We start from the raw sequence: 124,865 nt of genomic DNA, 5'->3' as shown, positions 1-124,865 counted from the left end.
ATGCCCTAGAACTGGAGTTACAGATGGTTGTGGACTACTGTGGGGGAATTGAACCTATGTCCTCTGTAAGAGCAGTCATTTTATGTGTGGTGGGTGTGTGAGAGACAGACAGAGCTGCATGTGTATGGAGAAGAGGGGGTTGGGTCCCCTGGCACTGGAGTAAAAAAGTGCTTAAAACAGATTTAGTATTCCTTTGGGTAAAAATTAAAATTTGTGACTGTTCAAAGGAGTGGGACCAGAGCCAGTCCTGTTTGGGTAAGTCTGGTTGCTCTACAGAAAGGGCCAGGCTGAGCACCACAACCTCTGAAGAGTTGTTCTGAACTGATGTCTAGGGAAGAGTCTTGAGACTGATACATGAACCGTTCCAGTGCACTGTGAAGAAAGTGTCGCCATCAGTGAAGCTAAGGAACTTAAGGAAGGGAATAGGAAGAAGTGAGGACAGGACCCTGTTAGACAAGGGGCTGGGCCGCGTGTCTTCCAAAGTTCAACGAAGGAAGAGGCAAAGCTGTCATTGGGCAAACAAGTGTGATTCATCCTGAAAGGATCTACCAAACAGGAAACATGCAAGAAGACGCAGGGTGATGCTTGCAATTATCTGTCACTGCAGGTGTGCCTGCCACCTCAAAATTGTTACGCCAGCAGAATCCTGTCATCCAAGTTCACTTCAAAAGGAACTTGTGCAAGGTCAGCATATAAAGTTTGGGATTTCTAGAAGGATTCTGGGGACAAGGTCTAGATATTTTCATTTATTCAAGCGATTAAGTGGGAAAACGGTAGCAGCTTCTGAGAAGGTAACTACAGCGGTGCCTGTGCGCACGCGTGGAACCAGACGCTGGGATTTAGAAACTGCTATTACGGAAAAGATTGAAGATTGCAAGTGGCACCAAATGCCCTGACATTTAAAGAGAGCATGCCTAAAAAGTCAATTTAGAACTGAAGAACGTTGGGGGAGGTGCTGCGACTGCGCTACTATGTATGATACAAAATTCAAAATGGAGGAATCCACTTAGAGCCTTGCTGCATTATCCCAGCTACTGAATGTCAAGTTATGGATTATTGCTCTAAGAAAATATTTGCTACACTTATGATTTGGGAGTAGTAAACAATGTGCCGGAGCTGAATGTTAGACTCCGGGATTAAGTACTAAACAGTATGGAAGTAGACCTAGCTACTGGACATTAAGATGAGACCTTGTCCAGTCACACTATCAAAGGTGCCTTAAGTCAGTAACAGGCAAAGATAGAATGAGCTACAGCACTGATCTAAGGGACTCTATACGTCTGGCTGTGTCCCTTGTTTTGTTCATTTAGCTTTAGTCTGATTTGCTGATTGCTTGGTTAGTCAAAAGCTTTTCAACACATTAAAGAGACACCTACTCAGAGTTCTGACAACTTCAGTGCCTCATAAAAGCTGCCCACTGGAAGGGAGGTGCTTGTGGGAAATGTCCAGGTCACTAAATGCATTTTCTAATTAGCTGGGTAATTGCTTTGTGAGTCACTGCCTTAATGAACACACGAGGTGGCAGGCATTTGGGATGTGATCATGGTAGACGGCAGACAGGTTTGTTTCAATACAGTGAAAAGTGATCCCTTGAGGAGGTGGGCAGATTTTAGTCCATTGAGGTAGAGAAAGAATTCTGTCTTAAATAAACACAGTGTAAGTTGTGCCTGTGTGTGAGGAAACTGCTAAATTTTGACATGAAACATAGATGGCAAAATTGTGCAGGTGAATACACACGCACACACAGAGAGGGGGAGGGAGGGAGACAAACACACATGCAGAGAGAAAGACAGACACAGAAAGAGACAGACAGACACACCCACACACCCCCCCCCCCCCACACACACATACATGGACACGTGCAAATAAAAACCCACAATAAATTATTTTGTACAATTGTAGGTCTTAGGAATCAAAGTTATTCAGATATTGAAAATAAGCTGGTTTTTTGAAAGAATACATCTTTTGAAGCCAGGCACAGCAACAAATACCAGTACTTGGTGGTGAAGGAGGGGGAAGGAGCAAGAATATCAAAAGTTTGAGAATTCAAGGACATCCTTTTGGCTATAGAGTCAATTCAAGGCTCACCCTGTTTCATAAATTTAAATCAATCAACAAAACATGTATTTGATTTTTTAAAAAAAATAGGAATCCTTGCTGTATTATTTCAGCCCGTCTTGAATGCCTAGGCTCAAGTCTCTCTTCTTGCTACTTCTAAAATGAGTGATTTAACCTGTGGTACACACTGATCATGCCAGGACACGAGAGGCAATGGCATAGGGGATGGACAGAGACATGGCTTAGCCGTTAAGAGCACTGGCAGCTTTTCCAGAGTACCTGAGTTCATTCTCAGTACATATACAAAGGCCAACTTCAGTTCTGGGAGACACAATGCCCTCTTCTGGCCTCTGTGGGTACTGCATCCATCTGGCACACAGGTATACATGCTAGCAAAACAATTCTACACAGAAAAATATTATTTTAAGATAGAATCAAAAACAGGAGGATTACAGCAAATTTATGGTGACTCTAACCCAAATAGTAAGTTCCTAGTCACAAAGGATACACAGAGAGACACTGTTTGGAAAAATAAAGTGTGGGCTTGAAATACTTCGTGGTGCCTATTAGTAAGAACTGTGTTAGGCTCTTTCAAATGATAGCAAGCACCTTGCTAGAGTTGGGAGTGCATGTGCATGCCAATAATCCTAACACCTAGAAAGTGAAAGCAGGAGGTTGGGAGATCAAGGTCATCCTTCTACATACTAAGTTCAGGATTAGCCTGGACTATCTGAGACTCTATCTCAAAGCAAGCAAACAAGGAAGGAAGCAAGCAAGCAAGAAGAATCTTGCTATTCCAAGTGTAGGCCCAGCAGCACATATATCACCTAGAAACTTAGCAATGTGGATTTCCTAAGCCACCTCATTCAGGATCAGAATCTCACCAAGATCCTCAAGGGAATTGGACGGATGTGGGGTAAAGGTTGAGAAGCACCAACTGCTTCGAAGAGTGTAGACACTGCACAGCCTTCTAAAAACCTTGCAGCAAGTCTACAGTACAGGTATTTGCCCATGCATGAATAAGTATTTCGTGGAAGCAAGATGATCAAGAGTTTGAGAGTTCAAGGACATCCTTGGCTATAGAGTCAAGTCAAGGCCCACTCTGTTTCATAAATTTAAATCCAACAACAAAACATGTTGAGTAGCATTGAAACATAGTATTTGGCTTTTCTAGGATCCCACAGTTAACAAATTTAGATCTGTCTACCCTACCCATGTAAGATTTATGACGTGCCTCTCTCAGTTAAGGAGTGAAATTCAGTGCCAACTCTGAAATAGAAACCAAAATGATATGCATCTATGCAAAAGCCAGTCCTCTTAGCCACAACAGTGGAAAACTGAACTGTTGGCTATTGGGCTGCCAACCACTTGCTCCGCTGAGAAACCTTTGCACAGTCAACCACTTATTGTGGGATCCTGTAAACAGCTAAATATTTCAGTGGTCAGGGAAAAAAATGGAGCAATTGTGAAAGTTATTCCCTCTTGCCAGTGACTGTCGACCAAACATGAATCAAACTGCAAACTACATGTTATCCAAGAAGGGAGAGAAGATTTGCTATAGACTCAAATAATTAGTAAATGCATTTAAAAGGCTATCAGGCCAGTTTGGCATCATACAGGCAGGAAGGGCATGTGGTGAATGCCAACCACTTGAAAATTGCTTACAGGGAGAAAGGTATTTGAAAGGCTTGGACCTGGCTAGCCAATACAATGGGCTCTTTTGTTTATGGCTTTCGATAGATAGATAGATAGATAGATAGATAGATAGATAGATAGATAGATAGATAGATAGATATCTGGAAAAGGTGGAAAAAGTACTGAGTTAGGAGCATACTTCTGGAACTTATTAGGTCTCAAGAACCTTTATCTTCTAATCATAGGAGGAGATTAGGCCTTGCCTTCTCTTTTGATGCCCTAATGACTTGGGAGGCCTGTATTAGTGCATCAGCATGACCACTTGAGTTTGCAATGAGCTGATGTGATTATTAATTACCTTGTAGCAGGATTCTGATGTTGTTCTCAGCTCAAAGCCCCAGGGACCCAGTACAGGCAGTCTGCCCTCAAAAGCATCCCGGCATTTGTGTGTAGCATGCACACACACACATGCACACTCATGTGTGCCCAGTTGGGTGATGAACCCTGATAATTGTATTGGTGATAGGTCACCACTAGATAATAACCTGGATATAATTTAAGGTTGTGAAACCATAATCCTACTTTGTTTGAGACATCAGAGACTCGCTATGCATTTCCAACTTACCACTACACTTTGCTTAGGTGTCCTTATGAAGGAGATAACATTCTGTTTGTTTGTTTGTTTGTTTTTCCTTTTAAGATAGGTTCTCATGTGGTTTAGGCTGGCCTTTAACTTGCTATGTATTAAGGATGACCTGGAACTTCTTATGTCCCTGCATCTACGTTTCTAGGTCTCTAGTGCCGTGACTGTAAGCACAAGTCACCTCATTTGTCTTATGCATCATTGGGAATTGAACTCAGTCCCGTGTGAATGCTAGCTATGCATTCTACCCACTATATTTCCAGCACAAGATTACATTCTATTTTAAATTCTATTTATTTTGTATGTATATGTTCATATACATATGCATGTGAGTGCATCCATGCACACATACACATGTCTGGACATAGGTATCGAGCTCAGAGACCAACATTGTCTCCTTTCACTGTGTGGGTCCTGAGTATGGAACTTTGGTTGTTAGGCTTGGCAACAGGTACTTGCTGAGCCATCGGGCTGGCCCAAAATTAAATTTTCAATGTGTCTTTTTTGCAATTTAAATGGCTATTTGGATAATTCGAAGCCACATTTTAATTGATTTATTAATATCATATGGCCTTTTCCCTCTATTTCCAAATATAATGAACAATACTAAAGACTAAGTCAACATACTAGAAAAAGGACACCAAAAACAAATGAAACCTAATCAACAACAAAGAACCCCTTAAGGTGAAATACTGCAGACTTTGTAAGAGTGCTGGTGCAAGCTGATATTCCCAGAAGCACTTGGGAGGCTTAGGCAGAAGAGCATCCTTAGTTTGAAGTCAGACTTGTTTACATAGTGAATTCCAGGTGGATTTGGGCTAGAATGAGTCTTTGTATCAGAGAAAAACAAAGCAAAATGAAATAGTGTCAGCTTTTTATTGTATAGCTGTGCCATCTAAATTGTGTTGGGCCATATTCAGAGCTGTCCTGGGACACATGCAGCCATGGGCCTCAGGTCGGAGGTGCTTGCAAGAACTACTTTTCAGTATATTATTAATTCTGGAGAGATGGCTCAACAATTAAAATAATTAATTGTTCTTGGGGCTGGGTTTCTACTCACGGTGGCCCACGATCTTCTTAAGTTCCAGTTCCAGGGGATCCAATACCTTTTTCTGGCCTTTGTGGGCACCAGGCATGCACAGAGTACGCAGACATGTGCAGACAAAACACCCATACACATAATAAAAGTTAAGAAAAAAATCTATTTTTGGTTTTTTGAGACAGGGTTTCTCTGTGTATCCCTGGATGTCCTGGAACTCATTCTGTAGACCAGGCTGGCCTCGAACTCAGAAATCTGCCTGCCTCAGTCTCCCAAGTGCTGGGATTAAAGGCTTATACCACCACTGCCTGCTAAGTAAAAAGTTTTAAATAAACAAAAGTTCAGGCAGGCCAAAATAGCTAAACACCTTTAATCCTAGAAATCCAGAGGTAAAGGCAGGTAGATCTCTTTTAGTTCAAAGCCAACCTGGTCTACAAATCGAGTTCCAGGCCAGTCACTGCCACATAATGGGACTTGGTCTCAAAATTAATTAATTAAAAATCCAAGAAGCTGAGGGCTGGAGAGATGGTTCAGTGGTTAAGAGCACCAACAACTTTTCCAGAGGTCCTGAGTTCAAATCCCAGCAACTACATCGTGGTGGCTCACAACCATCTGCAATAGGGTCTGATGCCCTCTTCTGGTGTGTCTGAAGAGAGCAATGGTGTACTCATATACATTAAATAAATAAATCATTTTTTAAAAATCCAAGAAGCCAGACATGGAAAAAAAAAAAAAAAAGAGTCCTTACTATTCTTGGTAAGTGGCTGCATTGTGTCCTAGCCCCACATTGGGCTGTTCACATCTGCCTGTCAGTCCAGCTCCAGGGGATCTTACAGTGTCTTCTGATGTCCTTTGACGCCCTTAGTGCTTGTGCACACACACACACACACACACACACACACCACATTTAAAAATAAAACAAATCTTTAGAAACCGAGTATTGTGAACATTGTATTTTAACAATGCCCTGATCACTGTATTTTCTCCTTAAAACCTTTCCACTGACATTTTAAGTTCCCCTTTGATTGCAGTGATTATCTTTGTAAAGACATAAAAGCCTTTATTGTCTGTCCATCTTTGGAGGTAAGGAAACCAGGGCTCTAAGAATTCACATCACTAGCTCTCCACAAGAGGGCCTCACAGTAAGTGCAGGACAAAGCCAACACCAACAAGCTGACCGTGCTAGTAAACTGGCTACAATGTCAGCACAGGAAGGGCCACACATGGGATCCCAAATAAACCAAGGCAGCCAAGGATGTAGGAAATGAGCATTGTTCTGGAAGGCAAGGGAGTTCTTAACGAGAAAGTAGAGAACTGGGCCTGATTACCAGGACTGAAAGTCTCCTCTGAGGCAGATACTGGCTCCTCTACCTCTGGTCCTGGCTATTTAGGGAGCCAGTAGTCTGAAGTCATTTTTCTAAAGGGTACCACTTTGTTTTGTTTTTTTTTTTTTAATTTTTAAAAGTTATTATGTGTATGGATGCTTTGCCTACAGCTATGTTTGTCTGTGAACACATGTATATAGCACTAGTAGATTTGAGAAGATGGAGCCTAGAGGTATAGACAGCTGAGAGCCACCATTGTTGGCGCTGGCTATTTAATGCAGATTCTTTGGAAGAGCGGCTGGTGCTCTTGACCACTGAGCCATCTCTCTAGCACAGTTCAGCACAGCACATCTTAAAGGTTCTGAGCCTGGCTTTGTGTATGCACTGCTGGTAAGGTAAGGAAACCTTGGAGTTCTTTGTGAGGAGGATGATAAATTAGGGCCAAGTGTAATGATGTAAAAAAAAAAAAAAAGTAAAGAAACAAACAAAAAACAGCCCAAAAGAGAGAAAGAGAGCAGGTAGTTAATTCAAATTCGTTCCAACCATGGGATAGCCAGGGCTTCCATTTGGCTTTCTCCTTCCAGTCTTTGCATGACTTGGGGTCCTTTCCTATAAGCTGTCCTACTCAGACAATTCCTTACAAGGTGCTGTTCCACGTAGATCACCTCAGAGGATGACTCTTGCACTCTCACAATACACCTGGGAATTCATATCACCTCAGGTACCACAGTCAGTCATTCTGGAAAACTCCAGTTGCTGGAGGCCACATGAGTTTGCTTGTTTGTGAAAGAATCCTGGAATTTCCTGTGAGCTTTCCAGGCTTCCTGATCCTCAAACCTTTCTACTAGGTAAAAGGAACAGAAAGGGAGACATTTGAGATAAAAGACACCCACTCTGAAATCCATCACACTAGCACCTGGGAGGAGGAGGCAGGATGTTTAATAGTTCAAGTCACCATTGGCTACATAGTAAGTTCCAGGTCAACGTGGCCTAAATAAAACTAAGTTTCAAACAAACAAGCAAGGAAACAAACAAACAAGCAGTATTCACTCCTCCGAGAGCTTCAAATGGAACCAAATACTGAATAAGAGCCTGACACCTTCTGCCTTCATTTTGTGTCTGTCACCTTTACTCAGGCTAAAGGTACAGAGAGAAGTCTTTGTCTTGAATCTCTAATCAGCTTGGATTCGAGAAGGAAAAAAAAAAATCTCACAGAACAGACCTCTGCCCAGTTAGGGACAATACTTCCTGATGATGTGACCTTCTGGGGCAGAAGGACCAGATTGCTGCCCTCAAGCCAAGACTGCAATAGGAGTTTTGAGCACCTTGGAGAAGCAGAACTGAGACAACAATCAACCAGACTTCAGCATGACTGGGACAGCTCATTTCCACATGCCCCCTGTCCCACTTCATTCTCTACTCAAACTGAAAGCTCACCCAAAGGCAGGCTTGGGAATCACTAGACACCTTCATCTAGTCCTCCTTTCAATCCATCCTGAATAATATCCTTTCTCTCCTTTTCACCATGCCCCATCTCTTTAGTTTGCATATTGTGGATGCTTGGCTGTATCTAGCTTGCTTTTCAGGGGAGAGGCTTTTGTGGTCTCTAAACTCCAGCTCCAACAGGACTCTGTGAGATGAGAATATCAGCATGTGAGAAGGCATTTGTAGCAGTTAAGCTAAATAAAGATAAGGATTTTGCTAATTACAGAGGAAATGGACAGGAAGAGTGTCCTTGCTCTAAATATTTGGGGAAACTCATCAACAATCCTAGAATGTCCGAGCAGGCTCTGGCTTTGTTAAGTGGAGCTTTTAGGGTAAAGGTCTAGGCACTGCTGACCTCAGCAAGCTAGGCTTGGCCACCCTTCCCCAACATGCCAATTCAATGTAGAAGTAATATTGAAAAGCAGAGCAGGATTTAGGCAGTGTGGTCACACTGGGAAGAAGTACAAATAATAAGCCTTAATTTCAAAGTCACTGATGCAAGGTTTAGGTTCAGTCCCAGACAAGACATATTCCTAATTAAGCAGTCTTGATCAAGGTGTGATCCTGTTCAATGTTCACTCATTGTCTCAGCTGACTCTCCTCAGTCTGTTCAGATAAGTTGTCAGAACTGTGTGAAATCCCTTACTGGGTAGTACTCAAGTCTCATCCATTACTTTATCTATCCAGATTTTATCCATCTAGCATGAAATTTGGAATTTCTGGGAAAATGTGTGTTCTCTCTCTGTCTCTCTCTCTCTGTCTCTGTCTCTCTCTCTCTCTCACACACACACAGAGACATACTCACACATGGAGAGTTGGAGAGGGAGCACAAGTTTCTCTCTTTAGACCATCTCCCTTCTTGACAGGACCCTTGCAAATTTGAATATGCAGTTGGCTTTACATTCAGCATGTACACTGCAGAAGGGGTGGGTGAAAGGTCATACCACTGAGCCTGAGATTCTGTTAAAACTAGATATGATGATCCATTTTCTTGAGGAAACTAACCTTGAGGGGTGGGGGTGGCAGTGTTGGGTTTTGAAATAGGTTATCATTATGTACCCCATGCTAGCCCTGAATTTCTTGTACCCCTGGCTCAGCCTGAGTGCTAGGGTGATAGGTTTGTGAAAACACACTAGAAATTTTACTTTAAAGTACCAAAGTATAGAAATGGAGAATAAAGTAGTAGCAGGGGTTTGGGATGGTCGAGGTGTGGGAAGGCTACAAAGGGGCATGAGGGAGATCCTTGTGGCAAGGGAATAGCTCAATATTTTGATTACATTGGTAGGTCCACAAAAGTATACATGTAATAAGAAGATGGGACAGAAGTTGATATATATTGTGCCAATGTCAAGTGTTTTAGCATTTTTAGCATGCATAAGTTATGAGAAATGGATTTAATGAGAAAGAGTGGGTAAAGGGAAACTTCTTGGAAATCTATACTTTATTTCAAGATTAAATGTTAAGAAGAGAATGCAGGAAGATGGCTCAGTATACACTGGGAGCTTGCTGGCCAGACAGTTCAGCCAAAATGACAAGCCCTAGGTTAAGTCACAAGGTCTGTCTGAAAAACTAAGGTAAAGGGACGGAGATGACTCAGCCTTTAAAGAGGAGAAGTTCTGAGTTTAGCTCCCAGCAGCCACATTGGGTAGCTCACAGGGTATTGCAAATCCATCTCCAGGGGGTCTAGGACCCCCTTTTGTACTCCTTGGGCACTTGTGCTTACACATGAACACGTGATTAAAATACAAAAATCAATATTTAAGAAAATAATAAAGTGAAGGAGTGATTGAGGGGGACATCCTGGCATTAAACTCTGGCTTCCACACACCCCCACATGGATAAGTTTGCCTGTGCACACACAGATGCACATGGATATACCACACGTGTGTGCGCGCACACACACACACACACTTACACACACACACACTACACACACAAACCCTGACTTACCTGGAACTCACTCTGTAGACCAGGCTGGCCTCAAATTCAGAGATCTATTTGCCTTTGCCTCCTGAGTGCTAGGATTAAAGGTTAAGTCTGGAAACTGCCTGGAAAAGAACAGAGGCTATTTGTGTGATAATTTGGCCAACATTCTCTCTGTGTGTACTCATCATACTGGAGATGAATAAGCATCTGCAATTGTCAAGAAGATTGGCATCCCTAAAGTGAAACCTCCAGTACTGGGACCACAGAAAAGTGTTTTCTCAGGGCCAGCATCCAGAAGCTCATGTAGTTGTTGTCTAAGGAGGCTGGACTACATCTCAAGCTGGCTGCTGAACGTAGCAATTTAAGCACTGTCCATGTTACTGGTTTTGAAGACCTGAGAGATGCAAGATTGAGGAAGTTGTGGAAAATATCTGATGCCTTGTCCTCTGTGGCCTGGACAGAGTCTTTGTGGAGAGGGCCTTAAAAAGCCAATGCAGGGGCCTGTAAAACCTCAGTTTCAATGGAGAACTCAGGATATTGGAGATGATAAAGTCAGGTCATGGGATGTCCACTAAGGGAAGCTTCAGGTATAAAGTGGAGCCAGCCTAAGCCCAAGAGAGAAGCTGGGTGCACTCACTGCTCATGGTAGATATGGAGGGATGGGGCTACCCAAGCCGTTTGGTGGCAAGATTGCATTATGAGCCCCAGATGCTGGACATTAGAGTTACAAGGTTTGGTATTTTCCTTGCTGGATTTTGGCTTCTTTTTGATCAGACTATTTCTTGTGTTGCTAACTTTCCACTTTTAAACAAGACTAATTGTTTTGTGCCATTATATGTTGGAAGCCTGCGGTGGTTTGAATATGCTTGGCCTGTGGGAAGTTGCACTTTTAAGAGGTGTGGCCTTGTTGGAGGCAGTGCGTAGTTCTGTTATGGATAGTAGGCTTTGGGAAGTGGCAGGGATGTTGGGGAAATTTGTGTGTGGAAGCGAGTGGTGACCTCAGAGCAAGTGCCCACCCCGCCAAGCTTATTGCTTATGTGTTTGCAGTTGAACAAGGGATAGTTTATAGTATGTTAGGTTTTAGTATGACCTGGTTATTTTTTCATTTGGATGTAAGAAGATATGATTATGTGTCAAATTGACAGGGGATGGATTGTGATGGCTATTCTCAGTTGTCAGCTTGACTATATCTAGAATGAACTACAATGCAGAACTTGTAAAGATCTTGTGAAAAGGAAAAGAAAAACTTAGGTTGAGGTGTGATGGTTCATGCCTTCAATCTCAGCACTCAGAAGACAGAGGCATGCAGATCTCAGAGTTCAAGATCAGTCTATAAAGCAAGTTCCAAGACAGCCAAGCATATTCAAACCACTGCATAAGTTGTAAGTCTGTAGCTTTTAATTTTATTTTTATAGGAGTTCACAGTTAAGAGACTTGTGGCTTTTAAAAACACTTGGGACTTTTAATGTTGAACTGTATTTCACATTATCAAAAGAGACTCTAGAGATAGGGAGTGAAAGGCTATGGCTTTGTCCATGTTGGCTATGGCTTATTTGCATGTTGCGTTGACAAGGAGGTGGGGTGTAATAGTTAGTTTAGATTATCTGGAAAGGAAACCTTGGCTGCCCTGTGTCTGATGGGAGTTGTCTTAATTTAGTTAATTGACGTGGGAAGACATAGCCCACTATAGGCAGCACCACTCCCTAGGTAGGAAATCTTAAAATGTATGAGTGGAGAAATCAAGCTGATCATAACCAAGTAAGCAAGTGAATATGTGTGTATTCATTTCTCTGTGCTCTCATTTGTGGGTGTGATGTGACTAGATGTTTAAGGTTCCTGCCTTAACTTCCCTACAGTGATGAAATATAACCTGGAATTGTAAAGTATAAACTTTTGCTCTCCTCAGTTGCTTACTGATCACGGTGTCTCCAGTGGAGGAGTTAGAGAAAGGACTGAAGGAGCTGAAGGGGTTTACAACCCCATAGGAAGAATAACAATATCAACCAACCAGATCTCCCAGGGTCTAAACCACCTCTAAACACCAAGGAGTACACATGGAGGGACCCATGACTCCAGCCTTATATATAGCAGAGGATGGCCTTGTTGGGCATCACTGGGAGAAAAGACCCTTGGTCCTGTGAAGGCTCGATGCCCTAGTGTAGGGGAATTCGAGGGCGGGGAGGTGGGAGTGGGTGGGTGGGGGCACACCCTCAGAGAAGCAGGAGGAGGGGGGATGGGATTGGAGGTTTCTAGAATGGAGAATCAGGAAATGGGATAACATTTGAAATGTAAATAAATAAAATATCCAACAAAAATGATTTATGGTTTTTTATAGTATGGTATGGATGTTTTGCCTGCATATCTGTCTATGCACTGTGCCTGTGGAGGCCAAAGAAAAGAATGTTGGGTCCCTGGAACTGGAGTTATGGATAGCTGAAAACCACCGTGTAGGTGCTGAGAATCTAACATGGGTCCTCTGAAGGAGTAACCAGTTTCATAAGCAGTGAGCCATCTTCAGCCTCTTTTCAGAGTATTTTTCACCCCAACAGAGATGAAACAGGGACAGTTCTAATGTGCTTGTGTATATCATACCTTGTGTGCAGTCCCTAATACTACAAAACAAAACAAAAAAAAAAATCCCAAACCAGAACTAGGGAAGGGGGAGTCAGTGAATACGTGCATCTTTCTTTTATTGTACTCCTTGGGTTTGTAGTTTAGTTTGGAACTATCCGATGGTGGTGACTTGAACAGACTGGGAAGATTCTGTACCTAATTAAGACAACTCTTCTCCCTGCCATAGCAGAAAAAAAAAAAGAGAGAGAGAGAGAGCAGAAAGAGGTTAAGTTCTTTCAACACTTCAATCTGAAAAGTAGCATAAGGTAGGAAGAAGGGGGCAGGCCAGGGAGCTGTGAAGCCTTAGGATCCTGAGATGACTCGCACCAGGCTACCATGCAAAGCCTGGAGTTCCTCTGGGTCCAGAGGCAGCTGTGTTCCAGAGGTCAAGTTCCATAAGAGATTGCCTCCAGAAATAACGCTCTTGGAGGAAGAGCAGTTCAGCTAGCCTCAAAGGGTGTAGTTTGGACAGAAGCCAGAAGTCTAAAACAACTTCTCTAGGTTGCTTCCTCAAGTACACCCGAAGACATGGTATACTTTGAAAGTCCAAACCTTTGAATGGGATCAAGTGGTTGTACTGTGGAAGTTAGAAAGGGTGTGGAGTGGGAATGTCTATCACAGGCTGTCAGATACCAGACACACCCTACCTTTCAGAGGCCCCATCTTGATCATATACATTGCATGTACCTCCCTGAAATATCTTCAGCACCCCTTATATGGTTAATGTAACCCAGAAGTTGATCGAAATTGTCTTATTCATATTCTGGTACCTGAGTAGTTCTGCCATTTATTAGATGCATGGTTTTGGATAAGTTGTCTAAACCACAGTCCCAATGTGAGCCATGGAGGGAAAATGGCAACACTAAAAAGTTTCTGAACATACAACTGTCTCGAATTCAGGGGTTCAGGATGTAGCTGAGATGGTAGAGTGCTTGCCTACCCAGCACAAAACCCTGTCTTTGATCCCAGCACTGCATAAAACAGACATAGTGCAACCAGGTTGCCTACATGGGACTGACCTAGGCCCTGTGCAAATATGTACCAGTTGTGTAGCTTGCTCTTCTTGTGGAACCCCTAACACTGGGAGCAGGGGCCGTCTCTAACTCTGACACCCCCTTTTGAGACCCTTTGCCCCTGCTGGACTGTTTCATCTAGCCTCAATAACAGAGGATGTTCCTACTGCAACCTGATATGCCAAGGTGGGTTGATATCCATGGGAGGCCTCCCCTTTTCTGAGGAGAAGAGACGATATACTGGGGGATTGGAAGAAGATGGGGTACAGGAAACTATGTTTGGGATGTAAAGTAAATAAGTAATAAATTAATTTAAAAAATAAGACCTGGTAGTACTGGCCTGTAGTCCTAACACTAGCAAAGTGAAAGGAGAATTAGAGGTTTAAAGTCATCTTTGGCTACATAGTAAATTTGAAGCCAGCCTTGGATACATGAATCCTGGCTCTAAAGAAAAACAAGTTCAAAATGAAACATACAATGAGTTTGAGTTGTCTGGAAACATTTGCCTATATTGCAACAACTTCCCTGAATCTTGCTTCTCTCTGTGTGTACAAAGGGTACACTTTGCTCTACTTACGTATGTTGCCTGCCAGGCAATAGCATTGACTGCTGTCTGGAACACCTTAGCTCTGATATAAAACTATTATATGCTACGGACTGCTGTGGATTTACTAAAAACAAGGTTTTCTTTTTTGTTGTTGTTTTTAGTTTGTTTGTTTGGTTTGGTTTGGTTTGGTTTGGTTTTTCGAGACAGGGTTTCTCTGTATAGCCCTGGCTGTCCTGGAACTTTTCTTTTCTTACAGAAAAATAGTTTTGTTTTCCTGAGACAGGGTCTCACTCTGTTGTCATGACACTCGCTGTGTAGACCAGACTAGCTTTGAATTAAAAAAGATCTGCCTGCTTCTGCCTCCTGCATGCCTCCATACTTAACCAGATATAATTGTGTAATTATGAAAAAAAGCCTTTAAATATTTTATTCCACCATTCTTCAGAATAGAAATATCACGTTAATACAGTTTTGGACTGAATTGTGTTCAAATGTTAGTTTTTCTAAATTGTATGAAGAGCTGGAGAAGCGGCTCATTGGCTAAGAGTGCTTGTTCCTCTTTCAGAAGACTGGAGTTCAGTTCCTAGCACCCACAAGTATCTCACAACGGACTCCAGGGGATCCAACAGAATCCTGGCATCTGAGTGCACCTGCACACATGTGAAGAAGATACATGCACATACACATACATAGAAATAAATAGTAAATCAATAAAAATAAGAAGTGCTGTTTGATTTGCTGACTTGAGCTTTATATTTTAAAAACGTGAAATGAATTTCTGTCTTGGGATTAGGACAGACTTTTTAAAATAAAAACATTTTAAAAGTGTGTGTGTGGGGGTGTGTGTGACACAAATGTGTAGACATGCTTACGTATGTGATGGGGGAGCATACGTGCATCTGTGGAGGTCAGAGGACTGCTTTATGGAGTTAGTTCTTTCCTTCCACCTCCATGTAGTTTCTGGGACTTGAACTCAGGTGGTTGTGTTTGCATAGCAAATGTTGTTATCCATTGAGCTGTCTTGTTGTCCCTAAGACAGAAGTTTTTCACAACTTCTAAAATCGCCATAAGCATACTTCTGCCACTTCTCTATGTATTTGTGGAAACTTGTTCTCTCAGGACTGATGATTATAAAATCAAAGCATCTATTACACCAAAGATGCTTTATGCCTTACTATATTAAATATTAAGCCAAGATTTAATTCTTTATGTAAAAACAAACAAAGGCATCCATCTTATTAGTATGCAAATTTGCCTTCTTCTTTAATAAATGGTAAAATGATATATTTACCAAGGGATTATTTAAAACACTTTCTTTATGATTTATTTTCAGTAAATGTTTAATTTGTATACTTATTTTATATACCTAGGTTCCTGTAAAATTTTTCAGATGATAAAGAGTCCCACATAGTAAAAGATTAGGAAGCTCTAGCTTAAAACTCCCTGCCCCTCACTTTGCTTATACATTAAATGGGGGTAACTCCTGTCCTTATGAGATTTTCAAAAGTGTCTGGCACTAAATAGTTGCTAATCTATGTTACTCTCCTCCTTGCTCTGCTTTTTTTTTTTTTTTTTTTAATGAATGTTACATTACTTTTTGCTCTGGAAGCTTCTGTTTTTTGTCTTTCAGTTATCTAGAATCAAGCCCGAGACAGTCAGTAGCTTGTCGATATGGCCTTGTTGGCAAGGCTAAATGCAAGGGATCTTCTAGTGTTGCGGATGGAAACCTAGAATATGCAGGAGGGGATGCTGTAGTAGTTTGAATGAAATGTCTCCCACACTCTCGAGCATTTGAATACGTAGTCCACAGTTGGTGGCACTGTGTGGGGAGACTAAAGTGGTGTGACCTTGTGGAAGGGGGTGTGTCATTGGAGGCAGGCTTTTAGAATTTAAAGACACCATTGTCGGTTTGCTCTCTGCTCTCTGCTGCTGTTTTAAGATGTGCGCTTTTAGCTTGCTGCTCCAGTCGCTCTGCCTATCTGCTGCTGCGCTTCCCAACCATGATGACAATAAACTCTAACCCCGTGGGACTGTAAGCCCAAATAAGCTCTTCCTTCTATAAATTGCCTTGGTCACAGTGTGTTATCACAGCAATAGAAAAATAACTAATACAGATGCCAACATTCCATCTCAGACATACGAAGGGAACATACTGAATTATTTTATTTCAATATTTAATTTCTTTTTGTTGCCCTAGGGATTGAACCCAAGGAATACTAGGCGAGCATTCTATCTTTGATCCATATCTGCAGCCAACAGATTTAATTTGTTGCTTCCTTGATACACTGTTACAACAGAACTGTTCATGTGACAAAGCCTGCCTTTTGTCCAAAGATACTTCAGACAAATGTTATATGTCAAATAAAACCATAAACCAAAGGATTTTTAATATCTTGACAACAATGGCTTCTTGCTCAGCTCAACAGGCACAGAAGAAGAACAAGAATCAACTCAAGGCTATCATGATGGGTGTGTTATCAAATACAGCAAGAGAATCTCAAATGGACTAAGTTCCACTGAAGTCCTGTCCTCTGCCTTGGTACTTCAATGTCCCATATTTCAGCCTGTGGTTAATCATGAGGTACAGTGGTTAGAGGAATGGGTCAGAAAAATGAAGGCAAGAGGTGTAGACCAGGTTTTAGTTATCCATTCATTCAACATGGTTATCCATTTATCTGGTTAGATGCTGCAGGTCTTCAGTCCATAAATTTTGGCTAAATAAGTGAATGACTATACTGTATTTGATAACCTTCAGACATGTCCCTTCTCTTGCATGAAATTGACCGACAGTAGTTGTATAGCCTACAAGAAGTCACTCTGTCTCTGGAACTCATGCTCCCCATCTGTTAAAAGGTGACACATTTATTTACATTCTAAAGCAATTATTAGAATTGTACAAAGGACCACAAGGGTGAGACCTCTACAGACTTTGAGTGTTCTTTATGATTGTCCTCTGTGTAATAGGTGTGTGAATAGCTGCTATTGTCATGTGAAATTTATGTCCTAAGTCTATTTCAAGGACACAAGATATATTCTGCCTATCTTGTTTTCCCTCTTTACTTGTGGGAAAGCCAACCAAAACTAGAATGAGTGAGAAAGAAAAAAATTCTAGGGCTGCAGAGATGGCTCAGTGGTTAAGAGCACTGACTGCTCTTCCAGAGGACCTCAGTTCAGTTCCCAGCAACCACATGGTGGCTCACAACCATCTGTAGTGGGACCTGATGCCCTCTTCTTTGCATTCATAAAAATATGACATAGAGTTAGAATTGTCTTCTGCAGTGTTCTAAGTGTTATAGAGAACAGAGCTCCACTTGTCTTCTCAAAGGCATTGGATAATATTCCCCCTAAAAGATAGCTTGAAGTCCTGTGGAAAACTTGCTGATGTAAGGACTTTCCACTGTAAAATTACTTTTACAATCTGAGTGTAATAGTCCCTGCCCATAAGTCCAGATACTTGGGAGGCTGAAGCAAGAGGATCACAAGTTGAAAGGCTTTCTCAGATATATCAAGAGTTTGAAGCAAGTCTAGAAAATGTAATGAGATTCTCTCTTAAAAGAAAAAGTCAAGAGCTGGGGATATAATTCAGTGGTGGATTGCTGGCTTACCATACAGAATGCACAGGTAGTTTAACTACTAATGCAACAGATGAAGACAGAATGACAAGGTAAGAAGAGGTCATTAGGGTGATCCTGTTATCTGTTATCTAGCATGTGTATAGCAAGGTAACTTAGGAGCCTCACCTCAAACACACAACAGTATAAACTGAGAAAGGATGAAGGTCACATGAAAATGGAGCCACATTGGATTTGTGAAGCTTCTAGTGAATGAACAACTGGAGCTACCTGTTTATAGTGCTGTGTTACAGCAATTCCAGGAAAGAACACAGTCTTCACCACATACTTCCCTCTGCCCTCAGTGTAGTTGTGGTGGCTTTTCCTCTTCTTCCCATAAGTACAACCTGAGAACTGTGACTTGGTCTAATTAATGTGGTCTTCTGGGTGGAAGAAATGCTTAGATAGAACCCTGAACTTCATCTCACATCTAAAATAGACAAAAACCAAAAAAAAAAAAAATTAAATAAATAAAACATAAAACATAAAACAACAAATTCCATTGTTTCACTTTAACCTTTTTTTTCCTTTTCTTCGGGAGACAGTTTCACTATGTAGCCCAGACTTCCCTTGATCCTCCTGTCTCAACATCCCTAGCACTAAGATTTCAGGCATGTGCTTCCACACTCAGTTCCTATTCTTGTTTTTTTTCTTTCTATTCTTTAGATACATAAAATGGAAAGGCAAGAGTGTCTTCTATTTTCTTCACTGCTCTCAGGTTTGATAGAAAACAGCAAGACCAAGGCTGGAGAGCTGTCTCAGCAACTAATAGCACCTGTCCTATAATTGTGAGGACCTAAGTCCAGATCACAATATCCACAAAACAAGCTGGCCATCCCTGAAAATGCCTGTGAATCCAACTCTCAGAGGGGTGGAGACAGGTGGATGGCTAGAGCTTGCTGGCTTAGAGCCTAAACAAAATGAAGCAAGTCCCCGGTTCCAGAAGAAACTCTGCCTCCTCCATCCTAGAAGACAGATTTGAGCCAGGGATGAAAGTCAACATCAACAGCCTTGTAGTGTTTTGTTTCTGCAAACTGTGAATAATCTCACTCTGATGAGGACGACATAGCAGACAACCCCAAACTGAGGCACATTCATCCAAAATGGCGACATCAGGTGGAGGATCATTCCGAGTTTAAGAAGTATTAAGAAAAGAAGCATGACAAGTAAATATGTGATTTTAGACAGACCGTGGGTGATAAGATGCAGTGATATAGGTCACCAGACAAGTTAAATTTGAATATGAACCATGGCTTGTATACAATGTACTGTTTCTTTTCTTTATTGTTTTTGAGCTGTGTTATTGCTATGTTGTTCAAGTTGGCCTCAAACATGATATCCTTCTGCAAGTATGTACCATGCAGTACACGCTTATATGAGAGCTTGAGGGTGCGTGCTAAGCTCAGACTTCTGGGGAAAGGAGTCAGAGGAGCTCTTTACAGGGGATATAAACAGGGGGCTTAGGCCAGGCATGGTGGCACACCCCTGTGATCTCAGCACACAGGAGGCAGAGACATGAGGATCGCAGGAAGTTCAGAGAGAACCTGGGCTATACCGTAGGACTGCATCTAAAATAAAGGAATTGACACATAAGAGAGGGGGCTTAGGTTGGCTGCAGTAGTCATTTTTGGATTTCTGTGATTAAGTACCTGAGAGAAATAATTGAAAACAGGATTTCCATCAGACACCGTGAGGAAAGAAGGGCAGCTCTGTACGGTCTGTGAGGGTAGGAGCATGACAGACAGGCTTTATGGCGAGCTATGGATCAAGGGCTAGACCACCTTGAAGGGCTCACCCCTACTGACCTATTTCTGCTAGTTGGCTCTACCTCTTAAAATTTCCACAGCCTCCTCCCAAAATAGTGTCACCAGCTGGGAAACAAGCATTCAAAATATGAGTGGGGAGAAGGGCACTCCAGACTCAAACCATAAGAGTTGAGAAAGCTTGTGAAGGTTTTGGGTGCTGATAAGACATGCATACAGAGGTGATGGGTGCTAGGATATAGGGAAGCCACTTGAGCCTGAAGGAGAAGGAAGCCACCTGCCTCCTGAGGACAGACAACAAGGCAAGGATTAGCAGACTGTGAGCAGCCAGGCTGAGGCCACCATGGCCTCTGAGGTAACAGAAGAAGAGTAGACATAAGCAAAACAGCTTGAGATTGAAAGGCTGAATACAAGTGTGCTCACCCATGACCTTTGCTGTGATGTGTAACTGAATGCCAATGACATATCAGCCCCTAGATTGATAAGTATAGGTAATCAGGTTAGGGGGATGACCATAAATTAGTTAGGGTAGCTAATAATAAACTGGGGCAGAAAGAGAATGTCAAGTGGTCATTAAAAAAAAAAAAAACTAATGAAGTGGTTTTTCAAGAACAAGATGAGCTTTGCAAGCAATAAGAATAAGGTAGTAGCCAATTAACAGCCAACAGAATGGGGAGAGATTGTCATTAATAGGAAAAATCCTGAGAACAGTACCAGGCCCCATAATAAAGGGAAATCAGCAAGGTAATGATGCTGATTCAGAAGTCAACGGGGGATGGGAATTTCCATTCAATTATGAGATACAAGGTCCAGAATGAGAAAGTACCTGAGTGTTCTTACAATGAGCCTCATAGGAAGTGTTTTCTTTTTTTCAACTTTTATTTATTTATTTATTTGTGTGTGTGTGTGTGTGTGTGTGTGTGTGTGTGTGTGTGTGTGTGTGTGGTGTGGTGTGGTGTGTATGCAGGAGGCCAAAGGACAACTTTTGAGAGTAGCTTCTCTCCTACCATGAGGGTCCTGGGGACAGAACTCAGGTTGGCAGGCTTAGCAGAAACCATCTTTTTTGTTGTTGTTCTTTTTGTTTTTGTTTTTGTTTGTTTTCTTGTTTTTTTTGTTTTTTTGGTTTTTTTTTTTTTTTGAAACAGGGTTTCTCTGTATAGCCCTGTCTGTCCTGCAACTCATTCTGTAGACCAGGCTGGCCTCGAACTCAGAAATCCACCTGCCTCTGCCTCCCAAGTGCTGGGATTAAAGGTCTGCGCCACCACCGCCCGGCTACAAGCATCTTTATCCACTGAACCATTTTGCCGTTCCTTTTTCATTTCTTTCCTTGCACTTGGGAAATAGAAGCAGGCAAATCTCTGAGTACCAAGCCAGTCAGGGCTACATAGTGAGACCCTCTCTCAAAAGATGTCCGTTTTAGCAAGTCGTGACAGGTCACATCTGCTATCAAAGCATTTGGCCGGGGAGTTTGAGACCACCTTTGAGTTCCGATCTGAGCTACAGAATGAGATTCTGTTTTTTTTTTTTTTTTTAAAAAGCAATTTCATATTTCAAATGAAAATAAATGCCCATATATTCATTGCTTAACTTCAACACATGGTCAGTTTTATTTCATCCAAACCCTGACCAAATATCCCGGCAAAATGACTGGTTTGAAGCAAAATTCTAGTGGATGTTTTTGTTGTCCCTTTATTTTAATGATTTATATCTATAAAGTAGATACAAATGACATACATACATAGAACTGAGGTTGAGGGATTAAATTCATCTGTTTTAAATTGTTTCTCAGCAAGTAATATATTCACAGGACTCAGAATACAAAAGGTAGGAGACAGTAGGGGAAAGAAAGGCTGTGTGAGGGGCTCTGTGAATAAGAATGTTTGTCCCCCAGCCTGATGACCTGATTTTGATTTTCAGGAGCTATATCATGGAAGAAAACAACCAGCTTCCACAAATTACCCTTTGACTTCCATGTATATACCATCGTATGTACTCAACAGTGTTCGTTCTTCACACACGCGCGCACACACACACACACACACACACACACACACACACACACACACACACTCAAGTTTCATAAACTCTTTACAAAAGGAGCCACATGTAAAGATGCAAGCTTTTAGCCCCAGCACTCAAGAGGCAGAAGCAGACATATGTACCAGCCTGGTCTACAGAGTGAGTCCTAAGCTAACCATGACTACATAGTAAAACCCTGGCTTTTTTTTTTTTCTTAAGTGTGTGTCGGATCCCATTCCATCTTTCTCCCCAGGCTAAAGTTCCCAGCTGTGGTCCATTTGCCAGCAGCTGTCTTTGAAGAAACCAATATTAATGTTTGTGTCTCCCTCATCAAGTGTCCTATGCCGATATTGTCAAATGCACTGCACACTACACACACACTGCTGGGCCTTGCTTCTCCGGCTCACTACACAGCGATTGTTTCATAGCAGTACAGGACAGGAATGGCACCCACTTTATGGACTAAACGTAATGCGCTACGATTGGGTTTCAGGATGTTTCTCATCGGATGCAGTTACAGATACTGGTGCAGCACCTGCCTCTTCTTATGCAGTCATCCTGCACAGAAGCCTGTGGGTAAGACAAAGCTCCTTATGGCAGAGTTGCTGAATGGAACGAATGTTGTGTAACCTTGATAATGTTACATTATCCTCGCTCAGGTAAGTGTTGTTTGAATTCTGCCTGTGCTCTCTTGGCATGTCTTGACTGCTTCTTCACACCATCAGGGTCCCGTAGCAGCCCACTTGGAATATCCCAACCTCAGAGACACTTCTTTCTGTGACTTTAGCCTTCTATTGCCACCCCCACCCTCTGCTCCGAGGCCAGTCCTCACAGCTAGCACCCTGTCTGCCCTTCTTTACCCCTCCTTTCCCAGAAGCCATTAGTGGCTTCCGTTCAGCAACTTCCAGTTCAGCCCATGGCCAGCCATTTTAGCTCTGCCTGGGTTGCCTCCCTCTCGGCAGCACCTGCTCTGCCAGTCCCCAGCCTTGTGAAAACCCTACCCCTGTGTGCATTCTTGCCATCACCCTCTCTCAGGCAGCCTGCTCTTGCTGGAGAAGGTCAGGAAGTTGGCTCCACTACAAAGCCTGGCCGGCCAGCCCCCGCTGGGGCCCCAAGGGCTATGCGGCGGTCCTTTTAGACATCGATATCACATTTCTCTCAGTGATTGTTCCAAATCCTTTCTATCTCCTCATATCCACTACCTGACTCTTGCCTTTAGAGCCCTCTGCCCAGCACCAAGCTTTGGATTTTAATGAACAGACATAGGTCATTAGGTTATAGCCTCTTTCACCTGCCCACTGACCCGCGCCTTTCACCTTCCCACCTCCAGCCTCCCTGAAGTGGAGACTTTCGGCTCAAGTTGACCCCTTCCGTTCCAGCTTTGGCACTAGGTTCCTTTGCTTTCCCCTTACTCGGCTCCAGACTCCATCTCCCTTCCTTTTGGATTAGCCTTAACTGTCTACTATGTTGTTTTCCTCTTTACTTAAGAACAATTACCACCTTACCACCAGACTTCTTAGATTTAGCAATCTTTAGAGTTACACAAGGAACTCATCTGCTTCCTGGCTTCACTTCCTCATCCTGTTTGCTACAAAACCCAGAAACCATACCAGGCACGGTGGTGGACCTTGGTAAGCCCAGCGTCGGTGAGGTGTGTGGAGGAGGATTGGGAGTTTAAGGTCAGCCTGGGGCATGCGGTAAGATTCCATTTCAGAAAATAATAACAAATATATAAAATAGAAAAAAAAACATGACATCAACCAATTGTCAACATCTTATGTTTTCTTCTAATGTTTTCATATGCACTTATATAGGTATATATACTTTTTTTTTTACAAATTGGACCATATATGCAAACTTTTTATCATAATACATTTTAGCATACTGAAGCCTTGATACTTATTGTCTGGCTTCAATTAAGACAATTAACTTCTCTGACTGAGTCCAGTTTCTCTTGTGCAAAACACAGACTATTACAGTAACTTCTTTACCAGATTTTATGAAAATTAGATGAGATAAAACATATTACACTGCCTGACATCTAACAAGTTGGATTGATATTAGCTACATGGCCTTCCACAGCAAATACAATAATGAGTCCTGTCCTTGTGATGTCTAACAGAAGAGATGAAAGCAACTGCAGCAACTCTCCAACACATTTCTCTGTCACAAGCTTGGCACATGTGCAAACATAGGAGTGCACTGCAAGGTTCTAAAAACACAATAGGAAACAATGTTTATTTGCGAATTTAATGCTGTCAATATTCACCTGTAGCCAACGCTATCCTGGAATTCAAAATGTACCTCAGGCTAGACTCAAACTCAACCTGAACATAGTGGCAGACACATGTAACCCCACTTTTGGGCCTGGAATACAGAGACAGGTGGATTCCTGGAACTAATTGTCCAGCCAGCTTAGCCAAATTCATGAGCTTCCTGTTCACTAAGAGTCCCTGTCTAAGAGAATAAGGTAGAAAGAACAATTAACAGTGATAGTTGATGTTAACCTCTGGTTTCCACATATGCAGAGGAATGGACATAAGTTTGAGGCCATGTCTGTATAGAATTCCAGACCAGCTTGGGATGAAGTATGAGGCAATGACCCAAAACAAAACAAAACAAACATATAATAACTCAGTAACAAAAATAAACAAGCAACCAAAAAGGAATGAGAGCAGAGAGCAGAGACAGGGATGAAAGTGGTGACAGGCAAGGGACAATAGTACATGCAGTGCCTTTCTCTCTCTCTCTCTCTCTCTCTCTCTCTCTCTCTCTCTCTCTCTCTGTGTGTGTGTGTGTGTGTGTGTGCTGGGACTTGACCAAGGACCTTGTCACTGTTAGACAAATCTGTACCAGTGAGCGACATCTGCAATTCGAACTTATTCCACAAGAGGAATCACATAATCATTTTGCTTACATTTATCATCATCTTTAACATGTGACCAGACACCTAGTACCTAATGATTTTAATTTCCTACTATAATTTATTTTAAAGGGAACTTCAAAACACTCACATGAATAAAAACCTAGAATTATAAGCCATGAAAGTCTAGGAAGGGACACAAGGAGATATACTTGGTAGCTGTCTATTCTCCCAGAGACCACTTTGTAAATCACAAACGCTTCCTAAATTGCATGCTTATTATTTCCTAGGCAGCCTACTGTTTTTACACACAGAACATGAATCCATCTTTACAATAACCTACGAAATAGGTAACATCATTGCATTGTTCCCGTTTTCTTAGGAAGAAACCTGGGTTGTATTTAACCTTCCCTTGCCACTGTTTCCAACAAACAAATAGAAATAGTAATGGGGATTGAGGAAAGAAGCCAGTGCCTGCCCCACTTCCAAGCTTAGGGGAAGCTTTCTGGGGTGGGGGTGGGGAAGGAAGATGACAGAGACTACACCCAACCACTGACTCTCCCAGTGGCTGAGATTTTTTTTTTTTGAGCCAGAATATGGCTTAAAAAACAAATGCCTCCCCCACAGAGTTATATTCATTGGTCAGTTTAATTGTCCTTTGAATAGGCTAATTGGAATGTCCAACTTGATGTCAACCTTGTTACATGGGCATTTTGATTAGAAGAAGAGAGACCTGGGTTCCTTTGAGGAGAGGCCAGATCAGGGTAAATAGTGGTTCAGGAGGACAGTGAGTGGCTGGAAGGAAAGAAACAACAAAAAGGGAGGGAGGGGGAAGCTGAAGATAAGCTGTCCTGTTCTTTTCTCTCTAATTCAAGTTCTTTGAGGACAGAGGGCCCCAATGAGGTCCTGTTTACCTGCTGGTCCTCACAAGGCATATGTACTGTTCTTCAGTTTTCTGAGAGTTCAGCCTCTTATGGTAAAAAGAAAAAGACTCCTTTTGAGGAATAATTGTTTGTTTGTTGATAGATTTCACATAGTTCAAGCTGGCCTTGAACTCACTATATTGCAGAAACTGGCCATGAACTCTTTTTCAATTTTTTTTTTGTTGTTTTTTTGGTTTTTTGTTTTTTGAGACAGGGTTTCTCTGTGTAGCCCTGGCTGTCCTGGAACACACTCTGTAGACCAGGCTGGCCTCGAACTCAGAAATCCGGCTGCCTCTGCCTCCGGAGTGCTGGGATTAAAGGCGTGCGCCGCCACGCCCAGCATCTGGCCATGAACTCTTAATGTTCCTGTTTCTACCTCTCAGTGTAGTAGATTTTGGAAGTTCATTTGCTTTGAGATAGGATTCCACTATGTATCCTTGGCTGGCCTTGAATTTACAGTGATTTGTTTGTGTCAGTTTCATGAACTGCTGGTATTAATGATGTACATCATTAATTATGTACATCATTAATTACTGGGCATTTTTGTAGAAGTTGCCTTTTTTTAAAGGCTCCATGAGTGTCTAGCCTGTCCCCAAACTCTCTGTGTAGCTCTGACCAGCCTCGAACTCCTCTTCTTCCTATTTTTACCTTCCAAGTGCTGGGATTACAGGCATAGGTTCTACATCTTACAAGAAAGCATATCCATTCATGAAATTAATAATAGATTTTGCCAGACTGAAGCAAAAACTCTTAACTAGAGGTACATTTCCCCCTGGTTCCACATATCATTGCATAATGAGAATTCAGCGTCACCCAGGGTTCATTAAAGGTTCTCAACCAAAGTTCAGTGTAATGGAGGAAGCCTGAAATGGGATTTTCAGTGCAGTCCTCCAACAGTCCATTTATAAAGGGAACGATATTCTTTGTGTAGATTAAACAGTTTTAAATTGCTCAGAGGAAACTGGAGCCCAAACAGAAGTTTCTCATTGTGATAATGATAATAATAATAAAAAACAAAACAAAACAAAACAAAAAAAAAAACAAGCTAAGAGTAGAAAGGGCTAATCGCTGGTAGAAGAGACATTGCCTAATTATCCCAGATGTAATGTGTCATCTAGACCCTATATCACAGCAGAAAAAAAAAAGACAGTTTATAATCAAAATTCCCAAAGACTGATTTTACCATATGAGTGAGGCTAGGCCATAATTCCTTTAGTTACCAGCCTGCTAAGAGCATGACTACACTAGAACACAAAATGGCTTTGTTTTCCTACTCAACAGTGGGGAGGTCCCACACAAGACTCAGCCAACCTTGGCACTTACATTATCATTTCTATTTGTAAGGCAAGATTAAAAGAGGCTTGTCACTTGGTAACGTGTTCCATGTAATCCCTTAGATCTTTGCTATGGTCAACACAGAGCAAGTGCATCTAATGTTTTATTTAGCTTTTTTTTCTTCTTCTTCTTGTCACTGAGATCCAAATGGTAATACTATGCTTGGTAGCTTTCCAGATAACCAATGAGACACTGGCAAGTATCTTTCTATGAAGTCAGATTCTTTTCTTGCCAAGAAATTAGAGAGTGCAGAAAGCCGTGTACACTCTGACTATGTCACTGGGACTTCAACAAGTCACAAGTCCTCTTTTATTAGGTATGGCCTACCTTGAATTTCTGCTTTTGTTTTGAAATGGGGTTTTATGTAGCACAGACTGGACTTAAGCTTACAATTCTCCTGCCTCAGCCTCCCGTGTGCTAGAATTTACAAGTGTACCCTATTGTTCCAAGCTTGGATTTTTATTTTAGAAGTATGCCCATACCAAGAATGGTGGCACATACCTGTCACCTTAGAATTTGGGAGGTATCAACAAGCCTAGACTAGATAGTAAAAATCCCATGCCAAAAAAAAAAAAAAAGACAAACAAACAAATGAGCAAAACCTACAACCAGGTGTGCTGCAGTGCTTGCTTCTCATTCTAAATCTGGAAGGCTGAAGCAGGAGAGCCAACGATTTGAGTCTTGCCTGAGAGACCATGTCTCATAAAACCAAAACCCCAAACCAAACCAAAGGAACTCCAAAATCTCTGTAGCCAGTCATTTTGAACAGTGATAGATAACTATGTTAAACCAAATACTAAAACCCAACACGTGCAAGTTAAGTTTTTTGATCAAAAATATAATTAGATTAACAATTCTGATAAAATAAATAAAGTAAAACATATATTCTGCCATCATTGGTAATTTCCTTATCCCAAGTAATATTGGATACCACAACCTTTAAAATTTAGACTTCAGAATAAAAATGTTGTTTAGCCAGCAAATGCCTATAATTCTAACACTCAGGAGATGAAGGCAAGAGTTCCTGAGAGTTTGAAGCCAACCTGGAATTACAGGCAAGCCAGGAATGCACATGAAGACTCTGTCTAAAATTCCCAAACAAAATAAAAGAAAGTAACAACATCAAAACAAGTGAACCAAACCAAACCAAACCAAACCAAACCAAACCAAACCAAACCAAACAAAACAAAACAAAATAAAATCCGCTACTTAGACAATTCACATATGAACTCTATTGAAAACCATTCACTGTCAGTGGAAGAAAGAATGGGAAATGCATATTGAAAACAATCAGCTGGCACTACTTTATAAGATTAAACATACATTCATCATATAATCATTCTGCTACATATTTACTCAAGAGAAAGTAAAAAAAATACATCCATGGGCTGGCAATCTGGCTCAGTAAGTAAAAGCACTTGCTGCCAAGTCTCATGATCTGAGTTCAACTCCTGGAACCGCAAGGGTGGATAGAGAAAACCAACTCCTGCAAGTTGTCCTCTGGCCTTTCCAAACATGCCTTGGCCCAGAAATATCCTGCCCCTTCATACACAGGTACACACACACAAAAGAAATATTTTTTTAAAAAAAGCTCAATCCATAAAAAGGTTTAAACACGAATGTTCACAGCAGCTTTCCCAGTAAACAAAGAGACCAACTGTACCCAACATCGATTTAGTGATAAAATAATGAGCAACAGATCCAAGAAGCAACACAGATGGATTCCAAAGATATTATTCCAAATAAAAATAACCAGATACAAAATGATACATGTTATGATTGCATACATTAGATTCTACATGATGAAGAAGAGATAAGTGGTTGCCTAGAGCCCGTGGTGGACAAGCAGGAGAATTAAACCCAAGAGGAAATGTTACGTAGCCATGGAAATGGTCGGCATTTTTTTATTGCAAGCTTCAAATTGGTGCAATTGTTTTGCTGTATTGTTTGAGGCAGGTTCTCCTGGAGTCCAGGGTGGCCTCAAACTAGGCAGCCAAGGATGAGTTTGAACTCCTGATGCTCCTGACCCCATCTCCCAGGATCTGGATTTACAAATATGTGCCACTATGCATGCTGGGAAAATCTTAAGGAACTGAAAATTGGGACTTTTTGTTTGTTTGTTTGGTTGGTTTATGGAAAACTTATTGCAACTCTCCAACAGCTCATTACTTTTTCTTTTCAACGTCTTGCTCTGCAGCTTCCTTCGCCCTTTTTGCTCAGATGCCAAAGAGTCTGGCATTGGCACGGGCCATTCGGAGACTGGCAAAAAAGCCTTAAAGTTCTTCTTTTCTTCTGTGATGACTCTGGCCTTTTCCTTTTTGTACACATTCTGGATGGGCATCACGGATCCTGTCAGCTGCGTGGCCAGCTTAAGTTCTTCAGCAAAACTGTCTCCTTTCTTTGGAGCAGAAGGCTTCCTGAGGAGAAGTATGAGCTTGGGGCGGTCCTCCTTCAGGTGCTGCACGTTGGCCTGCAGTGACTCCATGGACTTGTTTCGCCTCCTCAGGTCCACAGAGATGCCGATGGTGCGAGCTATTTTCTTGTGAATGCCAGCCACCCTGAGCTCCTCCAGGCTGAAGCCCCCTGCCAGCCCGGACCTTGGTGTGGTATCTCACTGTAGGGCACCTCATGATGAGCCTGATGGGGCCGGTCGGGGGACGAGGGGCGATGCTGCATGCTTTCACCTGCCCTGCCTTGCGCCTGCGGATCTTGCGCGCCTACTGATTGAACCTAGTATCCACTCACTGCTGCCAATCCTTGTGGAAGTGGGGCTTCAGGATCATGCCATTCCGGCTGGGCGCCATGGCTGCCTCCTATACAGGAGAACGGCCAAGCAGAAAGGCGGAACTTATTTCTATTAAGTAAGCCTTCTGTTCTAAGCATTCCGAATAAGCTGTGGTCATTGCAAGGAAGCAGCTACTCTGGAAAACCTCAGTGCACAGGTTTGGTGGAAGTAACTGAGTTGTGTGCTGTTTAAAGCTAGGTCATATAGTTTAAACAGTTTTCCGGGGCGGGAAGCTACTGTATGGGAAGAATGATAACAGAAATGGAAAAACAAAGTTTTCTTTAACCTTAATCATCAGGGAAATGCAAATCAAAACAACCCTGAGATTCCACCTCACACCAGTCAGAATGGCTAAGATCAAAAACTCAGGTGAGAGCAGATGCTAGAGAATATGTGGAGAAAGAGAAACACTCCTCCATTGTTGGTGGGATTGCAAGCTTGTACAACCACTCTGGAAATCAGTCTGGCGGTTCCTCAGAAAATTGGACATAGTACTACCGGAGGATCCAGCAATACCACTCCTGGGCATATATCCAGAAGATGCTCCAACATGTAATAAGGACTCATGCTCCACTATGTTCATAGCAGCATTATTTATAATAGCTAAAAGCTGAAAAGAACACAGATGTCCCTCAACAGAGGAATGGATACAGAAAATGTGGTACATTTACACAATGGAGTACTACTCAGCAATTAAAAACAATGAATTTATGAAATTCTTAGACAAATGGATGTATCTGGAGGATATCATCCTGAGTGAGGTAACCCAATCACAAAAGAACACACATGGTAGGCACTCACTGATAAGTGGATATTAGCCCAGAAGCTCAGAATACCCAAGATACAATTCACAGACTACATGAATCTCAAGAAGAAAGAAGACCAAAGTGTGAGTGCTCCAGTCTTTCTTAGAAGAGGAACAAAATACTCATGGGAGCAAATATGAAGACAAATTGTAGAGCAGAGACTGAAGGAAAGGCCATCCAGAGACTGCCCCACCTGAGAATCCATCCTATATACAGTCACCAACCCCAAACACTATTGTGGATGCCAAGAAGTGCATGCTGAAAGGAGCCTGATGTAGCTATCTCTTGTGAGGCTATGCCAGTGCCTGGCAAATGCAGATGTGGGTGCTCGCAGCCAACCATTGGACTGGTCATGGGGTTCCCAATGGAGGAGTTAGAGAAAGGACTGAAGGAGCTGAAGGGGTTTGCAACTCCATAGGAAGAACAACAATATCAACAAACCAGAGCTCCCAGGATCTAAACCATCAACCAAGGAGTACACATGGAGGGACCCATGGCTCCAGCTGTCTATGTCCAAGGATGGCCTTGTTGAGCATCAATGGGAGAAGAGGTCCTTGGTCCTGTGAAGGCTCAATGCCCCCAGTGTAGGGGAATTCGAGGGTGGGGAGGTGGGGGTGGGGAGGTGAGGGCACACCCTCATAGAAGCAGGAGGAAAGGGGATGGGAAAGGAGGTTTCTGGGGGGGGGATCGGGAAAGGGGATAACATTTGAAATGTAAATAAATAAAATATCCAATAAAAAAACTAAAAAAAAAAAGAAGAAAGAAGAAGAAGGAGAAGGAGAAGAAGGAGAAGAAGGAGAAGAAGGAGAAGAAGGAGAAGGAGAACTATGTGTAAGTGGGTCAGATAAGTCAAGGACAAGAACTAATAATGTGGATTACTGTAACCCCTGACCATCACTGCCATCTCTGTACAGGCATCTCTGTACCTTGACTTTATCTAACTGAGCTCTGTGGGACTCAGAGTCAAACAAAACTGATACCAATGACAGGATCAATAAGTAGAAAGTGGTATGTGGCAAAGATACTCCAAATTCTATGGCCAAACTGCAGGGAGTCCCTTGCCTTCCTCGTCGTTATGGAAGCTCCCTTCTCTTCAGTGTTTGGTAACAAGTTCTAATAGCATAGGGCCCAGCATGGCAGTGCACACCTTTAATTCCAGGACTCTGGAAGCAGAGGTATGCAGATTATTGTGTCTTTCAAATTAGCCACGGCCGCACAGTGAGGCTCTATCTCAAAAAAAAAAAAAAAATTCTCATAACATTTCAGGAAATGTAGAGAATTGGATTGGGAATTTGTTAGGATCTGGAACATGCTGTCCACCCTTAGAAATAAAAAGATGGTGGATAATAGGCATGGTGTGATATTCCTTTAATCCCAGCACTTGGGAGGCAGAAACAGAGTTCGAGGCCAGCTTGGTCTACACAGTGAGTTCCAGGACAGCCAGCGCTACACAGAGAAACCCAGTCTCAAAAAACAAAAAAAAAAACAAAAAAAAAAGAAGAAGAAAAGAAAAGGAAAGGAAAGGAAAAAGAAAGAAAAAGAAAGAGAGAAAGAAAGAAAGAAAGAAAGAAAGAAAGAAAGAAAGAAAGAAAGGAAGAGAAAAAGAAAGAAGAGAAAGGAAGGAAGAAAGAGAGAGAAGAAAGAAAGAAAGAAAGAAAGAGAGAGAAGAAAGAAAGAAAGAAAGAAAGAAAGAAAGAAAGAAAGAAAGAAAGAAAGAAAGAAAGAAAGAAAAAGAAAATAAGGGTAGTATTTTTTTGCAAAATGCATGGAGTATCATGGTAATATCTGGGTGCCACACTTTGAGAATATCAATAAAATAGCTATTAGAGAAGACATCTCAAAGAAAGATGACAGAGGGCTGGAGCAAGAGGACAGGAATTTGGTTCCCAACAACCATGTCAGGCTACTCACCACCACCTGTAGCTTCAGCTCCAGGGAATGTGACACCTCCTTCTGGCCTTTATGGCACCTGAACTCACATGCACAGATACACACAAAGAAACAGTAGTGGGAATGGCAAACACATGGGAGAACAGATTTGTGGAAAGATGATACAGATTGCCTATTTGTGGAAATTCGAGAAATGTCATCACCCCATCTGCAAAATATATTCACATATATCTGTGCACAATATGGACAAATACAGTATATTCGTAAAAATTTTAAAAACAAAAGTAAGATTCCATTAGCCACGGTGGTTTTGCAACAGTGCAGTCACAAACATCTTTTCATGCCAAAGCATTGATCTTAGGATGTGTGGAGAGTTCAACAAAATGTACTTTATTTAGCCCAGTGTTTCCCAAAGTGTATTCTACACAGCACCAATGCCACAAAATGGATGCTCAGAAACAAGGACATAGGTTAGACATTTTGAACATGCTCCACACAGCATCCCCTTTCTTGGGTTTTTGCAACCACAGAAGGGAGGGAGTGTAGGCTGCAGTCTAATCTTGCTACTGCCCAGCTGCCCTGTCTGTGGTATACTAAACTGATTTTTCTTTCTGTTAAGAAAACAGAGATGGGTGAGTTTAAATGAGTTGAATGAACTTTCTTGACCCTGGTCTCTGTGGGTGGCCTCTTAATTTGCCAGAATACTGACTTATTCGTGTTTTATAAAATAGCTAGAGAATTGCTAACCTGATAATTGATGCCATGCCAGTGTTTGGTATTGGGAGTTTTCATTTTGTGTTCTCACCTAAAACTAACCATTTAAAGTATGACACAAATTGCATTTATGTTGCATGAACACCAGTACTATCTACTTCTGAAACATTGTTATTATCCCCAAGCAGAAACTATGCTCACTAAGAGTAACTTCCCATATCCCTGTCCCAGCCATTGGTAATCTCTAATGATATCTACCTCTCGCTATTATTAATATGTTTATTTGAATTATTTAATATAATTACAATTATATAATAGTGGTCCTTTATGTCTGATTTGTCTTCCTTTGCATACTGTTTCAAGACTCATCAATGTTGTCATCTGTATCATCACTTAATTAGCTTGCATGGCCAACCATCATTATTTGATATAGACTTTTTAGTTGCTCCACCACAGCACTTGTTTCTTATTTAGTTTAATTTTTGTTTGTATTTTATTTTGTTTTGTTTTCTGGGGCTCAAGAAACTCCTGCCTGGCCTCAAACTTGCTGTGTAGTGAGGATAACTTTGAACTCTTAATCTTCTTGCCCCCAAATCTCCTAACTGCTACAAGTACCACCACAGCCAGCTAAAAGATCTCCACATCCCATTTAGGAAAAAATGAACCCATGAAAAGATAGAGGGAAAGGAACACTGCCATTCCTGAGTGGCCTCCAACCACCAACTTTTTGATTAACAGCCCAAGACAGTATACATTGGAGACCCAATATCTTACCTTGAAGGCAATGATCTTTCATTTTTTCACATTTACAAATAATATTATAATGATTTTCTTTTTTTGATACAGCTTCTCATATATTCCAGGCTGGTCTCAAACTCAACATATAGACAAGAATGACCTTGAATTTCTGTTTCTCTTATGTCACCTTCCAAGTGCTAGACTTAGAGGATTGCACTACCATACTCTGTTTATGTAGTGCTAAGGATCAAACCTAAAACTCCTGTATACGAGGCAAGGACTCTGCCAACTAAGCTACAGCCTCAGCCTCATTTTTTCCCCTAAGAATATCTGTATTTGCCGTATTGGAGAGTGAAGAGTGGGAGTATTGTATACTGTGTAGAATGCTTTCCTGGTGTGTGAGCATCCCTGAGGTTTATTGTCAGCACTGGCAGAAGAATCATGGGTAGTGAATGAAGGAGGAGGTGTGGAGAAGGAGGGAATGGAGAAGGAGGGTTTATGGAGAGGGTAGAAGAGGTGGAGGAGAAGAAACTGTTAAAAAGTTCACAGCTTGAAGAGTTTTTAGCAATATCAAACTTCCACCAGCAAGATCATTAGGAATCCAGCATACTGAATTTGAATGCCACTCTTCCCACATTCCCAACAGCTTTGCATTTTCTTACCATTAAAAACAAAACAAAACAAACAAAAACTTTGCTAATTAATAGGGCATGGGGATGGATTCCAAAGCAAACTAAATTTGCACTTTGCTTTTTCCAAGTTCTCTCTCTCCCGGGAGGAGAACCCAAGAACAGGGCTTGATGTGAAGGCAGGAAGAGCTTCCTCCAAGTCTAGTTAAGGAAGCAAACCAAAGCCTTCCTTTCAGAAGAGCTAGACTAGAAGTATAATTAGGTTCCTCTGCTGGATAATGACATTTTTAAGTATTTCCTCCCTCAGCACGGTCACAAGCCAGCTGTTTGCAACTTTCAAGTGTGTCCTTTTTAATTCATGTTTAATGGAGACTTACCAAGCAAAGGCCTATGCCAAGAAATAAACTAAATTAACCTTTGAGGGCTTGTCTTCTAGCCATAGAGTCATTATTGAGGAAAAAGAAAAGGCTCATTTGCTGCTAGCTTCCTCTTTAGTGCTTCCCAGTGCTTATCGGGATAGCGTTTTTATACTTGATGGCACTTTGGGCATGTCTTTCTTGATTCTCTGGAACAAAGATACCAAGCATAACTCTTACATTGTTTTGTCTTAAGCTGTAGTTACAGCACAAAGAAAATTTAATGGTGAGTGCTCTGTCCATTGGAACTTGTTATTAATAAGGGAAGCCTGAGAGAACCATTTATTCACACAAAACAAGAAACCAGGGGGAAATTAGCTTTCTGTATTTCATCATAAATCATGCATAATTTAGGGAATAGAGAAGACTATTGATGAGGCTGAACAAAATTAGTTTCTTGTTGCCAAGAAGAATAAAAATATTCACTACAAAGCTGTCTAATTTCCTAAATATTTTTAAGTGTTCTGAAATTTCATGCCGCCACAACTTTTATTGTCATCCAGCAAAGATGGAGGAAGATATTTTCACAGTCTCAATAAAAATTTAAGAGGCAGAAGGGACCTTAGAAATGTCCAGTCCAACTCTAGATAACAGAGCAAACACCTGAAGTCCAGGGATCTGAAGTGAACTATTCAAAGTCACTCAGAACCCAGGCAGAACTTGAGCTACAAAAGTGGGGACTCCTATATTTATTAAGAGTAGTCCAGAGGCAAAAGGTGGCTCAGGTTAAGAGCACTCTTGCTGCTGTTGCAGAAGACCTGGGTTCAGTTCCCAGGACCTATATGGTGGCTCACAAACCATTTGTAACTCCAGTTCCAGAAAATTCTGTGTTTTCTGGCCTCCTCAGGCACCAAGCATGCATTTGGTACATATACAGACATGCAGGCAAAACACTAAAAATAAATAAATAAAAGTCTGGGCTGCATATGGAGATACGTGCTTTTAATCCAAACTCACAGAAAGCAGAAGAAGCAGGCCGATGCCTGAGTTCAAGGCCAGCCTTGTCTACAAAGCAAATTTTATTTAGCTGGGGCTAGATATTGAGACCCTCCATCTCATAAAGTTATAGGGTGGACCCTCCCAGCAAAAGGATTGTGTGATCTTTGTTACCAGTTTCTTTTACATCAGTAAAGGCACAGCGATTTCCAAATTGTATACAAGTCGATTCATTAAGGATCCAACTAGTAACATCCTTCATTTAATGCTTTGTTTCTGAGAGACCATGGTCATTAAGTCTCCTATTATTAAAGGGATTGAGCGCATTTCCAAGATTCCTATATGATGGATGATGAGTCTCTGTACTTACATATTGAAGGATTTTGAAAATCAATTCTGTTTACTTTGTCTAAGACAGAATCTCACTATGGTGACCGGGACTCATTGTGTAGAGCAAGCTGATCTTTGATCTTGAACGGTTTTCTGCCTCAGCCTCCACAGAGCTGGGCTTACAGGTCTGTCCTACCAATGCCTGGCTTTGTTTTAAATCATAGACTATCAAGGAAATAAGCTGTCTTTGGGGGGCATTCATATGGCTTCCTGGTCTTTTCTAAATGCACAATTTCAACTATCTGACATCAAAATTTATCTATATAATAGAATTTTCAAGCACAAGTTTTAAGATTCTAAAGTAATTTAAAACACTTGAGGTTCGGAATCATAATTAGTTTCCACCCATAGATATCCAATACCATAGATGCATTTTCATCATGTATTTATATATAGTTGCTTCTAGGCGAATTAAAATTTTTCATTTAGGCGATGAGATTAAATATATCCTGTTGTGGGAGTACTAATAATTCAATGAGCAGGGACAAAGATTAATGCAGATTAGAATCCTAACGCGAGTGCTTTTAATAGCTTACTTGATTTACCTTGGCACTAAGGAGCCAATGAAACAAGCCACCCAGCCAAAACTTTAAACCTAAACCAATCCTTAGTTTTTAAGAGAGGAGATTTCTAATTGTGAGAGCTGTTTAACAAGAGAACTAACTGCTGTGATAGCTGGCTCTTAATAAGATTTCAAGCTGTGGCTTAAAGAGGATCTTTCTGGAATCCATTGGATTTTTGTTGTTGTTGTTTGGTTTGGCTTTCCTTTTGCTTTTGTTTGTTTTTTGAAGACAGCCACTTACTATGTAATGAGGAAAGTTCTCATCCTTTGCCCACCTCTAGGGTGCTGGGATTTCAGCATGTGTCACTGTTGTGGCTTGTTTGTTTGTTTGTTTGTTTTTTCTTAAATGCAAGACTTTTCTATGTTTCTAAGGCTAGCCTGGAACTCTCTATTCTCTTGTTTCGTTCTCTGGACCACTGAATGCTAATCATCTGCTTGGAATTTTTACAAAAGTAACTTTATTGAGAGATTGATTAAAAACATTTCCGAACCGGGGCCTAGCAAACACATAAGTGGATGCTCACAGTCAGCTATTGGATGGATCACAGGGCCCCCAATGGAGGAGTTAGAGAAAATACCCAAGGAGCTAAAGGGATCTGCAACCCTATAGGTGGAACATTATGAACTAACCAGTACCCCCGGAGCTCTTGACTCTAGCTGCATAGGTATCAAAAGATGGCCTAGTCGGCCATCACTGGAAAGAGAGGCCCATTGGAATTGCAAACTTTATATGCCCCAGTACAGGGGAATGCCAGGGCCAAAAAGTGGGAGTGGGTGGGTTGGGGAGTGGGGGGGGAGGGTATGGGGGACTTTTGGGATAGCATTGGAAATGTAAATGAGGAAAATACCTAATTAAAAAATAAGTAAATAAAATATAAAACAAACAAACAAACAAAAAAACCAAAACAAAAAATTAACATTTCCGAAGTCCTTCCATTTTAAGAGTAGCTGGAGGCAGGAGGATGGTGGAACTCTGACTGAAAACTACATAAACAAAAAATTAGATCCTAATGAGTTTATGAGTTCAATAATCTAATAACTTCCACCCTCCTACAGGCCCCTGCATACAGTTCTAGCTTTCTAGAAATGAGTTATATCACCATTATATCTTTCCTCTTCTCCCTCTCTCATTTGTGTTTGTTTTCAAGAGTGGGTCTCACTCTATAGTCCAGGCTGGACTTGAACTTGCAACATTACTGCTTTAGTTTCTTGAGTGCTAGGATTTCAGGGGAGCACCACACGCTGGACTCTCATATTTCCCTTTTATGCTGTCTTTAGAGTATAAAGAGCTTTCCATTCATTTCTTTGAGGTTATGTTATTATAGATTGCCTTATCCTTAATAATTGATACTTCTTGCCTGAAGATACTTCCCTGTATATCATACAAGTTTTAGAAAGTCATCAGGTATTTGCTGAAAATAAATTGCTGCTTCGGTTGATTTAATTATCATAAAGTTTGTTCTTGTTGTAAGACAGGTTTTCGGGTGGCTTAGGCTCTCTCCAAACTTCATACATAGACAAGGTTGAGCTTGACTTCTAATCCTGCTGCTTCTAGTTGCCAAGTATTGGGGTCCCAGGTATGCACCACCATGCCTGGCTAGTAATCATACATTTTTTAAGAACTCTGCTTTTTCTCTGATCCAGCAATTCAACTTATTAATAAAGTGAGCTTTCTTGTTTAATCTCAGTGAGTTACTTGGGTAAATAGATTGCTATCCATCTATAAAGTCATGAGCAAGATAAGAATGCAATTAAATACATATATTGGGCTTAAACATTATGCTTTGAAGTATTTGAGAGTTAGGCTGAGCTGCATGCCCAGCTCCTGTTTTAGACCTTTTACTAGTGTGTATTAATTGCACAAAATAATGGGTTTTATTGTAACATTCTCATACCTGTGTGGAGTGTACTCTGATAACATTGATCCCCTTTATTATCGTCTTGCCCCCCACACTTGCATGATTTTCAGCCAACTAGCTTCTAGTGCATTGTCAAACTATCCGTAGGGACACTTCACTGTGAAAAACTAATATGACAATTCTTGAGATGACAAAGATTTCAAAATGTAACTTTAGTACAATTTTTAATAAATAAAAAACTTAAACACAAAACATCATGAAAAAAATTACAACTGCTGTAATGTGAAAATCAACAACAACAACAAAAATCATTTAAGGAATGGAAGCTAAGTAATCCGAACACCTGAGAAGGTGCGGGTTGGAAGGACAGGAACTCAAGGCGAACTTCAACTACATAATAGTGAGTTTGGGGCCAGCCTTGTCAACATGAGACACTGTTTCAAAAAAATACTCTTTTTTAATTAAAAAAGAGAGGAGGAGGGCAGAGGGAGAAGAGATAAATATTTCCAGTGTACAAACTCAAAAGAAAAGAGAATTAAACACCACATTATCTTTGATTCTTACATTCTTCTGTACAACTAACTAAACCAGTTAAAACTGTCTGCCTATGTGGCACAAGACTATGTTCCTAGTACTTATGTTAAGGTGAGAGAATCAAAAGTTCAAGGCTACGTAGCAAACTCAGACTCAAAAGACCAAAGGATTAAACCAAACCCTCAAAGAAATGGAACAACTATACTGTATTTGCCTAAGGTGAAAAAAAAAAAAGTGATTAAGATAGTTATTTGCTGGCAAGACAAGTCCTTTATTTAACTCAGTAGTGGTCTCATAGACCATCAATTTGGGCTCTCTGTCTTTCTCTTTCTCCCTGTACCCCCGTGAGTGTGTGTGTGTGTGTGTACTGGCTATTTTTGTGTCAACTTGACACAGCTGAGTTATCACAGAGAAAGGAGCTTCAGTTGAGGAAATGCCTCCATGAGATCCAACTGTAAGGCATTTTCTCAATTAGTGATCAAGGGGGAAAGGCCTCTTGTGGGTGGGACCATCCCTGGACTGGTAGTCTTGGGTTCTATAAGAGAGTAGGCTGAGCAAGCCAGGGGAGGCAAGCCAGTAAAGAACATCCCTCCATGGCCTCTGCATCAGCTCCTGCTTTCTGACCTGCTTGAGTTCCAGTCCTGACTTCCTTTGGTGATGAACAGCAGTATGGAAGTGTAAGCCGAATAAACCCTTTCCTCCCCAACTTGCTTCTTGGTCATGATGTTTGTGCAGGAATAGAAACCCTGACTAAGACAGTGTGTGTGTGTGTGGAATTTGTGTGGGGAGCACAGCTGCTAGTATACTCATGATTAAAGACCATATTCTCCTCTGTAGGGTAACGTCATACTCTTTGTCCAAGCACATAGTTTCAGTAATGGCATATAGGAGGAGTGAGGGAGGATGGGTATACACACCCAGCTAGCCAGATTGTTTGGATAAGCCCTAGCATTCAATGGGATGACAGACACCTTACCCAGGTTGTCCTTCAATCCTATCTGTGTGTTACAAAACAAGATCTCATGTAGTCTAGACTGGCCTTAAACTTATAAGGTCTTATAATGGTCTTGAACTCTTAATCTTCCTGCTTTCATCTCCCAAGTACTGGAGGTACAGATAAATGCCACCAAGCTCGGCTTGTCAGTGCCCATTATTTACCTTCATCATTAGTCTTTATACTTGAACTTAGCATCCTTTATAGTACAAAATTCTTTTGGGCTAACTGGCCAATGGTATAGGTGAACTTTTATGTGTATTGCTCCCTACAGCTTCAGGAAGAAATACCACAGCAAGCAGACCTCAGTCCTTGAAGAGTCCCTCATACGTTCATAATTGGTGCATGAAATATATGGCAAGCAATGAAGTTGAATAACTAAGAAGATATTTTAGTCCATTTGTCCTTCACCAATTTATAAAATCCTGTCTCATTTCAGGGGATGATCATGTTTCATACCTCATACATATTCAAAGGGCTGAAAATGTAGTTCAGTGGTACAGGACTTGCCTAGTTTGTGCAAAATCCTTGGTTCAAAGTTTCAAAATTCAGTTGCATCACAGATGAACATGTATCAGGGTCACTGGTTTTCAAATCTTAACAGCAGGGGCCTGGTGGCTAATACCTGGAATCCTAGCACTTCGAATGTTGAGACAGGTGGATCACTGTGAGTTGAAGGCCATCACAACACAGTGAGAAGGTGACTCAAATAACAATGAACAAACAAAAACAACTGCCCAGTCATTTGCTCAGGCAGGCCTACATCAGATTTTCATCATTCAATTATATTTAAAGATAAAACATGTTTCATTAATGTTTTAAGCAATGTTTTATTTCATCTGTTTCATTTCATGATGGTACATTTCTACCATTCAAAGTGCTAATATTGTCTTCAAATTACTTATAGCATTTACTTTATATTTAAAAATTTTAGCATGATGTTTTCCTATTTAAAAAATCATTAACATTTTTTAAAAGAAAATAATTGAGGTTTAAAAAACATAAAACCACTAATGAACACCTGTAAATATGAGGGGTCCTTTTGGTTTTCTTTTTGGGTTTGGTTTTGTTTGTTTCAAAAAATCCTAATATAGTAAACCTGTAATCAAGTTAGGCAACAGTCATGAAGACGAGCAAAAGAAAATTCATACAAATGTAAAAGGCTACACCTTGTTGACATTTTCTTTTCCCCCACACTTAATTAGAATGTAAAGTTGATCAGGGCTAATCAGTTGAACACAAATTCAGTGAAGCCCCAATTACTTATGATTTTCATTCTATTCAATTAGCTTTTATTCATCTCGCTGTTTCTCTATTTACACCTTCCCAACAAATTAAACACCCAAAGATTCCTGTGCAAAATAAGCAATCCTTGGATCTGTGGATAACTAAGTACATTGATTTTCATAATTGCTTTGATAGATGACATTTCCTTCCTACATGGAAACTAGCAATTACTGGAAGCATTATTTAAAACAGAAATGGACATTAAGAACCTTTTTTTTTTTTTTTTTTTTTTTACTGTACTGGAGATCAAGCACAGGTCCTCAGCATGCTAGGCAAGTGCCTTTCCACTGAGCTACACTTCCAGATCTAAGCATGCAATTTTAATATTATATTTCTGGGTGGTTAATTGAACAATTACACTTCATTAAAATATAGGGTCTTCTATGTTTAATAATTTCATTGATTTGTTCCTATAAGTAAATCCAGATCTCAGTTCTTAAAGCAAGTGAAGGCACTAAGAATGTGGCTTAGAAGTTACTGCCTAGCAGGTGCAAAAACGTGGACTCTGGCTCCCTCCAATCACACAAATCAGATAAAACAAGCAAAACCAAGGGGTAGCGGGAGTTTGTTGGAACATACCTGTAATCACAGCAATTGGGAGGTGGAGACAGGAGGACCATGAAGGCCAGCCTGGGCTACATGAGACTTTGCTTCAAACCAACACAAAAATGAAAGTGAAACATTTTCTAGGTATTTGGCTCCTGAAAGGTGTATGGCTGGATTTTCAGCATAGAAAGTGTTACTGCAGTGAAGTGAAGGAAACACACAGGAATCAAACCTGTGAGCTCTGGATACATGAATTATGAAAGTGGATACAAAGCTGGTTTTTAAAGTTTCAATTCCAACATAGTTTGTTTGTTTGTTTGTTTGTTCTAGTTGATACTTGATAGTGACTATGTAAATTGTAAAGCACGACTCCATTGCTTCAGAATGGCCATTTTAACTGTATGTATAGAGTTTGGGACTGGGCAAGTGTTTTGAGTGGCTGCCTTAAACTACCTATATGGTTTCTATTTGTGATCTTTAAGAAACTACCATTTTTAGCATTAACCAAATTCCATCTATTTTGAGACTGGGTCTCACTCTGTAGCCCAATCTAGCTTGAACTCACTCTGTAGGCCACGCAATCTTCTGACTTTGCCTTCCTGAGTTCTGGAATTATAAAATGTGTCACTATACTTAGCTTTATTTTTCTAAATAAGTTTTGTAAGCATCTTAGCTGTAAACATATGTTTACAGCTAAATAGATAAATTCTCGTATAGCATGCAATAAACTGTATAAACACATTTCAAAATACTGACCAGAAACATTTGCCTATGAAAAAAACAGCACTACTAGGCTGTGGATCTGACCATGGCAGAATGCTTGCTTTGTACAGCTGAGGCCCTGGGTTTAATCCTAGTTGTAATATGTAAGGGCAGAATTGCTACAGTCATTATCTTGATGTAAGTATTGATGCTTGCAATTTATGTTCTTATAATACTATCTACCCATGAGAAAAAACTGAGGCTCAAGTAGAGTATATGTGAATGATAAATGATTAGGGCTATGATTTAAAAATGACCCAAGAAGGCCTGGAGGGCTAGTTCCATGATAGAATATTTACCTAGCATGTGAAAGGCCCTACGTTCAATTCTCAGCAACACAACAACCAAAGTGCCCAAGAGACAGATTCACTAGCCCTTCTTCCAGTAAAAGCACAGCTTGCACAGTGCACTTCATCCCCTGCCAGATGATGCTTAGACTGCTATAGAAAAAAAGGCTCATTTTCTACTTTCCACTTAAAATTAAAACGTGAAAAACAAAAATGCATTCCTCATAAAAGAAAATTTAAAATATGCTTTGGTAATCCTAGTATTGGTTTAAAGGTATTTTACAGCTGTCTAGCATCTTCAAATGTCTTGGACTGGCCAATTGAAGCCTTGTCAGCTCTTGATTATCCTACAGAACTGAATTGCTCCTTATCACACGCACTTGAGAGACTAATCTTTATCTCATAGTCCCAAACTTTCTAGAGCCCTCAATCTTTTGAAGAGTTTTCCTGACCAGAATCTTCTTTTTTACTTTTATACTATCATTCCCTACCTTTCATTTGTGTTTATGGGCTCCATATATGACAGAGGTTGTTTCCCAGGTGAATGTTAATATTCCAAAATACTTGAATGAGATTAGATTTCAACTTACCTGCTATTGAGTCTGATCACTAATTATTGAATGAATTTTTATCAAATTTGTATAGAATATGCCTGGGAGAGTCTGACAGCATACAGACTATGTGGCATGCAGAGAATTCACTTTGGAATTGCCTTAGGGATACACAAACAAATAAGGCAGTTGTCTTCTTGATAGCTGAAACCCAGATACAATATGTGTGTGTGTGTGTGTTGGGGGGGGGGTATGTTACTGGGGGTATGTTTTTAGCCAGGTGTGTTGGCTTTAATCTTCCTGCCTCTACCTCCATTATGTTGGGACTCCAGGCGTGCACTACCATATTTAGTTTATGCAGTGATAGGAATTGAACTCAGAGCTTGCTTGCATACTAGGCAGATACTTTACCAAATTATCTACATTTCCCAATCCCAAGTTTTTTCATGCCAAAACTGAATGATTAAAAAGTTGTAGGCAGTGCTGAGGATTGAACCCAGGGCCTCGTGCATGCTGGGCCAGAATTCTACAACTCAGCCACACTATCAAACCCAAGGAAAAATTTCTAAGAAAATGTCACCATGTAATACAATATTTTGTGTATAGCCGTAGGAAAGGGAAAACAACTCCAGTGTGGTAAATTACCTCTAATTTAAGCACACTATTGGTTTGTTTATTTAATTAAGCCAGAGCCAGAAGCACACTAGAGAAGCACTTCACTACTGAGCCCCAACCTAAGCTTTTATTTCTGTATTTATGTGTTTATTTATTTATTATATCTGTAGCCTAGGATTGCTTTAAAGTCTCCATATAGCAAAGATGACCTTAAACTTTTAATCTTCCTGCCTCTACCTCCATTATGTTGGGACTCCAGGCGTGCACTACCATATTTAGTTTATGCAGTGATAGGAATTGAACTCAGAGCTTGCTTGCATACTAGGCAGATACTTTACCAAATTATCTACATTTCCCAATCCCATACTTTTAAATATACAAATGACTTCAGCTTTCTAAGAGCCCTCAAACACACACCAGGCAGCTCACCACCACCTGTAACTCCAGCTCCAAGAGATCTGACATATTCTTCTTGCCTCTGAGGATGGCTGCAGTCACATGCATACACCCAGCCACAGATAAATGCACGTGCGCATAATGAGAGGGAGGGATGGAAAGTGTGTAAATATAGTATTCATGTATGAACTTCCCCCAAATTAAACATCTAAAATAAATAAAGTAAGTAAGTTTTTAGCCAGGTGTGTTGGCTTTTAATTTCAGCATTTGGGAGGCAAAGGCAGGTGGATCTCCATGAGTGTGATGTCAGCCTAGTCTACATAATGGTTCCAGGCCACCCAGAGTCTAAAAGAACAAAAACAATAACCAAATAAAAACAAAAAATGAATAACATTTAATATTAGATAATTTTACAACACAATTTTAGGCTATATCTGCCAGAATGTAAAGGTATCATTACTTTTTGATGTTTCCAGGATACTTGAGCTAAAAGGTCAGATGTTCGTGGTGTGGATTCTAAAAATAAAACCATCATAATTATTACAAGAAAACTTTTAAACAAAATCAATCAATTCATTATAAATAATTAACTCTATATACTAATGGGAACTATGTATATTATACAATATCACATCTCTGTGTTGCCTTTCTCTAAACATTAGCATGAAATAAGATTAAAAAAAAAGATGAAAAAGTTCTTGCAATTCTAGGGATTGAACTCGTGATTTCGTGCATGATAGGCAACCACTACTACTAAGTAGACTACTTCTACCAAGCTACAGATCCCCAGGGATTTTTCTTTCAAGTGCTTTAGAAAGCTGGGGGTGGGGAGGTATAAGTAAGTAGGTAGAGTATTTAGCCAGCATGGTAAATGCTCCAGGTTTGATCCCCAGCACTGTATAAAGTAGATATGGTAGTGCATGTCTGTAATTCCAGTATTTAAGAGATGGAGGTTGGATGATCAGAATTTAAAGGTTTTCCCCACTACATACTGAACTTGATGGTAGCCTGAACTATATGAGTTCCTGTTTTAAAAGTAAATAAATAAAGAGATATTGATAGCTGATGCTTAAGAACAAATTCAAATTCGGTTAGAGAAAGACCATGGTCAAGCCAAGGTTAAGAAGTTGTTGGTCCCTTGATGCTTCTTTTCAGTATAATTGAAATGATGAATGGAAACAAACGGCATTTTCATTTAACTAAAGAGAAATAACTTCTTTGTTTTTACAGAACTTGGAACTGTACTTTTTTTTAAGACACTGAAATACTTGGGGGCCAGAGGTAAATTCAGTGATACAGTGATTGCCCTGCCTGCATAATAGCCTGGGTTTTATCTCCAGCATTGCAAAAGTAATTTACTGTACACGTAATTTAGTATTTTCAGACAACATAAACTCAAATTGATCATTGTCATTGCCACTTAGCCTGAATAGCCCTACAATCCTAACTATTCAGGAGGTCAAGTCAAGGAGATGAGAAATGAAAGGCCAGTCAGACATACACAGTGAGTTCAAGGCCACCCTGGGTAACTTATTAACATGCTGTCTCAAAATAAAAAGTACAATGAAGGCCAACGGTATAGATTACTGGTAGATTGCTGGACTAGTATACTACTAGCAAAAGGCCCTGAGTTCTAGCTCTAGGAAAGAAAGGAAGAAAGGAAGAAAGGAAGAAAGAAGGAAGGAAGGGAGGGAGGGAGGGAGGGAGGGAGGGAGGGAGGGAGGGAGGGAGGGAGGGAGGGAGGGAGGGAGGGAGGGAGGGAAAAATAAAAACATTGCAAAAGAGAGAGAAAAATAAATGGCCATATATGAGTCAGCACTTGGGAGGCTGAGGCTGGAGGATCACCACAAGTTCAAGTCCAGTCTAGAGAGAAGACTTTGAATAACAAGCAAAAACAATAACAAAAAAAAAACTAAAATTGTCACCTGGGCCTGTGAATTTGACTCAAAGACAAACACTGTAATTCCCACTCATTTGTAAGGATGGAGAAAAATCATTGTTAAAACCAAATTGGAATAGACATTTTAAAATCAACATTTTTCTCAGAAAAAAAAAAAAACCAGTAGCTTCCTAGGGCATGCAGGCATGATGGGAGAAGACTGAATACAAAACGCCCCAAGGCAATTAGTGTAAAGAACCTTTTATTCTCCTGATGTAATTGTCGTCTCAGAGGCTTAGTGCCTCAGACTACTAACCTAAGCTTAGTTCTGGAAGCTTCTAGCCTCTGTATAGTCTTATCTAAGCCTAGAATGTTTTCAGCCTCTGAGATTTACTGCTGAATAAGCTCACCCTTTCTAGTACTTTCTGGTCTCTAGCTGGCTGGTCAACACAGCTGTTCTGGCTCAAACTCCTTTCCAGGCTGACTCATTCGGTCTGGATTCTCTCACCTTCTGACTGAATTGCTCCACTTGGCCTCAAACTAACTCTAGCAATCTGTTCTAACCTTCTGTCTCCTCATTCTCTGCCTTGCTCTGACTTCACATGTGTCTAGCTTGTTCTCTTTCTCTCTAAAACCTGTCTCTGTACAACTGTCCCAGTAAAACTGCCTGTCTCCTTCTCTCTGTACTAACCCTCAAGTAGTTTTCCTTTCCTTTCTCTTCTCATGAGTTAGGCATATCCTATTCTGTCAAATATTTCCCTGATTGGTCACTTTGTCTGCCTCTCAATTACACACAGCACTTTCAAACAATGGTGCTTCCTTCTACAAACTAACTTCATTTCTTGGGATTAAAGGTGTGTACTAAGCATGTGTGTGTATTCCAACCAGAGGGATTAGAGCTGTGTGTTAAGTGCTGAGCCACACCACAATTAGAAAAAGGTTTTTTTCAATGAATAACACAATCTTGAGGTTCACACTGTGGTCAAATATCCTACAATAAATTAGCATGAGAACTGCTCTATAGCTTTACTATGGTTATAGTTACAGAAATGTACATTATTCCAAAGTTAATTTAATTACACATTTAAAAGCTGCTGGATTTAGTTTGATGCATGTAAGAAATGAAAAAGAAAGTGAAACCATTTCATGAGTCATTTTCTGTTTGTTTTTGAAACAGTCTCACTTTGTAACCCAAGCTGGCCTCACATCTGAGATTCTCAGGCTTCAGCTTTTCAAGTTTACAGCAGTTTTCTGAAATTACAGGCAGTCTCAGCAGGAAAACATCACAAAGACTCAGATATATAATAGTCAAATATATTCCCCTAAAGACTTGAGTGGGGCTGGGGCGTGGTGGCGCACACCTTTAATCCCAGCACTCAGGAGGCAGAGGCAGGCAGATTTCTGAGTTCGAGGCCAGCCTAGTCTACAAAGTGAACTCCAGGACAGCCAGAGCTATAAAGAGAAATCCTGTCTCGGAAAACCAAAAAAAAAAACAAAAAAAAAACACTTGAGTGGGTGACTATTAATATACTTCAACATTACAAGAAACAGACTTTTAGGCACTCCTTTTTTACCTTCCTAGGTCTTTTGGGGAGAGAAGCCACTGGAGAAAATGGATTTAGATTGATGTTCCTCATAGCGGATGACTTCACGGTGTTATTGTCATTCTGTGTATAAGAGAATAAAGTGTACAGTTGCAGTACTCGCTGCATACTAATCAAGTACTAGGGAACAATAGCTATGGATGAACAGGGGGATACTTAGTACCGGATCATAGTACTACAGTGAGGATGTCTTGCTCTGAAGCAAGTGTGTGTGGGGGGGGGTGGAGCGCAAGATTCATGTAGATAAAGCTATGGCACTCTTGATCTTTTGGAAGAGAGAACTATGGGGTGCTTACCTAGTGCCCCAGAAAGACATTGTGAACAGTCAATATTGAGAAATATATACAATATACTCAGGCTCTAAATTAATGTTTTCCTTATGGTTGTATTTGTTACTATACTATTGAAAACTATAAGGTAATAAACATATTTATTCCTAATATTTCATTTATATCTTAGTTATAGCTAAACTGTCTTTGGTCCTTCCCTGTAAAGAATTACTCCCATAACTCAGAATTTTAAAACATATTCTTTTGCAAAACTAGGGTAAAGTTATATTTGTATAGTATGTGTTCCCCCTCCCCCAAAATTCAGGTTCTCTTGTTCATTCATCCCAACACCTGAAGGAATTAGAATCTGCTCAATTAAACAACTCTAACAGAATCTACAAAGTGAATTACTGTGAAGCCTGAGAACGACCAAGGAGACTCCAGGTGTTTTTTGTTTTTGTTTTTGTTTTTGTTTTTGTTTTCTTTGTTTTGTTTTCAGTTCCCACAGACCTCAGTTAGATAAAGTCAAGGGACATATGGACAGGCTGTTGTCTTCTTGTGGCTGTACAAAGATGACCATAATGGTCAGGAGTCACAGTGACCCACATTATTATTCCCTGTCCTTGAACCTATCTGACACACTTACATGTGGCTCCTCTTTTTAGCTTAAAGAAAACTTTGGTTTATTTTCTAAATTTCTGTTATCATTCTTCCAATACAGTGGCTACTTCCCCCACCCCCCCAAAAAAGCCTGATTATACTCTATGACCTAGGCCTGAACAACACACAACTCACTGTCTTTAAAAGCTACTCTGAAATGAGGGCCACGTGCCCATCTGAGGCATCACTGAAAGGAAAAGAAAATGTCTTCTGCCAACAGAATATTTCCTCATCTACTGACTCCTAAAGCTGGAAGTTGGCATTAGCCAGAATCTCTCCTATTCAAATCTCAGCTTAACTCTTGTTTTGTCACAGATGTTCACAGAAGAGTCAAAGTCATGTAACAATCACAACGAAGTAACTGCAATGTATATAGACTTTTAAAAACATAAAGTAAGGATATCCCTATAACCTAAATGTTTAAATTAAAGGCTGTATGTCAAAATATTAGTGGAAATATTCTAAATTATCGAATAAAGCCCAGTAAATCTACCCCTTAACACTCTAATCTACAGTTTCTGAACAAAATAGGGTCTCATGTATCCAGGCTGGCTTCAAACTTATAGTCAAGTATAACCTTGAACCCCTGATCTTCCTGTCTTTACCTACCCAGGGCAGGCCACAACTAAACTTTTCTTAGGTTAGCCAGAACAGAGAGCAAGTTGGTCCACTGATCCACAAAAGAATCAACCTCAATCAATATTCTCTATCTCTGTCCCTCTCTGTGTCTCATTGTCTTTGTGCTTCCATTTTTCAATATATCTCTCCTCTCTCTATCTCTGTCTCTCTGTGTATCTCTATCTGTCTCTAAATCTTTCTCTGTCTTCTGTGTATCTCTCTGTCCTCAGATCTCTATCTTTCTGTCTCTGTCTCTTTCCTCCCTTTCTCCCTCTCTCCCCCCTACTATATTGTCCACTGGCCTGCTATTTCTAGGCTCAAAGAACCCTTAGTCTCTGCTTTCCCACTGTTGATTGCATCTATAGAGGCACTTTGCAACACCCAGCTACATCTATAGTTTAGGGTCAGAAAACTATGTTATTTCAACCCATCTTTCACATAATGACTTTTTTGTGGTAAAACCATATACAGCTTCTTTTAAAATAACCTTTTAATATGCTGTGTATATATGGAAGCCTGAGTGAGTTTCTGTGCAGCACATGTGTGCAGGAACCCAGAGAGGTCAGAAGAAGGTGATAGAGTCATGTCCTGTCCATGACAGGAGCTTGTGCACTGCCATGTGGGTGCTGTTAACACAACATTATGTTTGTGAAAATGGAAATTTTCTACAAAATGAAAATGTGAATACTGTACCAGATTTAGACATTCTTCTACACTCCGACTTATCTGCAATGCAGTATGCATGTCCCTGAAGACAAAAAGAAATTAATACTGTAGTCAGCCCATCTGAAGGAAAAGATGGAACTGAATATACAAATGGTGAAAATAGTAACTCATAGTGCTCACCTCTCATGCATTGCTTCTCTGCTTGCTATATCCATCCCTTCTTCCTAGAAGGGACAGAGAGAATGGTAAACCAAGTGCCTAATTCCTACTGATCTACTAAATTGCATTTCGGTTGAGAGTTTCAAATTTTCACTAAGATGTCCTTTATTCTCCAGGCTATGGAAGTGCTACATTGTTTCATTTTATATATATATATAAGCGTCTGGCTCTCTACTCTTTGCTACCCTACAAATTACCACAACAGTAGTCTACTACTTATGCAGTGCAACATACCAAACGCACAGAAGCTGATTGGATGAGAAACTCTACCTTGCAGCAGTCAAGGAGGAGAAGACCAACATTCACAATTACATGCTTTTCTCTACTAGAAGTACTTTGATGGCCTTAGTCTATAGCATACCAAATGCCTAGCAGTATGGATTTGTTTAAGAAAATGATGGGATTCAAAGATGATTTAAATCAAACTATTGGGGTTCAAAATATGTATGACAGGGCTGGCGAAATGGTTCAGTGGGCAAAGGTGCCTGGTGACTTGGTTTTATCCCAAGGACCCATAGGATGGAAGGAGAGAACCATCCGCTAAGTGGTCCTTTGACCTCCACATTTGCATCCCGGAATGCCCCATCATATAACTACAGGCCTAATTAATTAATTAATTAATGTAATAAAAGTTAAACCAGGCATTACATAAGTGAGGAAAGGATCCTGTTTATATAGAATTGTAAGAGGGGCATTTAGAATATTTAACAAAGAAGTAAAGAGTATTAGTGAAAATGTGGAGAGACTATAACCTTTGAATGCCATTGGCAGTAATGAAAATGGGATTGATTCCCTAGAAAAGTCCCAAAAGAGATAGAAATCAGGGCTAAAATACTTTTACACCAACATCCATAACAGCACCATTCATTCAGAGGTGAGCAATCAAGTGTCCTTTAAGCAGATGAGGATCAAAATGTGCTATGCCCATACAAAAGAATATTATTCAGCTATATATAAAAATCAAGGTTTGGCTTAGACATGAAGCTCAGCAGCAGAGTGCTTGCTTAGCATGTACAAGGGCCTGGGGTTCAACTACCAGTACTTCAAAAGAAAGTTCTAATATATACTGCAACATGGGCAAATCTTGAAAACATTATGCATAAGTAGAAAGAGCAAGGACAAATACTATATGATTCCATGTATATAGTACCTAGAATAGTCAAAATTCATAAAGCAAGAAAATAAAATAGAACTTACAGGCTCAGACTGGGGTGCTTGTGAGAATATAAGACTTGTTTAAATGGATATATAGTTTCTTTGAGGCATGATAAGAAAGTTCTAGAAGTAGAAACGGTTGTCTAACATTGTGAATTACTTAATACTATTAACTGTACTCTTAAAAATGTTTAAAATGGAGCAAAGTATATAGTTCAGTGGCAGAATGCATGCCTAGCATGAGTAGGGTTCTATAGTACCTGCTACTCCAGAGAGGCTTGCACCAGTAGATTACCCAAGCCTAGGAGTTCAGGACTAGCTCAAGGCAGCACAGTGAGGCCTCATTGCAAAACGAATAAAAAAAAAAATCCTACCTTGGGTAGAAAATAAATGCTAGCAATGTAGAGTTGAAACAAATATTGGGAAAATGACAGATTATAAATAGAAATTCACATTTACTATCAGTATTGAGCAATTACTAATAATATTTAAGAATTTATAAAAGTAGAATTTCTAGTTTATTGTATTCTTTAGTATTTCTCTTTTGGGGAGAGGAGAAACATATTGAAACAAAGTCTCCTGTAGATCAGGGTGACTTTGAACTAAGATTTGTTTCTTAGGCTGGCCTTGAGCTCCTGATCTTCTTGCCTCTGATTCAGAACATTGGAATTTCAGGCATGCACGACCCATTTTGTATACAGTCGATGATTCATACAATGTACTAGCACAGTGGTATATATCCAAAATGTATAAATAAACATGGTTTATTATGCACTTTGAAGATGCGTACATTCAGGTTTTTATTGATGGTATGTGTGATTAAATGAATTAAAAGGTCCAGGTATATAACTCTATGGTAGAGTGTAGGCGTAGCATCCACAAAACCTTGAGTTCAAATCCAAACAACAAATAAATAAATTTAGAGATTATGGTCTATAATGTGGACTCTGAATGCCCCACATAGCTCAAGGTGGCTCAAACTCATTATGTAGCTGACAGAGATCTTGAACTCCTGATCCTGAGATTTCTGGCATGTGTCACTACACCTAGCAATTTATCTGTTTTGTTTTAGGAAGTCATTCTTAGAATTAAAAATGTAATTGGCTATGACTGCTTTTAGAATTATAAAAACAGCTATAATAATAATAACAATAATAATAATAGCAGTAGTGGGGCTGGTGAGATGGTGCAGTGGGGAAAATGCTTGCCTCCAAGCCTCCTGATGATGACCTGTTTGCTTGTCAGGAAGTACAAAGAGGAAGGAAAGAATCAGGTTCTACATGGTGTCCTCTGACAGCCACATACATGTCATGGCACACACATACATATACACACACAGAGGCACAGACACACACACATACACACACACACATGCATGCACACATGCACCCCAATAAATAAGTAAATCCCCCCTCAAATTAATTTAAAAAGAGCAACTTAATGTTGAAAATTCTCTAACCTGTTTGATTTGGAAAATCCGGTTGGCAGATGTACGACTGCGGGAAGGTAGAAACAGCTAAAAATTAAAATATAAGAGTCAGATTTATTGTAATGTTTTGATTAATAATTTAAAACATGAGCCAGGCCGTGGTGGCACACATCTTTAATCCTAGCACTCAGAAAGCAGAGGCAGGCAGATTTCTGAGTTCAAGGCCAGCCTGGTCTACAAAGTGAGTTCCAGGACAACCAGGGCTATACATAGAAACCCTGATTTGAAAAAAATTGAAATATGAAGTTAATGTTATACTATCTAAAATACTTATTGAGTGTACAGCAGCAATGGCATATGTTAACTTCAAAGCTTCCAAAAATAAACTTGGGGCGTGGCAATGGTGGTGCATGCCTTCAATGCCACCACTTAGGAGGCAGAGGCGCGTGGATTTCTGTGAGTTTGAGGCCAGCCTGGTCTATATAGAGAGTTTCAAGATAGCTAGACCTACACAGAGAAACTTTCTCAAAAAAACAAAACCAAAAATAAATGAATAAAATTTTGGCTATTGACTGAAATATTGTAATATTGTGTTATTCAGAAGTATATATATATATATATATATATATATATATATATATATATAGAGAGAGAGAGAGAGAGAGAGAGAGAAAATTACAATTGCTAACAAAAGAAACATGAGACAACACATCAATACAATTTTTTTTGTTTCCCTCTGAAGTTAATCTGTTTTTGAGACAGAGTCTCATGTAGACCAGATTGGCCTCAAACTCCTTATACAGCTAAGTCCCTCCACTTCTGCATACTGGGATCTCAAGTACACTACCACATCCAACCCATCATCAAGTTTCCTTTCTTAAGACACTAGCTCTCAGTGTCACCTCACTTTTCCTTTTGGTTTTAGCTCAGCACTAAAGCTTATTGAGAGGTGTTACCAGAGCAAAAAGCTCAAACAGCTATTAAATCAGCAGCCAAGCTGCCTGGCATACAAAGAAAACATGAACAGAATAATTTCATCAAATATCTTAGAAGGTTGCTGGTGACAACTAATTTTCATAATATGGGTTGACTTAAGGCAAACACTTTCAAGTAGTTTACAACATTTTCCTTTTCGTTGCTAAGATACTTGTTGCCTAGGTCCTTTCTCTTTTTCAGAGCTACTTTCTCCTTTTTTGTCTTGTCTCAAAGCTTATGAAAGCCCGTGTAAGAGAAGAATGAAACAATGAGGGGATTTAAAGCTAAGTATGGACACAAAGCTTAAATTACCCTCGGAATTTATCTAAAATAGATAACAAGCCTGGTTGTTTCCTGAAATGCTCTGTACTGAATTTATCATATCTGGCTTTCACAGGCTGATTTTATCTTGTAGTACTGGGGAATCAAACCTAAGGTTTTGTGTAAGATAGGAATGTGTCCTTCTACTGAGCTCTACCCCCAGCCTCATTATATTTTAATAACATATATTAAGTACATAGACAATGTATGTATATATTTTTATATTAAGTATATCTATATATGCATATATATTAAGAACATATATTAAGTGGAGCAGCTCAAAAATACCTAATGAGTACCTACTATGTGTTACAGCACTTTTCTAGGGCCTGGGAATCTAGTAAATATGCTATCTTCCTGACCTTGAGAAAATCAACGTCTAGTTAGGAAAAAGAAAAGAAAAGAAAACAAACAACAAAGCCCAGGTAAGTGCCAGCGCCTCACAGAGCAGACAGAAATCCTTTTTGCTGTTAGATTTGTTGTATTATTTTATGTGCCTGAGTGTTTTGCCTGCATGTTCATATGAGTCCACATGTGTGCCTGGTGCCCTTAAAGGTCAGATGCTACAAGCCCCCATGTGGGTGCTGGGTATCGAATCCAAGCTGTCTACAAGAGAAACAAGTGCTCTTAACCACTACACCAACAGTCTAGCCTGAGGTAGGAATTCTTAATGGGTACAGAAGGTATTCCAATGAATGGGAAAAACGACTCAGGTACAGGTCCATGTCTAAGGCACAGAAAAGCTTAAGGTATTGAAAATGTACTGGGAGGAATTGGCAGAAAATAAATTAGATGAAAAGTGGCTGACATGGAATTGTAATTTTTGGAACTTGGCCTCTGTTCTCAATAGAAAACAAAGTATAGGCTTCTTGGCATTCCTAAATCTTAAAGGTCTTTAAAATGAACGAGTTCTGTGTGCTATGAAAGGTTACAGAAAAATGTAGCTGCAATATGTGGGGAAAGTTTCAAGTGAAGGAAGGAGGTAGTAAAAAAACAGTCTATGGTCTTAATGTAAAAGGGACCTTGGGATGATGGAAGTGGGTTGGAAAGATGAGGTCAGCTGAAGGCTCAAAGTAGAAAATCACAGGCATACTGTGGCCAAGAAAAAGATTGAAGATGAATGTGTGTCAAATAAACACATCCGTTTATGAAGGAGATGATTTTCTGTTTTACTAGGCTTTCAAATGTTACCACATGACTTTTTCAGGAGCAGACGAGTTCACTTAATAGTATTTTAACCAAAGCTGGAAGCACAGTGGAGAGTGTAAAAATGACAACACAATAGTCATACATAGAACTTACTCATGGCACCAGATGTGTTGGCACATCCCTTTAATTCCAGCACTCAGGAAGCAGAGGCAAGCAGATCTTCATGTTCGAGGCCAGCCTGGTCTATAGAGTGAGTTCCAGGACATTCGGGGCTACACAAAAAAATCCTTTCTCACTAAGGTTTTCTTTTAAAGGGAACTCCTTTGAGTTCCCACAAAAGTTACATGTGGAGATTGGCATCACTGTTTCACCATAGAGCTCCACTGTAGAAGTATGACTAACTCATACACTTTAGTATTTGTCACACCCTTATTTAAAGAGTTGTGTTTCTTATCAGAAGGAAAGAGAAGAGATTAAAACAGCAGCTAATAAGCTATAGATCTTAACCTTTAGGAAATCAATGATGGAAGCAAATACTACAAAAAAAAAAAAAAACACACACGCAAGAACTATTGGCCATGATGATGCACACCTGCAATACCAACCCAGCACCTAAAACAGGAGGATGGGAGTTTCCAGATAACACACAGTAGAACCCTGGAGAAACATAGAACCCCATCTGAAACAAATTTTGCTCCTATTGTGCTGTTTTAATTTGGAGTGGAGAAAATAAAGTCTTACCTAGTGCAAATAGTTTCTTCTGAGATAGCTCAGAAGTTATGAGTGTACACTGCTCTTGCAGAAGACCTGAGTTCAGGTCCCAGTGCCCAGGATATGCGGTTCACAACTGCCTGCAACTTCAGAGCCAGGGGATTCAACACTGTTTTCTGAACCTCGTGGGTATTTACACACAGACACACACACAGAGAAACACACAGACACACACACTTAAAAAGTAAAGTAAATGTTTCAAAAATACACACACAAAAAGAACAAAAAGAGACAAGAAACAAATGTCAAATGGAAAGAAAGTAGAATGGGGGGGGGCACCACAAAAGTAGGTCAGCATGCAGAGGAGTAGAAGACAGGGGAAAGGCTTAAAGTAACATTTGATTTGAGTTAGGCCTTGTAGAGTGAGAGATTTGGTAGCATATGCCACAGAAAAGTGAAAATGTTTCCTATATTTTAGGCAAGGATATTAACCTGTTGTGCATCCAGGAAGAGAGGGAAAGAAGAAAAGGAGCTGATGCCAAAAGAGTTTAAAATGATGGAGAGTTTTATAAGCTACACTCAAATTTCTAAGTGCAGAAAAATGACTCCAGTAAATACAGGACTGGAGCAAGTAGCAGGTTATATCCAGCAGCGCTCTTTATTAGCTTTGGGGTGAACATGAGCAGATATGCAACTCTGAGCAAGCTTTACCTTCTAGCCAGAGGGCCAGCCTTTTCTAGCCATGTTTTCGGCCTGAGATTTTAATAAGAGAGAGAGAGAGAGAGAGAGAGGAAGACAGAGGAAGACAGACAGACAGACACACAGAGACAAAGAGACACACAGAGAGGCAGAGACAGATTTTTGGAGATAGGTTCTCACTATGTAGCCCTAGCTAGCCTGAAACTTACTAAAGGGATCAGGCTGGCCTTGAACTTACAGAGATCTACCTTCTGCTTTCTGAGTGCTGAGATTATATGCATGCACAGTTAAGCCTGGTTTTACCTCCAGAGTCATCTTACTGGCCCATTTGCTAGTTTCTGGATGTCCAGGACCATGGTACTTTACAGAAAGCTTACAAACACTCATGTTTTCATAATTCAAATTACTAGACAGTTCACAATATATAGTGTGAAACATTGATGTTTGTGATGTTTATAATCTAATTGAAAAGCTGTGGTAACATGGATATATATATATATATATATATATATATATATATATATGTATATATTCTATTTAGAAAACTTTGCATTGGCCGAGTTTTCATTATATGTTAGTGTGTGTGAGTGAGTGAGAGAGAGCGAGGTGGCAAATTGTTCTAAACTCATTACGCAAGTTTTTTCAAAGATACTTTTAGTTGACACCAAATAGGTGATGAAGAGACAGTTTAGGTTGAGACAAAGATCTTAAATTTCCTATTGGAAAATGTTGCCCAGGAAATCATGAGAGGACCAAACAACTGAAAGGAATCCCGAGCTGGACGTGGTGGTGCACGCCTTTAATCCCAGCACTTGGGAGGCAGAGGCAGGCGGATTTCTGGGTCTACAGAGTGAGTTCCAGGACAGCCAGGGCTATACAGAGAAACCCTGTCTCAAAAAAACCAAAAGAAAAAAAAAAGAAAGAAGGAAAGAAAAGAGAGAGAGAGAGAGGAAGGAAGGAAGGAAGGAAGGAAGGAAGGAAGGAAGGAAGGAAGGAAGGAAGGAAGGAAGGAAGGAAGGAAGGAAGGAATCCCATGTGGTGAGTAGGACTAAAGTGAGCTTACAGAACTGGAAGACTTTTACGTTGCATACATGTAGCTCAAATATTTGATCAGCAGCTTCTTTTATCAGTACCACTGTGGAAAACCAGAGATTTTCTTGCTTCCAGAGAAAGCAAGAACTCTGGAAGCAAGTTTCCCCCAAAGCAAAGCACTGCTGGTTGATGCTGGCAAGGAAAGTGCTTTGTGTTTTTTTCTTAGGTGGAACAAGATATTGAAGTCAAAAGAGAACTGGGTTATAAAGCTCAGTGGTAAGAAGGCTTGCTTAGCATGCACCGGGCTCTAAGTTCAGTCCTCAGCAGTGAAGCCATTTTCTGAGATATTGATAAACTTCCTGAGTGTCTTTTGCGGAAATTCTCACTATGTCTTTTTCTCCTCATCTAGGAGGATGAAATTCCTTGGAAGGAAGCAAGAGTACAAGTGCCAAGAAATGATGGGCAGAGTATGTATGTGCGTGCTTAAGGATGTTTAAGGGAAGTGGAGGGGGAAGGGGCTAGAGTGCATGCTAGCTAAAATTCATTCCTAAGGAGTATATTTCACTGGAGAAATTAAGGAAGTCTGGATTTGTTTTCCCAAAAACACAGCTGGATATGGTGACCTGTAAATCCCAGCACTCTAGCAGTTGGGGCAGGGCCTTGAGTCTGAGTTCATCCTATACATAGACATAAAAGAGATAGATGGAGAACCAAAACTAGTGTGCATGGCTATGTAAAAAATTAATGAATTTGAAAACATTCTAGTTTCACTATTCTTAACCCATTTCCTATCCCAGTTGCTACAGATAAAATGCTTAGATAATCCTGAAGGAAGGGCTGTGGGCTATGCTTAAGATCACTCTGCCCGGTTCCACAAATGATGAGTCAAGGCAGCTTACATTAGTCCTTAACAGGAAGAGTGTCGGCTGGATAGACTGAATACAGAATAGTGCTAGAAAGCAGATGATGTGTTTGCTACCAGGGGAGCATGAACTGATTTGGAGCTTGTGGCCACCAATGTGCAAAGCTGATGATCAGACAAACATTAGAGATCATATAGTTAAAATGTTTGCATCCTCTGTTGTAGCACAAGCCTGCAACTCCAACACTGGGCAAAAGATCTCAAGTTTGATGACAGCCTAGGCCACACAGCTAGATCTTGTCTTTAAAAAGAAAAAAAAGAAAGAATGAAAGAAAAGGGGGAAAAGAAAAGAAAAAGGGAAGTGGACGGGATGGTTAGAAAATCATACTCTTTGTGTCATTTCACAAAGGATTTGTTATGCTGTGAAACGGGAGATTTTAAGTCTATCACCAAAGTTTGAAGGTCTCTACAAAATGTCTAGTCACACAGTAGAACTATGTTTTTTCTGAGGACAGAAAAAATTAGTGAGGCAGAGGCAGAAGTTGGAAGCCATCTTAGGCTACATAGTGAGAATCCACAAATACGGAAAGAATAGGGTTGCGAAAGTCTGGGAAGAGGCAGATCATTAAAACTATTGTTCATGCTTGATGAAAATATTTAAATACTATAGAAATGTAGACAGTAGAAGTTATATTTGTCCTATGATGGTATATTCCAGAGATAGCTACTAACAACGGTTTGATAAACACATATATGATCATGTTATATACATATCTTGAACCAGGGTCTAATTGCTAGAGACAGATTGTTAGTGAGGCTACTGAAGAAGGGAGAGTGCAGACGTGGAAGGAATTTGGGTCTCTAATGACATCACTGAATGATCGAATTAGCCAATCCTGGAACCTCTTCTATCATCTGACATCTTAGAGGCTAAGCCTCTTCTAATTGGATTTTGGTGCTTCTGCCTATAGCACTGTAATTCATCATGTCATTCCTAGATAACTTAGCATTTCTGTACTAATGTAAACATATACTTACATATGTCTTATACTAATAATGAATTGATACGTTGACACAATAAAAACATATGCCTTGTGTTATCATAGCAAGCTAAATCAATAAGCCTTGAAATCCCCATCATTAAATAAGTTAGATGACTTCAATTCTTTGCAACAAAGACCCATTATATAAGATGGCTTATTTTAAATACACATTGCATTAAGCTGAACCTTATGTAAATTAGGAATCTATAATTCCTATGGATTTGCATTAAAGTGTTGGGCACATGGTTACTGTCTACATATACTATCAGTACTAACACCATCTTGGGATTGAAAAAATGGATCAGTGTGTAGTGTTTTCTATGCAAGCATGAGGACCTGAGGACAGATCCCTGGCATGTACATAAAAGCCAGGCATGATGAATGGTGTGCATCTGCGATCCCAGAGCTGAAAAACAGAGACAGGGAGATCCCTGCAACCTGCTGGTCAGCCATTCTAATTGATTTGGTGAGCTCCAGGTTCAGTGAGAGACCATGTGTCAAATAAATAAGGTGAAGAAAGATTGAGGAAGGCAACCGATATCAAGCTTTGCCCTCCCCAATTATGCATATATACTTGCACATGCACCTACACATGCACCCTTGTACACACACACACACCATCTAATATTTATTGATCATTCAATATGTGCAAGTGCTGTGCTAAATGTTTTATTATGATAGATGTAATTATCAAAAAACCTATAATGTTAATGTTATCACATTCTCATCTTCCAGATAATGGAATTAAGGCATAGAAAAGGTAGTTTGACCCCAAACAACTAAACTGAGTTTATGTGCACAGTGTTATTTATTTGTTTGTTTGGTTTGGTTTTTTTGAGACAGGGTTTCTCTATGCAGCCCTTGGAACTCACTCTGCAGGACAGGCTGGCCTTGAATTCAGAGATAAGACTGCCTCTGCCTCCCAAGTTCTGGGCTTAAAGGCGTGTGTCACCACCGCCCAGTCAGCGTTATTCATTTGTGTCCTTACTTTCCATCCTTCCACACCAGAAACCAATCTGGCCTCATTGTATCTCACACTTTTCTGCAATGAAACTAATTTTCCAACTAAATCCAGGTCCTCTGCCAGACAGCAAGTGCCCTTAACCACTGAGCCATCTTTCTAGCCCCACTGTCAGCCAGTTTGCCATAGTTATTGTAGTAGTACCCTCCCATTGAAGATGTAAGATCTAGAGACTGCCATATCCAGGGATCCATCCCATAATTAGCCTCCAAACGATGACACCATTGCATACACTAGCAGGCGTTTGCTGAAAGGACCCTGATATAGCTGTCTCTTGTGAGACTAGGCCGGGGCCTAGCAAACACAGAAGTGGATGCTCACAGTCAGCTATTGGATGGATCACAGGGCTCCCAATGGAGGAGCTAGAGAAAGTATCCAAGGAGCTAAAGAGATCTGCAACCCTGTAGGTGCAACAACATTATGAACTAACCAGTACCCCAGAGCTCTTGACTCTAGCTGCATAGGTATCAAAAGATGGCCTAGTCGGCCATCACTGGAAAGAGAGGCCCATTGGACATGCAAACTTTATATGCCCCAGTACAGGGGAACGCCAGGGCCAAAAAGTGGGAATGGGTGGGTAGGGGGGTCGGGGGGAGGGTATGGGGGCTTTTGGGATAGCATTGGAAATGTAATTGAGGAAAATACGTAATAAAAAAAAAGATATGCATGTATCTACCTTTGCCTTATTCTAATCTACCTTTGACTCTAAAGGCAAGGTAATTTAAAAAAATTTAATAGATGTTGCTTATTTTTGAGAGAGAATCTCATGCAGTCTGCATTGGCATTTAACTTGCTGAGCATGTAACTGAGGATGACTTAGAACTTATGATCTTTCTGCTTCACCTTCCAAGCTTTGGGACTCCAGGTATGAACCATGATACTCAGTTTATAGGGTGCTGAGGATCAAACTGAGGGCTTTGTACATACTGGGCTTGCACCCTATACCTCCAGCTCCTGAAGGTTTAGTTTTAGGGGTGTGTGTGTGTGTGTGTGTGTGTGTGTGTGTGTGTGTGTGTGTGTATGTTTGTACATATCAGTATAGTTCCCCATCTGAGGCCAGAAGCTAGACCCCCCAAGATCAGGAGTTGTATTGGGAACGTAACATGGGTGCTACAGCAAGTGCTCTTAACCTCCAATCTATTTCTCCAGCCCCATGAGAATTTTTGTTTGTTTGTTTGTTTGTTTGTTTGTTTGCTTGCTTGTTTGTTGTTTTGAAACTGAATTTATTTTTGGAGCCCTAGATGTCGTTGAATTTACTCTGTAGACCTTACCTGCCGGGAATTCGGAGATCCACCTGGCTCTGCCTCCTGACTGTTGGGATTAAAGGTGTGTGCCACCACCACCACCACCCAGCCCCCAGGGTGATTTTTTTTTTTTAACTGCAAATTTGTTCATAGCAACCTTTGGCTTAAGAACTCTTCAGGGCCGGGCGTGGTGGCGCACGCCTTTAATCCCAGCACTTGGGAGGCAGAGGCAGGTGGATTTCTGAGTTCGAGGCCAGCCTGGTCTACAGAGTGAGTTCCAGGACAGCCAGGGCTATACAGAGAAACCCTGTCTCGAAAAACCTAAAAAAAAAAAAAAAAAGATCTTATACTAGTCTACTGGTTCCCACATGTCTTTCCACCTCCCAATCCATTCTAGCTACGATGTATTCTTTCCAAATCTGTACATGCTCTCTTATCTCCACATATTTTACTCCTACCTCACCAAATATGCTATTTTCCTTTATCCTAGATGTTTAAATATTTTATTTTTGAAAATTAAAATATAATTGCATTGTTTTTCTCTTTACCTTCTTCTCTCCAACCTTTCCCATGTACTCCTGTACTCTCAAATTCATGGCCTCTATTTCTTCAAGGGTTATTAATTTGTTATTTGTGTATGTGTGGGGGTATATGTATCCCATTGCACATGAATCTTAAGGTCAAAGAAAAGCATTCAAGAGTCAGTTCTGCCCTTCCTTCTTCAGTCCCCAGACTCTGGAGATAAGGAGACTAGGGACGTAGAGAGGGAAGGAAGCAGGAAGGGAGGGAAGGGGAGAGTAAGGAGAGTAGATGGCCATGGGGAGGAAAGGAGGGTGGAGAGCGGGGAACCAGGAAGGAAAGTGACAGGGAGAGCAAGAGAGGATGGGGCTAGGAGGGTGCAGGAAGTGGAAGAGGGGGAGGAAAGGAGGAGTGAGAGGAGAAGAGGGGTAGGAGAAAGGAGGGAAGATCAAGAGAGCAAGCAAGAGGAGGTAAGGGAGGAAGGTATATGTGGAGGGAAGGGAAGAAGAGTTGAGAGGGAGGGAAGGGGTGTTAGGGGTCTAGGAAAAGTAAAGAAGAATCACTAGCTTCCCAATGTTTTATGAGATACCCAAGCCAGCAGAACTATTACGCGAAAACCTTAAACTCATACCAGAAGATTTATCCCAGGAATCTCAAGGTGATTCAACATAAGAAATTCTGCATAAGATACCCTATTAATAGCACAAAGGGGAAGAAGACACTATTATTTCAAAAGATGCAGAAAACGTACAACAATTCAAACAGGTAGGAGTAGCCGGGAACTTCCTTAGCATGACAAAGGCCCTTCATAGCTTAGTCCTGGGTGGAATATTAAGAGGCCGCCCACCATTCCATCAGCAAGACAAAGATACGCACTTGTTGAAACTAGAGAGGTGGTGATTCAAACAAACGGCGAATGCACTGAATGGCTCATTGCCTCCTTAAAATAGCTCATTGAATGCTGGGAACAACAATTTACATCATCTAAGAAAAAAATTTACATGATGAATCATTAATTCTTTTGACGTACTGACCTATAAGAATGTTTTCATTTTCCTAGCTTTAATTAGCAGAAAAGGAGTTATAGTTTAGAGATCTTATGGTAACACCACAAATTGGAATTTTTAACAACAATCTCAGACGAATGTGAGAGAGAAGTTGAACTAAAAAGGACTAAAAACAACTTTTAAGAGAGCCTGAGACGGAAACGAGATGGCTCTACATAAGAGATTTAAAAGCTAATTCAGCTGCAGAGAAATAATTGTAAGTCTATTGGATGTGTTTGCTTTCCCTTAGTAATGTTTAGAGAAGTTGTTTGTTTCTCAAAGCCATTCTAGTACATTGTCGGGCTTCATAGTTCCTAGGTGATGTAAGTCCCAAACACTGCAGGGTGAGACCCAGCTTCGTTTTAACAAGCCTTCCATATTCTACAAGTCTGAGAGGCACCACTGAAGACCAAGAGGTGTGTCTTACATAGGGACGCCACAATAAGAATTTTCTTACCAAACCATGCTGATTCAGAAATGGGGAGCTGTTCCTTCTCATTCTTGTGGGGCCAACTTGGAATCCCTGTGAATTATCACTAAAGCAAAAGAAACCATTTTTTAATATAAAATTCATTACCAGAATTGTAAACAGAAATACATTATAGTTAAATGAATACTATGAATGTAAATGATTTCATGGTGGAGATAGCTCTGCACATGTTTTCACACACATACAGAAAGAGAGAAAGAGAGAGAGAGGGAGAGAGAGAGAGAGAGAGAGAGGGAGAGGGAGAGGGAGAGGGAGAGGGAGAGGGAGAGGGAGAGGGAGAGGGAGAGAGAGAAGAGATTAACTCAGCTAAGCTTAAGCAAGTTTCCTTGTAAGGTAAGAATTTCTCAGAGACGCCATTTTACCTCTAATTGTCCCCCTGAGAATAAGCATAATTTACTGTAACCTTGGAAATACGACATTTGTGTGTGTGTGTGTGTGTGTAAACCTGTGATTTAATTTTTTGATCAGAGCTACAATGTACAAGCACAAATTCTCTCTTAATGCCTGAACTGTTACAAAAAGAACCATAACCAATAGCAGGGCTCACAGGTCTGCCATTGTCAGCAGGTAAATGTTGCCCTGGGGTATTAAAATGGTTTTGAATTCATTGTGTAACTCTAAAAGATTTCACATGAAAAAAATCCAGACTCGATATTTCTGGCTTCAATAGAAAATTTGCAAGTTTGTTCAACCCTGGGCCACATTCCCACACTGCAAAGAAGAGCAGACAAGTTAAACAGCCAACTACTGACCACTGAAAATGAGGCCTATGTCCTCAACCTGACTGTTGCCTTCACAGGTGGCCTCAATCCTATGTGACCTCGTCACCCAGAAACAGTCATCTTTTACTTTTTATGTTTCTTTTTTATCGTAGCTCTTCGATTTAACTCCAAAGAAGTCACAAAAGAATACAGATGGTTCCCTTGTACTGTTTATCCAGGTTTCTCTACTATAATAAATTGTCTTTAGCTAGGACTGGTAGTGCATGCCTAAAATCCCAGCACTTGGGAAGTAAAGGCAGGAGAATCAGGAATCCAATGCCAGTCTCAGCTACATAGTGAGTTTGAGGCTACATGAAACTAACTCTCTCTCTCAAAAAACAAAACCAAAAACCAAAAACCAAAAACCAAAACAAACAAACAAACAAACAAAACCCTAACACTTTCTTCTTACTGTCTATATCCAATCAAGAGCCAGTCTTTTAAGCTGTACCCCTAAACTCTATTTTCTATCCATTTTATTCTTTTTAGGATCGTTGCCAAAAACCACTTCAAAGCATTTTTCCTTATACACAAACTGCACAATAGTCTCTTTGGCCTTCTCACCTCTGTTCTTTCCCTATTCCAAGCTATTTAGTAGACTGCCAGGGTCACCTTCCTAAAGAACAGCTTGCTCTCTAGCTCACAATTTTCAGTGGCTATTATCTACCACACTCAGGTCTTTATTGTGACATTCAAAGCCCTCCACACTCTGGCTACAGACTTTTGGATTTCAGGGACTAGGAGAATTTCTGAACAAAACCTAGACACAAACACAGCTTCTCTGTTTTTCTTTTGCCAAGTATATCACAGTGAAGTGAGCAGAGTTCACAGCAACCTACTCTGTAGTTTTGAATCAACTACAAGAGATGAACTTAGAGGCTATAGACACAAAGTACCTAGGAGTGTGGGATATTCGTTACTCTTATTTGACCAGCACACATTACATACATATATCAAAATATATAGGGAGTCTGAAAATGCAGTTATTTGTGTTAATATGAACTTAAAACTTTAAGGAAATAGAAATATCAACTACCTTGATTTGATTATTTCATATTATACACATGTATTGAATGGTCTTGTACTCAACAAATATGTACAATTATTAGTAATTAATTTTTCAAATATTATTGACCCCAATTTTCAATATGTTATTTATTATTTTACTTTGATGGTAGGGATTGAACCCAGTACCTAGCACGTGCTAGCCAAGTGAGCTACATTCTCAGCCCTCTTTTTATTCACTGAGTTGCCTAGGTTGGTTTGAACTCACTTTGCAGCTCAGGTAGGTTTGTATATTTGTTTGCCTGTGTGTGAGGCTGGGGATCAATCCAGTTTCTCATCCATGCTAGGCAAGTACTCTACTGGAGAGTCACTCCACTACCCAGACTTCTAAGCATATAAATAAGAGCCAGAGAAACGGTTATTTAAAAACCTTGAAGCCAAGTATGGTGATGTATATCTCTAATCCCAACACTTAGGAGGTAGAGGCAAAAGATCACCAGTTTAAACACAGCCTGATCTGTAAGACTCTGTTCAACGTTTTGACATTAGAAATTAAGTTAACTAAGTGGAGTTTGAGAGTATAAAGAACTCATAGTGATCCTTCTGCCCCAGCCTTCCAAATGCTGGGATTACAAGTATGCCCCACCTCACTCAGCTATCAAAGCATTTGATAGACCATGGGAAACATGTCTCACATGCATGAAGTCAGAGACGTGCCTATGTGAGCACTTTTTGTTGTTTATGGCATATTTATGAGCTAGGGTGAAGTCAGAGTCTCACTCTGAAGGAAGAATTGGTCTAAAGTAGGATGGTACTGAGCCTTAGTCAAATTCATTTCCCTGTCTTAGATTTCCAGTTGCATGTGCACCATATTCCTTTACTCACGCCTCAAATTCTTAGTGTCTGGCTACTGTCCAAGCTACATCTAGCAGGAAACTATTCTATCTGCAGTTTGCTCAACATTGCTACATAGAGTCCAAGTGATTTTCTACTTTCACATCAAATTCCATGTATAGAAAAGTTTACCTTTCCGGAAGCATTACTTACAGAAGTGAATTTCCTAAATGTGAACTCTGTAAAACAGTCTTACTGTTTCTAAGAAGTTTCTGGGCTGAGGATATCGTTTAGTGGCATTGAGTTTGCCTAGTATGTTACAGACTTTAAGTTCCATTCCTGGGACTCTCAAAACAAAAACTAGCAAGTCAAATATCCTGCTATGCTTTGCGAATGTCATTTATTAGTAAAAATACCAAGGTCAAAAGCTTTGACTAGGTAAAATGGTGAATTCCAGGTTCAGTGAGAGGCCCTGTTTTAAAAAGCAAGGTGGAGAGAGATAGAGGAAGATAAACTCTCTCTCTCTCTCTCTCTCTCTCTCTCTCTCTCTCTCTCTCTCTCTCTCTCTCTCTCTCTCTCTCTCTCTCCCTCCTTCCCTCTCTCCCTATCCCTCCCTCCCTCCCTCCTTCCCTCTCTCCCTATCCCTCCCTCCCTCCATCCCTCTCCCTCTTTCCCTCCCTCCCTCCCTCTCCCTCCTTCCCTCTCTCCCTCCCTCTTTCCCTCTCCCTCTCCCTCCCTCCCTCCATCCCTCTCCCTCTTTCCCTCCCTCCCTCTCCCTCCTTCCCTCTCTCCCTCCCTCCCTCCCTCCCTCTCTCTCCCCCTCCCTCCCTCTCCCTCTTTCCCTCCCTCTCCCTCTTTCCCTCTAACCCACCCCTCTCTCTCTCTCTCTCTCTCTCTCTCTCACACACACACACACACACACACACACACACATACACACACACACACACAGACACACAGACACACACACACACACACACACACACAGAAAGAGAGAGAGATGTTATTTTTCCATAGTCTCCTTTGTTGTACACAGGACTGAAGGGTTTTATTTAATATTAATGTGCAATTTGAGATAAATTCCATCGCTCAAGGTCTTATTGCATGAAGTAACATTTATACAGAAAATTGAATTAATGGTAATTTATTTGGTAAACATTAAAGCTACAAAGCTTACCATGTAAGCTAGTCTGTCTGCTTGGCTAGCAAGTCCCTGGGATCTACCTGTCTATTGGACCCCAAGTGCTAGCTAACATTACAAGGCCTAACTGCCAAGCCTGGCTTTTATTGTGGGCTCCGGGGATCTGAACTCAGATTTTCATGCCTGTGTATTAAGCAATTTACTCACTGACCTATCTTTCTAGACCCAACAGCAAACTTTAATGCCCTCGTGGTGGTTTGAATGAGAATGTCCCCACCGGCTCATATGTGTGAACACTTGGCAGCCAGTTGGTGGAACTCTTTGGGGAGGATTAAGAGGTACAGCTTTGTTGAAGGAGATGTGTTACTGGGGGACAGTTTTGAGTTTCAAAGCTGAAACCATCCCCAGTGTGTATGTCTTTCATTCTGCTTTGGGGTGTGTCTCAAGACGTGAGCTTTCAGCTCTGTTCCGGTGTCAGGCTTGCCTGCCTGCTGCCATGGTTCCTGACAGGGTTAGAGTCATGGGCTCTAACCCTATTCTAACCCTATTAAACCACCAGCCCCAAATCAAATGTTTCTTGTTTAAGTTGCTGTGGTGCTTTATCTCAGCAATAGGAAATAACTAGTACAGCCACCTATGTATTTCTTATCTGCTCATATATCATGTGTATACCTGTGCTTTGTTTACAGAGTGTGTGTGTGTGTGTGTGTGTGTGTGTGTGAGAGAGAGAGAGAGAGAGAGAGAGAGAGAGAGAGAGAGAGAGAGAGAGAGAGAGAGTAAAATATACTTCTTCTGAATCAATTATTTCCTTTTTGGGGGCTGGGGGGGATATTACCCACTGAGATTGTAAAATTCAAGAGGTCAGCTTTCTGCAGCACCTAAAACTTTTTTTTTTAAATTAGGTATTTTAAAAAGTCCAAATGTATTTATTTGCTTGACAACAATTTCCATCTTAAGTGTGCAGGAGGTGAAGGTCAAACAAAGGTGACAAGTCAGCTGAGAAAGATGAAAAAGCAATAGTCATAACAAGTCTGAAAGCATGAGTGGAGGGATGCTCAGCTTCTTCAGAGGAGAAGCTAAGAGATAAAGGGAAATTACAAGAATGCCATGCCCCACACTAATAGACCCATCAGAGGAGAGTGGTCCTGTTCAGACATGTGTTAAGCTAAGGATGGGTCAGGATGAGGTGAATGCTGTCCCTCAGTTTGCCACTCCCTCTCCTCCACTAGGCTGAGGTGGGGTCTTTAGACAGCAGGAATATGGGAGATGCTTGTAAGACCTTGATAAATGAAAGCAAGGAAATTCTATTAGATGTCATTTTGTTCAACACAGCCCCTCCCCCTTTTGCCCTCAGGTACATCTACCCTGCTCACCCAAATCCATTGACCAAAGGGTTGCTGTTGGATCTTCTAATGTAGCTGATGTCTACAGAGCTGGAAGTGGGTACCAGGCCTGAATCCACTTCCATAGTCTCCTGTATCACATCTGTGTTGAGGATAAAACCTCTGCCAAGTTGGAAATTTTGGAGGGTATCTGGCTCTTCTTCATTTAAAGACATGTCTTGGTGGTAAGATGCTGGAAGGAGAAAAGCAAATGGCAGAGAGTGAGAAAATAGTTGTAGAAGGCCTTAGATGAGTAGGGCCACTCACCTTTGCAGCCCTGCTGTCCCTAATATCTGTGGACATAAATCTGGGCAGAAGCAGCTTAAAACCTCCTAGTTCTCACCTGGACCCCTAATTGCCAAAAAGGTCGAAATCACTAATACAAAAGACTGAGTAAATGTTCCCTTTTCTAATCCACAGCAACAAGTCACTGTCAAAACAAAAACTACAGATTAATGTCCAGAGGGAACAGGGCAGTTATGCCTCCACCAACGTCTTTTGTCCAGTCGGATGATGCATACTAACTATGAAAGCAATTACCATCTTTTGTGGCTCAAGACCAGAGCAGCAGAGTAACACATGTGCAGTCTAGGAACAGCCTTTCCATAGCTCCTTTCCCCCGTGTTCTTCCTAGTGCTGTGCTAAAGGTCATTTATCTGTTCCTATGCTGACTGTGGCATTCAGGAAAGAGTTCAGAGGCATCAGTTATGGAAGAATCCTTTGCTTTCTGCCCTGTATTTCAGTTCTTCCAGGACTGATCTCTTATCTTTCATGACCGAAACCAACACGCTTGCTTAATGACATGTATGTTTCCCATAACAGCAGACAAACTACACCTCTGTAATTAAAAAACACAACTAAAGTCCAGAAATAAAGAAGAGCAAAATGCTAAGTGTTTATGGCTTTGATAAATTGCTTTCCCAAGTGAACCAAATGTGCAGATAAATCATTGTTTTTATAACTATTTTTTACGATAATCTGATATGAATATTACAGTGTATTAGAATTGGCTGTCAACTGATTTACAGATATAACATAGCAAAGCTTATTTTCTTAAAACAAAAATCTCAGAATATATCCAAATCAGTGTTTCATTTTATGTAGTATTGATGCTGTATTCATTTCAACACTGCTTCCACTTCATCATAGCTCACAACACTTAGCTTCTCATTTAGACTTTTTCAGCATCATATAATGATGCCTATTTGGTGCTAAAATCTTTTTTGGTTTTTCGAGACAGGGTTTCTCTGTGTAGCCCTGGCTGTCCTGGAACTCACTTTGTAGACCAGGCTAGCCTCGAACTCAGAAATCCACCTGCCTCTGCCTCCCAAGTGCTGGGATTAAAGGTGTGTACCATCACCACCTGGCCTGGTGCTAAAATCTTAATTTCATTTTAGGAATATTAGGGGGAGGCTTGTGACAGGGCCTCACACTGTAGCCCAACCTTACCTGGGACCTACCCTGTAACACAAGCTGGCCCGGAACTTGTAGCAAAGCTCCTCTTGAGTGTTTACCAGCATAAGGCACCATGCCCACCTTTGATTTTATGTTTGAGTGTGTGAGTGGATAAAGAGGGAATACTGGGGATTGAACCTAGAGCATGACTCTAGGGAAATGCTTCACTGCTAAGGTATGACTTCAACATGTTAATAATATTGTAAAGCTACACATTTTAGGAAATGTATACAGAATTGGCCAGAAAAAGTAAATAAACCTAGTGAAATGGGATTTTTTTAAAAATTAAAATAGCTACAATATTTGAATATCACTTTAGAGTTTATAAAATGTTTTCATATGTCTCAATTGGTTCAGTCATCAGCCTCGTTCAGCTAATCAGTGGTGAGCTTAAACTAATGGAATTGTCTTGACATAGTTTGTGAAAAGTTATGACATGTAAGATCATAATCACTTATTTTTCATTCATTCTGGGAATAGAAGAAGAAAAACTTGATTATGTTCAACAGAATTGAATTATCCAAGTCCCAGACATGAGGATGATTTGGAGTCTCTGTTCCTGATGTAAGACAGGTTAATAATAGTTACCATTTATTGGGCACTTACGTGCCTGGTACTACCCTAATCAGTTTAAATATGTGATCACATTTAAAGCTTACAATAATTCTGTGAGGTAGGCACCATCACAATGCCTACATTTCAAAGGCGGAAGCCAAAGCCCAGAGAGGTTATTCAAATTCCAAGTACTGAGAAGCTAAGACAAGATTTTTGTGCCTTTCTGGTAAGGTAAAACCATAGATGGGTTAAAACTTCTGAATGTTTGTCTGAACACGATTTCTATACTAATAAACACTCAATACATATTTAAACTGCTATATAAATACACACAAATTTAAATAATCTATACTTCATAGTTGTCTTGAAAAATATATATGCTACTACTTTTTACAGTTCATACAGATTCCAAAAGATTAATGATACATAACTTGGTACCAGTAAAATCCAGTTTACCACTCATGATCTGAAAGGCATTATGAAAATTCCCTGAGTATTTGGAAAGTTTGTAAAAAAAAATGGTTATTAAAGTTGAGTAATGAGAGAATACAGGAAAAAGGTTGTGCTCAAAGACAGAAGAAAGGGTCAAGGTAAAACTGTGTAACCAAAGACTATGGAGTACACACATTAACAAAAGTTCCTGCCTCCATCTTAATTTTCATGTCATATATTAATATTCTTGGAGGTAGTATGTTTTAATGACTGTATTTTGAATAAATAGACAGAATTTCATATACCTCTGCATTTCAGAGAGTTTTTAAACATCTAAGTATAGTAACACTGAGAAATAAGCATAATGCAACGACAAGGAAAAAAACCAGAGACTGTGTTTCTAGAAAAAGGGTTGCACACATTGCTTCTTCTTTCCTATGAGAACTTGATGTTAAGACCCTATTGATGAAGATACCACACCCTTCTGTCACAGTACATGGAGGAATCCAGCTGACCCTGACTGGGAAGCTTCAGCCCCACCGGGTAGACTTCATAGTACTAGAAAGTGCTATATAGGCTTCTAAGGTTAAGAAAAATCATGAACACTCTTACCTAACTGTGAATGCTGTGACCCACACTAAGATTTGCTCTGTCGAGATATGCTCATGAGTACAATAGTGGCATGAATGTTCTGGGGATAACTGATTCCTTTCTGGTTGAATTTAAGGTCCACTCTACAAGAGGAAATTCATGCTAGTGTTGTAATTCTGACCACGAACCTATCTATGGCTGGGGAGCTCATAGATGCCAAGGGTGAACTTATTATATTTTATTAAATAAACATAGTATTGAACCACCCTCTAAATAAGGTATTTTGGGATGGAAATTAGTGCTCTCCCTTCTCATTAGAGAAGCTTCTTTGTACAGTGAACAACAATTAATGAGCCCATATGTAGCGATTTAAGTGATTTTGAAGTGCTTAGCCATAAATGGGGCATCTATATCACATCCCTCAACCCAAGTCTTAGAGAACACTGGGACAGAGGTGTGGGGGAAGGTTGTAAGTGCCAGCACCCATGGGTAAAAGGGCTTGAGGGAAAGTGTTTACTGAACAGAACAGGAGTGAAGTGGGACTACAGCTGCTGTGATTGCCTGCCTAAAGATCAAGCCAGTCAACATTCCAGCAGGAAGGAGGGAGGGGTTAACAATCACCTACCCCTAACTGAAGAGCTACTGACAGTTGGTGGCTGCTAGCTGTGGGAGAGTCCATTGTCTTTCAAGGTGTGATCCCTAGTAGACTGACCATACTTTAGTGGTCGGCCCCAAACCCATATAAATAGGGGTAGTGCAACTGGACTCAGTGGGTTATATATAAAAAAAAGAAAGTGTGAAGTTGTGTGTGTGGGGGGGGTGAGAGTTGAAGGGGTGTGGCAGACCTGGGAAGAGTTAGGGGAAACAGTGGGGTAAGAGAATAATAAAAGTACATTGTATATGTGTATGAAGTTCTCAAATTATCAAAAGACATTATACTTAAAAAGAGAAAGAGAAGGGATGGCACAGAAATAGGAAATGACTATATGGTAGGGTACTGTATTACTCAAAGGGAGGAATTCTCTTTCTCAAGAGATTTTTATGTTAGAAACTGAAAACCTGTAAAGACATAGACAGAACCCAATACATCCACAGCTGAGAATATCAAAAGGATCAAGTACTACAAAGCCAGAGAAAGACAGTACCCTATTATGGCCAACATAGGATTTAAAGAGATTAGTCTTACTTCTTTTTATCTCTACCCATATATTAGTATCCTCACCCACAGTGGTTTCTCTTCTACAACAGGCCATGGTCTCAGATCAATTGTTTCCTTGGACCTACCTTAAAACTTACACTATCTTGTTCTTCCTAAGTCTCAGTCTGCTGCCCAATCTGCCAATGGTCTCATCTGTTAAAGCTGTCCCCCAGAAGTGTCATAATCAGCTCTCTATTTGCTGGGTTGCCATAGCAACCTTAAAGTAACACTTCAACCTTTAGTTCCCACAAGAGTAAGCCAACGAGAAGTAAATACCTGGTCACAAACCACAAATAACCCATTCCTCTTAAAAGATTGATATTAAAGGCAACAAAAACTAGGTAGACACTGATGGTGTGAATAAACTAGGACATGGGAACTACCATTAAGCATGTACTGCTCCAACTTCAGTTCCCAACACTCACATCAGGCTGGTCACAACTATCTGTAAGGTCAGCCCTGAGGGAACAGATATCTCTGGCCTGCTCAGGCACGTGAAAACACACACACACACACACACACACACATAAATGAAATATCAAACATTATAAACTATTGCTATTGCTCCTACTTACCTCCCAGAACTTGATGGTAAGATCCTAATCTCGAAAACACTACATACTAGAATCAAATAACATGGGACAATCGATCTGGTACTAGCTTTCATAGTGTTGGAAGGTACTATGAATATTACTAAGGGAGAAATATAATCATTATTTCTACCCAACAAGGAATGTTCAGCCTGGCAAGATATGCTCACTGGTACCTGTTCAGTCTGAATGAGAATACTCTTCATAAACTCATATGTTGAATACTTGGTCTTCAGTTAGTGGAAGTATCTTGGAAGGATTACAAGGTATGACCTTAGTGGAGGCAATGGTGTGTCACTTTGAGTGTGTCACTTTTCCAAAAGAGGCTTTAACTGTCTTAGTTACTTTACTATCGTTGGGCCCAAACACTACAATTTAGACAACTTATATAAAAGAAAGCATTTAATTGGGCTTATAGTTTCAGAGAGTTAGCATCCATGATGGCAGGACAAAAAACATGACAACAGGTAGAGCTCTGAGCTCACACCTTGATCTGAAAGAAGGAGACAGAACACACTGGGAATGGGTACAGTATTTTGAAAGTCAATGTCATTCTCATTCAAACCACCACATTCCACTTCCCGTCCTTCACTGGCTCATGGCCATATTTTCATTCAAAATGCGTTTAGTCTAACTTCAAAAGTCCCAATAGTTTTTCAGTCTCAATATTGTTTAATGTCTAAAGTTCAAAGTCTCTCTGAAACTCAAGGCAATCTCCTTAATTGTAACACCTATACAATAAAAAAGCAATAAGTAAGTAAGTAAATAAATAAATAAAATAAAATTGGCTCTATAAGCTAGGACCTGAAATCTTCAGCAATAGAATCTTATCATCATGTTTTAGAGACTAGTAAGGAGCAAAGGCAGTAGCATGCAGTGTTAGAGAGTTCATCTTTGTTTGTTTGTGTTGTTTTATTTAAGAAATTTTCAGATTTTTTTCTATGTAACTCAAGCAGACCTGAACTCACAATCCTCCCACCTTAGCCCCTACTACTGAGATGTTTTTAATGCAGCTGGAAAACGGAAGGACATGGTTGTTGTGAGGGACTATGTGAATCTTTACTAGTTCAGAGTTTTGCACAACCATGAGTCATTTCTTTGGTTAAATAAACTCCGATTAATTTGCCTAATGTCTTTAAATTTTAAATTTTCGATCAGCTCAATTAAAGAGTAAACACGATTAAATAACTTTTACCAAGAAAATAATAGAGAATCTATCCAAAAGTTCTTTGTACATCTTCAAAATATGGCCAGCAAGATGGATCGTGAGGATAAGGGAGTTTCCTGACAAGCCCGACAACTTGAGTTTAACCCTTAAGTTTAACTTGGTGAAGTAAATTGGCTTCCTCCAGTTGTCTCCTTAGCTTCAGATGTGGGCCATACAGCATAAATGTTGAGGTATAAAATGACAATTGTGTAGGTTAACTTTATTATGGAGCAACCAAATTGAAGAGAAAATTATTTTTGCTAGATAGAAAAAAAAGTAGTGTGTGTGTGCACACGCGCGTGCACGTGCTAAAATAGAACATTGGACCCCTTTGAGCTGAAATTCAGTGTGGTTGTGAGCCACCAGACGTGGATGGTTGAAACTGAACTCCTGTTTTTTGCAAGAGCAGCAAATGCTCTTAACCACTTATAGGCGCTTAAGCAGTGCTTGAGATGGATGCTGAGAACTCAGCTCAGGTCTTCTGGAAGAGCAACAAGAGCTCTCAAACATTCTCTAGCCATCTCTCTAACCCTGTTTTGCTAATTTTCAAACCAATTTCGTAACTATTATATTTCCCATACTTTGTAATTTTGGATGATTGAAAAGTATCTAGGAAGAGATATTCGTGTGGCTAAGATGAGATGATTTAATATTTTCTCAGTTGTTATAATACTTCCTTGCATGTAGTAAGTGCCATGTATGTGTTTTAAAAATTAATTTCAGCTGTCACATGCATCATATTATGATTGCTAGAATGCCTTGGAAAGAAAACAAATCTTTTATTTTTGTCTAATGGAGCTGAGGAATTTAATAAATAAGGGGGGCTGAAGGGATGGCTCAGAGGTTAAGGGTGCTTGCTGCTGTTACAGAAGACTCGAGTTCTAATCCCAGAACCCATGTTGAGCAGTTCACAACGGCCTTCAACTGCCGCTCCAGGCGATCCAATGACCTCTCTGACCTCCATGGGAATGCACGCATGCACGCACGCGCATATTCCCACACAAAGACTTTCACATAAAAAAAATATTTAAAGTGCCAGTGGATCACAAAGGTCAGAATACAAATTTGTAGTGAAATAACGTGAAAATCGCGTTCACTTGAATATTAGTCCAAACTACTGAAAACTGAGGCTTCAGTCTCCAAACTATTGGCTCTTTTCGAAATATGGCGCCAGGGTTCCCGGACCAATGCCACGCAGGAAGATTTTGGGCCCCCCTGGAAACGCCCCTCCCCTTTGAAGGCGGGTTGCGGAGAGAGGCTATTACGCCTGCGCCTTGGCCCCAGGACCATTGGAGCAGCTGTAAAGCGCATGCGCAGTGCCCAATGGGCGACAAGATGCGGAAGAGTTGGCCCCTCGGAGGCTCCCATTTCTGAAGCGTGGGAGGCAAAAGAGGCGGCAGGTTATAGAAATCAATTTGAGCTCCAGAGGGTCCCGCGGGTCATTAGAGCCAATAAGAGATAGAAGCAGCGCCGCGGTGGCGCAGAGGGCCGATCCCTTTTCTGAGTCCTGCAGGCGGGCAGGGACCAGGGAGTGAAAAGCGCCATCCCTGCGCTGAGGGGCCCCGGGGACCGGGGCCCAGAGCATGGCGGACTGGACAGAGACCCTGAGCATGTGGAGGTGGGGCAGCCGAGGCCGCCTGGCCAGCTGTCAAGTCCTCATTGCTAGCGCTGCAAAGGCAGCCTCTGTAAATGTAGCCGAGCCGCGCTTGCGGTCCTAGGCGGGAAAAATGACAGCATGAGTTCTGCCACTGCCTAGTTTCCTCCCCTTTCTTCTCCTGTGCTTTTCTCTTCCACATTCTCCCTCCTCCTCTTTCCCCATCCCTGTGCCCCTTTACCCTGACCTTTGTCCTCCTTTCCCACTTCTATGCTCTTCCATTAGTGCTATGCCCTGCATTTCCATCTATCCTTTATCAACCCCTGTGCCTCTTTTTCTTTCTCCCACCTTTGTCTTTCCTCCATCCCCTTTTTCATCCTGTCACCCTCCCAACACTAGCTCTATATCCTCCTCCGCCCGCCCTCCACATCCTTCCTCATCTGCATCCTCCTCTCCTACTTTTCTCCGCCCTCGCGCCCAAGCCTCCGCCCATTAGCCCCCGCCCCCAGCTGCCAGTCCCCAGCAGCTCAGTCCTGCAGTGAGTCCATAGCAAAGCACCAGGAGCCGAGAGCACTGCCGGCTGTGTTGCCTAGCAAGTCTCCGAATGGCTCAGGAGAAAATGGAGCTGGATTTTGAGGCTGACACATCTGAGGGGGCCACCCTGAGACGGTCCAACAGTGCTCCCCTGATCCATGTGCTCAGGTGAGCTGGACTGGGGAGGACGGAGTGTGGGGATCAGAGGTTTGTCCCTGGGCAAGAAGTCTTCCTTCCCGAAAGTGCCAGTTCGAGTTCATCTAGACTCCAAACTGAAGGGGTTGAGGTCTTATTTTCTTAATAGTGACTTGGTTCCCTAGATGGAGGGAAAGTTTGACCTCACACTCTGGCCATGTCTGAGAAAGGGACCCTCCCTGTACCTGGGGGCCTTGCTGTGCAGTTCTAAAAGAGAATGTATGTGGTAGAAACCTTCTGGCTCAGCTGACAGGTTGCTTGCCCTGGCTTATTTCCATCAGGGCAAGTCAAGCTGAATCCCCTGAATTAGGCTTGTAACTTGACGCCTGTCTCTAAGAGGTGCTGTTTCTAAGCTGAGTTTAGGAACCCTGGCATTAACAGAGGTTTGCTTTAAGAAATCACAGTCTATCTAATAACTTGGGATTCCATGGTGTGGTTGTATCCTGTTAAGTGATTTGGATTTGTTACAGTGTTTATAGTTTTTGAAGCTGCCTGAAATGCGTTACAATGGAAAAAAAAAAGGAGAGAGAGAGAAGGTTTCTAGCTTAAGTCAGTCAAACACAGGTTTGAGAAAATAATGGGGAAAATCACTCCTTTAATTTTAGTGACAAGATATTGTGTTTTTGTATGAACAAGGCAGCAGGGAGTTTCAGGTGGAAGCTTGTGATGGTGAAGGCTGGTTGGCTCGCCTAAATGAACTATTGTATTCCACTTTTGTAAGTAGACAATTCTTCTGAGGTCAATTTCGAGACCCCACAGAGAGGGCATTAATTCAGGACAGAGCAGAGGATGGGAGTAATATTAGCCCCAAACCTTTCTTCAAGCACAGTTGAAGACTTGATAATGCTTTGCCTCCAATTGAACAGATTATAACATCTGTCTTTGACAGAGAGGCAAGTACATTTTTCCCTATATTTAAATACGATTTTGAAGCCGAGGGAATGATGAAGTGACTGAAGATGTTGTCCCTGGTATCATCAAGGGGTTTTGGGGTATTTAAGGGGAAACTGTGTCCTTTGTCTCTTGTGGCTACCCCACCTTCTCTCTCCTTGTCTTGCGAAAGTCTGGTAAACAAGCCATTGCTAAGGCCTTGGGCTGTCCCACTGACCTGCATTTAGACAATTGAGGAAAAAACCCACTGTTTTGTGAACCACAATTTAAGTAATTACTTGAAAGATAGCATGATGTGACAGGCAAGAGAAGAGACCAGGCCTGGTCTCAATTGTCACCAACTAGCTGTGCTAATGAGTGAGTGAGTTAACCTTTTCATGTGTGTTTTCTCTTTAAAATGAGAATAGCGGAAATAGGGATTGTCAGTGGTCTCTTAGAGCCTAGCACAGTTCAGTTTTGAAAATCCTTGCATTCTTATTACAGGCAAAACAGACTGTTAGACACTTAGTGATATTATACAAAGATGAATAAAGCACCTCTCCTGAGTAACTTAATATGCATTTGTACGTATTTTCCATTTCTTTCCTTGGATCGATTTTCTACTTGTGTTGTTATGCTGGGGAACCCCTTTCTTTATTAGAAGGTGGGCTTGGTATGTAGCTGTTCGGTAGTGCTTGTCTGCTTAGCATGTGTAAAGTCATGACTTTGCCACAGGAACATAGAGATATATTTACCATACTGACATGGTGGTATATCTCGAGGTAGACCTTTAGATGGGGATATTCAAGGTTCTCTTTTTTTGTTTTTTTTTTTGTTTTGTTTTGTTTTGTTTTTTGGTTTTTTTTGAGACAGGATTTCTCTGTGTATCCTTGGCTGTCCTAGAACTCACTTTGTAGACCAGGCTGGCCTCGAACTCAGACATCCACCTGCCTCTGCCTCCCAAGTGCTGGGATTAAAGGCATGCGCCACCACACCTGGCTATACAAGGTTCTTGATTCCATCTCTAGCCCTGAAAGCAAAACTCAAAAGAGTGTTTACCCAACTGTGGTGGTGTACTCTTGAGCCCAGGAGTTCAAAACAAATCTGGACGACACAGCAAAATCCTATCTTTGAAAAGCAAGGAGCTGTCTCGAGAAGCTTGCCACCCCCCAGCTTCTGTGAGTTCCAAGTAGGAAATGGTTGTATTATGTTTGTGGAATAGGGAGAAGTTTGTGCTATGCTTTCAAGGAGGCAAGGCTCTTGGGGTAGGTGTGAAGGGAAAGGACGGGTTTGACAGATGACAGTAGGAAGGAGGGCATGTGAGGTCAGAGGGGAAACATGAATAGAAAGGAAAAAAAAAGCAAACTTCTTCAGTTCCATCTATTCACTTGGACATCAGGAGTCCGAGGTAGAACAGTATTTCCGGTGCTTAGGGCAGACATGTTGGTAAGACTTCGGTCTTAAGAGTCCCCAGCTCTTCTCAGTTGGTAGCACATGCAGAGCAGTAAGTAATCCTCACGGTTCTCTGGGGTAAAGAGATGAGCTGTTCACATCTGACCGGAACTGGTTTAGGGATGTAGTTCTGACCTGAAGCAGCTGGAATGAACCAGTCTGGAGCCCCGCCCTATAGCTCGCAGCAGAGCTGTCCCCTCAGCCACTGAGGAGATAAGTATCTAGCTAGAGCTTCTCCTGCCGCACACCCGCCTGGCTCGGCCAAGTGGAAGGTAAGGAGTTCCTTGTCGCTCGGAAAAGAGGAGCCACTGAAGACTCCATTGTTAAGTACAGACTAGAGGGTGTTGAGTTCAGTTGGAAGATAGCTTCCTTTAGAAGACGCTAATCCTTTGATTTGATTTGATTTTTTCCTTTGCAGTGACCTTTCACAGGTTTTTGAGCCATATCCACTTAGAACTGGGAGGACCAGTACGGCAATTATGAGCCATCATAGCTTGGTAAGTATCAAAGTAAGTATGTGCAGTGATTTACAGCGGGAAAAATACTTCCAAATAGAGCTCTTTCTGGGAAATTATGTGCTGGGCACAATTGTTTTTTGAAAAAAAAAAAAAAAGAGATTTAATTTACACATCTTGCTTACTAGTTTTGCCAGGGCCATTCAGCTTTTGGTTCAGAGAGAGAGCGAGAGGAGAGGGAGAAGGCTTAAAATTGCTTTCATTGCTCTAGGGCTTTGTATTTGTAAAAAAATTATTCATTGTTATTTATTTCTACTTGCGTCACAGTCGTGAGGTAAATCAGGAGTAACCTCCAAATATAGCTGAGCACAGTGGTCTTTATTTGTCCTGGGATGTTAAAATAAAATAAAATAAAAAACATCAAATAGTGCCTGAGTGTTTCTGACATGCATCTGTCAGATAACATTGCTTGTCTAAAATAAAGACCCCTGTAAATTATGTGTTTATATTCCCAGAAGAGTGGATGAGTGTGTATTTTCTCTATAGCCAGGGCTGTTGGGAATCACTGGATTAGATAGCTGCACTGGGGAAAATTATGAAGAGGTTTTTATATAGTAGCACTTCACATGCAGAGCTCACTCACCCGGCAGCTTTAGACATCTGAGATGTAAGCACACAGACCTCTAAATGGCTGAACTAGATTTCCATAGTCTGTGCACAAAGGTTCATCCATTTATTTATAGGACAGCCTCTCTGACCTCTGAATCATCTAAAATTTATACACAATTATAATAAGCTTCCAACTCAGTGGTGTGTTAGAGGCAGCAAATCAGAAGGGGTTCATTTGGGTTAAAGGTCTGCTAATACTTGCTAGCAAGAGAGGAAAGGGAGAAACAGAAAGCAGACAGGGTTTTTTTCCTCCTTACAATGTTTGTGGTTTGGCACAAGGGCTGAGAGCCTGTTGATAGTCCCAAGGGTGTCACTAGTATAGAAACCTATGGTCATGTTCTTAAGGATGCCTGGTCATTAACCTTTTTCTAATTTCTACTAACATCTACACTTCGATGGTATTTTCCATGTTGCAAAGTACTTTCATTCATTTAGTCCATGTAACAGTCTCCATGAAGCAGAGAAGAGACAAGGCAAAAGGTATTTTTTCCCAATTAGAAGCTGCAGCAACTGACTCAAGTGACATAAGTGACTTGCTTAGGCTCACACAGTGGTACATGGCAGAGCTGGCACTGGAATAAAGATCTTCCAGTGCCATTCTGATTGCTAGAACCTGTTTGAGAAAGGGAACACTATTCACTTTGGAAAGATTTCCACTGAACTAGCTAAAAATACTAAAAGGGGATGTTAGCTATCTAGAGGTTAGATTTGCTTCACCTATTTCCCTGACGAGACTTGAAAATATAAGTACTTATTTTTGTTGGATATATGAAAAATGTTCTTACGTGTTATACAGCTGTGCTCCTGATAAGAGCCGCATAGCAAAGACGGGAAAAATGAATTTGCCTCTCTCCACTTCACTTAGCTCTTTTCTAAGAGGTGAAGATTCTTATCCGCGCTGGGTAGGCTCACCTGTCATCACTCCCCATCCTTTGCTCGGTGCCTCATTTTCTAAAGGGCCCTGGTAATTCACTGGTCCTTCTATTACCCATCAACCTCATCCTCCTCCTTTCTAGCGTTTTTGCTTCTTTGAAACCTAGTTTAATCCTTCTATCTCCTTTGTCCACATTCCCACACCACCATGATATTAATGACACTCTATACTAATATTACAGCGTATGAATCATAATGCGTTCACCCGTGTCCCATAGTAACAAGCAAAGAGTAAAATGTTGGCAAAGGAAATGGAAGGGCTGAGATGCTGAAAAGACAAGCACAGGTAGGACCTCCAGAATTTGCCAACCAATTAGATATATGTGAACCATCTAAAATGTATACCCAATTATAGTAAGCTTCCTCTCAGTGCTGTGTTAGAGGCAGCAAATCCAAAGGGATACATTTGGGTTAAAGGTCTGCCAATACTTGCTGGCAGTTGATTTGGAGGCCAAATCACATTCCTTCAAAATAATCATAGTCCTGTCACAAAAATGTAAGAAATAATTCAAACTGATGGAGTTTGCAGGATTGTAGCAGCCATAATGTAAATAATTACTGTTTTCCATACGAAATGCAAATGAATGTGTAATAGTATAAAACCAAATAAGACAATTATTCTGCTTAAGCAGCTTTACACTGTTACACCTTTTCTAAACTAACAATTCTGGGAGAAGGAGGACTCCAGCTGACTGAAATTGTGTTCCACAGTGACCAGGGAAGTGGTGTTGCCTTGAGTACTCAGAGAGAAGTTGAAAAGATGGGTAGTTTGAAAGGGAGATTAACTCTCTCCAGGGGCTAAGGTCCCAGTGACTGCACGATGTTCCATGTTCTCCCAAGCTCTAGAATCCCTTGTTGTTATTTAGTCTCTGCCCACTTCCTGCTTTACCCCTGTTCAGTTCCAGCCAAAGATACTTCTCATTTCACAGAGAATATAGACACCTAGCTTTTTGTTTTTAAATTTATTTCTTTAATGTGTGTGTGTGAGACTGCATGAATGAATGTGCACTATGTGCCCTCATGGGGGCCAGAAGAGGGTGTTGGATCCCCTGGAGTTGGAGTTACAGGTAGTAGTGAGCTGTCATGTGGGTTCTGGGCATTGAACTCAGGTCCTCTGGCAGAGCAGTAGCTCTTCGCTGCTGAGCTGCCTCTCCAGCCCTGACACCTGTCTTTTATACCAGGTTTCTTCTTAAAACACCTTGTGTTCACGTATGGAGCTTCTCCCTGGTGCCTAAGACAGTTTGGGGGGGTTGTTTCTTTGGTTTTGAACCTCCTGTCACTTTACACAGCTGTTGTCTCCTATCTTAAACACTCAGTCCCCTCCTTGGCAAATCTTTGGCTCCCACCTTCTCCTCACACATATTGTCTGGGACAGTGTGGCCTTCTTGCACCTAAGTCTGTCCCTCCTTTCCCTTCTCTGACCTTTGTCAAAGAATAATCTAGCCTTGACTATATCTAGCTCCTTGTCTTCTAATTTCCAGCTAGTTGGTAATGTTGCTGCTTCTACCACAACTCCATTAAGGGCTGTCCTTGAAAATGTCACTAATGCCCACTTAAGTGTCAGTGCCCGGGGGCTCATTCGTATCCCACTTGAGCTCTTTGCTTTCTTTAACACCGTTAGCCAGCATCTCCCTAAAGCTCTTAGAAAAAAAATTTCAGCTCTTAAATTATTCTTGTTTCTAGTTCTAAATATAGTTCTGTTCCTATCCCTCCCTGTTTCTGAGCCACTTTGTAGACTTATCTAATATTGAGAAGTTGTATATATGATCAATGTTGCATTGAAATTCTGACTTCCTCCATATTTTGGCTCTGCAGATGATTTCGCTACCTTTTGGCATTCTTTAGCTCTCACACTTACACACATGCGTATGCTTTCCCACCCCAGCCTGTTAGGGCAACCCTGTCTTATGTCCTGACCTGGGAGTTTATCATTTTTCAATGAACTCATTAAAAATTCAGCAGTAAGCATGTGTTTTTTTCATAATGCAAAAAACTACAACAAAAAAGCCACCACCAACAAAACGTTACAAAAGATTTTACTTGTAAAATGTTTCTTGTTTTAAAACCTAGGAAAGAAAAATGCAAAAGGGGTGGGTAATGGGCGTATATCTTTTAAGGTAAAATCATGTCTCAGTGGATAATTTTCCTTGAATTAGCTGTTGCCTAAAAAGCCCATTGTTATACCACTTGCTACATTATAATTGTTTTTAAAGTTATAATAGCATAAAGCTTTTTTAAGCAGAATAATTGTCTTGTTTGATTTTATACTCTTACGAGTTCATTTGTATTTCTTAGGAGAAAATACTAATTATTTACATCACAACTGCTACAATCTTGTAAAATCCACTGGCTTGAATTATATCTTACATTCTGTGACAAGATGGTGATTATTTTGAAGGAACATAATTGGGCTTCCAAATCATTTCAGTTTCATGATGTTAAAAAATGAGGGCTTAGGCTGGAGAGATAGCTCAGCGGCTAGGAACACTGACTGCTCTTCCAGAGGTCCTGAGTTCAATTCCCAGCAACCACATGGTGGCTCACAACCATCTGTAATGGGATCTGATGCCCTCTTCTGGTGTGTCTGAAAACAGCTACAGTGTACTCATATAAATAAATAAAATAAATAAATAAATATTTTAAAAATTGCTAAAAAAAAAAATGAGGGCTAGGGCCCATTTATAGAGCCCTTGCCTGGCATGTACAAAGCCCTAGGTTCACCCCCAGCTCTCCATACCAGATATTCAAGAGGTAGAGAGTAGAGGATCAGAAATGCAAGATCATCCTCAGCTAAACAGTGAGTTCAAAGCCAGCCTGGGCTACATGGAACCCTGTCTGAAAGAGAAGAAAAGATGATATAAGCGAAAGCATCAATTATTTTGAAGGTTAACCTTGCCTTCTACCATTGGTCCTAGAGCAGGGTGCATGTGAGGCAAACACTCTTCCCCTAAAGCTGGTCTCCCTTTAACTATTATGACTCATGGTGAGATTAGAGATCAAACTTTAGAGATGATTTACAGCATGCAAGCACAATGTCCTTCTTGCCATTTTAAAGTATTTTGGAGAACATTAATCATATAGAAAGTATTATGTTGGGTCTGTTAGCCTATCTTTACTCATTAGTGCATCAGTAATAAAAATTGATAGCATTGGCACTGTTTTCTTTCCCATTTCACATAGCTTCTTATTTTACATTAGTGGAATAATGAATACTTCCAAGGCGCAGTCTTGTTTCCCTTAAATTTACACAGCTTTCCATTCATTTGGGAAAAGTGCTAAAGTCACTGCCTGTCTAGCGACAGATGGTGCCTTGAGGTTGGACACCTGGTGTACTTTCTAAAGATTGCATGCATTGCCTCTAGTGTATTAATGTTTAGGGGTTTGAAGAGCTATGTTTCTAAGAATATGAAGAATTATGTAGGAAGAGGTTGTACAGTATAGTGACAAATGCTTTGTGTTACAAAAGTAGTAAATGTTTCCATTTCCTTCCCAGTTGCTGCCACCTTTACCTAATCCTATTCTTAGTAGCAGACTGCATCAAATCTGAAGGGTCATTTTAACTTACTAGCTCAGTCTTAAATTGAAGACTAAAATCTTACAAATTATCAAAGGTACAGCTCCGGTTAGCTGGAATCATTACACTTGCGTGTACTCTAAAATCCCGGCAAAGCATAGCTGACGACCTGAGGATGGTAGTTCTGACCACCTGGGATTATTTCAGTTTTGTTGGAATAATAAGCACATGGATGAATGTTATGATTTAGCACATATGCTTATCCTTATAGGAAGAAGGCCTGGATATGAAGAACAGAAAAACTACAAATGAAAGGTTAGTGGTTAGCTAGGCAGGGCTTAGCCCCTGATGTGCCTTGGTTGTAAGCCCTGGTTTTTTTATTTTTACTTTTGTTTTTGTTTTTAGGGAAGCACAAGCAGGGATGCAGATAAGCCAGTCATGGGACGAAAGCCTGAGCCTGGTAAAGTGTTCTGATGTGGGCCTGTGTTGTCATTTTCCAGAAAGCTTTGTGTTGTTCACCTGATTTGGTTAATTCTTTTGTACACTGAGGCCCCTCCTGCTTCCACAGTGATTCTTAGTTTTGATCTCTGCTTAGTCAGCGAAATGTTTGAATGTGTCCATTTGTACTCTTCAAAATCTAGGTATGTTACTATAGTAGTGCCTAAGATCTGTGATATGCTCAAGGAGGATAATACTTTTATGTTTACAGAGTGATAGTGATTTCGACAAGCCAGAGAAATTATATTCTCCCAAAAGAATCGACTTCACTCCAGTTTCTCCAGCTCCTTCCCCAACCAGAGGATTTGGAAAGGTAGGATTGTTGACAAGATATTAACTGTCCTTTTCACAGTGAGCTGTTTATTCTAATACATATCTACAATTCAACTCACTTCAAGTCTCCATAGACTTGAAGAAGCAATGAAAAGCTGTGTCAGTAAATTGGAAAATGTCATATGTATGAGGCACTTGCACAGCTATGCTGCTTCTGTCATATTTCAAAAGAACCTTTCGAAAAACAACACAACAAAAGAAAAGCCCCTTTGGAGAACAAGAAGTGCAGTGGCTGTTGTAACGGTGCCTGTCTTTTCTAGCAATGCTTGTCGCCATCCTTGCAAATGTTTGTGAGCAGCAGCGGGATGCCACCGAGTCCTGTTCTCAATCCAAGACACTTTTCAAGGTATGTGGATGTTAAATGTGGAGACCGGAAAGATGGCTCAGTGGGTCAAAGCGATTGTTCTGCAAGCACGAGGATCTGCAATTAGATCTCAGAGCCCATAGGAAAAACTCATGGTGGCCACTCACACCTTTAGCCCCAGCACTTGGCGGGCTTGAGACAGGAGGAGAGCTCAGGCTTACTGCATGCTTAGCCTAGCTACAGATGTAGTAAGAGACCTTATCTCCTAGGAATAAGATGGAGAGTGAGAAACCATTTTTCTTTGGCCTCCAAGAGCTTTTACCACACAAGCATAGGAACCTGAACATGCACATGCTCCCTCACATTAATTTTATTATGGAATTTTTCAGATATACATCAAAATTGTTAGAACTTCATAATGAACACACATATGCTCACCACTTATATTGAGGCATTAACAGGCTTGGGACTTAATGCTGATTGATGGATTCATTGTGATCCTGAGGCTCAAAGCAAGAGCCCCAGTGCTTAATATTGGTTTATATTTAGAAAATACACACACACAGACACACACACACACACACACTCATCCACACACTAACATACCAACACCTATTTTAAAGATAAACGATTATAAATCAAAATGCAAATAACACTTGTAATAAGACGCTTTTCTTTGAGCAATTGTGTGTATTTTGTCTCACAGAATATTTTTTAAATGTCTTTAAAATGCCACGTCTTTTCATAACGCCACACGCCAACTCAAATCATCCCACAATACAAGCACTTTGTATTTCTGTCTATATGGCTGTCCATGTTACTTACTTGGGCTATAATACTGTTCGACTTTCATCTTGGAGGTACTTCATATCATCCTATTTGTTTATTTGTCAAAACAGGAGGAGTCAGAGCCCGGTCAAGTGCATTAGGCCCAGTGTTCTTGGTCCTCTTAAGAGAAAAGGTATGTGGTAACTACGGTTAATGCAATATATATATATTACATGCTTTAAAACGGCTACAAGAGTAGCTCCTGAATATTCTTATCATCCACCAGGAAAAAGGCAAAGTACGTGTGGTAATAGAGGTGTTTGTATATGCACGCACGCACCAGACCTGACACTGCACACCTTACTAAGTCTGGATACAGTCATGTTACTAATATTGGGGGAAAGGAGCCATCTCACTTTGGGCGTTGCATTTAGCCAAGTTTGTATTAGAAACTAGAATTCTGGTCTGAAATGAACTCACAGAATTACTTTTTTTCTAAAGAAATGTTAAATATTTTCAACATGTTCTATAGGTTCTAAGTTATATAAATTAACCATTTTATATTGTCTATATTTTTGTAATTCATATATGAATCATATTCTTATATTCATATTATCAATATACATTCCAAAAATATTTGCTTTTCAGTGATCTGAATCTAACAGATGCACAATTTGCCTTGTGTGCAGAAATCTACACTGGCATAGCAGATAGGTCTGTAGACATGGGATTTGCTCAGGTGGGATTCACTTCCCTATCAGCAAAGTATGTGTCAGCAAAGTAAAGTCTTCAACTATTCCAGTCCACAAAGTCCATTTAGAACCACAAAGTACTAACATTTTCTCAGTTAGCAGTACTTTTACATGGTTCTATAAGGCCCCTGATAGCATCTGTTTCTTTAAACATGGCTGAGATAGTTGATACTGGTTTAGTCATTATTCCTGGCAATTTGACTGTACAATTAGAAGTGCCAGGCACCATTTTATTTTGCTTTTTGTCATTAGTGATTTGACTTGGTTTGGTTTTGATACATAGTCTTAATGTCACTCAGGCTGGCAGTGAACTCACTACATAGCTAAGACTGGCCTCGAACTCTTGGTCATTTGGTTTCTACCTCCCAATTGTGATTCTAGGTGGGTGCTAACCATATCCACCTCGTTTTCTTTTTCTTTTTCTTTTTTGGATCAGCATAGAAAGTAATGGGTTTCTTTATGTGTTTTACACATACTTAGTTACGTTGCTCCTCCTCTACCATCCAACCTCATCCCTTTCTTCCCCTAGTGCCCTCTCTAGGTGCTTTTCTTATTTGTATCATTGACCTTCCTTTTCTGCTCTCCACTGAAGACCTCTTTTTTTCTTCTTAGACCTTTTCTAGTTTCATAATCTATACCCACACCCACACTTACACATAAATGCACATATATAAAAATTTAATCTGGGATATCCAGGTTTCACAGACCCACATAGTTACTTATACATAATTTTTAAAAGATTTTTGCCTGCATATATGTGTATCACATGCATGAAGTGCCTGTGCAGAGCAGAGAGGGCATTGGGTCCTTTGGGACTGGAGTTTGAGAAGATGGCTGTGAGCCACCACTGGATGCTAAGAACCGAACCCGGGTCCTTTGCTAGTGCTGCAAATGCTCTTAACCACAGAGCATAACATCTCTCTGGCCCACATCGACCTAATTTTTTAAAGGTGTCCCAAACATACATTGGAGAAAAAAAATAACAGCCTCTTTAGCAAGTACTATTGGGAAAACTGGACATCTATATGCAGAAGAATGAAACTGTACGAAAAAGCACTTCAAAATTGATCAAAGACCTTAATATAAAACCTGTAATGCTGGAATTTCTAGAGGAAAGCACTTAAACCTACAGGTATAAGCAGATGCCATCGTAAAGATTAGTTTTTAAAAATTGCCTTAAGGGAAAAAAGTAATCCAGGGCCTGAAGAGATGGTTCAGTGGTTAAGGGAGCATACTGCTCTTGTAAAGGGCCTAAGTTCTGTTTCCAGCACCTAGGTTAGGTAGCTTACAGCCACCTATAACTTCAGATCCAGGGGGAATCTAATACTGCTGGCTTCCAAAGGCTCCTCCACTCATGCACGCGCCAACACGAATGCACACACACATGCATAGCTAAAAATAATAAAAATAAATCTTTATTTTTTTTTAAAAAAAAAAGCAGTTCTGCTTAGTGTGGAGATTTATGCCTGGAATCCTGGCATAAATTGGAAGGCAAAGACAATAGGACTGCCAGGGCTTGGGCTATCCTGGGCATAGTGAGTTCCAAGCCAACCTGGACACAGCGAAACACAAGGCGGGAGGGCAGGCTAAAGAGATGGTTCAGCCGGGCATGGTGGCACACGCCTTTAATCCCAGCACTCGGGAGGCAGAGGCAGGTAGATTTCTGAGTTCGAGGCCAGCCTGGTCTACAAAGTGAGTTCCAGGACAGCCAGGGCTATACAGAGAAACCCTGTCTCGAAAAAAACAAACAAACAAACAAAAACAAAAAAGGAGATGGTTCAGTGGCTGGAACGACTACTGCTCTTGCAAGACCTGGACTCAATTCTAGCTCCTGATACCTTCCCTTGTACCTTCTGCAGGCACCAGGCATGTGCTGCACAGACATATTCAGGGCTAAAACATTCACACACAGAAAAATAAACAAATCTGTTTTATAAACCCTCAAAAATAAGCAATTCAGATCACCTTCAGGACCAGTAAAATACTAGGAAAATGGCGTTGGTGAAGTCGTTCTAGTCCTAGCACACACACAAATTCAGAAGTATTATATTTAAGACAACTTAGAATTAAGACATCAAACAGTTGTATGGTGCCACACAACTGTGTAATCATAGCACTTAGGTAGTGGAGACAGGAAGATTAAGTATTCAAGAGTATTCACCTTCTTCTTAGCCATTTCAAGGTCAACTTGGCCTCATGAGGCTCAGTCTCAAAAAGATCAAATAGGGCTGAGAGTATAGCATAATTGGTAGAGTACTTGCCTAGCATGTACGAAAGCCTGAGTTGGCTCTCTACTGTGGTATAAGGAGCTCGTTGGTGCATACCTGTAATCACAGCACTTGGTGGGTGGAGGCAGGGGGACCAGAAAATCAAGGTCATTTTCTGCTAACTGGGAAGTTCAACACCATCCAAGATGGATACATGAAACCTTGTTTATGAAAGAATGAGGGGTGGGGAGACACAAAGGCCCAGAGACAGACTGTGGGAAGGATACACCCAGCATGTTGTTGCACATGCTGGAGGCAGGAGGATCACTGTAGTGGAAAAAGTTGCCCATATTCCAGTGGACAGCCTCAAACTCATGCACATATAAAAGACACTAACTGGATTTAGTAGGTTATAAAATAATAAGGAAGATATGAAATTGGAATGCAAATATGGGGAAAAGACCTGGGGAGAGTAGGAGAGGGAAATTGGGAGTGAATACGATCATATTTAATTTTATACACATATGAAATTCTCAAAAATATAAAGGTGCTAATGCTTTGGAAAGTACATCCTGATAGTGTCAGTAACTGTATTTAGTGAGTAAGGTCTCTTTATTTAATCTTGCAAGCAATTATTTATAACCTTAGGAATGTTCTTAGGAGTATTAGGTGAAAGTACACTTTAAGCTAAAGCTATTATTGTTGTTATTATTAAAGTAAAATCTGTCCAGAAATTGAATGGAATTAGTGTTTTTGGTAGCTGTTCCAATATTTGCCAGTAGGTGGAGGGGTTCTTTGCTGGAGTTTCAAACCTTGTAGTTTCAAAGTTCAGTATTAAAGCATTGAACAAAGCCAGTTAAGAAACATAGTTTTTATGAACTTTAGTAATTTTCATAGTAGCTCAGAAGAAAAATAATATGATTTAATTCATAATAGGGGAAAATGAAGGCTACATGTGTTCTTCTTGGATCTTTTTCTGTCCTAAGTTTTTCGTTCAGTTCCACAGTTCTGGTGAGGTATAGACATGCTTGATAATTTTTGCTTGCTTCCCTTCTTCTTTTGAGACAGGCTGCTGTGGCTTTCTGAGTAGCCCAGTTACTCTCAAACTTGGTGGTTATATTCCTGCCTCTACCTCACCAATGCTGGATTACAGACAAATTCATGTTTATCTTAAATTGTCTTTTCTATTCTATTTTTAAACTCAGATAAACACCGTCAAATTATAAAAACATGCTCATTTGAACTAGAAACAGAGCTTGGGGCAGAGAAGAGGCAAACAACCCTCAGTAGTTAGCAGGCAAATGTTAAGCACTGTTCCTGTTGATGCTGTTTTATGTTTACTAGTTCTGTGGAAATCTATAGGGTTGAGTAAAGCAGCATAGTTCCAAATGTGTGAACTGAGTTACTCTCATTGCTTTCTCAAAGCTGGACTTTCAGCTATATTTCTATTTGTAGTATATCATCCAACTCAACCTTCTATTGTCCACCCTATCAGAATATACATTTTGTTGCTGTCTCAAGAAACGTTAAGATATTCAAAGATATAAAATAAGTATTCTTTGCTAGTCATAAAATATTCGCTGTGAGTTTTAACTGTTTGACAATACCTACTTTATTTCTACCATTGGTTAGTTTTTATTTAAGTTGTCTGATAAGATCCTTGTTCTCTTCTATTAAAGTGTCTGTGTATAAAACATGTGCGTAATGTATGAAAATTAAAGTTATTAATACTTGGCCAGAGTATATACAAGTATATTTCTTTTATGTTAAAGCACATAGGAAACTGACTCTATGGAGGGGGCTGTTTTGAGAGATGATTTACTATGGTGGGTGTGAGCTAACCCGGAAGTAGATATGCAGCCCAGGATTGAGCTCTTGCTCTTCCTGCCTTGGTCTCGGGAACTCTGGCCTCCTGGCACATGCAGGAGCTTTTACAGAATAGCAGCCAAAAGCAGTCTCCTTTGACTAAGCAAATATCACCATCACTTAGCCCCAACCCCATGTTTGTAAAATTGTTTTATGGCAGCTATATTTCTTTTGTTGTAGGGGAAATGGAGATGGAAAGCCAGCCTAAGAGACCCTTCCAAGGCACCACCAGCATGCTGTCTACCAATCCTGCACAATTGTCTAATTTCAGTTCATGGTAAAAATGAAATTAAAAAAAACTATTAGGGTATATGACTCACATTTAAAAAGAACCACATTGAAAGAACATTGAGAATTTGAAATATAATCCATGCTCACATAGGGGGAGTCTCCACGGAGGTGTAAGTGGTTTTGAGTGACCAGGTCCTGAAAGCCCCAAGTACTACTTTGGAAGTGTATGTATCCGTTTCTCACCTTTATTTCGTTCCTAGCCTCTGTTAGGTCAGCCTTTCTCAGTGAATGGGGTGGGGTGGTGTACTATCATCAACTGACTGATCTGAGAAAGAACCTCTGGGTTACTGTGCAGAAAATGTACATTGATTGTCACTGCTTTGCTTGCATTTCAAGTTCCATGCTGTTCACTTCTAAGACATGGCTACATCTTACCTATCTGTATCAGTTGAACTTTGGCTCACTGTGACAAAGCCCTTGTTGTAAACGAGGGAGGAAAGAGTTATTTCCGCTCATGGTTTTAGAGGTTTCAGTCTGATGTTCTCAGACTCTCTTGATTCTGGGCCTGTGGTGATGCAGGTCATTATGGCAGTAGGAACATCTGGCAGGGGCTGCTGCCCTCATAAAAGCCAGGAAGCAGAAAGGAAGAGACTGTGGACAGGGTATGACTTTCATGTTTATGCCCCCAGTAGCTTCCCTGCTCCAAATAGGTTCCTCCTCCTAAAGTTTCTGCCACCCAAAATAGTACCGGTACCCAGGCAAGCAAGCATTCAACACATGAGCTGGTGCGGGGCATTTCATATTCAAAACATGCCTGTGGGATTTACTAAGTAATGTGATCTATCGTGGTAAAAATCTTCTTAGGAAATTACAGTAGTCATTCACAATGCTCATTAAGATTGCAGTTTCTCTTTGCATTTTGAAACACAAGCTTATTCTATAACCCAGGCTCACCTTAAGCTCACTATGTAATCAAATCTGGCCCAGAACTTATACCTCTCCTGCTTTAGCCTCCTGAGTACTGGGACCACGGCATGTACCATCAACTCCAGCTTAAATGTGAGGTTTCTTAGTAACAGTTACTAATGCGGTGGTCCAGGTCACATGACTGATGGCCGTTCTCATTCTAGTTTAGGTCTGTAATGTAAGAGTTTTCAATGATTTATGAGAGAATTGACTTCTTTTCCTATTCTTGAAGTTGAGCAATTGGATGCTGACAGACATCTGGGAGGAAGGCATAGTAGCAGTTTGTAGGTAATATTTTGTAATCTTTCAGGATATTCTAGTCAACTTGCTGAGTACCCATATTCTATATACAATTACATAACACCTTTTAGGCCTTTCTGTTCCCTGGGATTTAAAGATGAGAACCCTTTTTAAAAAAAAAAAAAAACCTCATGGGGGCACTCACTTTAAACATAGAATGGTACTCTCCAAATGGAAAAAGTATAAAAGCCACTCACTCTTGTAAGGGTCGACAATTCCTTCTTCGTAAATTGCATGTGTATTATTTTATTTAAGATAACTTGCACTTGGAGGTGAGCAAGCCCTAGTTTATTATCTTTCGAGAGGCTTGCTGACTAGTACTGTTGGAATGCCTTCTCAATCATTCCTATTTATTTGTATCTTCCACCGTCTCCATGTGTCCTTGGTAGCTCAGTGTGCTAATTTTGGTACAGAGTGTCTTCCCAGATATGTAAAGATTGCAAAGAGCAGTTCCTGAAGCTGGTCAAGAGGACTAGTGGATGAAACTATATACTTGCTGCACACTGCATGTGGCTTTTATGGTAAAGTGTGAGTATAGGCACATGGCTATAAATAGATTTGCATATCCAGTTGTTTATCAAGTGATCCAATGAGGAAAAAAGTTCCCAGCATTCTGTCAAGCAGAAAACAAAGACAATGAGGAGCTGGGTGTGTAACTCGGTGGTAGAGTGCATGTTTAGCTTATACAAGGCTCTGCGTTCTATCTCCAGCATGGCAAAACATGCATGGTCAGATTTATATATATTCATATTTTATCTCCTTTTTTTATATTGCCACAAAACAGTGAAAGAAGTTTACATGCAAATTAGAAAGCCAGGTTAGGGAGCTGGTTGTGGTAGCACTGGCCTGTAATCCTAGTGCAATGCAGGCTGAGGCAGGCTGCCATGTTGGAGGTCAGTCTAAGCTACATAGTGAAAAGGAATAGCCTCAGCTATGTAGTAAGATTGTATCAAACAAATAACAGGAAGGCAGAACACAGTAATAGAAAACTTCTCTAGCATGCTTGCAGCCCTGTGTTTGATCCACAGCAATACGAAAATTCAAACTAAAATGAAACAAGAAAGAAAAGAAAACGTAATAGTATTTATTTGTGGTTCTCACTCCTTATGTGGGCAATCATGTTTTAAGCCTCACAGCCTTACCTGGCTACCTGGCTACAGCAGTGCTGTTGTTACAAACCATGAATAAACTTGAAATAGCTGGGCAAGTGCTTCAGCCACATGGTGATTACCTTGTTTCAAAAACAAAACAAAACAAAACAAAAGCAAAACAGAAAAACAGCACCCAAAAGGTATTTGCCTAATTCGTGATCATATATAGATTGTGGAAGCGTGGCTCAAGTGCTGACTAAAATTAAAGAAACTTATTCACAATTCACAAAAAGTAAGCTCTCAAGTGCTAGCCATGTCTAGTGGCACATGTCTATAGGCCTAGGTACTCAGGAAGCTAGGTTTAAAGGATCATAGAGCTTAGGAGTTTTCAGCCAGGGTTGCATACGGAGACTCCCCTCCCCCCAAACAAAACAAAACCAACAACTAGAAAGATGGCTCAGTGGGTCAGAACACTTGCTGTACAAGCATGACACCCAGCGGCCTCCTCTATGCACACACATGCATGCAGCACACACACAATACATCTGCAGCATCTACCTAAAAGCCCGGCCCCACATAGGCCTATAACTCCAGTGCTGGGGAGAAACAGATGCATCACTGGTGCTTACTGCTTAGCCAGCATAGCCAGGAAACTGGAAACTCTAGAGATAAGACAGTGCTAAAGCAGCCCACCCAACATCCTCCGGCCTCTGGTCTCTACATGAGCAGTGATGAACATGAATATTCATGTGCACACACATGAATGCACTCTACATACAAATGCATACACAAGCCTTGCAAAAGCAGTTAATTAACTTTCAAGTAATGTTTTTAGTTGAATTTGTGAAGTCTCAAAGGATCTTAAAGCTTAAAATTGCGTTAAGATCTGTGGGGCACCTCATATACTAAGGATGCTGACATTTATGTCTACAGTGAATAAATTTTGTGTGAGTTACTCTTAATATTGAATCGGGATTCTGCATTTTCAGAAACATCTGTCTCTTGATGCAGTTCAATTGGTCAAAATCAGACATCCATATTCTTCGAGATAGGGCCAGAGATAGGAACCACCTGTGTCCTTATTTCTGCTGCTAAATATGGCAGTATGCTTGATAATGAAAGTAAGGACTCTTTCTTTTAGAGAGTATCTCAAAGATCTGATAACTAGCAGATATGATCTCATCTTTTTAAACTTTTCTTTATTCCCTGTCCCATACCACAAAGATGCATTTTATAGTCTTTAAAGTTTATGTGCTACTTAATAATCTTTAAAACTGACGTCTTTGAAGTATAAATTAAATTAGAACTTTGAATGTAAATCCATTTAGGCTTTGTGTCCATTTGGCCATACTTTTTATTTCCCTTTTTTTCCCCCCTAAAAATACAAAATCCTGAAGTCACTGTCAACAGAATGAAGGGAGCATTGCTAACTACAAAGCTGGAATTATGTCATTTTATATTTAGTATTTGTGAACATCAAGAGTTTGAGCATAATTTAGAAGTATGCCTTGTATGGTACTTTGATTGATTTTTTTTCATATTAAGAATTCCCCTACTGTTCCTCATTCAACTGGGAAGAAGACTGTATGTGTCTGTAGCACTGCAGAGTAAACTAAGGTATTTTCAGACTCCCTAGCCCTGTGGTAAAAATTAAGTGGTACCCTGTTCTGCCCATAAGAGGAAAAATTCTTGAGTTTTCATACCCAGCGCATCAGTGTTTAATGTGATGGTTAATATTAACATTTTGAGTTACATTTATAGTTTGAGCTTTCTCATTACATAGCCCAGACTGGTCTGAAATTTAGTGTGTAACCCAGTCTAGTCTTGAACTTGAGATTTCCCTGCCCCAGCCTCATGAGTTCTATGCCTGCAGGCATGTGCTATCACACTCTGGTTACACAAGTCCTGACCTACATGGACCTAATTAATGAATAATCATTATTTTTTAAATTTCTTAGGTAGAATTCTTACTCTTAATCCAAAGCTAGCCTTTTGTTGTTGTTGTTTTTTGTTTTTTTCGAGACAGGGTTTTGTAGACCAGGCTAGCCTCAAACTCAGAAATCCTCTGCCTCCTGAGTGCTGGGATAACTCACTGTGCAGCCAAGGATGATGACCTTGGACTCCTGGTGCTCCTACTTCTGCCTTTGAAATGTTGGGATTCCAGGCATATGTCACCATACCTAGATCCTTCTCTACATTTTATTTATTTATTTATTTATTTATTTATTTATTTATTTATGTGGGGCATGCAAATGTAGAGATCAGGAATTGGTTCTGTCCTTTGAACTCAGGTTGTCCGGCTTGGCAGCAAGTGCCCCTACTCACTGAGCCATCTCACTACAGCAGTCCTGGCTGGGATGAATCCGTTCCCTTTTAATCCAGAGAGTCCTATGTCTGGTCTGAATTATCTTTTCTTTCCTATGATTGTCTAGCTTTGGGCCCCAAGTGAAAGGAAGGCTCAGTACCATTAGCACTCTCATCAGAGGTTATGGGAGAAAATAAAAAAACTCAAATTGAACCAGAATCCATTGCTTGTCGAAGCTCTGGTATAAGATGTGATGGCAATCCATACAATTGATGTTCACACAGTAATCCCTGTGGATTACACAGTTGCACAAGTCCTGATTGTACATGGACATAATTAATGATGGCAGTGATATGGCTTGCAGTGTCAGCTCCCATGGCCATGTGTTCTGCCAGGTTAACTAGAAGAGAAACCCAGTCTTAGTTCAGTGGCAATCTCTACTTTAAGCTTTACAAGGTTTTGAAGGTAAATTGTGGTGGAGACAAAGTATAGCTATACCATTTTTGTGAGTTAGAAAAAATAGAGACTTTCATGTGGAGTGATGGAGAAGACATTTTGAAATATTCAGGTTTTTTTTTCTAATTGGTAATATCTCTGTCAGCTTTTTTCTAATAAGTAATCAACAATGTTAAGAAAAACATCTCACTGCACAGTCTTATTTTGTTTTGGAATGAGTACAGGAGTCACCTAAGCTAGCATGTCTTGGTACAAAGAAAATCTTCTAGTCCTGGGCTCGCTCACTCTCCTCCTGCTGCTTGCAATAAGGAATTCTTTCTTTATCTTTAGATTATCTGCATGGTGGCCAAATTTTAATCTAAGTCTTTTTCTTCCTGCCAAATGGCATAGAGCATACCCTTGTGCTGCTCAGCCAATATGTGCTTTAGGAAAGTCAATTCATTTTAATATTAGTCTAGGCAGAAAGCTGCAGGGGAAAACTCACATATGTTCCCAAGGCAAATAGAAAGGTCCTTTGGATTTTCCAGTGTCTTGGATTATCTGTGCAACTTTTTTTCAGTTGTTGAATAATTCATATTTTTGGACCAGTTGGCCGTGTCATTTAGCAAATATCAGAGCCAACTGAGTTTTCCAGACTTCTTCCTTAAAAGTGATATTATTAATGATGCATTTGACAACCGTGTGTATAGTGGAGGAGTAATGTGAATGATACTATTTCTACTTTTTAATTGTAGTCTTCCAAATCCTATTTGTAATCTGTCTCCACCTAAAAACAACCCACAGGCAACCGAAAGAGATGGTGGAGGGGACTATGGTGTAGCTTCAGTGGTAACATGCTTGCTCATCATGAACGAGGGCCTAGACCCCATCCTTAGCACTGCAGGTAAAATCATGAAAGAAAGAGATGGCATTTCACATGAGTAGAAAGGCAAGAGAGGAACAGTTGCCTTTCAGGAGAACAGTGTGGGCCCGAGAGTTACAAATGTACTATAAGCTTCTTTACAGTGGAAAGAAATCAACTTGGAAACTTACACAAATAATATTAAAGGGGTAACTTTCGATTCCACTTATTAGAACAAAATGGAGTTTTGCCAAGGAGCTAGTGGCAGACTAGAACCCATATTTCCTTCTCTAACTCTATGTTTTTCTTCCATTTCAAAAAATAAAAAAGTGTCTGTGTAAACTTAAACTGTCAGACTACTCCTTCAGTTCATCTCTCCCTGTGTTCTCTTGATGCTACCCTGCCTCTGTGATTCCAGACCCGTTCTTGCTTCTTCCTAACCCTTCCTGTAAATGCTACTCATCCTTCGCGCCAGAACACAAATCTCACTTCGGAGAATCCCTTCACTGGGACTCCAGATTAGATCAGGTTACCCATATGTCAGACTCTCATACCCCCTGGATCCTTTCCATTTATCACTCATGTCACGAAGTGTAATTATTTTCATATGAGCCTCAATATTTAAATCTCTGTCTCCTCTACTATCCTGTAAGTTCAGTGAGGCTGGGGACCTTGTCTGTCCTTTACATCATTGTCCTTCAAGTATCTACATACCTTCTACACTTGGCAGGCACTTAGTAAATATTAGAAGAAGGGAATGAGTACATTCAAGGCATATACAGAGCATAGATCTACAATACCTGGGAATTGAAGAAGAAAGGCAGCTTGATGTCAAGCAGAGGGTTTTGGTTCCATGAAAAGTATGAAGAAGCCAGGTTTTGAAGGCAGGACAACATTGATTTGTGGGCATCTGGGCTAGTTGGAAAGCATGTCCCTGGGATGGCTTATGGAGGCCCTTGGTGTCCAAATCAGTTTCAGAGGGAAGATGAGAGCAGAGGCCAGTTGTTTGGATTAAAGAGACGTGATGGAGACTGTGAGAAGAGAGCATTTCAGAAGCTTAGGTGGAGAGGAACTGAGAGGTGGAAGAAAAGGAGGCTCTTATGGCTAGCAGGGGATATTTGGGTCTGTAAAGAAACAGGAAAATGGATTCATAAAATGAAAAGAATAGCAAAGACATGTACTTAGAGGGGAAAATCATTCAAAATATTTGCCTTGAAGCCTCTTGGGAGTGGGCAAGGAAAATGGTCAGTTTCAGGCAGTTGAAAGACTTTCCTCAAAAATAGAAGTAATATTTCTGAAGGCACACTCGGCAAGTTTGAGAACAAACAGCTTACTAACTATTAATAACAGAAGTTATTCTTGCTCTGAGACTCTTGAAAGGTAAGAAGATAAATACGAAGATAGAAATATTTCAGATAGAGGACAGGAACCCCCCTCACAATCCTGGCATGGCAAGAGGAACAGTTACCATATGTTAGATAGTCAGGCGCCTCCATAAGGATAATCAAAGTATATGAGACAGTGTGGCAAGTTTCACTTTGGGTTTCTGTAGTTTTATGAATTTCACAAGTCTCTCAACATGGTGTAGTATACATTTCAGTGCTGTGGCCTTTATGCTTCTTATTATTTACCAATGCTGTACTGATGCGTGTGTCCGTGAAATCATGTCATTGCATGTTATGTTGACCCTGATACATGCATTCGCTTATAATTCTTTTTGCTTTGTCCTCAGTTCAGATATTTTGGATGGCAGTAGTATCAGCAGTGGCTTGTCCTCAGACTCACTGGCTACAGGCAGCGCTCCCGCAGAGTCTCCAGTAGCATGCTCCAATTCATGCTCTTCGTTCATCTTGATGGATGATCTCTCACCCAAGTGACTTAACCATTTCTGATTGAGTGTTTTAACTGTTTCCCACATAAAACATTCAGTGAGGAATGCAGAGAACTTTGATCCACAATGGGGATTAAAGTTTGGCAGATTGCAACCATTCCGATGATGCTCCTATTTCTGGGCATCTCTCCTCTAAAGTTCAATTTTGCAAGCAGAGTCACCTTACTAACATCTGTTTGGGCTGATCTCATTTTGCGTTTGATGACTAAATCTCAAATACACATTTCTGATTGCTTGGAGGACTTTTTCCCTAGTGCCTCAAAGAGCACCTACTTTCAAACATTTAAGGGGAGCATTCATGCGTATTCTCTATAATTGTTCTTTTCCCTAGCAGTGGCAAAACAGAGTTAATCAGAAATTCTCTTGCTTGAGAGATTTATAAAAATTCTCTGTTGACTACATACTTTCCCATCTCTTTATTTCATGGTAATATTCAAATTGTTTTTGATTATATCAAATTTTCATTTTGTCTGCATCAGCTTTAAAGAACATTGTTTTGTTTCCCTTGCCTGTTTGACCTGCTTCCTTGCCATTTTTCTCACCAAGGAGAAGAAACCCATAGTTGCTTCCATCACCACCATTCTTGCTTCTTTGCTATTGGAATGTATGCAGTAACGTCTGATTTTACAATGTAGAATGAACTAGACTTACAGGATGCCTGCATTAGTCACCTCAGGTTCTTAGGACTTTGCTACCACAGTTGCTATTTCTCTCCCCATACCTGGTGCCTTAAGGAATATATAAAATATTGTTGATATTTCTAGGTGGTGTTATCAAGGAGAAGAAATTCCTGCCTTGACCAGATGTGTGGAGCATCTACAAATGAACGAATAGTTATTTACACAAACCACTGTACAAAAGCAAGCAAGCGTCCATGAAGCTGTCAGTGTCTTGGGTAGTATTATGAGGCCTTAGGTGCCTTGGGGTACATTGCCGTCCTGTAGGGACTATGTGTCGTAGGGTCTTGTGGAAATGGAAATGGAAAATTCTGTTTGATTTTTTTTTTCCTGATTCCTTGTTGTCCTTGAGTTTGTTCTGTCACGTGGTGACCTGGTGTTCTTGGTTTTTGTGCTGTGCTAAAGTCAGAACCCTCTTCTTGTCCTTGTTGCCCTATAGAGGTCAGTTTAATATCTTAATATCAGTTACGGAAGCTTTGAGGAGCTAAAAAGGTCAGTACTACTGTGCCCTCTGCTTCCAGAAGTGTTTTGAGTTCTAAGCAGTGTATATGCAGTGTGACATAACATATACTCTGTAATTTTTACAAAAGAAAACTCCTGACTAAAATATTTAAGAAATCCACGTGTGATCTATTGTGGCAGTATTTATTATACATTACACTAGAAATGGTGTAATAGTGCAATGTCTGTGCTGTTAGATTTCTTTTAATGTTCAACCTGGTGGATGGACTATTTGTTTAATATTCCCACTAGAATCGTGTTATTAAGTGAATGTAAAAAACAAACAGAAAATGATTAAGCATAAGTCTTTTGAAATCTCAAGTCCTTGGAGGTGGTTTGAAGGTGTTTACAGACTAGAAATTAGTGAGCTTGAAGCAAAACCTCTCTTGTAATTATCGGAGACCATCACTTAGCTTGCTGCAGTTCCATTATAGAATCAGGTCTTAAGTTTACATTGTAATCACTGTCATAAAAGCTATTACTGGCCTGGGTTCCCATGTTCCTTTAGCCTGTGAAAAGCTCCTCATCCTCCAAACCTCACATAAATGTGCTGTTAGAAGACTCGCCCACTTGTGTGCTATTTTAAAGAAACAATTCTTCCATAGCACTCGGTGTATCCACTCTGTTAATGAACCGTATTCAAAGGCTTTTGCCTTCATAATGATAAGAGATGAGTTTTTCTTTCAGGAGATTTGTCTGCCTTCACTCTTCTGTCTTATTTGCCTTAAAGGGACACTTTGCAGTTCAAATTTAGAGTCCAAATTTAGGACTCTTAAAAAATAACCTTTGAAATGTGATGATACCTAAATTTGTGTTTAAAATTCAATGGTAAGGTAAAACCAGAGCAGAAAACTGAAACTGTCCCAATGGTATGATGAGATCAAAGAGGCAGGAGGATTCCCTTTACTGTTTGAGACCAACTCTTTTACTAATGTTTCTAATTGAGTGTCTTCAATTTGTTCGTTCTCAATTCCATACTCATCTACAATTCATTCTGATTACTCTTGCTCCCTACCCTTCCGCATCTCTGTCCCAACCATCAGTCACCACTTCTTCTTACAGATTCCCTTATCACATTCTTGTTTTTTTCGTTGTAAAGTAACCTTTTGTTATTGTTGTCTTCTATATTGTTTAAAAGGACTAGAAAGCTAAGTTTGTGCAGGGATTGTTTTGAAATAAATAAAACTGGTAATATGCTAATCCACAGAGCAGCTTTGTTGACAGTACCCCTTTATTTTTATATAAAGTCTAATATTTGAAATGTAGTTCTTGTTATAAAGTAAAATTCTTTCTTCCTATTCTCATATTATATCATATATTTTCAGCTTCTCTTTGAAAACTACTACAAAAAAATGAAACCATAATAAAATCCTATAGATACTGGTTTTGCTTGACTGACTTATAAATCACTGTTTTATGATAACTGCTTTTGGAATAATAGAAAGTTTTGTGAAATGTTGACCTAGTGTATACCCTAAAATTGTGAATTTAATAAAGTATATATACCTGTATAAAAAGATGGAATCGTAAAAGTCTGCCTCTCTTATTCCTGTTGATGATATTATTCTCTGTCCCCATATCCCAGGAGCTTATTCTCTGTTTCTGGGAATAGGTCAAGTTTTGAGTAAAGGATTATCCCGCACACAGAAACTAATAGGAAGCTCTATTCTAGTTCAAGCTGTCTATCCCAGCAGAGAAGAAATCTCTCTACATGATCTGCCAATTCTTCAGGAGTATTTTTGTCACATTCAACAATTTAGATGGCTTTGGCCATGGTGTTGTATTTCTTGCTTGCTTTCAGTTTGCCTTTAAAGAAAACCTCTATAAGCCTCTATAAACGGGCAAAAACAAAGCCTTTAATACATGTTTCACATTATAAACACTTGATTTTAATTTTAGTACTTTTTAAAGAAATAGACAACTTGCCTTTAAAACAGCACATTGTGAAATAATTTCTTAAGGCCAGAAAAACTGCAAGAACATCCAAAGACTTTCTATATACTGTTCACCTCAGTTCCCAGTTTTTAATACTGGGCCACATTTGTTTGATCACTCTTTCTAAATATATGCCCCCACACTTTGTGTATTTGTATGCATGTGTGTGCATAACTTCTTAGCCGTTCAGGAATAGTTGTAGACATGATACTCTATTACTATGAAATGCTTCAGAGTAGCTTTCTTAAATATAAAAACATTTGACCCACCTACTCCCGTGTTACAACTATCAATATGACCATTAAATCTGAGAGTCTGTTTCAATTTTGCCCATTTGAATATCCATGTTTTTTTCTGGCCTGATGGCATAGTGGCTACCTATGGGTGACTCTAATCCCATCATTCCTCCAATGTTTGTTAGCTGGTATTTTATTATGAAAGAGGAATTTCCAGCCACAATATATTAACATCTGTGTAGATTCACTGGGTCCTATTTTATTTGGTGTGTTCTAATCCATCACCATTACTTTGGTGGTTGATTTGGACAGTGAGAACCCTCTAAGCATACTCCTGTATTCCTTAAAATTATTTAAATCAATCTCTCTCTCTCTCTCTCCCCCAAATGTTCATGGGGTGCCTGTTGAGGCCGAAGGAAAACATTGAAACATTGGATCCCCTGGAACTGGAGTTACAAGTAGTTGTGAGCTGCCCTAGGTAGGGTGCCAGCAACACAACTTGGGCCCTTTGGAAGAGTAGCAAGTTCTCTTAAGCCCCTTTTATGTCCTTTTGCCAGATGCTGGTTTTGAGTGTGTGTGTGTGTTAAGCTGTTGATTACAAGATATCCCAGGTTCATACTTTCTGTATCTTAGCCTCTGAAATCAGCCATTTCTTCAAGGAGCTCTGATTCATTTGAATAGAAAATGATGTTGAAAACTAGGTAAGGCACTAGGTATGGTCATTATTGCCACCAGGGCATAGTTGTTCAAAGGCCTCAGAACCCAGAGAATACATGCATATGTATACCACATAAATGTTCATGGACAAACTATATGTCTATTTATTGAAAATCATGAGTTCTGTTATGGCACACACTTGGAATCCCAGCATTCAGAAAACAAGGGCAGGAGGATTTTGAGTTCCAGAACAGCCTAGGCTATTTAGACCCTGACTCAATGAAAGAAAGAAAGAAAGCAAGAAAGCAAGTAAGAAAGAAAGAAAGAAAGAAAAAAAACACACGAGTTCATACTAGTACCCTTGATTTCAATTCACCATCAAAAGTGTCAATTCAGTCTTCACTAAACATATTTGCAACTCCATTTTCTGGCAGTTAGAGACCTGATTCTTTTATCCAAAAAATAATTCATTTTTTTGTAAGATATGTAACCAGTGTCCTGCCAGCCATCACTTTGGGCTTCGTCAGCAAGAGCCCTCTCCTAGGACTGACCTTGTGGCTCCCTGCATTGGTGTCCCTACAGAAGGAAGGAAATGGGCTAAAACAAATAAACAAGCCAAACAAAAATCTCACTTTAAATACCAGTGATTAACCCCATATGCCTCCCAGTTCCTTTTCATTTATGTTTGACTATTTACAGCTCAAATTTTCTTTCCGTTTTTTGTTACTTTGGGGACAGATTTTTTTTTATAGTCATGGAGCCCAAACTGGCATAGAATTCAATCCTCCTGTCTCAGCCTCCCAGGTGCTTGGATTACAGGTTTGTGCCACCAAGCCCAGACATAGACCCTATCTAATACATAATAATAATATCAACAACAACAACAATAATAATAAGCAGCAAAGGGGCTGAGTAGAGTGTGTTTGGGGCATAAAAAGTAAAGGCTGCGGTTCCAGAAGGCTTCTTGGAAAGCTGGAGCTGAATCTTCAGCCGAATGCTCTCATAGTTGATGTACCTCAGTGGCTTGAGACTGAGCCTTGAACAAACTTGGGATGGAAACAGGAATTAGGTAGATGGAGCTAGGATACAGGCTGAATAAAGAGCCATTGCAGAAATACAATAACGCTATAAAGCTGAAAACTAGGCTAGAGAGGGAAACAGCTTTTGTGTTCTTTTGGGGTCTGGGAGTCTAGCTTATGTAGGTAGAAGCTATGTGTGCAGACTTCAACAGGAACTTCAAGAGGAGACAGTAAAGGGGAAAATCCTGACAAGCATCAACATTTAGGCATCTGGTTAAAGAAGAGAGAAGGTGGCAGGGAGATAGGGGAAAACTCTGCAGCCAACTGCTTCAGTGAAGCAAAGGAGGGAGTGATTACCAAGGTCAATTAACATGTGGGCTGATAGTTTCCCATTGTCTCTGGTCATTTGGAAGTCCCTGAGACATTCCTGCCAGCATGCTTTAACTCTTAGTTTAAATAGATGGGCTCAGAAGATGGAGACTATTGGTGTGTTTAGTCTGTCCTATGTCTTCTAATAGCACCCCTGTTGCTTGCCTTTCTCCATCTGGGTTCAATTACAGCTTATCTTCCTTTTTCTCCTGTATCTCAAGCAGTTAGCGCTGTATCTGAAAAAGAATAGTCACTCAATAAAATTGTGCTGGCTAATAGTCCTACACTCTAACCTATAGAGGGAGCTGAAAGAATGTCACTCTCACTTATAGGCGGAGCTAAAAGAAAATCACAGGAGGATGTTAACCTATAGGAGAAGCTGAAACAAAATCTCCTGGAAAGTATTTCCCAGACATTATAACCTCTAGGAGGAGGAGCATTGCAGGCCCGCCTTTCAGACATCTCTGAGGAGAACTTGCATGAGGAGCCTTTGTCAAGGAGTTCCATCTTAGGTAATATTTATTGATATTCTCTTTCTCTCTCTGGATTCTGATCCTCATTTTCCATTTATCTGAATAGTATGAAGTATTCTATTGAACTAAATGTAGAAAATAAGGTTTCTAAGGACTTGTGTTTTAAAAATAAGTAGCAAGGAAAAAGCTGACCTAAAGAAATGCTCTAGGAAAGCAATGGTTCTGAGAAGTATTTGAATATGGCCAAGATCTTAGGGATAAATGTATACAAGAACGCCGATACAGAAACCCAGTGGTCATGTTGATGCGTGGAAAAGAGAACCTGCTTAGTCTTTGTGGAATGGTCTTTATGGGGGTCTTTCTTTGGACTATCCTTTGGGGATGCTACTCTTTGCTCTGTGAAGTATGATAAGAAAGGCCTGCTTGCCTCACCCTCACTCTTACCTTCTTAAAACACCACCCCCATCTTGTCTTCAAAGACAAGAGGGAACTTGCTTGAGGCTTAGGGGATAGGGGCCTAAAATGCCCTTGAGGTCTGTACTTATTTACTATCTCTCTGATTAAAGGAGAACTAAGGTCAGAATGGATTCCTCAGAGAAGATTTTGGTCAAGTTCCTGAGACCTGATGCTTTGGGTCCAAAGAATTTTCAGCCTAAGTCTTCTGATAACAAGATGACTACACTGAATCTAAATGGGGTGACTCTGCCCTCTAGATACTTGTCTTTCTTAAGGACCTGTGGAGTTCTGAAAAGAGAGGGGACTGTGTTGGTTGGTGAAGGTCCAAGAATTCCTGGATTTCTGCCATGTGTAGGTAGTGTTGTGTGCTTATAATCCCAACATGTGGGAAGCTGAGGCAAGAAAATGAATGGCTAGAAGGGGTGTTCATTGAGAGTTCAAGAATATTCTGTGTTAGCCAGGTGTGGTGGCACACACCTTTAATCCCAGTATTCAGGAGGCAGAAGCAGATGGGTCTTTTTGAGTTCCAGGCCAACCTGGTCTATAGAGTGAATTCCACAACAGTCATGGCTACACAGTGAGACCCTGTAGCAAACAAAAATGTATTATAAGTTGAGCAAGGTGGTGGATTATGGATTCACTTTTCATATCTATATAGTACTTTCTTTTATGAACAGTCTACATTTTAATTGATTCTTAATTGATGGTCATTTAGGTTCTTTAATTCTCTTTATATTTCTTTCTTTCCTATTTGTTCATGTGTACTTGCATGGTCGAGAATGCCACAGTATGTCTGTAGAGGTCAGAGGACACCCTGAGGGAGTCAGTTCTTTCCTGACACCATGTGGGCTTGGGGGATTGTGTTTAGGTCTTCAGGCTTGGTGGCAAATTCCTTACCCACTGAGCCATCTCACTTGCCCACTGAGCCATCTCACTTGCCCCACTAAAGAGTTTGTTAAATAACATGTTAATATGTATAGGATTTTACATCTTTCTCATTCTTTCTCTCTCTTTTTTTTCTTTCTCTTTTCTTTTTCGAGGCAGGGTTTTTTATCTTTGTTTCTATCTGTATTTCTATAAAAATCATTTGGGGGAGGCAAGGATTCTCACTGTGTCAGAGGTTGGACTCCCAACTTCTGATTCTCCTGCCTCAGCCTGTTGAGTATCTGAGATTACAACTGTGTACTAACATGTCTAGGAGAGATTCTTAGAGGTACTTCAAAGGGCATGCATTTTCACTTAGTTTCCCTTCAGAAAGACAACACAAGTTCAGTACGTATTTAAAAATCCCTGTGCTTGGCTGCACAAAACTTGCAGGAAAAAAAAAAAAAAAAAAAAACAGTGAGCTTTCTGCAGGGGTGGGGCTCATGAGCGCCCCCTGCCTCTAGTCAAGGTACTACTGACAATTGATGGCTACTAGGGGAGGGAGACTTGGTATTCTTTAAGGGTGTGGCTCCTAATAGGTCGACTGCACTCCAATCAACAGCTCACACTCAGAGACACACATGGGCAGCACAAATTGGACCTTAGTGGGTTACAAAAAAAAGAGGGCACAAAGTTGGATGTGAGTAGTGTGGGAAGGTAAATTTGAAAGGAGTTTAAGGGACTGAGTGGAGGGGAATATTATTGAGATACATTGTTTGCATGCATGAAATTCTCAATGAATTAATAAAACATCATATTTAAAATTTAAAATTAAAATCAAACTGTGAAAAGGGTATATAGGGAAAAGGGTATAATATATCTCTCCTCAGAAACAACCAATGCTAACAGCTTCTGGCAGATTCTCCCAGGGATAGTCTGTGAATTGCATATGTATTTGCATATTTTTATAGGCATTGCTTAAGCCATGCCTTCAAACTACAAAGATTATACCAGTTTATGATTTCCTAGTTTCCCCTAGATATTATTCAAGGGTTCTAGAAAGACCCCAGTATAAAGAATAGATATCATTCATTCATAGTAAATGTATTCGGATGCTTCTAAATTCTCAATTCTAAATGAATTCCCTGCCACGTTCCCAATCTACTTTAGCGCCTTTACCCCCAGAAGCAATTGGTTTCCATTTCTTGTGTATACTGGCAGAGAAAGTTTGCATGTACAAAAAAAATTCCACATTTTCTTTTTCTCCCCCCAAAATTTTACACAATAAGTAGCATATTTATTTGGGCATAGAGGGAAACATTACTTTTGAAAAAGAATCTCTCTGTGTAGCCTCATATGGCCTGCAATGTGGCTCAGGCTGGCCTCTGAAAAATCCCGTTGTCACCCATCCAAGCACTAAGCCTGCCTGACCGACCCATTTAGCTTCCGGGATCAGAAGAGACCAATCAGGATGGAACGGCTTCATAGTTGATGGTTTCTGGCAGAGTGGGGGTTGGGAAGGACTCAGTTTTCTCTGAGGGGCTGACCACTGGGAATTTGACCATACTCTAGTGAGTATGTGGGCAACACAAATTGGTCTTGTTTTCTTTTTCTTCTTTTTCTGGTGTTAGGGTGGGTGGGGGGAACAGGGGAGGTAGGCAAGACTGGAAGGACTGAACAGTGAGTGTGATTGGGGTACATTATGTGAAGTTTCTAAATAATCAATACAAATATTATGGTGAAAAAAGAAGTACAAATCTCTCAAGTGGTCATAATGGAAGAACAGACTTATAATGATACACAGTAAAAAAAAAAAAATTCATTAAAAAAGTCCTGCTGTCTCAACCTTCCAAACACTAGGATTACAGGACTGATCTACCATGCACAGCTTGGATGAGCTATTATAAAATAGCCTACATTACCCCCTCCCCCTTAAAACTGTGAGAGACTTAAATAACAATTGTTTGTTTTCCAGGGTGCTCTGTGTGTAAGCTGGATGGTTCTTTTGTTCAGGGCCCAGCTCGACTGATGTTAACTTATCAGTTAAGTCACTTAGAGACCAGTTGCTCTGTCCTGGCTCCAGCCAGTATTATCAGGCTCCTCTGTCTGTTACCTTCAGCCATCTAGTGGAAAGGAGTTACTGTGATGCCAGGAGGCAATCCGAGATCTGGCTTCGTCTTTTATGACACTAACACTCGCTCTTTTCTTTTTCTCCGCCCTCTTTTTGTGTGTGTGTGTGTGTGTATGGTTTAGGTTTAGACAGGACATTGTGTAGCCCCAATTGTCCTCAAACTATGTAGCTAAAGCTGGCCTTGAACTCCTGATCCATTCACCTTCACTTCCCAAGTGCTAACATTACAGGCTTGTGCTACCATGCCTGGCTCCTCCATCCCTGATTTATTTTTATTTGTTTTGAAGATATAGGTTTGCTTTGTAGCCTAGACTGGTCCTCAAATTTTAAAATACACACACACACACACACACACACACACACACACACACATGCGTGCACACGTGGACTCAGAAAGAGAAAGAGACAGAGAGACAGACAGAGACAGAGAGACAGAGATCGTTTTACATTTGTAGCCCTAGCTGATTTAGATTTCACTATATAGACCATGCTGGTCTTGACTCTGTTTCGTGGTGATCCTTCTGCTTCAACCCCGTAAGTACCTGGGATTACAGGTATTAAGTTATGTTTATTTGCTTGTTTTTCTTTTTCCTTGTTATTGTTTTGTTGTTTTGAAGCCTTCAACCCCAAATAGCCAGAGACAGACCTGAACTCCTTGCTTAGAATGCTGCTATCTGTTTCATGTCTGTGAGCATAGTGATCAAGATTGTCTTGTTCAGGTCGCTATCCTTTACTCTATGTATAATGTTAACACTCTATTAGCATTTATTAAATTAATAAATGATGGAACGACTTGGTCCTCATACTCACTAATACAGCTCACCACATGCTAGTTGAAAGGAAAAGAGTGAACAACATGGGGGTGAGGCATAGGATCTAAATGCATATTTTCTCCAGCTCTCTCCCCACTTTCAGTTCTTGCTCTTTCCGTGCCAGTATCTCCTTTCTATCTTTTCTCCCAAATTTATGTTTCCATTTGTTAAATAAAAACTTCAGCAGTGCCTATGTGCATAAACCATGTGCCGTCATCAAAAGTAAGAAAGCTTGGAAATTCTCAAGTGAAATCAGACACTAGCATATAAAGTGCTTTGAAATGTCCTGCTTTCTTATCTTTCTGTAATGGTGTCCTCATGGAGCAAAACTAGAACACTGAGAACTAACCAGGCCTAAAAATCATTCCAACATATGTTTCCTCTTACTGCCACAACTGCTTCCACCCTCTCACGGCAGAAGTACAGTATCTCGACTTTCGCTAATTAACTTGCAACTCTAACCGCTAGAACTTCATTTCTTTAAGAAAATACATTCTGGGCACCAAAAAAAAAAAAATATATCAATAAATGTTTGCAATGGAACACGTTGCCAAATTTGGCAACTGTCTATTTATGAGCGCCTGTTGATGGAATGTATTAATGAGCCCTCAAGCTAGCAATTACCCCCGTGGTTTTGTTTTGGGTTGTTTTTTTTTTTTTTTCATTTCCTCCTTCTCCCTCCTTTTCTTTTTCTTTCTTCTTAAAATCTTTTTTCTTTTTCTTTTTTTTTTTTTTTTTTTTTTTTTTTTTGAGACAAGGTCTTACTGTATCACCCTGGCTGGTCTGGAATTCACTTTTGTAGATCAGGCTGGCCTCAAACTCACAGATAACTGTGTCATTTAAGTGTTAGGATAGGATTAAGGGTGTGGACTCCCATCCTCACCCTTTAGAATTTTTTTTAACTTGGTTTGTTATTTTTATACAGCCTGCGATAGCCTTATACTCACACCCTTCCTGCATCTACCTCCTGACTGCTGGAATTACGGGTGTACACAACCACACCCAGTTAACCTTGTTTCCTTGGTTTCTTACCACTAGAAATCCTTGATGCGGTTGTTTTTATAACGTGTTCTCGATGTGTAGAATAAGGCCTTCTTTATATGTTGATTTTTGCCTCCGAAGTTGAATGAGTCACTTGATTTTATAAGCCTGGAAAAACAGGCTTTCTCTAAAATAGTCATTGTAAAAGAAGCCCCTTGCTAACAGATCCTATTGTTGCTAACACAGTAATTATAAATTATAATTATAAATTGACTCAATAAAACATTACTTTGTCATTTTTTGCCAGCTTAAAAGGCTTTACAGAACAACTGAATGCTTAGGCAGAATGGAGCAGCTTGACTTTTGCCACAGTTCTGTTTTCTTCCTATTTTTATAGATGGTTTAGAGTTTTGATGAAATATATAATGAAGTATGCTGATTAGCAGAGATCTATTACAGTAAATTGTGGTGTGTGTGTGTGTAAACTCTTTGATAGATGTGAACTTAGGATAACTACAAACTTGAGTTTAAAATTTGGGGAGTAATCTTTCTAAAAGGTACTGAGAAAGTACTGGGTGCCACTTGGAGACTGTGTGAAAAGGGGGGAAATGTGTACAGTGAAAATAAAAATTGCTGGACTTACACCAGGTGGAAACCGCTCTGTCTGTGGCCTTTGCTGCGAAGTCAAGCACATTTTCTATATGCTGCATTAATTTGTTGTATGAAATCACTTCAGTGCTGAGAATATGTTTGAAAGGAACTCATTGCCAGCCAGGATATTGAAGTTTTATGGGTTAGCACCCTACTGTGATGAGCTAAAAGGCCCGAGTGAGGATCCAGAGTCTCGAATCCAGTCCTGGAAAGCCCTGTTTCAATTACCTGCAGATGTCAGTGTGGGTCTGAGTGTGATTCAACAGCGTGTTCCAGGATGTGGTCAGACGGTTGAAGCCCAGTTGTGAACCAGTTGCTTATTAAACAAACACCAGTTCCTTGTGGATGAGAAATATGAGCTGCAAGGACCCTTATATGCCTGAAATCAATCAGACTCTCCCTCTCCTTCTCCCCTCTCTCTCCCTTCCCTCCCTCCCCCCACACTCGCTTGCTCTCTCTCTCTCTCTCTCTCTCTCTCTCTCTCTCTCTCTCTCTCTCTCTCTCAAAATTTAAACAGGAATGGAAACTCTAGTTACACAATTCACAAATGATGTCCTCTTGTTCCCACCCCTGATGCTTTGACCCGTCTTTCTTTGATTAGTTGTAGTGCTAGACAAGTAGATTTAATGTCTCTGGGTTTATTAAACTTGACTCCAAACCAGATGGCCAGCCCAATGTTGCATTATGAGCTGGGTTGGTTTACTTTCTGCTGGTTTAAGCACAAAGCTGAAAATTTAAATCCTCACTGTAAAAGAATATCAGTGTTGCCAAGGCTTGTGGCTCATCTTTTCTGTCCTGCAGGATTCTCCATTCTATCCATCTTTGAGACATGTATGGCCAGAGCATGTATTTAGCTAGGAAACTGTCAGATACACTTGCATTGGCTCCTTACATCAAAAGAACCATTCATTTCTAGGCTGTGACACAAATCTACCATCTGCTTTATAAGCTCATAAGCTTTCTCTTAACTATAATTATATATAATATACACATATATATATGTGTGTGTGCATAGATATGTACATAAGTTGTTGCTATCTTATGTTTACCTAACAACAGAATCTGTTTGGTAGAAGGTGGAGAGAAGGAGCCCTTCTGGAAGGGTTTCTTTAAAAAAAAAATCAACATATTGATTTTTCCATTTCTTTTTTATTTTTATTTTACTGCATTTTGATTTATAATTTAGTCAGTTAGTTTTGAAACAGTCTCTCACTCTGTAGCTCAGGACAACGGTATCAAAAACCGATGTAGTCCAGGTTGCCCTTGAAGATCACTCATGAAGATCACCCTGCCTACAGGCCGGGTGACCTGCTGGGGTTACAGGTGTGAAGCAGGAAGCCTTCCTCCTTTCCTTTCTTCTCTTTTTCTTTCTTTCTTTTATATTTGTAAAAGAAGTTTCTTCATCTACTGATTTTCTTCCAGTACACCAAAAGCTAGGTTGCCGGCCCAAGCAATCTGCCTGTTATAGAATTTTCATCTAAATTGTCCAGTCAGGGTTCATTTGGGGAGTTATTTTTATAACTTTGATTATTTTGTACATAGCTGAACGCTCTCTTAAATCTGTTTTTCTTTTATAAGCAAACTGTACAAATCACTGTGAAAAACTACCTTGACCTTGCAGCTATAAAAAAAAAAATCACAAAGTATCCAACACCCCACATGTGTCCAATGCAAATTTCCCCCGTTGCTGGTTTTATTTATTTTTTTTTATTCTCCAGTGTTCTTAATGTCACTTATGGGTTTGAATATTGAATTTACACTTTAAGAACATTTATTTGGTCAGGGACTGTTGGTCTTTTAGTTACATGTGAGAAATCAAGGATCTTATCCCACATTGTCAGCATTTCTTTTATTTTCGCAAAGCCGAAGAAGCTGTATATTCCGAAGTCACCATGTGCTTAGCTTTGTAATCAACACAGCGATGTGTGTGTACTGAAAGCAAGCGGCAGGGAGGCAAAGGCAGGAAAAAGTGGCTGCCTTCCCTATCAGTTAGCTCTCGCCATCCGGCGCTGTGGAAAGCTGCCGTGGACATTCTGTGTGCATTTTGAGAAGGGAACTAGTGCTGCCCTGTCAGCTTTCTTCACCTAACACCCACGTCTAATTTGCTCCAGGCTTCTGGCATGGTATTGTCCTGGTGGGAGTGACCGGAGTTCCTTTACGATCTGCAACAATTGTGGGGGTCTCTAGAAAGAAGCAAGAGAAGCTGTTAACCCATTCCCCTGTTCCTTCAAAAAGGGAGAAACAGGGAAAGGGGGAGGCATTTCCAAGCCGTCCTGAGAGATAAGTCTGAAGAAAGGACTCTGGTAGAGCAACGTAGCTCTCTTCCTTTGACTAGGGATGTCCCGTGCCTTTGAGTTAGCAGGTTTTCTCTCAGTCACTCCACAGCCTCAGTTCTCCACACAGCTTCCAAAGAAAGGACAGACTACTTTCTCAGAGTTAGATGTCCCCCCATGGTGGTGCAAGAGCAGAGGTAACTGGGGTGCGGAGACACATTTCACTGGATCACTGGCGCCGTTCATGAATAATGTAAACATTTACTCGTGGCACTTTTCCTGTAACGTCAGTCATATAGGCGAGAATTAGTCACTTAAATGGGAAGATTGAGACTCCGTTTGGTATGTTTGTTTTTAAAGGTTTATTCTTTTTTTTTTTTTTTAATTCTTGGGAAAGAGTTTGAACATTTTTATGTTTATATTTGCCTGTATGTATGTGTGTGCACCACACCACGTGTGTGCCTGGTGACTGCAGAGGTCAGAAGATCCTGCGGATAAAAAAGAAAATCAGTTTTATTTTTTTCTTTATGGCATATATATATATATATATATATATATATATATATATATATATATATATAACGTTTTTTGTTAGTCTTTCATGTGTTTGTGGCTATCTAGGCTGCTTTCATATCTTACCTCTGCTGAATAGGACAGAAATAACCCATATTCATGAGCAGATAAAGTCAATGGAAAGGTGAGCTCACAAGAAGAGGGTTGGCTGAAGAGCAGAAGACTAGACCATGAAGATGGAGGAAAGGTAGGAGGGAAGCTTCTAGCAGAGTGAGTGACCTGAAAAGCAAATATATTGCCTTATTTAAGCAGCACTTCTTTAGCATTTGTGACATGAAAGAGTCACGAGGTGGGAGGAACAGACCAGAGGAGAGACATTTTTGGAGGTGATGATTGAAGAAGGATGCTGCAGAAGTCTTAGTCACATTCATTTTGCAGGCTAGAAAGATCCTGCAAGACCAAGAAAGGAAAGTGGCATTTATTCTAAAACTTTGGTGGTATCCTAAGGCTCTGGTGACTAGAGGGGTAGGAGAGTCCCTGTGTAATGGCTCTCACTGCCGTTGGATAAAAAGATAGCTGTCTTCCTGAGATCAGTAATCTATGCATAAGAAAGAAGTCAGGGAACCCTACCAAGCAATGTTGTTTAGTAGAATTTTCTGTGGTGATAATAGTGTGCTAAGTTTATGATATCCCATTCAGTAGCCAGGGTTATTGAAAACTTGAAATGTGGCTAACACAATAACAAAATTGAACTTATACATCAGATTCATTTTAATTTCCTTCCACTTAAATAGTCACATAAAGTTACCATGTAGGATAAATAAGAGAAATGATAAAAATGGAAGAAAGTAGGAACGGAGAGATTCTAGAGCAGACTGGGGGGAAACAATATTCAGGAAAACAATCATCTGAGACCAGCAAGACCAGTGGGCAAAGCACTTGCAGTGGAAGTCTCATGAGGCCCCTAGAATTTACATAAAGGTAGGACAGAACAGACCCTATTAAATGTTCCTCTGACCTCCGCACAGAGACCATGACACATGCATTTTCTTCCAACCATACACAAGCAATACAATGTAAAAAAACATCTTTACCTGATGGGATGTGTTCAAAGACTGCTCATTGTTGGGGGGCGGGGATCCTGACCACAGTTTCAAATTTTCATCAATCTAATTGTCAAGTTGTGAGGAAGAGGACTGAGTTGGGGCTGAGGAGGAAAATTAGACTATTCACAATATGAAGAATGACAGGACAGTGATGGAAATAAATGTTAAGTTGGCAGCATGAGCTGGTGGTTGAAATGGCCCAACATGACTCAAATGTACATGAGGCCAATTGGGTGCTTATTCCAGAGAAAGTTTCTTATGAAATAAGAAAAAAAAAAAAAAAGGATATATAAAGGGTGGTTGTTGTGTAGTTTAATCCTAGAAAGTTATCCTCAAGTGTATTCCAAGAGCTGCGTTTTATAATTAAACATTTCCTAGCTAATTTTGTTTATTTCTGGTAAATCTAATCCTTGACAGGGTCAAGGTAAGGTGACCTGGCAGATTCCATTGCTTGCTCACCTCTTATTATCAAAGCTTTAGGGCTGCTCACCACCTATCTCTGATGATTGGACTAGACCTGCTAAGGGTTTCCACATAGTCACAAGAAGTATAGTATTGTAGTATAGTGTAGTACAAATCCATTCCTATTTAACAAGTACCCTTTGTAGATGTTCTTGGGATGAGAGACAGGGTCAAGAGAAACTTTTTAACAAAATGGATACTTTGGTACAGAAGAAGAAAAATAAAGTGATGAGCATATAGAAACTGATTAGATAGAATTTTCTTTATGTTTCTAAAAATTATGAACTTTAAAGGAGGTCTTCTTGAAGCCTAGGAATTATACAGAAGTTTAAAACACTTTCTTTTTTTAAAGCAGAAACATTTCTTCAGTCTTTCTCTTGTTTTATCTACTTAGTGTCATACACGTGCTAGGCAAGTATACTGTCAATGACTACATCCCCAGCCCTCTTTTGATCTTGAGACAGGGTCTCACTAAACTGACTTGTACAGTTTAATTCATTCTTGAATTCATTCTGTGTTGTCCATGTGGGCCATGAGTTTCAGTCCTTCTGTCTCACCCTCTTGAGTATCTGAGATTTATGTCCATACAACTAAGCCTGGCCTGACTCAGTTTCATATTTTTAAATAGAGGAAAAAGTCTTTTAATTAGGCTTTCCTGTTAGGCTTCGCTTCTCATTTTCTTTGCATCCTCATACTTTTGGAAGTGGCAAAAATGTGTCAAAAGCCCATTATGAGTAATCCTCATTAGAACATTTCCTCCAATATGAGATTAAAACTGAGCACACATCTCATTTATTATAGCCTGGTGGTCAGAACAGAGCATCATGGCCTCTCCATTCTTTATCATCCCAGCCAAGGCTTTAAGGGAAATAAAACAGATGTTGGCTCCTTAACTTGCCAATATCAGACCTAAGTCATTTCCTTTCTTGCCAGTCATTTTATGCATAAAGAAAAGCAGTCCAGAGCAGCAGGATGGCTCCATTGGTAAAAAGTGCTTGCCATGCAAGATTGACAGCTTGACTTCAGTTCAAACCATAGATCCCACAGTGGAAGGAACAAACTCTCTCTAAAGTCTAATCACTGCATGCCCATACATACACACACTGTGGTGGTTTGCATGATAATGATCCCATAGACTGATATATTTGAATGTTTGATCCCTAGTTCGTGTAACTGTTTAGGAAGGATTAGGGGATGTGTCCTTGTTGTGTCACTGGGGGGGTGGACTTAAAGATTTCAAAAACCTAGGCCATTCTCACTTAGCACTCTCTCTGCCTAATGTTTATGAATCAGAATGTAGCTCTCAGTACCGCTCCAGCACCATGCCTGCCTATCCTCTGTCACGCTCCCCACTATGATGCTCATAAATTTAACCCTCTGAAGTTGGAAGCCTGATAAATTCTTTCTCCTATATGTCGTATTGATCACACTAATAGAAAAATCACTAACACACATATAAGCATGTGTACACACACAAAATAACAAGACAATAATTTGAAAGGAGAAAAAATGCAATCTGCTATAAAATATCAAGGTTTCTCCATTTAAGCCCTGATAACAAAAAAGAAAAAAAAAAGTCAAGCTGCCTTAGTAGCTACAGGGGCCACAAGTAAATGAAGTTTTCAAAGGTAAAGTTAAAATTGCTAAGAGTAAAACCCAGCATGTTCCTAAGGTATAAAGAATAAAGCTCTTTCATCTAAAAGGCAAAACTGTTTAGGTTGTTCGGAGGCCACTTCCCATCTGTCCATATCTCATTGGAGTATTCTTCCTATAAAAAACGGGGCAGAGTAGAGCAGCAAGTTCACACACAAAAAAGAACTTTTTGAATATGTAATCTCTGAAGTCAATTTGCTCCTTAGGGAATAGATTTAAAGAACACAAGATTCCGTAGTGCATTTTAACAACTGTTTGGTTTTAACATATCTGTGGACTTTTAATATTTTCATTTAATTTGAGCCTCACTTAGTGTGTGCAAGAGTTCATTCTAAAGTGTAGCTTTGGGAATCATTATGGCTTGACATATGTTTTGTTTGATTTATATTTTTCTTTCCAGCAAAAATTCCCTTAGTCGGGTGTTCACAACCAACTTCCTGCAACTTTAGCTCCAGAGATCTGATGCCCTCTTCAGGATTCCACAGACACTACACTCATGTGCACATTACACACAGAGACACATATACAGACAAATAAAAATAAATCTTTAAAAAGAGAAAGGGGCTGGAGAGATGGCTCAGTGACTAAGAACACTGCCTGCTCTTTCAAAGGATCCAGGTTCAATTTTCAACACCAACCCAGTAGCTCACAACCATCTGCAACTTCAGTTCTGGGAATCCAATGACCTTTTTTGGCCTCAGCAGGTGCTGTGTGCAAATGGTATGCAAACATAAATGCAGACAACACACCCATACAAAAAATAAAAATAAATACATCTTTTTAAAAATCCTTATTTTTAAATTTTATTTTATTTCTTTCTTCCCTTTCCTCCTTCCAAACCTTCCTCTATACCCCTCCTTGCTCTCTTTTATATATATATGTATATATATATAGATATATCTATATATCTATATATATCTATATATCTATATATCTATATATCTGTATATCTGTATATCTGTATATCTATATATCTATATATCTATCTATCTATCTATCTATCTATCTATCTATCTATATATCTATATATCTATATATCTATCTATCTATCTATATATCTATATATCTATATATCTATATATCTATATATCTATATATCTATATATCTATATATCTATATATCTATATAATCTATCTATATATCTATATATCTATATATCTATATATCTATATCCCTAGGAGGACATACATACAACCTTCTCAGTATGTATCTTTAGGATTAATTTTATATGTGTCTTGAGTGCCCCCACTTCCACACATGTTTGTTTGTGTACTACATGCATGTAGTGGCCAAGGAGGCCAGAAGAGGACACTGGATCTCTGGAACTAGAATTAAAGGTGGTTATGAGCCACTTCAAAGGTTCTAGAATTTAACTTGGTTCCTCTGGAAGAGCAGCATTGACTAGATATTACATTGCCTAGTTTCTTCTCTAGTTCTCTTCCTTCTCTCCTTTCTTCTTTCCCTCCATCTCATTCTTCCTTTGTGAGACACTGTCTCTCCAAAGGCTGGCCTGGCTGGCCTCTGATTCATGAGTGCTAGGAGTGATCACAACTCTATGGTACTTTTCTACCCTGTGCTTAGGGTGCTATGGTTTTATGGTAGAAAATGTGAAAGTGATTTGAAGAAGACTTAAGTCGCATCACACAAAACACCCATGCCACTGTTGTTATTATAAATGCCACTGGTAAGTTTCTAGAAGCCAGTGTTCTCCCTACATCTATGGTTCTCTTTAGATCCCATAATGTCTCTTTAAAAATTAATAAGCTGAATGACCAGCAGAGACTTTCTTTTTTAAAAAGAGTTATTTATTTTACGTATATGAGTACACTGTACAGATGGCTGTGAGCCTTCATGTAGTTGTTGGGAACTGACTTTTTGGGACCTTTGCTCACTCTGGTCGGATACTCCAGAAGAGGGAGTCAGATCTCATTACGGGCAGTTTCGAGCCACCATGTGGTAGCTGGGAATTGAACTCAGGACCTCTAGGAAGAGCAGTCGGTGCACTTACCTGCTGAGCCATCTCTCCAGCCTCAGCAGAGACTTTCTTAAGGAGAGTCCTACTATCCTCCCCCAGAGATTTATTTTCTCTTCTTTGCCAGAGAGCAAGCTTCACTATAGGTCACCAAACAAAATAATGTCTTTTTTTTTTTTTTAAACTTACTAAGTTCAGTGACCAGGCAACTTGGAATATAACAGTGTGTTTCCCAGGGAGGTCTGATCAACATTCTCCCCACCCCTTTTCACATTCATCTTCCCTTCCCAGCAATAGTTCAACTCTGGCCACAGCAAGCGAGTAACTGAACTTTTGGGTATAGAGTAGCTATAGGCTAATGAGAGGATTTGCTTAACTCTAGATGGCTAGTGGTGTTCCACCCCAACTCTCCCTGAGTATGTCATTGTCCTAAATGAAAAGACTCAAGGGCAATGCTTAGAAATAAGTTAAGCTTATTCTGCATCAACTAAGGATAAAGTCCCCTACTTCAGCGGTAGTCTATTTTGTGACTTGGGCTGTTCAACATTACTTCAGAGTATATGGTATGTATCCCTCACTACTCCAACCCTGTAGCTCCCACAACATTGAGCAAAATGGTCTGTACACAACACTTCACAGGATTTAAAAAACAAATTCTAAGTCATGTTGAAAAGGCAATTTTTCAAGTATTTGCAGTCCAAAAGCAATTGTACTGATACTTATCCAAGATCCCTGGAAGTTTCTTTGCTTCCACTCCTTTGCCTCAAATAATGTAGATTGGTTTAACAGCCCACCACATCTCCCTAAACGTGAACGGATGCTTGCCTCTGGCAGCATTGACGCTGGGGCACATGAGTGGAGTTTGGGCAGTGGTCAGCTTTGCCAATGACTGTGATAAATTATCTGTAATATATGGTATATGATATGGTCAGTGGAGCCAAACAAGTCACTTGGAGAGTGAATTATTGGCATTCTGGACAGAAAAGGTATTGGGTCAAATCCAAAAACAGCACTGAATTTTCCTACTCTGTAAGCAGCAAGAAAAATGAGGGCCAAAATGACCACAATCCTATCTAGCTTCTATATCTCCATTTACCAAAATGTTTTTAAAGTCGTTAATTTGAACTCCAGAAGAACAGTGAAAATGGACCCAAAGCAGAGATGTAAAGGGTACCTTCATGTCTATTGGGATGACGAGGCAGTTAGCCAGACAGGCCAGGAGAGAAAAGAGCAAGTTACCGCCGGGAAAGACAAGGCAGAGGGCAGACAAGGAGCTGAAACTATTCTGCAGGAGGTGTGGGAATTTGGAAAATTAGAAACAGGTCGAGGAAGAAGTAGATGATGAGAGCTGCACCCTAAGGTCTGCAGGCCTTTCCTTGGTTGCACACCCCCAGAACCAGGGGTCACAATGAGTTCTGGACCCTTGCCTGTGGCTGAGTTTTGCAGCTTTGTCTGTGGCTATGGACATTGTCTTGGATGAATCTTCCCTTCTCAAGGCTGATTTATTTTCAAGTTAACAAAAAGAACAGAGGAACAGAGAAGGGAGCAGATTATTGTTCCCCACCCCCACCTCCCTCTGAAATTGATGCTGGTGTTTTTTAGCCCAGCACCTTCAAACAAAGGGAGAGTGGGTTAGTTTCCTTCTGGGAAAGGAAGGAGTCCAGCTCCCTATGGCCTGGGTCGTGCTTGCTACTGAGGCATTAATCAGGGTCCTGACATAGCTGGAATGGGCTGGTTTCCTATTCATGTATAGAATCATAAAGGGGGCACAACATTCAAACAAAAGGCCAAGGAAACCTCTCCCAAAGATCCTATCAACTGAAGTTATGGACCAAGCAGTCTGGCCAGAAGGGAAAGCTCGGTTTAGAAAAGGAGCCTGTTTTTCCAGGCAGTGGCATTCCTGTTACTCCGGATATGACTATAGTTTCAAAGAGGTCACTGGGGTAGACCTTAACTTTAGCTGGCTCTCAGGGAGAGGCCAATGGCTTGTAGCACAGCTATTTTTTCATTATCTCTAGAATTAAGGAACTCGGCTACACTATGCTTACGATGGTGGTCATTGTGGTCTGATAGCTTTCCATCTATTTTGAACCTTGTTTAGCAAAATAGTTTTGACTTTTGCTTCCAGCTCCTGCAGATGGAGTGTAATTGGCCTGAGTCAGTCTTGGAAATTTGATGGCCCTGGGATATTTCAGATCTACCTGCTTCTAAGGCTCAGTTTGGGAATGGGTATATGACCTAGCATTTAAACCTAAAGGGAAATTTCTTGCAGGCCTCTGAGGAAAGACCTCTCATCACATGCAAAAATATTTTTTTTTAAGAAAAACAAAGGAAGAAAGAGCCGATAGATAGTACAGGTCTGTAATCCTAACTCTAGGAAGATTGAGGGAGGAGCGTCAAAGTGCCAGGACAGAGTGAGTTACATACTTAGAATCTGTCTTTTAGAGAACAGAAGAGGCTGGGCAGTGGTAGCATCCAATTTAATCTCAGCACTTAGGAGGCAGAGGCAAGTGGATCTCTGAGCTCAAGGCCAGCCTGGTCTACAGAGTGAGTTCCAGGACAATGAGAGCTGCACATAGAAACCCTGTCTCAAAAACTGTGGCGGGGCGGGGGGGGGGGGGGGTAGGGGAAGAAGCTGGAGAGATGGCTCAATCCATAACAGTACTTGTTGCTCCTGCAGAGCACCCAGGTAGGCTCCATTCCCAGCACCCACATGGTTGCTCAGAACTGTAACTTCCACAGGAGCCAGGGATGCACAGATTGCACATACATAAATGCAGCCCAGCCACTCATATGCATAAAAATCAAAGACATACATCTAAAAAGTTATAAAATATTGAGAACACAAATCTAACAAAGAGCAAAGCACCGAATGTCTAATTGAACAGTGGTAGACTGATATGAGTCCTATGCAGAGACTCATAACTGTGAACTTCTCTAAACCTTGGTGGCCATTGCAAAGTTTTTATGATTAGAGAAAAAAAAAAAAAAAAACAACTACAGCAACAAAGGACTGGAACTACGGCTCTGAGGTTAAAGTGCTCGCTGCTGTTGTGGAAGACTCAGGTTCAGTTTCCAGCACCCACCTGGCTACTCACAATCACCTGTAACTCTAGTTCTTAGGAATCCAACATCCTCTTCTAGCCTACAAGGTCTGTTACAGAGCTATGACAGGGTGCACTGAACTTATTCAGGCACATGTGCGCGTGCACACGCGCGCGCGCGCACACACACACACACATTCATATGAAAATAATAAACAAATAAATACAATTCTCTCCTTCTACCATGTGGGTTCCAGGTGTCAAACTGAACTTAACAGGTTTGGCTACAGGTATCTCTATATGCTGAGCCATCTTGCTGGCCCTACATCTTCCTTTTCTTAAAAAAAACAAAAACAAAAAACAAAAACAAAACTACATGTACTTATTTATTTGTGTGTGTGTGTGTATGTATGTATGATGTATATGTGTGTGTTTTCATGCATCTGTGCACACATCTCCTCTTACCATGTGGGTTCTGAGAATTGAACTTAGATCATCAGGCTTGAGTGCTAGCACCTTTGCCTACTAAGTCATCTTACTAGCCCTGGGCCTTTATTTTCCTATCAGATGGTTTTTACTGTTGTGTGTTGGACTCTGCACGTGCCCCATGGTAAGCTTCTTGCCTGTCCTGACTGTGCCTTTTGCTCCATACACTTTCAGCACAACACCAAGCAGAATGAGCACGTAGTCCGCAGTCAGCGAATGCTGATAGGATGGAATTCTGAGCCATTGTCTCATGTGCCGGCTTTCCTCAAGGGCATTCAGTTAGAACATTTGGCTGGAAGGCCACACAGACAAAACCAAATTAAGGGGAAAATATGCACTACATGTTGGAGTCAAGGTTTCAGGCTGAACATTTCACATTACCTAATGTTCTGACATCTTGTCAAGTTGGTTACTTATTATCTGTGCTCACAAGCATTGCTAGTCTTCCCCTACCCTCTATGGAGGAGGGTTTTTTTTCCCACTTTTCACTCTTATTCCACCCTTCTTTCTTTCCGTCTCTGTCTATCTCTCTGTCTGTCTCTGTCTCTGTCTCTGTCTCTGTCTCTGTCTCTGTCTCTGTCTCTCTCTCATTCTTTAGCACAGCTTTTCATCTTGCTGAAGAAGTCGCCGTTCTGGTCATCCAAGAGTGACTTAATTTGGAACATGCAGCCATTCACTTCTGTCTTCACTTGCTTTCATTTTTTTCCTTGGGTCTTTTTTTTTTTTTTAAATATTAACAGCTGCATGTAGATGACAAGAGCTCAAAGGTGACAACAGAAATAAACAGAAGGCCCAGCCCTTTCAGTCTGTGTTGTTTGTACTCAGAGAGGAAACAGACAGGACATTGGTTTAGAAGAAAACACACACATTTGGGGAGTCCGGCGTAGAGAGGACTTAGAGGACTCATCAGTTTGAACCTAATTTAGCTCCTTAAGGAAGTCAGCACCCAAGTCCCTACTTGGTCATTTTTCTTAGTTTTTCCAGTGTTAATTTGATTTAATTTCATTTACTAATTTGTTTAGTGTTCTAAGGCAAGGTTTCACTGTGTAGGCTGGGTTGGCCTCAAACAGGCAGCAATTCTCCTGCCTCAACCTCCAGAGTGTTGGGATTCCAGGGATTACCACACCTGGCCTCTTCCTTCTTTGGCCTTCCCAAGTCCTCCCTGAGTTGAAAACTAAAGCCCAATCTGGATCTTCCAGTTTTCTTCAATGTCCCAATCAGGGTGTTCACATTCTCTGTTCTCAGAGCCAGGGCAAGATCGGTGGGGAGGGCTAATCTTCTCATGGAGGCAAGAGCAGGCCTGTGCACTCA

The 124,865-nt window shown here is 40.4% G+C and overlaps 2 protein-coding genes and 1 pseudogene across 6 annotated transcripts; 1 reads left to right on the top strand and 2 right to left on the bottom strand.

Annotated features, from left to right (window-relative positions):
• Positions 1-12,793: 12,793 nt before the first annotated feature.
• Pabir3 (PABIR family member 3) lies at positions 12,794-73,602 on the bottom strand. 3 transcript variants are annotated; one of them, XM_021153671.2, is made up of 9 exons: positions 73,547-73,602; positions 69,221-69,422; positions 64,074-64,152; positions 53,025-53,081; positions 50,372-50,415; positions 50,219-50,273; positions 47,949-48,041; positions 44,956-45,011; positions 12,794-12,902 (listed from the first exon to the last, which is right to left on the bottom strand). In XM_021153671.2, exons 2-8 carry the CDS (start codon positions 69,403-69,405, stop codon positions 44,982-44,984), a joined length of 543 nt encoding a protein of 180 aa, XP_021009330.1. In that variant the 5' UTR covers positions 69,406-69,422; positions 73,547-73,602; the 3' UTR covers positions 12,794-12,902; positions 44,956-44,981. The 3 variants fall into 3 exon arrangements, with proteins under 3 accessions (XP_021009330.1, XP_021009328.1, XP_021009329.1); XM_021153669.2 differs by lacking the exon at positions 73,547-73,602 and adding an exon at positions 73,485-73,536; XM_021153670.2 differs by lacking the exons at positions 44,956-45,011; positions 73,547-73,602 and adding an exon at positions 73,485-73,536.
• Positions 29,015-29,624, bottom strand: LOC110286979 (large ribosomal subunit protein eL13 pseudogene; annotated as a pseudogene).
• Positions 73,603-76,566: 2,964 nt separating the features above from the next.
• Pabir2 (PABIR family member 2) lies at positions 76,567-102,959 on the top strand. Of its 3 annotated transcripts, XM_085838224.1 has the most exons (10): positions 76,567-76,657; positions 77,445-77,553; positions 80,321-80,399; positions 85,745-85,788; positions 85,879-85,933; positions 86,183-86,284; positions 86,565-86,650; positions 87,508-87,569; positions 92,382-92,478; positions 100,124-102,959. In XM_085838224.1, exons 1-10 carry the CDS (start codon positions 76,567-76,569, stop codon positions 100,266-100,268), a joined length of 870 nt encoding a protein of 289 aa, XP_085694350.1. In that variant the 3' UTR covers positions 100,269-102,959. The 3 variants fall into 3 exon arrangements, with proteins under 3 accessions (XP_085694350.1, XP_021009047.1, XP_021009046.1); XM_021153388.3 differs by lacking the exon at positions 76,567-76,657 and having other exon boundaries at positions 76,717-77,553; positions 101,047-102,959; XM_021153387.3 differs by lacking the exon at positions 76,567-76,657 and having other exon boundaries at positions 76,717-77,553.
• Positions 102,960-124,865: the final 21,906 nt, after the last annotated feature.

The sequence above is a fragment of the Mus caroli genome, unplaced genomic scaffold (assembly GCF_978045245.1).
Source record: "Mus caroli unplaced genomic scaffold, Mus_caroli_1 scaffold_5, whole genome shotgun sequence".
NCBI classification, from domain to species: Eukaryota; Metazoa; Chordata; class Mammalia; order Rodentia; family Muridae; genus Mus; species Mus caroli.
The sequence above is the reverse complement of the archived record's forward strand: the minus strand, read 5'-3'. Positions and strand labels throughout refer to the sequence as shown.

Coding starts and splice junctions, on each gene's coding strand:
- Pabir3 (XM_021153669.2), bottom strand. CDS start 73,515: ATGGCCTGTTGTAGAAGAGAAACCACTGTGG. Junction 50,416..53,024: donor GGATTTTCCAAATCAAACAG/GTTAGAGAATTT, acceptor TGTCCCTTCTAG/GAAGAAGGGATGGATATAGC. Junction 50,274..50,371: donor AGAGAAGCAATGCATGAGAG/GTGAGCACTATG, acceptor TTTTGTCTTCAG/GGACATGCATACTGCATTGC.
- Pabir2 (XM_085838224.1), top strand. CDS start 76,567: ATGCGCAGTGCCCAATGGGCGACAAGATGCGGAAGAGTTGGCCCCTCG. Junction 80,400..85,744: donor TTATGAGCCATCATAGCTTG/GTAAGTATCAAA, acceptor TTATCCTTATAG/GAAGAAGGCCTGGATATGAA. Junction 87,570..92,381: donor TGGTCCTCTTAAGAGAAAAG/GTATGTGGTAAC, acceptor CTTTTGTTGTAG/GGGAAATGGAGATGGAAAGC.